The following is a 144,179-nucleotide window of genomic DNA, read 5'->3' on the forward strand; positions in this document are numbered from 1 at the left end:
CAGAGCCTGAGGAGATGCTTGGTGGCAAGAACATTGCCTCTGGGGATAGTGTTCAAATTGTTGTTAACTCAGATAGTTTGCTTTTCAGCATTTCTACCACTTCAAAGATGCCACCAAAAATTCCAACTACTGAGATGGTACAAATGTGTTGAAAACTACTGTCCCTGAGGTTTCTCCATCTTCTCCTGTGCATACTTGGTCCAACCAAATCCCTCTTTCCTACTTCACCAACAGCCTCCTAATGGTTAAAGCGCCCATTAGCTTCTTCTCAGAGATACTCAGAGCCATATGCATTTTCTTTCTCAAAGCCCTGCCTAACACCTCAGAGTTTCCTCAGGGTATTTCTTGCTCTCCTGTCCTTGGCCTGTCACTTTTCTTCTTCCACCAGGCCTTTTCTCCAGCCTCACTTGAGTCTCAGGGCAATCACACTTTGCCCCATGATTTTCATCAGACCTGTGTGCAACTGCCCTCCATGTTTGCCGAGGGCCATTCTAACTTTCAACATGGGACTTCTGTCTGTCTGCTGGACATCAACATGTGTGGGGGACAGTGTGTGAAGTCGCTCAGGGGAAACTGAATCTGTCTCCCTCCTCACAAGACTTTCTACTTCCTTATTTCCATGAACGGCAGCATCTTCAGCCACACAAGTGAAAAAATGGCACTTGTCTCTCTGGTTGGTCCTGTCTCCCCTTTTAAAAATTTAGATTTTTTTTTCTTTTCAGTTATATATGCAAATATTGTTTCATGATGCAAGTCTTTTAGTTCTGGAAATTTTTCTTGAATTTTAGTACTGTCTCCCTTTTTTCCTTCTCTTTCTGGAACTTCCATTATCCTGTTGTTTAAACTTGTGGACTGGTCCTCAAGTTTTGTTATAGTTTCTCTCTCCTGTTTTCCATTTTCTTTGTCATGTTGCTATACTTTCTAGAATTCCTCAAATTAATTTGACTACATTTTTGTTGAGTTTTTTATTTCTGCTATCATATTTTTAAAAAAAAATTTTTTTAAATTTTATTTATTCTGAGAGAGAGAGAGAAAGCACAAATGGGGAGTGGCAGAGAGAGGGAGAGAATCCCAAGCAGGCCCATGTTGTCAGCAGAGCCTGATGCAGGGCTTGAACCCATGAACTGTGATATGACCTGGGCTGAAATCAAGAGTCGGATGCTTAACCAACTGGGCCACTCAGGCACCCCTCATTTCTATCATATTATTCATTTATATGAAAAAAAATTTAAGTGTAATATCCTCTATAACCATTTATCTCTGAGGATATTCATAGATTAACTTCCTAACAGCTTAATCTGTCTAGTTTGTTTTGGCCTCTCTTCCATGTTAGAGACTTTCCCCAAATGCCTGATGATCCTTGGCTGTTCACTCATACTTAAGAGTTGAACATGCCCATCAGAAGGTCTATGCATTTGGGTGAGGTTTGTGACTGGGCTTCAGAGTAGGGTGACTTGGTGAGAAATTTCTTTGGGGAACCTTCCCATATAGCTTTAGGTCTTTTTTCTTGGGTTGGTCAGATTCCTCAGAAAAGTGGTATCTGGTCTTGTGGGGGAGAGGCGGGGGACAACAGAGGTTCTCAACTTTCAGTGTGTCTACTTAATCCCATTTTCAGTGTGATATGCCTATCCTCAGCTGTGCCTGGTGTTCCCTAGTCCAAAGTCCCCGTTTCACTCTCTCTGGGAAATAAGCCTCTTACATACCTGAGAGAGAGCACAATGGTTTAGCTACACGAAATTGGACAGAGGGTCTAGAGGCAATTCTCAAATAGGCTTTCAACCATCCCCTGGCACACAGTGCAATGCTCGATACTCCTGTCTTCAGGGAGATTCACCCGGTAATCAGGATGCTCAACTTTCTCCATTGCAACCAAGAATTTGGTTTTCTAAGGTTTGCTCAGTCAGTCCTTGTGTCTCATTGCCTCTTTACTCTTGTTGTAGTGGGTCTCTGGAGAGAGAGAGCTGGATGCAGGCATTCAGCCAGGACTTGCTGCCTCATTGCCATTTCCACTGCCCTTGACTCCAGTGGGACTCCTGCAGGACTCTTTCTAATCTTGCTGCTTGTCCGCCTAGCTACTATATTGCTATGGAAGTCACCTTTTTTTTTTTTTTTTCAAACACAAAACCAGTCATTTACTCAAAAACCTCAATAGCTCTCCATTGCCTATAAAACAATTAAAACTCCTTAGCATAGCCCCGAAGGTCGTGGATGATCTGACCCCAATATCCCTTTCTAGCATGAGATCGTGGAGAACAGTATGAGGACATTGGAACCAAACTGCCTCAATCCATTCTCTGGGCTCTGCCACTTTACCAGTTGGGTGATCTTGGCCAAGTTACTTATCTCATCAGCAACACAAGGATTATAATAGTACCTGCCCTCCAACATAATGGCGAGTATTATTAGAGCCCTTAAAACAGTGGCTGGCATAGGAAGTGCCATGTGAGTGTTAAAGGAAAGCCTCTGCACACCTGTCTCCTCCAGGAGATTATCAAGTCCTTGGAGAGGGCTCTATCCCATTTAGTCAGCATTTGTGGGACATATAATGGCACAGACATGATGCTATCCACAAACGACTATGTAAAAGGAGCTTGGCAAATGAAGACTGACTAAGGATTAAAATATAATGGCACAAACCCTACAATACAGGAAAGAGCACAGTGAAGAGAATACGAAGCATGTTAAGATCTAATGGTTGAGAACAGTAGGGGAAGGCTTCACAGACCCGACATTTAAGATGGGGCTTGATGAACAATTATGTACGACAAAAGGTTGTGCTGCTAAGACAGTGGGTGGGGGGAGACCCGACAGGTGAGGCTGGAGAAGCAGGTTGGGGCCAATTGCACAAGGCCCTGCATAACCTGTTTGAGTCTGTATTTTGTTTCAACCAGTTTGTCAATTTCACCATCCTAGCATGCTGGGAATGCCAAGACAATTTTGAGGGGTTAAAGGTATTTTGTTACTAATAATAGCTGAAAGGCGCTTCATTGGCAATTATTTAAAAACCAAATTTGAACACATTTCCAAATAATGTTCAAGAGGCCAGCCATAAAAGAACACATACTTAATGATTCCCTTTATAAAAAACAAAACCAGGCAAAATTAGTCTATGTTGTCGCAATTTGGGATGGTTACAAGTGGACAGTGACCAGGAGGGGATCCCAGCAGGACTCCTGGGGTGCCAGTAGTTTCTTGATGTCGTTACTGGTTCCACAGGTATGCTGTTTATGAAAATCTATCAAGCCGTACACTTATATGTGGAACTTGCTATATCTGTTAATATTTCTAGTTAAAAAAATAAATTAGACTCATGATACTTTGTGCTTACTTGGAGACACATTATGTGTTCACTTAAAGAGGTGGAGCTACAGGCTGGGAACTCATCACGCCAAGCATCACTAGTTTGGTCTTCGTTTATGGGCTAACTCAGAAGGGCTCTTGGATACTCTGAATGGCCAAGGATAGCCAACATCAGTCACCTTGACCACTAATAGGACTTCATGAGTGTGTGACAAATTGACTTACACCCAAAGGTCAGAGACTGAAATACCAACACTCAGTATACGTAGAAGATGGCCTCTTCCCTCATTTTAGGTCTAACAAGGGGCAGATGGTTCCATATTAACTTTATAGAGAAACACTGTTAGGTCAAAACCACAACAGTATAAGCATGTCTTTTAAGGCATTCAACATGTATGTACCGTTAGGAGCATAAAGAATCCAGTTTGTTTTCTGCTTTTCTTAAATAAAAGGTTACTTTCACTAAAACAACAAAAATAAAACTATGCACCCAGTTAAAAACAAATAAAAGAGTAAAAAAAGATATACAACGAGAAGCCAAATCTTCTGATTGGTTTCCTGAGGCAATCAGTTAGGACTTTCTTATATAAAGGTTTCGTACACACAAAAGCATATATAAATGTATAGGTGCATTACTCCCGTCCCCTTCTTTTCTTAAACAGATGGGAGCCCTATATATTCACTTGTTTTTTCCTGCAGATACTTCATCTCTGTAAACATGGATATAGCCCATTGTTTCCACAAGTATAAAGTCTTCTATAGAGTATATATGTTATTTAACCAGGTATTTCTGCTTTTTTTACAATGTGCATCGTACATCTTTGAATACACATTCTTTAATATGCTTTTTAAATTATGCAGAAACTGCCCCAATGTATGCCAACTGTTAGCAAACTTGCTGACTTCTGCATTTCTTTTTTTTTTTTTTTTTAATTTATTTATTTTGAGAGAGAAAGAGAGTGTAAGCAGGGGAGAGGCAGAGAGAGAGAATCCAAGCAGGCTCCACATGGACAGCATGGGGCCCGAAGTGGGGCTGAAACCCACGAACCATGAGATCATGACCTGGGGTGAAACCAACTGAGCCACCCAGGCACCCCTTGACCTCTGCACTTCTATTTGGTTAACATTAGCATCTCATTGCTGTCTCAGTTAGCAGTCCTCTTTTTAGTTCCACTGATCTTTCCACTTCCACCTGAATGACTACTAAGCCTGATACAGGGCTCTATCTCATGACTGTGAGATCATGATCTGAGCTGAAATCAAGTTGGATGCTTAGCCGACTGAGGCACCAGGGGCACCTTACAACGATTTTAAATAGAAGTATTATCTAGTGATTGAAAAATGTGTTTTAAAGAATAGACTCCTTTTCACAGAACAGACCATACACCTACATATACAGAGATAGTCACTGAGATTTTAAGTTCTTATGTATCATATTACAACATGTAAATACCTCGGAGGGAAATAACAAATAACACTGGATTAAATAGTGTCATTCCCAAAACTCACATCTAGCCAGAACCTGTGACTGTGACCTTATCTGGAAATAGGGTCTTTGCTGATGTAGTAAGATGAGCCCATACTACACGACAGCAGACCCTAATCCAATGATTGGTGTCCTTGTAAGAGGGAAACTGGATAGACACATACAGGGAAAACCTCATGTGACAACAGAGGAAGAGACTGGAGGGACACAGCTCCAGGCTGAAGAATACCACGGAGTGCCAGCAATCGCCATAAGATAGGAAGGGGCGGGGAAGGTTCTTCCCTAGAGCCTTGAGAGAAAGCATGGCCCTGTTGACTCCTTGATTATGGACTTCTAGTCTCCAGAACTATGAGAGAATAGATTTCTGTTGTTTGGACCACCAAGTTTTGTGGTAATTTGTTACAGCAGCCCTAGCAACCTAACAAAATGACCAACCCAAATTTGAACCCTGTAAATTTCAAGTGATTTATCAGGTGACTTGGCATTTGATGTATATTTGTCAGTCACTAGGTTACTTCGAAAGGACAAAAAGATAGACTTGATTTAGAGAATGCTTGTGAGGGTGTTTTGGTTTTTTGTTTGTTATTTTTTTACTATTATCTCATTAAGGCACAATTTACATTAGGGAAAAACAGCTCCTGGAAATAAAGTGCTACCGTTTTACAAGGCGTTCATACTCTCATTATATATCGCCCCGATACGTTTTAACAACTTTAAAAGTGCTGTGGGATTATACGGGAAAAGATTTTTCTTCTGCAAGCGGTAAACAGCACCTTGTAGTTCCTCAAAGCACTTCAGTGTTTTGGAAGACAGTCCCACTTCAGAGACGTTATTCAGGACTGTATCCCAATCAACGGAGAAGAGAATATTAGACTGTTTGGGAACCAGAGGCCTTGACTGAGGCTGGAGGCTCACTTCTTTTTCTTCCCCACTTGTTCCAACTGTGTCCTGAAATTTCTTCACTGCTTCTTGGTGTAAAGATACTTGTTTAGTGTTTGCTGAACGCTGGTCTGTGCCTTCTACCTCAGAATCATCAGAGCTGTCATAATCTACCAGACTTTGAGAAGCTCGTGGGGGAGATGGGCTATCAGCCAGGAGCGTGGCAGGGGTCTCCTTGGGCATCACAAGCTGGTTGAGAGGTTTGGAAGAGGCATCAGAAACCCAGGAGCCGGAAGCACGGGCATTTCTGTGATTACCAAGAGCAGCCGAAGGTCTCAGTTCTGTTTGGTTGCTGCTCGTGTCTTGGATAAGTGAGGGGCTACAAGCACAGATATTTATGTTGTCTTTAGATTTGGTTACATCAAAATACTTGCAGATCGTGAAAAAGTCAGTCCAGTCTTTTTGTAGTAACTTTAAATATTTAACAAAATATTCAAGGAAACAGGTTTCCGATGAAATCAAAAAGTCAAGAAGAACTGAAGCATCAAATCCTATATTTTTTAGTAAGAATAAGAAGATGCAGTGTGGATTATAGCCATATTCATGTGTGTGATGGTTGCACGTTTCTTTTTCTTGGGTCAAGCTTTCAGCAGCTTTACACTCTCTGAAAATAAAGGCAACAGAGACTTCAGATTAATGACTTTTTACAAAAATAACAGTTTTAACAGATACAATTCACATACCACAAATTCACCTATCGGATTACTTTTTAATCTATGCATTATCTTCAAAGAAAAAAACATCAAAACAATCTCTTCCTCTACAAACTCTATATAATAACCCAAGTCAATAAAATAAGTAAAATTCAGGGACCTTGGCAGTACTAGTTATTGTCTGCCAAAAAAAGTCCTCTGTCTTCCTGTCTTGACATCAGAGTTCCTCACGCCTACAGGTAACTAATTGCATGGAGTAAGGTGGGGGCTGGAGACTGACCTCCTTCCTTTCCTTCCAAGGTCTCCTCAATAAGGATGGGTACGTGACCCAGACCGCCAGTCAGAGTGCCTCATGCTCCTGGCTACAATGACTGCTTCCTTAGATGAATCTGTGACCCAAGCAGGCTAATCAGATCCCCCCGCTGGGACTTTTGCTAGAGCTATTAAAGATTGGAACTGTAAGGCTGGTGTCAGCTGGGCACTGCCGGCAGCCCTGCCTGAGAATGAGTGCAGAGAAGAAGAACGATGATCAATGACGTGACTGTATCCCTGTGTATACGGTGACGTCTGATGCCAACATGACCCCCTGGAATTTCTAATTTTGAGCTAATAAATTCCTTTTTTTTTTTTTTTTTTTTTTTTGCTTAGACCAGTTTGTGTTGGTCCTTTTACAACCAAACAATCTTAACAGATACAACTACATTAGGAAAAATACGTAGGGCATGAGCACATGCCTCTCTGGACATAGTGAAATTAAGAAAGTTAGAAATTTAATTCAGAGGTTTCCTCCTTCCTGAGGAGTAAGAAGTCAGCTTTGAGCACAACTAAGATCTATTTTAATAGGCATGTGTGTTTTCAGATTGAATTTGTGTCTCACCGTTTTGGAGCCTAACTCAAATCACATGCAGGAATTTTGTGTTCTTGATTAGAACCTTTTGAAAATTGGCCCCAAACACTTACAGTCTGAAGGCAGCCACTGCCAGCAGGGCCATAATACAAGTCAGAAACTGGCAGCGTGACACTGTGCCGTTGGTCATTAGTAAGAAATCCCTTTCTCTGAAGCCAAGAAAGAAATGGAAATAAGGCAAATACTTTAGGACTTTAATAAAGCAGAGCAGAAATAGTGTAAAAGGTCATCAGTTATTAACTCCGTAGCCGATTACAGCTATTTGCCACGGGATGATATGACCCCATGTGCAGCTGCTTTACTAAAGCAGAAACAGGATCAGCGGAAACCATGTCATCACTAACAAAACTCCATGACCAATTTCACATATTTGCATCAGGTTGGTATCAGCCTCAGTGCAACTGTATACTAAAATGAAAATTTCGAGCTGCTGCTTTGGTTACTTACACGTTTTACTCACCTTTAAAAAGGTGAAAGTCCTAGAAGCTCATTATGGGAAAGTCTTGGGGGTGAAAAGCATTTTTGAACATCGATTAAATTAAGGTTCGGACAATGGTACTAACGTACTCATGATCGCACAGGTAAAACTGATGAAGCGTAACCAGAACCCGAGTTTTCCAGCCCCCTGGTCTGGTTCTACTGCCTTAGATCTGCCTACCCAGCCAAGTTTTCATAATGAGAACTCAAATGTAATCTCATTTTCATGTAGGGCAGGGTTAAAGAAAGGAATTGGAACTTATAAGGAAACCACAAGATTGTTACGGATTTTTTTTCCCCCCTTAATGATGGAAAGTAAACAGTATGTCCAGCACATTATTAAAAATGTTTTCTGCTTTCCTGGCATGTAGTTACTACCATTACTTTAAAATCTACTGGCCTGATCAACGTTAGGTAGATGCCCAATGATGCTCTGGCAGCTTCCACCATGTCATCGTCTTGTTCTATGAAGACCCTGGAGATCCACTCACATGCGTTGTGTGGCTGAAGGGAGGGCTGAAGGTGAGGCTTTAAGAAGGTCAGTAACTCAGCCATGAAATTCTGTAAACCAACTTCAAAAAATGCAAATTTCAAAGAGCAGGCAACAGCTCAGGAATGCATTTATATCTTGCTATATAGAAAACTATAGCATTTCAAGTATTCCAACATGCATTATCATCATAATGCACACTTTTCAAAAATCCTGTGAGGGATGAGCTCTCTTTTGCAAATTAGGAAACCGAACATCAGAGAAAAAGAAGTGACTCATTCAAGAAGATACAATTAAAATGTACAACCAGATCATCTACTTGCCGCAAGTGCCAAATAATGGATGCTCTCTGAGAAGCAAGAGTTACATGAATTCTTGCTAGAAACATACAAATGAAGGAGTAGCAGACAAAAGAAATCACTTCGCCGGAAGCTGCAGCTGTCTGTTACTAGAAGCAACAATGCAACCAAGAAAAAATCATTTTGCCTTCAAAATAACAGGAAAAATTTTTGTTTAAATATTTAAAGTATTAAAAGAAAGACTACTATCAAGCACAAAAACCAAAAAAGTTTTGGGGAGTTGTAACCGCAATTTAAAACTCTGACTTGTAGAACATACGCCACCTAGTGTTGTAAATTATAACTGCACAGGGTGAGGAGGGTATTTAGGATGTAGTAATTACACCGTAAATGGTATCCATTCAAAGCAACGCAGGGAAGTCACGGCTTACAATTCAAACCTTTCAGTAAAACTATATGTTGCTTGTTTAGAGACATCTACTATTCCTTTTTATCACATGAAATGGAGGACATGTCTTCCCCAACACCTAAATTAAATATTCTACTTTAAACAGAAGTCTTTGGAGTTAAGATCCTGAATATTATATGTAACAATTTCTTTTTATTTTTTTTTAAGTTTATTTATGAGAGAGAGAGAGAGAGAGAGAGAGAGAGACAGCATGAGTGGGGGAGGGGCAGAGAGAGAGACACACAATCCGAAGCAGGCTCCAGGCTCTGAGCTGTCAGCACAGAGCTTGACATGGGGCTCGAACTCACAAACCATGAGATCATGACCTGAGCCGAAGTCAGACGCTTAACCGAGTGAGTCACCCAGGTGCCCCTATATGCAACAATTTCTTAATCAGTGTAACTTCTCACATGTTAGTTTCAATTCATTTCCTAGTTATCCATTATCTACATTAGTAGTTACCCCAATTTTATGAAGCAGAATATGAATGAAATAGTACAAATATCTTAACTGAACAGACTTATATCACCTGCCTTGAGGCGACTCAATAACACCTTTTTAACTTTTGTCATTAATTATACTATATGAATTCAGTTTAGCCCACAAAAAGTTGACTTGTTTCTTCTTTTTTAAAAGCTTATTTAAAAGAGAGAGAGAGGCAGAGAGAGAGAGGAAGAGAGACACAATCCCAAACAGGCTCTGCACTGTCAATGGGGGCTCGAACTCATGAATTGTGAGATCATGACCTGAGTGGAGATTAGATACTTAACTGACTGAGCCACCCAGGTGCCCCAAAGTTGACATGTTTCTTAAGGGAATTCTAATTCTTGTTTTAAAAGAAAACTTAATAAATTATAACTATGATAACATGTAGATTAGTGAAGTTATAGTCCTAAGATTTGATAATTATGAATTATTTTAGATCACTAAACAATTACTCATCACTTTGCACACAAAAGGAATTCAGAGAATTACCTTTCATTTCATTTGCTGAAGCACAGTTTTGAAACTTGATTTCTAAGGATTTAATGATAAGTAGGCTTGCTGCTCTGAGGATTACATGATCTGGACCAGGGACACGCTCATGTGCAGGTTGAACTTCATCTCCACCGAAGAAGGGAGGTTTTCCATGGACAGACAATGTCCTCAATAAGCCCAAATCCACAGCTTGCAAAACAGCATCAGCTAAAGCCAACATGTCTACACCTAAATGCTGATCTGGTGGCATCAGGGCAGGGCCAGATCCCCGACACAGATCTTCACCCACTTTCCAGAGAAGGCACTTTTTGATGAATATGATGAACCTCCTTTTGACAAAAGCCTGAACAGGCCAGGTAATAACACCTAGCACACAAGAGGGTTTCAAAAATAAAATCCTCTGGCAAGTGAAATATAGCTTCAGATGGACTCTGGAAGCTATAAGAAGTTCAAGCAATTCCAGGGAACATATCAAGCTATTTATTATTTTAGAGGTATCTTGGCAGCTTTCAAAATGCTGAGAAAATAAGGAATTGTAAAAAACTTCAAAAGCAGTGTCAAAAAGAGTCAGGAACTGCTTTAAAATTTCTGCAATGATAAAAACAGTAATATTAACAACAAGAAAAACAAAGGCTTCTTAAAACACAATTTACAATTCAATTTTTATAAATACTATCACTTTACACGATGAAAAATGGATTTGGATTATTTCACTCATGTGAACAAGTGAAGATACATAGGATAACGGCTAATAAGAAGAGGAGGATTTTATACACAATGGAATACTACCCAGCCATCAAAAAGAAATCTTGCCATTTGCAATGACGTGGATGGAGCTAGAGTGAATTATGCTAAGCGAAATAAGTCGGTCAGAGAAAGACAAATACACAGGATTGTACTTGTATGTGGAATTTAAGAAGCAGAACAGATGAACACAGGGGAAAAAAGAAAAGAAAAGGCAAACCAAAAAACAGACTCTTAACTACAGAGAACAAACTGAGGGTTACTGGGAGAGAGGTGGCCAGGGGGATGGGCTAAATGGGTACTGGGGATTCAGCTGGGCACTTGCTGGGATGAGCACTGGGTGTTGTATGTAAGTGATGAATCCTGAATTCTACTCCTGAAGCCAATATTACACTATTTCTTAACTAACTAGGATTTAAATAAAAACTTGAAACAAATGAACAAACAAAAGAATAAAAGCTAATAATCATGGTTAATTATCCTTTTTACAAATATCAATAGCATCAGACTATGAAAGGGATATATAATAATAAAGAGGTTTAATTTTTGTCTTATGTTTTATTTTAAAAAGGTATCTTCAGTCAAAAAATTTGGAGGGAGAGTCTTTAGTTTTTCATACATGAGGACAGATCAGATGCTGTAAAATAAATTTTAATCTTCATTATAAACATCACACCCCTTGGGAGCAAAGGAATGGCATTTATGGGGGACCATAATTTGTACCTGTTTTTTGTGAACATGTGTCTTTAAAGATTTCCTTTATTATAAAAGTAAGGGTCCAGAGGCAGTACACTGCTTTCTCATTTTCAGGGTATTCAGAAAGATTTGTCTTGCAAAAAGCAATCCAGGAATTACTTAATGCTATCTACGACAAAAAACAAAAAGTAAAGTTATAACATAAAATTTTCTTTATAATTACAAATTACCTATTATATACAACTTCATATAACATTTCTTATTCCCTTGGGGGAAAAAAAGAAAGCAGAGTATTTGGAAAACAAGGACACAAATATCCTAATATTCTTTAAAAAATTCAATATGCCATAGAAATAAAAGCTCAACAGTGAACATGAAAATATTAGCAGTGATTACTTCTAGGTGGTAGGATAATGTGTGGTTAACGTGTGGTTATTTTGTTCTTTACACTTTCTCCCATTTTCCAGATTTTCTACTACAAATACCACCTTTTTGTATTTAGGAAAAAAATGTTGAGAAAACAACAAGGAATTATAGCTAAAATAAATCAGTAGGTGCTTACATTTATTAACGAATTCTGAGATAAGAGAAAAATCTGATGCTGTTTGTTTGTATTTTTTTTTTTTTTAATATTATGCTGAGGACCATTCTTAGAATTTATTTATGTTAAACCTGTAAAAATGGTCTTGGTCTTCAGCAGGGGTTCCTAAATCTTTCTTTGGAGACAAGGAAGCAGGCCTACCTGCTCCTCTGAGAAGCTGAAGAAAGTTATGGACTGACTTGAAACCCATCCTTGAGGTGAAGAATCGGATTTATAATGGTTTACAACATATTTAAGACTCTAATCTTTGATATAAGTCACTATTATATTACTCCATTCTTACACTTTTGTGGATTTATGTGTTCTTAGGTGAGCAAACATTTTATTGGTACAAACATCTGAAGGGGAAAATCGAGAGCCAAAGAACAATTTTAAAGAAACTATAAAAGAAGTAACATAATTTGATTACTTATCTTACCTCTTCTCTCATTTGGAAATACAGAAGTAGTGCAAGGCACTTGGCAGCCATGTGACATAACAATTTATCCGAGTTTTGGAACATACAGGTCTATGGGAAAACAAATAAGTTTATCCACTATTGCCAAATGTTGTCAAAACTTTTGTCCTAAAAATCTGCATCTAAAGAAAAAAAAATCCACAAAAAACAACTGGCTTACTAAGGTTGAATCGATGTCAGAGGATTTTAAAAGAATTGTAATTATATCTCTGTATTTTTCCTTTGCGTGGAAGTCCGTTTCAACAGACAATATTCTGGTTATCATCACTTTGATTACTGTTAACTGAAGGAGCATGATTTCTCGGGCACTGCATGTCGGAGAGTGTCTCTTCAAACACACAGACACTACGGAAATGGTACCCAACGTGGTGCTGGGTGGCTGGTGCCTGCCTTGGACACCATGGCGGTTCGAGCATTCTGGAGAAGCAGCTGTAGAGCAATCCTGAGCTAAAACTGCTGGGTTGAGATAAAAGATGTATTCCTGGCTCTCATTTTCAAGTGTGGCTCCCAGAAGTACCTTCTTGTAGAATTGTTCTAACACTTCAAAAAAAGCTTTCATTTTGGCTGCCAAAACACATCTCATGAGAAAGCTGACGACTCCAAACTGTAAATATTAATCTTAGAAATGCGATGAATCTCTCAGAGGGTTCTTCGGTGAAACCTAAAATAGGAAAAATAATTTTTAAATTACAAGTGTTATATACATCGTAGTACAAGGGAAAGGCATCTGTTTCCACTTAATCATTAGTCTCTCAAGTTAAAGGTAAGGACGACTGCTTAATTTCTAAAATGGAAAACTGGTAATAAGAACATTATTTTAAGACCATAAAAACGAAATGCATGCTTTCTATAAGATTTAAGGCCATAAAATTATTTTTAATTTTATCGGAGCAGAAACTTCACCTTCCCTCTAACATTTTTCAGTGGGCCACAAGGGCTTCTCAGCCTTGGCACTGACACTCGGGACTGGATAATTTTGTTATGGGGAAGCTGGCCTGTGCCTTGTAGGCGGCATAGCAGCATTCTTGGCCTCTACCCACTAGATGCCTATAGCACCTCCTTTGGGGGCAAACCCACTCAGGCTGAGACCCATGGGGCTCAATTCCAATTCATTAACCTTCATCTCAGGGGCGCCTGGGTGGCTCAGTTGGTTATGTGTCCAACTCTTGATCTTGGCTCACTCAGATCATGATCCCATGTTTCGTGGGATCGGGCCCCATATCAGGCTCTGTGCTGACAGTGTGGAGCCTGCTTGGGATTCTCTCTCTCTCTCTCTCTCTCTCTCTCTCAAAAATAAATAAAGAAAAAAACACTTTACCTTCAATGTACAGATGAAAACCTAGTTAGATAGTTATGTGGTCAAACTATTGTGGTTATGATGATTAATTCCCAACTTCAATTTAGTGATAATATAAAGATCCTTCCTTAGTCACCGCTTTCAACATTTAATAAAAAATTTAAAAATGCCATCCCAAGGAAAAAACAAGATGTTAATAAGCAAAAGTAATCCAAACGGGAGCACACTGTACTTGTAGCTGGATACAACTTTAGACATTCGGGTGTCCCTGACTCTGACACAATGGAGACCAGCAAGAGTGGGAAGAAGGGGTCAGGCATGGCTTATAAAGCAGGGAATATGGACAATCACTGATAGATGAATAGAACAGAAAATATTATGAGTAATAGGAGTATTAATGTAGTTACTAAAGAGCAAGATGATGAGGAAAAATTTAGGATCTTGGCAGAAACTAGAGATTACTGAAAATCCAATGGAATGCTGAGCCTCAGGAAATTATCTGATCCTCTGGGACTCAGTCCTTTCATAGCCTTTGAGCTATTTCACACCTTTGTAAATTGTAGATTACTGATAGCAATGCAAATAATTGTTATCTTACAACATGCAAATATAAGACTACACTGTATGTTAACTAACTTGAGAATAACAGGGAAAAAAAAGAATGTAAAAAAAAAAAAACCCACTAAAACGGGGGGGAAGGGGGAACCCCCAAATCATGTAAATAATTGTCTGGGGAGGGGCAACCTCCCCAATCGGTGGGAAAAGCCAATTATGCTTTCTATTTGTAAATTTATTTCCACATTTCTTACTCCATATAAACTCATGTGGCTCTTTAACTTTTCCTCTTTAGGCCAGTTGTGTCATTTGCCTAGTTCTTTCATTAGTTAACAAGTTAAATACAATTGCAAATAAAGTTCATTGTGTACTGGTGATGATTTTGTTGTCTGACAATCTACCCTTTAATAAACTCCAGGGCCTTGCCTCATCTACTCTGGCCCATTTATAAATGCCCTACCCATCTTTAACCTCAGTCATCCCTGGAGGAAACCTACTAGGAGTCCTGTCACTTACTTTGGGTTGGTCTCACTTCTACAGTATGGCCCACTGATTTGCCCCTGCCTGGTCTTTAAACCTCCCTCACTACAGGTTTCTTTCCCTGGCTTAGCTTCTAGGGCATTTCAACTCCTGATTCCTACCCTCTCCTCCGCCAAGATGAACTGCCTTGTTTTTGCCCTGTAAGTATTAAGAAACCTGTAAATTTTAATGTAAAGTTATGAGTGAAACTTTGGTTAAGTTTCTCTGAATCCTCTTTTCAAACTGTGACATACATCCCACATCATTTGGAAATGTAAGTAATTATCGGTAACTTTGTTCTATCTGACAAAGTTCAGTGTTATCTGTTACCCTGAACACTGTGCTCCCAGAAAGCAAAAATGGTTAATGTTAGAAGAAAGTGCTCACCACATTCCCAGATAGGACTCCCCTCCATGCTTCCTCATTGATTCCCTTGTTTCATAAAAACTCACATTCTCTCCTTCTTCTTTGAGAGGTATTCTATTAATGAACATTCTCCCTTTTGCAATAGCCTGAATAAACTTATCTTCTTAATTGTCTGGTGAGTTCCGTCTGCCACAAATCAGAAACTAGTTGTCATATTCTACTTCAAAGTCCATTTCCATTGTACTTATTTTACTTTATATTTTAGTTATGACAGTAACATTTCTTCCCAATAAAACCAATAACATCTTTTACTTAAGTTGACATAAACTACTGACACTTTTGTATGTCAAATATCCTATGACAATAGACTATTTTAGGTTTTAACTAATAGCACATGTGTGAGTGTATTATAATTTTTAGCCACAAAAGAAATTATTTTTATTTCAATGCTACAACAGTAAAAACGCTTCCAATAATATTTCTATATATCTTATAAGTTCTTGAATTTTTACCATGAATGAGAATAAGACTGCTGCTAATCAACCATTTTTGACCTAGGAAAAGGGCCATTTCAGCACTCAAAACTGAAGTGGATACCAGTAAATGAATAAATAAACAAAAAATGAGCAAGTGAGCATTTCGGGGGGGATATGGGCTATTTTCTGTCATAGTGGGACCCAGGTTCTCTGGTAAGCGTGGTCGCGAGAAATCAGATCTAAAAGTTATAAACTTTCAATTAAGGAGAGACATTTTCAAAATGACTCTTTATAGACAGAGGAAAAAACAAAAGGATCAACGGGGGCCCACACATGCCAGGCAGGTGTAGCAGGGCCAAGGACAGGCTGCCCTGAAAGGTGCCACTTTGGCACATTGATTATTTCAAATAAAAGTTACTTAAGAGATGGCCTGTCAAGAACGCTCAGACCCTCCTCTGCTGTCCCTGCCAAAGCAGGAAATAAATCTCCCATGAGAGGAGTCCTCCCTGTATCAGGAGGTAGAGATACCCTTACCTCTAGAGATAGGGAATTTAGAGCCAAGAAGGCTGTATAACAACCCTTGTGACTTTTTACTAATTTATTCCCCCAGCCCAAATTCTCTTTAGAATTCCTTACTAATAAAAGCTCCCAAAGTTAAGTTTTCTCTGTCCTGTTACTTCCTCACAGATTTATTGTCTCTTTGTCTAAAAACTATAAAAATCGCTTATCTTGGTCATTTCTTTAGGCGTCCCGGTCATTATTGGGCCTCTGTGCACACATCATAAAACTTTTTTTCTGTTAATCCATCTCATGTAAATTTAATTCTTAGTCCTGCTGGAAGGCCTTGAAGCTTGAAGGATGGAGGAAGAATTTTTCCTTCCCTTCACACGCACCAAATGAATGAAGAGGACAGATGCTAGGCTGGTTCTTCTGTGACTAAGCATCAATCTTTCCTCATGACAATGTCTTTTCAAGTACTGATGCTGGCCAAAAAAACCTGCACTGAAACAAACGTCTGTGAGCAGCCTATGGAGAATGATAGCTTTTTTTGTGAAAGGAATTATAGTATTACATGAAAGGACAAATCCTGCAAAAACGAACTAGGGGATTTGACCAACCACACTTTTTCCCCCTGAAGTGTCATTCCAAGGTTGGTACATCTCAAGCTCATTACCAGCCTGGGCTGGAGGAAGGCGTACCCCTCAGACAAGCTTTTGAGCAAGCCATGCTAGATATACATGAGAAATATGTCTAGCTTGAGAAGGAAACAAATATTAGGAAAGGTCTGTTTGGGACAGTAAATGGGTAGTGTCTTTCAAAGAGTTTTTTTCAGAAAAGGCCTCTTGGCAGAGGAGAATGAACTCCACCACCAGACTGCCTAAGTGAATACCTAGTATAAGCATAAAATTTGCCTCCAGTCTCTCTTTTACTGTTGAAGCGCTATAAATGATTTGAATTGTGTATTCTATTCCTAATAAACTGTGTTTGTCTTAATATAAAAAACAATATATTCCCACTCATCTTCACATAAAGTCGATGCTTTGGGAATAATAATTGTTAAAGTTTACTGAGTGCCTACTATGTACCAGACACTGATCTAAGTGAGTGATAGTTTCACAACAGATTTATGAGGTGGATAATTATCATACCCATTTTACAAATAAGTAAATTAAGGCAAGGAGAGATAAAGTTAAAGAGTTAAGTGGCAGAGTCAGGATTTGAACTGACAAAGTCTGATTTGAAAGCCTGGGGTCATCCTCAAATTTTGTCTGATGCTCCAAGCCTCAGGACAATGGATGAACAGAGGAGCTCTAATAAGCTTCCAAAGCGAAAACTTTGTGAGTAAAAATTCACACAGACTAATCTTCAGCACTCTCTAGATTTTCTCCCGTAATACTGTAAAGCAGAATACCTATTCTTAGAATGATTTTCACATGCTGCACAAAATCTAAACTCAAGGTCAATTACCAAACAACTTCCCAACGCAAACCAAGATTACTTTTTTCAAAAGACACTCAGCAACCAAAGGTTAAAACACTAATCAGGACATCCATTTGATTGAATTTTTATATTAAATTACTTTCAGAAGATACATCAAACCCAAGATGAAAAGCCAAAGTATCCACACATCATACATCAACATCAGCCCATCAACAGTTAAAGGCAGTATAAATATGAGTAATTAAGACTTGATTTTACTTCACTTAAAATAGTTTCAACTCTTCACAAAAACTAACTCAAAATGGATCATGGGTTTAAGACTTAAATAAGACTTTAGGAAAAAAGAAAAAAAATAGGAGAAAAATATTTGGGATTCAAGGTTAGGCATAAAGTTCTTAAACTGGGCTCCAAAAGTACAGTCTATAAAAACAGAAATTGATAAACCAGACCTCAACAAAATTAAAAACTTATGCCCTGTGAAAGACCCTATTAAGAGTATGAAAAGACAAGCTATTGACGGAGAGAAAATATTGGCTACTCACATATCCAACATGGCGCTAGTATCTAAAAATCTATAAAGAATTGTCAAAACTCAGTATTTTAAAAGATAATAATAATTAGAAAATGGGCAAGAGACATGAACAAACCTTTCCCTGAAGAGGATATACAGATGGCAAATAAGTGCTTAAAAAGATGTTCAACCACATCAGCCACTGGGGAAATATAAATTAAAATCACATTAAATACCAGTATCATTATAACTGAAATAAAAATTAGTGACACCAAATTCTGGAGAGGACATGGAGAACCAGACCACTCTTATGGTGCTGGTGAGATTATGAAATGGTACAGTCACTCTGGAAAACAGTCTAGTAGAGTCTCTTTAAAAAGCCAACATACTCTTAACCATATGTTCCACCAGTTGTGCTCCTTGGTATTTACTTGAAGGAGCTGAAAACTTATGTCAACACAAACACCTGCACCCAAGTGTCCACAGCAGCTTTGTTCAAAATTTCCAAAACTTGGAAGCAATTAAGATATCCTTCAGTGGGTGAATGAATAAAGAAACTGTGGCACATTCAGACAATCGAATCTTATTCAGTCCTAAAAAGGAAGAGCTATTGAGCCATGAAAAGACACAAAGGAACTTTCAATGCATAGTATTAAGTAAAAAAAAAAATCAATGTGAAAGGCTATATATTGTATGATTCCAACTATAAGACATTCTGGAAAAAGTAAAGCTATGGAGACAGTAAAAAAATCAGTGGTTGCCAGGGGTTGGGGTGGAGGGAAGGGATGAATAGGGGAGCATCCCTATTAGGGCAGTGAAAATACTCTGTATGATCCTATCATGGTAGATACGTATCATTGTATCTTTGCCCAAACACAGAGGATGTACGCTACCAAGAGTGAACCCTAGTGTGAACTATGGACTTGGGAAGTAGGTTCATCAATTGTAACAAATGTACCACTCTGATGGGGGGGGTGTTGATAATGCAGGGAAGGGCTATGCACGTGTGAGGGGCAGGAGGTATGTATACAGGAAATCTCTGTACTTTCTGATCAGTTTTGCTGTGAACCTAAACCTGCTCTAAAATAAAAGATCTTTAAAACAAAATAAGAAACTAAACATGCAACTACTATATGACCTAATAATTACACACCTGGTCATTTATTCCAACAAAATGAAGACTTACATTCACACAAAAACCTGTACATGAAAGTTCACAGCAGGTTCATTTATAATAGCCAAAAACTGGAGATAACCCAGATGTTCTTCAATAGATGAATGGTTGTCCTGTGGTACATCCATACCATACTGGAACGCTACACAACAATAAGGAAAGAACTATTGATAAATATAATAATTTGGATAGCTCTTACGTAATTAAGCCAAGAGAAAAAAGCCAATCTCAGAAGGTTGCATATTGTACGGCTCTACTCTTGAAATGACAAAATTAGAGAGATGGAGAAGAGATTAGTGGTTGCCAGTGGTTAGGGAGGGCCCCTCCCGCTTAGCAGTAGGATTATACAGGCCAACACAAGGGATCCTTATGACCATGGAACTGGTGAGAGCAACACTAACCTGCTGTATGTGATAAAATTGCATAGGACTAAATATACATACAGATAAATGAACAGAGGTAAAACAGGAAATCTGAACAAGATCAGTGATTGTACTAATGTATCTAGCTTCTGATACTGTACGATAGTTGTGAAAGATGCTACCATTGGAAAACTAGGCAAAGGGTACACAGTCTCTCTCTGTATTATTTCTTACACTTGCATGTGAATCTACAATTTCTCAAAATTAACAATTCAATTAAAAATATCATAATTTCAGGGGCACCTAGGTGGCTCAGTCAGTTAAGCATCCAACTCTTGATCTAAGCTCAGGTCTTGATCTCAGGGTCATGAGTTCAAGCCCCATGTTGTGCTCCAAGCTGAGCATGAAGCCTACCTAAAAAAAAAAAAAAAAAGAAGAAGAAGAAGAAGAAGAAGAAGAAGATATAATGATTTCAGCTACAGACATCAGCCTTCTGATCCCAAGCATTAATACGCATAGAATTTCATTAATATCAACTTTATCTAAATGTAAAGATATTAGAACTTTGATTCTGAAAATTCCTAGAGTGAAAACTAAGCAGAATGGCATTTTAAAATGCTAAAAAGTATTTAAAAAAATTTTTTTTGTTTATTATTTGTTATTGGGAGAGATACAGAGTGCAAGCAGGGGAGGGTTAGAGAGAAAGGGAGACACAGAATCTGAAGCAGACCCCAGGTTCTGAAGTGTCAGCATAGAGCCTGATGTGGGGCTCGAACTCAGGAACTGTGAGATCATGACCTGAGCAGAAGTCGGATGCCTAGCTGACTGAGCCACCCAGGCGCCCCTAAAAAGTATTTTCTTAAAAAATATTCCTAAGTAAGGGGCGCCCGGGTGGCTCAGTCAGTCAAGCATCTGACTTCAGCTCAAGTCATGATCTTGCCATTCATGGGATTGAGCCCCATGTTGTTGGGCTATGCTGACAGCTCAGAGCCTGGAGCCTGCTATGGATTCTGTGTCTCCTTCTCTCTCTGCCTGTCCCCTGCTCATGCTCTGTCTCTCTCGCTCTCTCTCTCTCAAAAATAAACATTAAAAAAACTTTTTTAATATTCCTAAGTAAAAAATAGGTAGAAATTTTAAGTGCAGTCTATTCATTAGAAAACATTCTGCCATCACCCAATTTCAAAATTATAAAAAACCAAGCTGCTAGTAATTTAATCCTTTTTTGTATGCAGAAAATAAAAACAACAACAAAAAAGGTGCCACTATCTCTTTAGGATTTTCTTTAGATAACCTATATATTTAAATTCAGAATACAGAAAAATAATTACTTTCATGGTCATTGTTATAATGAAAAAATGCTTTTCTTTATATGAAAAGCTATTATAGTTTGTCAATTGACTGAAAAACTCAAAACTGGGCTTTGGCCAAATGCAACAGCAAGTTCAAATCTGATCATAGCTCCACAGGTCACTGAATCGACATTGCTCCATTAATGAAGATGCTGTGATTCTAAAGGCAGAAGTTGAGACTTCTAAACAAAGGCTATCCTTCCATGATTCTGGTTTCTGTCCCAACTAAGACAGCAATCATTATGTCTAAACAAACAAATGAATGAACAAACAAATAAAATGAGTCTAGTTAGAGTCTACAGAAAGTTCAAGGGTGATGCCAAAGTCAGGGGAGGCTGAGGAGGGTGGCTAAGGCACTGACAAGGCCTGGAAGACAAAAGGAACATAGCTGGTGAACTGTGATTTCAAGAGGACCTCCCTCCCCTATAAAAGATGGACGCAGAAGGGATATCTTCCAACAGCATGTCACGTGCTTTGCCCTCCTAGTTCTACTCTTCATCTTTCTCCATGCCCCAGTATTCTCCAATATTGGAAGTCCTAGGTAGAGCAATCAGGCAAGAAAATTAAATTAAAGTATCAGAATTAGAAAGGAAGAAGTAAAACTATCTCTATTTGCAGATGACATGACTTGACATAAAGGAAATCCTAAAGACTCAACCAAAAAAATGTTGGATCTAATCAAAGAATTCAGTGAAGCTGCAAGATACAAAATTAAATATGAGAATGAGTAGCATTTTGTTACAGTAACAACAAGTTTTCTGAAAAAGAAATAAAGTAATTGATCCCACATGTAATAGCACCAAAAATAAACAAACAAAAACATTTAGGAATGAATGTAACTAAGGAGGTGAAAGATCTCTGAAAACCACAATGCACTGATAAAAGAATTCAGAGACAAAATACATGGAAAGGTATCTCATGTTCACGTATTAGAAGAATTAATATTGTCAAAATGTCAATACTACTAAAAGTCATCTATAGATTCAATGCCACCCCTATTAAGATTCCAATGGTATTTTTTTTTATAGAAGTAGAAAAAACACTCCTAAAATTTACACAGAACCACTAAAGACCCCCAAAAGCCAGAAAAAATCCTAAGAAAGAACAAAGCAAGAGACATTACAGTTCCTGATTTCAAGCTACACCATAAAGCTATAGCCATCAAAACTGGCATGAAAACAATCAGACCAATGAAACAGAATTGAGAGCCCTGAAATAAATCCCCACATATACAGCCAACTAATATCTAACCATGGATTCAAGAATATTCAATGGACAAGACAGTCTTTTCAATAAATAGTGCTGAGATAATTGGATATTCACATGTAAAAGAATCAAATTGGATCCATATCTTACACTCACAAAAATTAACCCAAAATGAATTAAAGACTTAGATATTAGACCTGAAAGCATGAAACTCCTGTAAGAAAACACAGGAATAAAGCTCCTTGACATGGGTGTTGGTAATTTTTTGGATGACTGCTAAAGCACAAGCAACAAAATAAACAAGTGGAACTATGTCCAACTAACAAGCTTCTGCACAGCTGAATAAATCATCAGTAAAGTGAAAAGAAAACCTACAGGATGGAAAAAAATATTTGCAAACCGTACATCTGATGTCCAAAATACATAACGAACTCGTACAACTCAACCAAAAAACCACAAATAATCCAATTTAAAAATGGGCAAAGGAAACAAAATAAAAGCAAAAATGAACTATTGGGACTTCATCAAGATAAAAACCTTCTGCACAGCAAAGGAAACAATCAGCAAAACTAAAAGGCAACCAATAGAATGGGAGAAGACATTTACAAATGACATATCAGATAAAGGGTTAGTATCCAAAATCTACAAAGAACTTCTCAAACCCAAAAAACAAATAATCCAATGAAGAAATGGGCAAAAGACATGAGAATAGACACTTTTCAAGAGAAGACACCCAGATGGTTAACAGACACATGAAAAAATGCTCAACATCACTCATCATCAGGGAAATACAAATAAAAACCACAGTGAGATACCATCTCACACCAGTCAGAATGGCTAAAATTAACAACTCAGGCAACAACAGATGTTGGCAAAGATGTGAAGAAAGAGGAACACTTTTGCGCTGCTGGTGGGAATGCAAACTGGTGTAGCCACTCTGGAAAACAGTATGGAGGTTCCTCAAAAAATTAAAAATAGAACTACCCTACAACCCAGAAATTGCACTACTAGGTATTTATCCAAGAGATATAGGTGTGCTGTTTCAAAGAGACACATGCACCCCAATGTTTATAGCAGCACTATCGACAATAGCCAAAGTATGGAAAGAGTCCAAATGCACACCAACAGATGAATGGATAAAGAAGATATGGTGTATATACACAATGGAGTATTATTTGACAATCAAAAAGAATGAAATCTTGCCATTTGCAGCAATGTGGATGGAACTAGAGGGTATTATGCTAAGCAAAGTTAGTCAGAGAAAGACAAATATCATTATGACTACACTCATATGTGGAATTTAAGATACAAAACAGATGAACATAGGGGAAGGGAAGCAAAAAGAATATAAAAACAGGGAGGGGGACAAAACATAAGAGACTCTTAAATATAGAGAACAGAGGGTTGCTGGAGGGGTTGTGGGTGGGGGGATGGCTAAATGGGCAAGGGGCATTAAGGAGGACACTTGTTGGGATGAGCACTGGATGTTATATGTAGGGGATGAATCACTGGATTCTACTCCTGAAATCATTATTGCACTATATGTTAACTAACTTGGACATAAATTAAAAAATAAAAAATAATAAAAATAAATAACTTAAAAAAATAAAAATGGGCAAAAGAGCTAAATAGACATTTTTCCAAGGAAAATATACAAAAGGCCAACAGGTACGTGAAAAGATGCTCAACCTCACCACTCAGGGAAATGCAAATTAAAACTACTAAAATGAGATATTACTTCACACCTGTTAAGAATTGCCATCATGAAAAAGAGTTAACAAATGCTGGCAAGAGGTGGAGAAAAGGGAATCTTTGTGCACCATTGTAATGTAAATTGTGTAAATGTAAATGTAAATTACATTGAATGTAAATTGGTGCAACCACTCTGGAATCTGGAAAGCAGTATGGAGGATCCTTAAAAAATTAATAACAGAACTACCATATGATGCAAAAATTCCACTTCTGGGAATATATCCAAAAGCATCAAAAAAAAACCAACCTGAAAACACATCTGCACCCTCATGTTCCTAACAACATTATTTAAATAGCTAGGACATGGACGTGACCTAAGTGTCCATTAATGGATGAAAAAGTTGTGTAATATACATACAATGGCAAATTATTCTGCCATAAACAATGAGGAAATCCATTTGCAACAACACGCAAGGACCTTGGAGGCATTATGCTAAGAAAAATACTGTATAATCTCATTTATATGTGGAATCGAAACAAAAAACAACTCCAAACTCATAGAGAAAGAGATAAGACTTGTGGTTACAAAGGCAGACGATGTGGCGGAGGGGAATTCAAGGAAGGTGGCCAAAAGATACAAACTTCCAATTATAAGTTCAATAAATACTAGGGATGTAAGGTACACCATGACGACTATTGCTAACACTGCTGTACGACATACAGGAAAGTTGCTAAGAGAGTAAGTCCTCAGAGTTTTCATCACCAGAAAAACATTTTTTTTCCTTTTTTTCTTTCATTTCTTTTTATTGTATCTATATGAGAAGATGGGTGTTAGCTGCACCTTCTGCGGCAACCGTTTCACAATTTATAAAAATCACACCATCATGCCATATGCCTTAAACAGACACAATCGTGTATGCCAATTATTTCTCAATAAAGTAGAAAAACAGTTGGCATCTTTAAGTGTTCAGTCCTCTATAGCCTCTCTCTTAGAGCAATTTCATGGATTCTCAATGTCTTCAATTATTATCTCTATGCTAACAACTCCAGAATCCAGTTAGGGTCTAACTGTCTTCTGGGTGCTATACCCAAGTATGCCCAGAGAGTTTTGGGCTCCAGACTCAAAACGCTATCAGAGAGTTGCACTTGGAGGTCCCACAGGCACCTTTAGCATAAATTCAGCTCAACTTCTAAGGTCCCTCAAACTTGTTTTCTCTTACATCTCACTTTAGGTGTATCTCCGAGTCAACCAAGCTAGAAACTCAGACATCTTCCTGGAACCCTTCCTCACCCCAATTCTCTCCATTTTCACGGCCACTATTGCAGTACAATACTTCTGCCCCCCACAAACTAACAGATTTTTTGCTACGTGGTTGTTTCTTAGCCCACATCACACCCACTTTCCTCTGAAAAACCCCTCCACCTTCCTTAGGAAAAAGTCCAAACCCCTGGACAGGGCTCAGAGGTCCTTCAAGATCTGCCTCTTGGAATCCCTTCAACTTTCTGCCCCACAAACTAAGCTACAGGATTTCTCTAAGGTCCTCAAAAACCATGCACTTTAAGGGTTCCCAAGCTTTGCCTGGCACCTTCTGACTAAATCACATTCAACTTTCTCCCTCCCACGTTCAACCTTTAATGTGGAAACCTGCAGTCCAGGGGAAGGCTTTCACATATCCAACTCAGGATTAGGGGGCCGTGCCAAGTGCTCCCTCAGCCTATACTACACTATTTATCTCACTGCATGGTCTATAAATATTTTCTAGTTTGGTTTACCCACACTTTGACTATGGGCTTCCCTGGGCAGGACTGAGGTGCTTGCTTACATAAGCCAGTATGTAGCTCATGAGGAAAGCACCAAAACATGTACTCCAGAATGAAGAATAGTGTAGAAGACAACGTGGGGCGGGGGGACGCGTGCAAATTCAAAGTGTTTGCAGCGACCCCCGCCGGCCACACAACATCTTAATTTATCTTATTACTTAAAAGTAATTGGCATATTAAATTACTTCCTTTATATAATCAGACAGACCTTTCTATGTAGACATTGGTGGTAGCCAAATGTTTGGTATATCAAATGGCTCAGTTTAAAATAATGTCAATGCTTGTTTAGATTACTCTAATAGCCTTCCAGATTTGCAGTAACCCCGCTCTCAGCTACAGTCTTTCCCCCTGAGCAGTCAGGGATTTTTTCAAAAAATAAATAAGATATTGTGATTTCCCTACATGGCTTACCATGTCCTGCAAAGATCCGCAGTTTTTCCCACACCCCCAACCTTACTACCAATCATTCTCCCTTTTACTCACTCTGCTCAAGTACGAGGGTCTTCTTTCTTGCGGTTGCTGTTAAACAGCAAAGATTATTCCAGCATCAGAGCCTTTGCACTGTTGATTCCACCTGCCTTCAAAATTATCCCCAACCCATCGCCCCAGATCTTGGCACGGTTGGCCCCTCCTCATTCAGATCTCAGCTCAAATATCACTTCCTCAGAGACGTTTCCTGACTACTTATCTAAGATAGTCATCACATCCTAGTCAAACTCGATCCCACTATTTGCTTCACTTTATATAACCTATCCCTTTGTGATAATTTTGTGTTTATCTGTCTCCTATTTTAAAGCGAAAGCTCCACGAGGACAGGTGATCGCACCTCTCTTGTTCACTGTTGTCTCCCTACCGGCTAGAACCGTGTCTAGCCAGTTATCACTTTCTAAATGAATACACGCACTCAATAAACCCGTCCATCTCGCATTACTTTCCATTCTCCTTTCCCCTCCATTGTCAGAAATCCGTGAGGGTCGCTATCCTCGCAGGAAAGCTCTTGCAGCGTTACCACCGTTCCAAAGAGAGTCCTCTTCTCCTCTCCGGGCGAGGCAAGCCCAGCCTGGTCGGTAAAGGGGCCTCGGGGACCGAAAGACGAGCCACAGACCCGACACCCGCCTCTGAAAAGCGCTGAGGAGGGGCGGCGACTCAGGGTGCCTCTCTCCTCGCTTCCTGCGGACTGCTGCCACCCCAACCTTAGACCCTCTGACCTGCCTTTCAGTCGGCGGCACACATTCCTCCCCCGCCGCCGAGCTCCGCGGCCGCTCCCAGTTACCTGCCAGGGATCTGGCTTGGGAGACTCAGCCTGGCCACCACCATCCTAACCCACAAAAGCGCCCTCCAGGCCACCGTACTTCGCGGAAAGTATAAGCTAGTTTCTCCTTCCGCATGCGCAGATGTCCCGTTCGGCGTACAGTGTCTCTTAGCAACGGCTTCGAGTCCCTCCGCCAGGGGCGGAGCATCGGAAGCCACAGTGGGGAAGCCGAGGGGGAAATGAGTGAAGCCAATCCGAGACGAGTCCCAGCCTCGATCGGCACGCCTCCTCTAACTGTCGCGAATGCGCAGATAGCTTTACGGCAGGCAAGGGGTGGGGGCAGCTGGGGGTAAGGAGGGGAGAAGGAAGCAACCAACCAACCAAGTCGCCCCCACCCCCCACCCCCACCCACCCCGGACCTGGTTTACGGCTCCGGGCTCAGGCTCCAGTGCGGCCGCTGATTGGCTGCTGAAGGCTTGGTCCCATCCCAGTGACCCCAAAGTGCTGGAGGGAGGGGGCGGGGGTGGCCCAGTGCAAAGTGCATCCCGAAAGCCCCCTGCCTGGAGCCCCTGCGGCTGGCACTTCGGACCCTGTATGACCCGGGACCTCGCTGCCCCGAGACCTCTCGTGTGCCCCGGTAGCTGGGAGCCTCCGGCCCGGAGCGCGGCAGCCCCCTGCTCCGAGCCCTCAGACCGGGACTGCCCCCCCCACCCGAGCCGGGACTTCCTCCCTGCACCCCTGCCCCGAGGCTGCCCGGCGGTCAGGACCGTCGCCCCCATTCTGCTCGGCTGTCTGGATGCTCGGCGGGCTGGGGCCGTGAGGCATCAAGAAGGATCAGGAACACCCGTGTCCGGCCCTGCCTGGGATGTTTGTTCAATGGAGAAGTTGGTGAGTGTGGAGAAGGCTGAAAGGAGGAAGAGAAGCAGCAGCTGAGGAGACAGGTAAAGTCAGTTACCTCCCCCGAGGGGAAGGGGACTGGCGGGGAGGAAGAATCACTGCTTCTTCCTGCCTGCCCTTATCACTCTTCCTTTTGCTACCCCTTCTCAGAGCCCCTTCCTCCTCGCCCCTGGGTCACTGCACCACTCACTGGTTTTTGCTTTCCAGGTTTGAGCTGGCTAGAGGAGACGAGAGAGCAGGAAGGGTCAAGCCACCCACCAGAGAAGCAGCAGAGAGCCTCTGACCAGCATCCTGTATAAAGGTAATAAGCCAGATCTCCCCACCCCATTGTTTATTTCTAGCCCCTATCTCATTAAGCATTGCTTTATTTTCAGCGTGGTTACCTGGAAATGCAAGTCTTTCCTGGCACCCAGTTTCCCAGCAAAAACAAAACTCTGCCGGTGCCTGATCCTTAAGATTTTAATTAATAATAACTTCTCTATCCCAGAAACATATTTTCCCTTCTCTGTACATTGTGTTTTCTTTTTTTCTTTTTCTTTTTTGCATTATCTTTCTGTACACTGTACCATTTACCCTGCTCTGAGACTTTGAGACCTTTTTGTAGCCCCCCCCCCCCAAACCTTACTCTCAGAGGAATTCCTCAATTCCTTGTTAATTGCTTGTTAATTCTGAATGACTCTGCTTTTTAATTAAACCACAATTTTCTGTTTTCCCCTTATGTCTGCCTATCACCTTTCCTCTAACTCTGTCAGAAAATCTTTTGAGTTAACTAACGGACAAGGGTTTGGTAGAGGAAGATGCGGTAATGGCTTGAAATTTATGACTTTTGGAAAATAACTTGACTTTTTCTGCTAGTGAAAAGTGAATCTGTGTACCTTAATAGTGTGGATAGTATGAAAGCAATATTTGCTCCTGAAGCACGTACCTGTAACTAACTCTTCTGGCTTTTATGTGTTTCTGTTGACAGATGTGAATGGGTTCTGAAACTGTTGTAAAACGATAAGTAATATTTGTGACACCTTAGATTTTCTAGAAGAACTTACAAAACTTCATACAATATTTTGTTAATCATTTGACACTCAAGAATTTGAAAACAAAGGGATGTTTTGGTGTGTTTAGAATCTAGGGCTTTATTCTTGCACTCTTCATAGATAAGGTTTATTTCAAAATCCTTACAGATAATTTGTTAGATTGAAATTTAAGCATCTAATTCATGTGATCACATTTCTGTCGTCGTATTTTGTTGCTGCTTCTGGAAAATACACCAAAGGTAAGTTTAGGACATTCATGTAATTCCTAAAGAGGGAATATGATCAGGGAAATTATATAAGAGTTAATTCACAAATTAGTCAAGTGAATGACTTCTCTAACATCCAATAACAGGAGTATAAAGTGACTTGTTAATCTCAGAGTTATTTTAATATCTCAGATTGTTTAGGGAATTTCAGGTACAAAGAAGTACTTAAAATAGCAGAAGTTGTTAGGAAATCGTTGATTTACTCTGTTCCACTGGACTTTCTGCCTTTCCCCAAAAGAAATGTATGCCTTTCCTGATTCTTTTAATTGTGAAGACATTGCTAAAGATACTTTTAAGTGCTCTGAGGGTTTGCATATTCTTGAGACCTGGTCCTGGACTCCAAAGGGAGAGTGTATGCTACTGAATGGAATTGAAAATCAGTATCTACCACTGACTGTTCCATGGTGAACATTTAGGGCAGCCTTTATGTGCATATAGGGTCCACTTCACTTCAGTAAAAGCTAGGCAGAAGTCTATAAAAGTTAAAGGCAATTTTCATTATGCAAATATGCAAATCTCCAGAGAGATGCCCAATGATTACTTTAGGAATTTTGTCTTTTAAATGCTAACATATTTGGAATATGTTTTTAAGGTAAAGACAAATGATGTGTTTTCTATTCAGGCCTTCTCACTTACATATTTTTTCTACTTTAGATACGACTCTAGCATGTTTTCATTTGCAAGGGGTGTTACCACCTGAGATGGTAAGGGAGCAGGTCTGTGGCGAGTCAGGCTTGTAAGTTACAGAGAGAACACTGCTTTCTTCTGGTTGCCAGCCAGATCATTCTCATTGCTTAAATAATATTTCATTGGTCCTCTCAGCTTTTAACTGCCTTTCTCTGATTAGGGAATATGTATATAAATCGTTGGCATCTATTCCTAGTATTAGCATGATTGAGAGTGTTTGGTCTAGATTATGCTGAACATTTAAAACGTTTAATATGGGTAAATATTTACCAGCATGGACAGTTAGGTAGTTTATATTTTTCAGATTGGTAGTTAACTTTGTGTTAATTCGATTGCCGTGTATACAGGTTTTTAGAGAAAAAAAAAAATGGAAAGCGCCTGATTTATTTGATAACCAAATATAGATTTATAGTCACATAGGGGGAATAACTGATTTTAACTGAAGATCTACAGTGATGCATTTAGAGTATGCTGTGGCTCTATACTTACATTCTTTATACCTGAAGTAATACCATGCATGATTATTTAATATTCTATATATATCTATTTTCTTCACGTTTAACTTTGGTAACACAGAAGTTCATACTATTCCTAAAAAGCCTAAAGTCAGATAAGGTTTATATATTACCTAATATCTGACTTACAGCCTTTTATTTCATTTTCAGCTGAAGACACTCCCTACGGAGAATGATTGTCTCTTTTTTTGCAAACCTTCTAGGTACTGATGTAAGGCTGCTAAGATGATAAAGCCGGACAGGGGTTAATATGATAATATTGACAAGACCTCCTCATTTACAACATTTGTGATTTAAGCCTTGAGTTGAGTCTGCATAGTGAATTATACAATTTCCTTTCTTGCCTCCTTCACATTCCATGAAAATGGTTGGTTTTTCTGCTGGAACATTTGAGAATTATAGATAAGTTGTGCATGATAACACATCCTTGTGTTACGCAGAGGCCCAGTAATTTGGAGGAAATATGAATACCCTTACTTGTTTTAGAACATAAACACCATGCTAACCATGAGGAGTGATACTAGAAAACACTTCTACTTTATTTTGGGTTCCAGGCTCTTGATCATATCAATAGTGCTGGTCAACATAGACCTCGGCCATGTTGTACACTTTGGGCCTTACAGTGTTTCTGCAGCCGTCTTCCCTCTTAGAACTTGTGACCCAATGGTGTTTTTTTTTTTTTTTTTTTCCTCAGAGCCAATATCCTTGGAGTTGCTGATTTTATTTTCTTACCAGCCTGTATATCTCTGTCTGTTCTACAAAGAAATGCTTATTTCCTTTTTTGAGTAGCAAGCTGTTATCTTGTTTCTAGTGGTGTGAAATCTGAAAGCACAGTTCTAATTTGTATCACCTAATCCAAAAATATGTGGACTTTTAGTGAAAATAATATGCAAAGAGCCATTAGTGACTAATCATTTATGCCAGAGGAAATCGGGGACATGTGGCAAATCTGGTGAAAGTTTTATACAATTTTAGACAGGTCTTAAATATATTTTATATTATAGTTATTTTACTCTTCACTCTGTTCTGTGAATATAAACTTCTTTTAATTATGTGAAGCAAGAAGTTTAGTTTTAACTTAATGAAGTTCCTTTGGCATCTTTATAGAATTTAGTGTTAACATCTTATTTTTTATTTTTTTAAAATGCTTATTTTTGAGAGAGGGAGAGAGACAGCACAAGTGGGAAGGGGCAGAGAGAGAAAGGGGGAGACATATTATCCGAAGCAGGCTCCAGGCTCTGAGCTGTCAGCAGAGAGCCCAATGTGGGGCTTGAACCCACGAACCGTGAGATCATGACCCGGGCTGAGGTCAGATGCCCAACCGACTGAACGAACCACCCAGGTGCCTCAGTGTTAATTTTAATTCCTAAATGTATACTTTCTAGTATGGTCAACAGTGTAAAAGCTCAGAGGCCTGCATTGTTTCCTTTTGACCTGACATAGATTAGAAAAGATGGATTCGTAAAATTTAAACAACACAATTCACCACACTATTCTGCAGTAAAACCTCATATAAAAATGATAGACATTGGGGAAGTGGCTCATTTTGATACATAATTCTGAAGTCTTGTCTGCATGGTTTGTTTTTTGTTTTTTGTTTCTTGTCTTTTCTGACTGAAACCTGGAATGGGATTTCTAAGATTATACCCTCAGAATTTTAGTCATTGTGAGTCATTAATTTAAAAACAGCTTACACTGTACATTTATTTCTTTAGAAAATAGCCTCCTTGGCCATATTCTATTATTTTATAGGTGACTTCTTCATGAACTATCAGATTTTCAAATGTGCACTCCTTGAGAATATAGACTTTTCTCCATTTTCCTGTGTCTGGACTTCTCTGTGATTTTTTTTTTTTTTTTTAGTATTTATTTTTGAGAGAGAGAAAGAACACGTGCAGAGGAACAGGGGAGGGGCAGAGAGAGAGGGAGACAGAGGACCTGAAGTGGGCTATGCAGTGACAGTGGAGAGCCCGATGCGGGGCTTGAACTTATGAACTGTGAGATCATGACCTGAGCCAAAGTCGGACACTTAACCGACTGAGCCACCCAGGCACCCCAACTTCTCTCTGATTTTTTAAATAGCATGTGTAGCACTAGATATTATATTTACTTTTTAAGTTCAATAGTCTTTTTTTTTTAAATGTATTCATATGTGGATAGCTATACTCTATTAAGTGCAAACTCTCCTAAAATAACACCAAGATAAAAATTAATTACTTGTCTGGTGCTTTGGACTATTAGGATGTTTTGGTAATGGTAATTAAGTCATTGCCTTTCATAATTTAAGGGATGCAGCTGACAAAGGACTCTGTGTGCATGGTATGTGTGTCTTGTTTTTTTTCCAGTAAAAACTATTGCATCTAAAGTGCTCTTTTGGTTTAAACCTATAGTTATTGTTTATAGCACTTGGTATTGTCAGAAAAGGGAAACATGATCTTAACATTTTTAGGTGTATCTAATTTATTTTAAGTATGCAGAACTCTCTAGTAAAGTTTTACCAGGGGGTGACACCAGTGGCCAAGGCCTAGCAGTGTGCCAAACACATGTCAGGGGCTCCGTGGACTTTCATCTGTCTGATTGAAGTAGCCCATACGGCATTATTGCAAGTTATTGTGGTTTGTGCATCTTTCTTGTTCAGAGAAATAGTCACTTCATCCTTTAACACAAAGCCTTTTCTTGATATTATTAATAAGTCAGTACCATTTCATATTCCCCTCAACCCCCACTTTGCATGCCCTCCTCCCCACTTACCCCCTCTGCCTCCATGGAAGGGGCGATGGGTAGATAGAAGGCCTAAGAACAAGATTCCTAAAGGCTTGAAACCATGGAGAGCTATCTCCGCTTCTCTTGGGAGGCAGGGGATACCAAGGACACCCTTAGAAGTAAGGCAGCCAGTGCCATTGATTTTTGCAATGTAGATGTAGCTCATGTGGAAAATAATCACCTGTTCCTTTGTGGAAAATGCTGGAGGCTTATCATTGGAGACCTCGGTTTGCATTTTTTAAACAAATTTTTATTTTAGTATAGTTTTAGACTTACAGAAAAATTGCACAGACAGTACAGAATTCCCATGTACTCCACACCCAGTTGCCACCAACAACTTATATTAATAGATGGATTTGTCACAATTAATGAACCAACAATGAGCATTATTATTAATTAAAATCCATATCGTGTTCACACTTCTTTAGCTTTTACCTAATATGCTTTTTCTGTTCCAGGATCTCATCTAGGATACCACATTACATTTAGCCTTCTTGTTTCCGTAAGCTCTTCTTGGCCATGACAATTCCACAGACTTCCTTGTTTTTGATGGCTTTGACATTTTGAGGAGCACTGGTCAGGTATTTTGTAGAATGTCCCTCAGCTGGAATTTGTGTGGTGTTTTTCTCATGATTAGGGGGGTTATGGGCTTTGGAGAGAAAGATCACCACGGTAAATTGCCATTCTCCTCATTCCATGCTTGTCACGTGACTTGGCACTGCTGCCTGTTAACCACGATCACCAGGCTGAGGCAGTGTTTTTCAGGTTTCTTGCCGTAAAGTTGTTCTTTCCCTCCTTTTCCATGCTGTCCTCATGGGAAGGAAATCTCTACATGGCCCACACTAAAGGAGAAGGGAGTTATGCTCTACGTCCCTGAGTAGGGGGGATCCATGCAATTATATGGAATTCTGTACAGGAGATTTGTTTCTGCTCCATCCTTTATTTATTCAATCAGAGCATTATGGGCCTGTTGGTATTTATTCTAGACTTTGGGTTAGAATCCATACCGCTTATATTTATCTTGTTCAAGTTGTTCCAGCTTAGCTACTAAGAGCTCTTGTGGTTGGCCCATGTTCCTGTGACATTCCCCCATCACTGCATTTCTCTTTGAGCACTTCCTTTTTGGCACAGTGAGATGCTCCAGGCTCATATTGTATATTTCCTGCCCCACCCACTCTCAGAATTGGGCATCTCTGTAAGGATAGTTCTGCATTTTTTGCAGCTTGCCTTGTAGGAGTTGTTCTGATCATGTCTAATTCTCTAATTCATTTTTTTAAGAAATGGTAGTCCGTTTTAAGTTAAATATTGTTTCCAAGTGCGTGCTGGCCAAGTCTTTGGCCTTGGAAAAAGGAAAGGGTCAAAGTGGACTATATACTGATGTGGATTGGTTGTAAATTCTGGTGTGCAACCAGCGGCACCTAGGACTGCCACTCTTCCCCATAGTACATCAGGTTGTCAGGTTTTCAGGTAGCCCAGCCTTTCCTGTTTAAGTGATGGAGGGCTTAGCATACCTACCCTACTGGGATGGGGTGGGGTAGTAGTTCTCCCAGTGAGTAATTTCTAGAGTGATTTGAGCATGAAGTGTGGAAGTCACTTAACATGTGCTCTTAACCTTAATGGAGTTCATAGACCTAGGGTTTAATCTATATGAAGAAAGATCCTTTTTTTCTTTCAATTGTAGGGAGGATTTTTCCAGAATTCATATAGGGAAGCTGGCAAGGATGTTGTTAATCTTTTACGCAGTTTGATGTATATATAAAGGAATAACCATTTCAAAATGATTAACATAATGCTTTTTAGGGCATATGAAGAACCAGCATTTAAAGATATACTCTCCTTTTGGTTGTCATAGATTCCATTTTGGCCCTGACCACCTACTATATTGAATGAACACATACTTTCATTTTTGTCCTGTTTAGAAAAGAGCACACGCCTAACAGTGTCAGTTAAAAAGTAATTCAGATGAAGCAAGCCTGAAAATATATTCTGAATAGAGCAAAAATAAGATAAAAGGAACCTGTACTTGCATCTGAATTTCAAATGTGTGATTTTTTTTTTAATTTACTCTTTTTCAAAAAACTGCCCTTTTAAGAAAAAAAAATCCTGAAAATACACCATATCCGTACCAGTTTGGAGATTAATGTAATGTAAGAACTGACCTGAGTTCTTTCTCTGCTCTGGAAGTTTGATAGAAAGCACTAAAATTTAAGCTCATCAAAAGGTAGAGTGTGTAGGCATCTCTGATTTTTTATTATTTTTAGGAATCTTCCCATAATTGGTATTTGTTTTTAGGTTAAGAAAGCTCAATCACGCTGCAATCTGGACACACTCTGAGCCTTCTCCTCACAATGCTGTATGTGCACAATGGTTATTAGGCAATCCACGTATCAGAAGAAGGGACATTCTTCCACAAGGTAAGTGACTGAAGGTTATTGGTCATCTGTGCAGTTCTGGGGAGGAAAATCCATATAGCTTTTGCTTTTCCCTTCAAAGCAGCTAACATATACTAAACACAACACTTGCTAAAAGAAAATCCAGGTTTTTGTTTGTTTATTTTTTATACTGTTTGAATCTTACATAGTAGACCTCATTTAAGAGCCAAGATAATGGTCTCATTTAAAAAAAAAAAAATCTGTTAAAGCTGATTTTGAGTATATAGTAGTAGTTTTCATTAATTTCTTCCAGTGGTATTCAGTGTCTTTGCTTACAACTCTAAAAATACACAGAAACCTATTCCAAAAGGGTTTTTGGTCATTTTTAAGATGAGAGACTTAGTTTTATAGTGTTGATTGAAAAAGTAATTAAGCAAAGGGATAAGGGGGAAAATCATGTTTATTAAGGAGACAAATTGTCAGGAAATTTCTCATTTCCAAATTTTCTCTGAGGAGATAGCTCTTTGTAATAGTAGCCTGATATTTTTAAATTATATTACTTAATAGGAATACGAGTTTGAAATAACCATTTTCACTTTATGAAACAACATAGGACATTTGATTGTATTCTTAAGCTGTGATGATTTGACCTAGGTCAGGCTTAAGTTTACCTTTGCACAATCTATAGCAAGAGGTTTTGCAAGATAAATTATTATTGGTAACAAGATTATCCCAAGATGTCTAACCTACATAGGAGACCAAAATGTCTTTAAAGGACTTTATCACATAATTTTTTATTTTTAGAAATGGAAGCCGCCTAATTAGGAGATGAGTCTAATCTATTCCTTAAAATTAGCCCAGATGGAATGGCTTCTTAGAAGCGTGTTAGTTTAAGCTTCTGTAAGCTTCTGTAAAGCTTAAAAACCCACTGAAAAAGTTTTTGTACACACACATGTAAGGGCCACTTTTCACAATTCACTTTGGACTTTTTCCTCTTTGCATGAAGGAGATCTCATTTTATATTGAGCCTGAGTGCACACCTCTTTTGTGACCTGTTAGAGGGTGCAGAAGTCCAGGACACTACTTTTTCTTTAAAATGATTTTTTTTCATGTGGTGGTGTTTCGATTCTTACAGTTTTTTTTTTTTTTTTTTTATCTCACTTGGATTTTCTACATTTTCTTTTTTTTTTAATTAATTTGTTTTTGAGAGGGGAGGGGGCAGACTGAGGATCCGAAGTGGGCTCTGCGCTGACAGCAGAGAGCCCGAACAGGGGCTCAAACTCATGAACCGTGAGATCATGACCTGAGCCAAAGTCAGATGCTTAACTGACTAACCACCCAGGTGCCCCGATTCTTAGAGTTTTTAGATATTTTGTGTGATCTTGGTACTTTGCCAATTAGAGTAAAACTTTTAGAAAACTGAAATTAGAAAAGTAGAAAAGATAATGTGGCAGAAGAAGGGGGTGGTAAATCATGCATCAAATAACAAAGTGGGGAGGATAGAAAGAAACGAAAAAAGGAAAATGCATACTCTCTCTGCATTTTACTTTACCCCACGCACTTCTTTCCCCCCCAAACCTTTCACCCTTTGGAGCTAAAAATAAAATATTGAAATACTTTAGGGGACTCATCTGAAGTTTTTCATTTTTTTTTTTAAACTGCTTCTCACAGTCTTTAATCTTAATAGGCTATGAATTGACCATTTGATACCCTGCATTCACTCACTGATCTGTGATCGAGTCCTTGAATGGTTTATAACTGCATGCATTAGGGAAATTAACTCTTTTTAAAAATTTTTTTAAAATGTTTGTTTATTTTTGAGAGAGAGAGAGAGAGACAGAGCATGAGTGGAGGAGAAGCAGAGAGAGAGGGAGGTACAGAATCTGAAGCAGGCTCCAGGTTCTGAGCTCAGCACAGAGCCTGACGGGGGGCTCGAACTCAGGGATCATGAGATCATGACCTGAGTGGAGGAAGTCACATGCTTAACTGACTGAGCCCTGTCCACCACCGCCCCCCCCCCCGCCCCCCACAGTGCCCCAGGGAAATCAAACTCTTAAGACGAGCACTCACCTGACTACTCTGTTGTCTCCCATTTTCTGGCTGCCCAGCATCACCTTCCATTATACCTAAAATAATGCTGCTATGTTCATAGGATGTTTGCTTTGAGTTTTCAAAAGACTACAGAAGAAATTTCCTGTAACCGCAACTTAAGGCATTATGCCTGGCTTTTTGTTTGAAATCTTTTATAATCTTTGGGAAGCTACCAAAGTTCCAGTTATAGGAGGTGCATATTAATTAGTTGTAGTAGGATGAACTGTCATGACTAAGATTTACATGATTTAACAATGGAAAATTCTGTGCTATTTAATAGACACTGCGAGGAGCCAAGTATTCTAAACTTCACATATTCTACTTGCCCTTAAAGGCTATTCCCTGTGACCTAATGAATCCTTGGTAAAAAGTGGACTCAGCTAGGATGTTACACCACCATTGTCGAAGGAACCCTGAACTCCAGGAAGAATTGCAGATTCAGGCTGCAGTGGCTGCCGGGGATGTTCACACAGTACGAAAGATGTTAGAACAAGGCTATTCTCCAAATGGCCGGGATGCTAATGGCTGGACCCTTCTTCATTTCTCTGCAGCAAGAGGGAAGGAAAGATGTGTTCGAGTATTTCTAGAACATGGAGGTGAGTTTTCTGGAAGCAAACCTTTTTTGTCAAGGAGAAACTTAAATTATATTTAGTTTAAATATATGTGTACATGTATATAATGTTTAATGCTTCCCTTTGGTTGATACCCACCTTCTTATTCTCTCCTTTGTGAAGATTTGTTGCAGGTGTGCTGCGTTTTGCTTAAAACCAGATTGTTTAAAGCGCAATTTGGTGAATATAATGTGCTTCCCCCGCCTGTAACTGTATTTATACACAGCCAGATTTTCCTGGGTCATTTCAAGTAAAAGCAACCCTCCATGTTGTCCGGCTGCTTCTGTTTCGGAAGCAGAAGTGGTTGTGGTACCCACAATTAGAGAGTTGCACAAGTTTCCCGTTTGATAATTGCTCATGCAAACAGACCTAGCAGGGGTCCCTTTAAGTGTCATGCCCTTAATGAAGTCCTATCTTTTGAAGTTGCCTCTTTAAAAAAAAAACTTTTGGATGGCATCTTTTATTACTGTTTTAGAGCTCCTGCCTTTTCCAGATCTGTACATAGTTTGTAGGTTAGAAGATAGATTATCTGAGGTCTTGTTGTGTATAAATATACACATTTGGGAATGACATGTGACATTTTATGCTTTTGCTTTGAAAATCTGTGCATTCCCATAGTTAACAATTTCCATAATAATAAGAACTAATAATTATCCCAGACTAGTTTACTTTTTTCCCCAGTTGAATTTCTTAATTTTCCAAAGATGGGCTAGATGTGTTCTGTATTCATACCCATGTTATCTTTGTAAAATATGGTGTAAAGCAGCTTATTTGGGACTCAGGTTCCACACATGCCCCTTCCGGGGCCTGCATTGCTCTTTGACAACCATTTGGTTTTGTTTTAAGGTGTGCTATGTGAGATGAGTCAGCCTTGTAAACCCACCTGAAGTACAGAAAACTTGAGAAGTCCCAGGGCTCTCTTGAAGGTCGTGCGAATTACGTGAAACTAGGGACATGGAGGCTGTGAGTGGGAACTAATTGCAGGGCGATGCTAAGCCCGGGACCCTGGGTCTTCACACATCCCAGGGGTTCTGTAACAGCAACTAAATCCCTGAAACGGTGGATCGTTGACGGCCCAGCCATTCGCTGTCCCATGCCTGCTGTGTAGCTGTCCTCCCTCCCTCCTGCCACCCTGGCTCTTCCCTCAGTTCACCTTCCTCTTTAGAAACCTCAGTCCTGATGTTGATGAAGGGGAAATACGGAGAGGAACAGGAGAAAGATCAGGGAAATTGAAAGCCATAGGATCTGAAAAATTCTGGCAGTGCTTACCAAGATCAGAGTTGACATTTTTTTTTAATGTTTATTTATTTTTGAGAGGGAGAGAGACAGAGTGCAAGCGAGCAAGCAGGGAGAGGTAGAGAGAGACACACACACAGAGTCTGAAACAGGCTCCAGGCTCCCAGCTTCGAGCTGTCAGCACAGAGCCTGACACGGGGCTTGAACTCATGAACTGTGGGATCATGACCTGAGCTGAAGTTGGGCGCTCTGTCAGCTGAGCCACCCAGGTGACCCCAAGAGTTGACAACCTAGTCCTGTTACTTTCTGCTTCTGCCAGCCTTGCTTTTAAGCAATTAACTAAAGGGGGAAAAAAAGTCAAAGTAACATTACTGTGTCTCCTTAAATAAAACAGTTTTCAAATGAATCACAAATAAAGCCAAAGACCCCTTTGCCCAACTCCCAATCCTTTCTGCCTGCCCCTCTCAGAAGTAACCATAGGTATGAGTTTGGGATAATTTCCTCATATTGTTACTTATACTTACAGAAAATATGTCATATTGTGTTGTGTGTGGTTTTAGAACATAAAATGATATTGTACTGACCATGGTATCCTGCAGTTGTTTTCTGCTGAACTGTACAACTTAAGATTTTTTCTAAATAAGGGATTGGCAAACTCCTGTAAAAGACCAGATAGGAAATATTTTAGGCTTTGCAGACCCTACTGTCTCTGTCATAAATACTCCACTCTGCCTTTGTAGGTAGCATGAAAGTGGCCATAGACAATTTGAAGCAAATAAGTATGCCTGTGTGCAAATAAAACTTCATGAAGACAAATGGTGGGCCAAAGTTGGCCTGTGGGCCACAGTTTTCTGAACCCTGCGTCCTCACTCACCCTCCCCTCTGTGTAGCCATGGGTGTGTGTGTGTGTGTGTATGTGTGTGTGTGTGTGTGTATATGGGTATTTTTAACAGCTTCTAATTGAGGTAGAATCCACATGCCTTACAATTCACCCATTTAAAGTGTGCATATAGTTCAGTGGCTTCTAGTATATTTGTAGAGTTGGGCATCCATCATCACAAGTAATTTTAGAACATTTTCATTACCCCCGAAAATACTGTTGGGGTACCCCCGAAAATACTGTTGGGCCTGTTCTATAATACACATAGATTTACTGTGTTCTTTTTAGCCGCTAATTATAATATTTATTAGTATGGACACACTGTCTTTTGTCTAAGCCATTCTTTATTTTTTATTATTTGAGCATGGCTAAAATTTTCTCAGTGGATTTTATTTGTTGAGAACATAACATATGTGGTTAAAAACCAAAGGATAGTTATTCTGCACTGTTCAGTGAGGGGAAAACGCCTGCTCTCTAGCACCTGTCCGTGACATCCCTTCCCAGAGGCGGTCACTTTTACTGGTTTCTTTTGTGTCCCGGCAGATATAACCTGTGTGTCTAGGTGCATATAATATTCCATCCTCCTCCTTCTAGCCTGCTCCTTTTCTTGTTAATAGTCTATTCCACATCTTGCTTTTTCCACCTGACAGTTTAGCCCAGCAATAACTCCTTATCGCTACTGACAGTATCTCACATTCTGTCGCACAGATGTAATTTATTTAAACTTATCCCTCATTGTTGGACATTTTGATTTTTCATTTTTCTACTACTAGAAAGAGTATTACAGAGAATGTCCTTGACTGAATTTTTTTTTTTTTAATGTATGTGAGAGTTTATCTCTTGGATAATTCCTAGAAGTGCAATTGCCAAACCAAAAGGATGTTAAAAAAAATTTTTTTAATAGATTTTTTGACAAATTGTTCTACAAATGTTAGGATGGCTCTGTCTTTACTGACCAGTAGGATAGCGCCTGTTCCCCCACCTTTGCCAGGCATCCATCACAAGATGGTTTGCTCTTCCTCTTTGTGATTTGCTTGCCTCTCTCTCTCTCTTTCTCTCTCTCCCTCTCTCCCTCTCTCCCTCTCTCCCTCTCTCTCCCCTTCTCTCTCCTTCCTCCCCCCCAACCCCCCATCCCCCCCCCCCCCCCCCCCCCCCGAAATGACATTTGAGTAACAAAACATTGCAACACTGGGCTGCTTTGCTGGTCCTTTTCTTATTGGCTTGTAGGAATTGTTCGTATATTCTTCTTTGTTAGATATGTGTTGTGCCAATCTTCTCTCCGGTTTTAGCTTTATCTTCTTGATGTCGTGTTTGTTTTTGTTGGGCAGAAGTTTGCATTTTATTGTAGTTGAATTTTTTCATCTGCCTTAGGATGTGTGCTTTTTGTGTCTTGCACACCATGCCAGTGGGTCATTATTTGCCTGTATTTTCTTCTAAAAAGTTTTACGGCACATAGATCCTTAATCTATTCCAGAGTTGATTTTGGTGTCTAGTATGAGATGGTCAGGTACAATTTCATACTTTTTCCCCATAAGGGTAGCCTCAATCATCACTTCTGTCCTCATTGCTATATCTTTCTGGCTCAGATATAAAGTTTTCATATATGCATGGTTCCATTGAGTCTAGTGTCTGTTGGTATAACCCTGAGTTAGTATAATACTGTTATAATTAATATTACTCTGTAATTAAAGTTTTGATTTGCAGGAGGAGGCGGGTATGGCAAATCTCCTTGTTATTCTGTTCTTTAAGGATGCCTTGGCTACTCTTAGCCCTTTATGTTTTCTTATAAAATTTTAAAACAATAGAACTAAATGTTTTGGAGAAGCCTCTCAATTGTTTTTACATAGCACCTTTTACTCACTCCTGTTACCCTAACAGAATTAGGAGGTTTGGGAAGTATTTTTTTCCTAGCACATTATATATCAATTTGGAAACGTTAACAGGAGAAGAACTTTCCTCTTTCCCTGTGCCCTTGGCCACAGGTAATGTTTCTCAGTGCTCTGTGTTTAGTCTAAGCCTGCCTTCTGACCTCTAGACCAGCGTGTTCAGCTGCGTGTTAAGCCTCTGCACGTTCCTGGCTCACACACAGCACAGGCTGCTGCTTGGACATGTTCTTTTATGGCTAATGGCACCACAGCCTGCTAGGCCAGCAGTCTAGAAACCACCCTTGACGCTCTTCTAAATAGTTGCCAGATCTTCTCATTTCTTTTCATTGGAGGCACTGCCCCACATTTGGGTGAGGAATCCTCGTGCCTCACCAGGACTGTGATGATGTTCTCCTTCATCCCTGCTTCCAGTCTTGCCCCCTCCCAGCCAGTCTCCAAACAGAATGATCTGTGATGAAAATTAAAATGGGGCGCCTGGGTGGCTCAGTCATTTGGGCATCCGACTTCAGCTCAGATCATGATCTCACGGCTTGTAAGTTCGAGCCCTGCATCAGGCTCTGTGCTGACAGCTTGGAGCCTGCTTCTGATTCTGTCTCCCTGTCTCTCTGCTGCTCCCCTGTTTGCGCTCTGTCTCTCTCACTCACTCTTTCTCTCTCCCTCCTCTCTCCCTCTCTCTCAAAAATAAATAACATTAAAAAACTTAAAATGAAAATATTTCCTTTTTAAAATCACTGAAAGTTTTCCATCTCTCTTAGGGTAATAGTCAAAATTCTTAATGTGACCTACATGACCCTCATTGTTCTGGCTCCTCTGAGATATCTTTCCAGCTTCATCTTTGAGCCGCAGCCTCTCTGTGTTCATTCACATCCACTGAGCCCAGAGGCCTATGCGCAGGACCTGCTGAGTCCCCCTGCTCACCCTGCTGCTACCACTTTCACCTCATTCATGCCTGCTTCTCTGTCAGCTCTCATGTATCACTTTCTCAAGGAAATCTCTTATCATCCAGACTTGGGCAGATCCTTCTGTTGTACGATATTATTGTCTGTACCTTTTTTTTGTAGCTCCTATCACAAGTGTAATGATTTATTTGTGTACTATTCTGTTTAATGTCTTTATCTCCTGTGGAAGCTTCGGAGGGTAGCACCCATATCTTCTTTGTTCTCAATGAGAGAGAGAGGAAACACATACCAGCTATCTCACAGAATTGCTCCCCAGCCATACAGAGACAAGACTAATCCTTTCTTTAAAAATATTGAATATTGGTTGAAAATAGGCCAGACTTGTGGTGGGATTAGAAAAGTGTTTGAATTTGACCTACCTGCTCTTGTCCTAAAACCATAGTTTCTTTAAGAGCTTGAAAATTTCCAGATTGGCCTCCCACTCCTGTTAATAAGCTTCTCTTGTGATTGGTATTAAGGTGAACTGAAGTCCAGTTCAAATGTGGGTAAGTGAGCAAAATAAGCCACAAAAAACAAAGGTTCATTTCTCTTCCCCTCCTCCTCCTGGCCCCCAGTCCCATGAGGGTGGGGGAAGTTTCATAGAGATAGTTAGATGAGGTGGCCCGTTGGTCCTCCATAAATCACTTATTCATGTATTTATTCTGCAAATATTCGTTGGGTACCTAACATATGCCAGGCTCTGGGCCAGGCACCAAGGTACAGAATGAGTGTTGTGCTAGCTGTCTGGTCCTTCATAGTCAAGTGGCTGGATAGATTTATAGCCAATGCTTATTGAGCACTTAGTAGTAACCTAATGCTTCACAGCAGCTCTGTGAGGGTGAGTAGTAGTTTTTCCATTGAGAAAACTGAGCCACAGAATGGGAAGTAATTTGCCCAAGGCCATTCACCTCATAAATCGTGGAGCTAGGGTTCAAATCCACTGTCTTAGCTATGATTCTGTATGGCCTGCTTATACGGATACAATGCCGTTCCAACAGAGTGAGCTAAGTGCCGGGTATAAAAAGTCCCCACTGTTGCAGTGGTGGATGTGGGGGCCACAGCAAAAGAGGTTTACTAGAGAAAATATGGTTTGACTTGAGATCCTGAAAGGTGGGGCAGGGATGGGGCAGTGGAAGGACAGAGATGTGGGATTTTTGAAACACATAGGACACTGAGTGTGAAGGGTAGAAGAAGAAAGGAACATGTTTGGTTTTAGGAACTGAGAAAAGTTCAGTATGATTAGAGCATATCCAATAATTTATTCTATGGACTGTATTAGCCATTTGACATCTGATAGAGAGGAGTGGCAGAAACGGATGCGTTTTAGCAAATTCACTAGTGATAGTATGTGAACTTAGTGAAAGGGCCTGCAATCTCAGCAAGAGCAGGTGGGTGCCTGCTTCCTGATCAGAACTCTGGTCTCATTTCCCTGCACCCCACTCTAAACACATTTATTGAGCACCTGCTATGTGTCAGGCACTGTTCTGAACATAATGGGAATACAGCAACAAAATAAAGTCCCTGCTGTCATGGCACTTACATTTCGTTTTTTTGTATTTAAGTTTATTTGTTTAGAGAGAGCGAGTGTGTGCAAGTGGGGACGGGGCATAGAGAGAGAACCCAAGGATGCTCTGCACTATATCAGCATGGAGCCTGATGTGGGGCTTGATCTCACGGACGGTGATATGAAGACCTGAGCTGACTCAAGCAGGCTCCGCACTATCAGCGTGGAGCCCAATGAGTGGCCTGAGATCATGACCTGAGCCAAAATCAAGAGTCAGTCGCTTTAACTGAGCCATGGAGGTGCCCCAGCCCTTAAACATTTCTGAGTGAAGGAAATTGACGGTGAAATGTACAATGTCAGGTGGTGATCAGTGCTGTGAAGAAAGGTGAAGCAGAGAAGGGATAAAGAGGTATACAGGATTTTGTTTTAAATTAGGTATTTAGGGAAGGCCTCCAGTGTGCTGTTTGAATTGAGTCCTGGAAGAAATGAAGACCACACCATGAGAATAATATCTGGGAGAAAAACGTTAAAGATAAAGGGAACAATGGGGCACCTGGGTGGCCCCGGTTAAGCGGCCGACTTTGGCTCAGGTCATCATCTTGTGGTTCACGAGTTCAAGCCCTGCATTGGGCTCTGTGCTGACCACTCAGAGCCTGAAGCTGCTTCAGATTCTGTCTCTGCTTGCACACTGTCTTTCCCCTGCTTGCACACTGTCTCTCTCAAATATAAACATTAAAAAAAATTTTTTTTTAAAGAGGCAAAGGGAACAAGCGAGTGCTGCACAAGCTCTGGGAAGGGAACATACTTAGCACTTTGAAGAAAAAGCCAGGAAGACTACAGCAAGAACAGAACGATGGGAGAGAGGCTAAAGAGATGATGAGCTGGCATGTTCCGTAGGTCCTTGAAGGTTCAAAAAGGCTTTGGACTTTGTTCCAACTGAGAATGGAAAACCATCGAAGGCTTCTCAACTGAAGAATGAGAAGACCTTACTGAAGGGCTCACTCTGGCTTAAGGAGATAGATTGTAGAGGAGCAAAAGATAAAGGGGAAGACCTGTCGGGAAGCTTTGGAATAGTTGAGGCAGGAGATGCTAGTGGCTCATCCTAGACAAGAACAGTCCTACATTGAGAAGTGGTCAGATTCTGGAGAGGTTTTGAAAGTGGAGCCAACAGGCTTTGCTGATAGATTAGTTGGCCATGTGGTGGCAGTGAAAAGAAATCAAGATAACTGAGGTCTGGGGCCTGGGGGAGAAAGAGTTGCCATTGAATGAGCAGCTGAAAGTTAACCAAATGCAATTAAGAAAAAGGGGACATAGGGGCGCCTTGGAGGGCTCAGTTGGTTAAACGTCCGACTTCGGCTCAGGTCACGATCTCGTTGTTTGTGAGTTTGAGCCCTGCATTGGACTCTGTGCTGACAGCTTAGCCTGGAGCCTGCTTCCGATGCTGTCTCTCTCTCTCTCTCTCTGCTCCTCCCCCACTCGCGTGCTGTGTCTCTCTCTTAAAAATAAATAAACATTAAAAAAAAATTAAAAAGAAAAGACACAGATGCTTAATACAAACCATTCACCACTGTAATACCAGTTCACCTGCACAGTGAAACCGCCAGTGAATGATCAGCTCTAACCCAAATGCAGAGATAACAGGCTGCCTGGGACCCTACTGGGATGCCAGCGATATGGCCACCAGGGAAGCCTGGTCAGGGAACAGCTGTGTGAAGCCATACTTGTTGGTCCTGTGGGAGGAATCCAGTTTCACTGAGAAAATGAGCAAGTTTGACTTGGTTAGTTGATGCTGTCTCTATTCCAGAAGTGAGGTTCTCTTTCTTATTTAATCCTAGGCTGTCCGTAGCAGGCATGGCTATTTACATTTAAATGAAATTTTAAAAGAAATTAAAATAAATTCTAAATGAAATTTAAAAAATTCAGTTCTTCATTGAGAGTAGCCGTGGTTCAAGTGCTCAATAGCAACATATAACTAGTAGCGACTGTGTTAGGCCTCACAGATATAAAACATTAGCTTGTGCAGGTAAATTACATTTTGCTGCTTTGCAGGCATTCCTTGGAGATGAGCAGGTTGGGTTCCAGACGACGTCAATAAAGTGACTATCACAGTAAAGCAAGTCAATGAATTTTTGTTTTTCCGGTGCACGTAAGGGTTATGTTGATACTATACTGTAGTCTATTAAGTGTGCATTATGTTTAAAAATATTTATACATGCCTTAATTAAAAAATACTTAATTGCTAAATGCTAACCATCATCTGAGCTTTCAACCGGTCCTAATCCTTTTGCTGGTGGAGGGTCTCGCCTCCATGTTGACGGCTGCTGACTGATCAGGGTGGTGGTTGCTGAAGGGTGTGGTGGCTGTGGCAATTTCTTCAAATGACAGTGAAGTTTGCCACATCGATTGCCTCTTCCTTTTGTGAACATTGCTCTGTAGCATGCGATTCTGCTTGATAGCATTTTGCCCACAACTTCTTTCGAAATTGGAGTCATTCCTCAAACTCTGCCACTGCTTTATCAACTAAGTTTATGTACCATTCTAAGTCCTTCGTTATTTCAACAACCTTCATAGCATCTTCACCAGAAGTAGATTCCGTCTCAAGAAACCGCTTTATTTGCTTACCTGTAAGAAGCAATTTCTCACTGTTCAAGTTAGATTGTGAGATGCAGTTCAATTCCATCTTCAGGCTCCACTCCTTTTAAAAAAAATTTTTTTTTTTATATTTATTCATTTTTGAGAGAGAGAGACAGAATGAGCAGGGGAGGGGCAGAGAGAGAGAGAGAGAGAGAGAGAGAGAATCTGAAGCAGGCTCCAGGCCCCGAGCTGTCAGCACAGTGCCCGATGTGGGGCTCAAACTCATAGACCACGAGATTGTGACCTGAGCCAAAGTCGGATGCTCAACCAACTGAGCCATCCAGGTGCCCCTTTCAGGCTCCACTGCTAATCCTAGTTCTCCTGCTGTTTCCACCACAGCTGCAGTCCCTTCTTCCTCTGAGGTCTTGAACCCTGGAAATCATCCATGAGGGTTGGAATCAACTTGTTCCAAACTCTTGTTCATGTTGATATGTTACCTCTTCCTGCAAATCACAAATGTCCTTAACTACAATTAGAGTGGTGAATTGTTTCCAGAAGGTTTTTAATTTTCTTTCCCTGGATCCATCAGAGGAATCACTGTGTATGGCAGCTGTAGCCTTAGAAAATATATTTCTTAAGTAATAAGATTTAAAAGTTGAAATTACTGCTTGAACCATTGGCTGCAGAATGGATGTTGTGTTAGCAGGCATGAAAACAACATTAATTTCATTGTACATCTCCATCAGAGCTCTTGGGTGACCAGGTGCATTGTCAACAAGCAGTCACATTTTGAAAGGAATCTTTTTTTTCTCAGCAGTAAGTCTCAAAGGTAGGCTTAGAATGGTATGTTATCCGTGTTGTAAACAGATGTGCTGTCATCCTGGCTTTGTTTTTCCCTTTATAGAGCATTGGCAGAGTAGATTTAGTTGACTTTTAAGGACCCCAGGATTTTCGAAATGGTAAATGAGCACTGGCTTCAACTCAAAGTCACCAGCCACGTTAGCCCCTGATAAAAGAGTCAGCCTGTCCTTGGAAGCTTCGAAACCAGTCATTGACTTCTCCTCTTTAGCTTCGAAAGTCCCACATGGCATCCATCTTCTTCCGATAGAAAGCTGTTTTGTGTACGTTGAGAATCTATTGTTTAGTGTACTCACCTTCATTAACTATCTCAGCTAGATCTTCTGGAGAACTTGCTGCAGCTTCTACATCAGCACTTGACTTGACGCTCACCTTACACTTTGATGTTATGGAGACGGCTTCTTTCCCTAGACCTCACGAACCAACCTGCTAGCTTCAAATTCTTCCTCTTCAGCTTCCTCCTCTCTCTGAGCCTTCACAGAATTGAAGAGAGTGAGGACCTGGCTCTGGACTAGGCTTTGGCTTAAGGGAGCTTGTGGCTGGTTTGATGTTCTGTCCAGACCACGAAAACTTTCTCTGTATCAGCAATAAGACTGTTTTGCTTTCTGATCATTTGTGTGTTCACTGGAGTAGCACTTCTCATTTCCTTCAAGAACTTTCCTTTTGCATTCACAGCTTGGCTAGCGGGCTCCAGAGGCCTAGCTTTCAGCCCATTTTGGCTTTCGACACGCCTTCCTCACTAAGCTTAAATCATTTCTAGCTTTTGATTTAAAGTGGGAGACACATGGCTCTTCCCTTTCACTTGAATACTTAGAGGCCATTATAGGGTTATAAATTAGCCTAGTTTCAGTATTGTTAGGTCTCTGGGGACAGGGAGGAGAGGGCAAGAGATGTAATGGCTAGTTGCTTTTGCTTATTATTCCCATCTTATGTGGATATAGTTCATGGTGCCCCAAACCATTACAACAGTAACATCAAATATTGGACACATAATATAATATATTAGTAATATAATAACTAATATAATAATTAGTGATAGTATATTACAAATTCTTAATCTTCCTATTCAGATTAGTGTGCTGTTGAAGTTACGCAGAAGAGTCTGTATTATAATAGTGGAAAGTATAAGAAACCCATTATTACTATCATCTTCATTTTCCCACTAGGAATCTCTCTAAAAATTCTAAGATCATGTTGGACATTTTATAAAAATAACATTAAGAGACCCTATCTTAGGTGTGATCATTTATCTTTAGATTGGGTTCATGTAACTAACCTGGAGGGCAGTAGAAGTTGAGTCCGTAAAGCACATCCCCATAGGAGCCTGAGGAAAGAATCTCAGAGTTCTTCTTGAAACAGTAGGTAAAATCCTCATGGTGAAACACATGAAAATAAGCTAGAGAGGTAAGGGATGAATCAAAGAAATCCATAGCAGTGTGGTGAGAAATTATTTTTAGCTTTTCAAAAAGGAAAGATTTTGCAAATTATTATCCCAAATGTGATAAAGAAGAAACATTAATGGTAGGAATTTATGAAAGCACTTCTAGAAAGCAGTTTGAAAGTATGTATTAGATCCTTAGAATTGGAAGATCTTTTTGTCCAGTAAATTTACTTCTAATTAATTTATTCCAATAAATCCATCTTAAATGAAGGAATTTTTTTGTGTCTGAAAATTTCACCCTTCATTTCATATAATTTTTAAAATTCTCATGCCCAAATACAGAGAAATGATTAAATTGGTAGACTATAATCACAAGTATGTGTAATTTTTTAAAAGGTATAGAAGAAAAGCTGCAAGCCTACTGTCAGTGGTGAGGGTAATTATCAGGAAATGCTGGGTTTTTGTGCTGCTGCTTTTCTAAATTTTCAGTTTTTCATTAATGAAAAAATTTGTTTCTGGGAGAAATCCTGTTTGGAGACATTAAACCATCTGACTTTCCAACTTTGTAGTTTTTGGTGAATTCTTAGCAAAGTTTTAGGTATTTGTCTAGATTTTTTTTTCCTCCGTCACTGTTGCCTTTCTATCCTGTGTTAATACAGCACAATGTATAACTGTTTTAGACCTCCACGCAATGCCTATACCTGTGTAACTTAGCTAATTGTATTTGGTGCTTCCCAAACCTTTTTTTAAAGAGTAATCACATGTATAGTGAACTAGGGTATGGTGTTTATCTGTGTATTTTCCTGATTTGAGGATTTTGCTTTTAAATACAAATGAGATGCATATCATAGTACATCTATACAAATCTGGTTATGATTTTGGCCAGGTTAGTATGTATATTCCCATCTTTAGACCAACCACTAAAAAAAAACCCAAAAACAAAGATGTACAGTAGTAAAACCTTGGATTGCGAGTAACTTGTTCTGTGAGTGTTCTGCAAGACGAGCAAACATTTCTAATAAATTTTAACTTGACAAATGAGCAATGTCTTGCAATATGAGTTGTACTTGATGCCAGATATCATGTGATCACAACGGAGCCAGTGGTTCTTCTCTCTCTCTTGCTGTGGGATTGTGGTTGATCGTCAATGCAGTGTTACATTTCTGTGAAATCTTCAAAAGGAGGCAAAATAAGGGTCAATGGATAGGTTCCTTGATAAAGTTGCACAAAAAGAAAATGATTCCCTTGAGTCAGTAGATAGCTGTGATTCGTTAATGCTAGCAAAAGTCGTCCTGTACAATAACCCTCCTCTCTGTTGTCTCCCTCACACCAGCCATGAAGGTTTTCAAAGGTAAGTGCAGGTTAATTTGTTTGTTTTTCTTTATATTTTGTATTTTCTTTATTAGTTTGTATTATATTACAGTATTGTAATCATTTTTATATGAATATTTTTGGGTTGTGGAACGCATCTGAGTTTCCATTATTATGGGGAAATTCGCTTTGATATACAAGTGCTTTGGATTACAAGCATGTTTCTGGAATGAATTATGCTCGCAAACCAAGGTTTTATTATATAGCTAAAAAGTCAATAGAGAAATTAAAATAGAATACTAAAAAATGACCTAATAGTATAAAAAAGGCAGTAAAGGGAAGAAGGGGAACAAGAAAGGAGACAAATGGAAAACAAAATGGCAGATCTAAGCTCATCTAAGTATCAATAATTATATTAAATATTAAATGGACTAAACACTCCCAGTTAGAAGCTAGAAATTGTCAAAAAGGAGTAGACAAGATTCAATGAAGTGCTGCCTATAAGAGATACGCTTTAACTATAGAGATACAGATAGGTTGAAAGTAGAATGGATAAAGATACACCATGCAAATGGTAATTAAGTGAAGGCCAGAGTGGCTATGGCTAACATATAAAATCTATTTTAAGACATAAACTAGTACCACAACTGAAGAAGGAGGAGTAAGGATCATGGGATGTGTACACAGTAAGAGAGCCCAAAATACAGGAGGCAAAAAATTGATAATTAAAGGGAAAAATGGACAGTTATACAATCACAGTTGAAAATTTTAACATCTTGCAGCAATTGATGGAACAACTGGATAAAGAAATCAATAACTAGAGAAAATCTGAAAAACATCAAACACATTGACTTAATTGAGATTTTTGAAAACTGCACCCAGCACCTTCAGAATTTACATTTTTTTTTCCTGTGTACGTGATTTTTTTCATGCGTACATGATAGGATACCAGGATAAAGTCTCAGTAAATTTTATGAAATTGTAAGAATATGTTCTCTGACTACGGTGGAATTTTATTAGAAATCAACAACAATAGGATATCTAGAAGAGCCTCAGATGTTTGGAAATTAAACAGTGTTCTGAACTGAATGCTAATGAAAATACAATATATCAAAATTTGTGGGATGTATTTGGTGCTTAGAGAGAAATTTATAACTTTCACTGCTTATAGTAGAAAAGAATTTTATACCAGTTATCCAAGTTTTTACCGTAAGAAACTGAACTCAGAGTGGCTGCCCCCATCCGCCCTTTCTGTCCCCCAACAATCTCTATGGCACGTTATCATGAGGACTGGCATTCTTCTTGCTACCAGTGGGCAGACCTGCTTTTGGAGCTCAGTAGAAATGCCCTAAGCCTGGAGCATTGTTGAAAATAACAGTGGTCTCAAATTAGGTGGCAAACAATCTAGAAAGGCCAACAACACAGCTGCCTCAGGCTGTGATACTGGTTGGAGCAAGCAACACAGTACCCTCACATTTAATAAGAGACCTGGAGAATGAGACAGCCATTTGAGCTTTATTGAGCTTCTGTATATTCCTGGGAATTTGGAAGGCTACATGCATGCTTAAGAAAGACCACAAAGGACCCCAGTTATCGACTCAACCCTGGCTGAACAGGAGACCAGAAGATGAGAGCTTCACTGAATATTGAATGTGTGCCTCAACCTGTATACATATCACCTTGGCAAAAATTGTGGGAGCCTTGCTCATTAGAGATGTTTAAGTACAACCCCTGACCAGTCATTGGTCAAAGAGAGTTATTTTTGCCAAACATAAGTTATTCTTGGTAGTGGCCCCTAGAAGCCAGAATTTAATAATATTAACAGCTAAGCAGACATGTAAGTGGCTGCATACTGCAGAGGAGACAGATTTTGTATAGTTAGCCTGCCCATTTCAGTAAAACAAACAGCAATGGCATCCCACCTGGATACAATCAAGGGTTGCTACAATATAGTCTAAAATCTTTAGTTTTCAGAAAAATTGTGAGACATGCTTAAGAAACAGGAATGTATAGCTCATACACAGGAAATAAAGCTGGCTAATAGAAAGTGTCTCTGGAGGGGCCCAGATGCTATATACTTAGTTAACAAAATTTCAGAGCAGCTATTATAAATGTGTTCAAAGAACTAAGGACAGATACCACATTCAGAGAATTAAAGGAAAATGTGATGACAGTGACTCATCAAATAGACACTAGCAATGCAGAGATAGAATTTACATACATATGAATATATGTGTGTGTCCCCAAATAGAAATTCTTGAGCTGAAAGTACAATAACTAAAATGAAGAATTCATTAGAGTAATTAACAGCAGATTTGAACTGGCAGAAGAAGGAGTCAGTGACCTTGAAAATTGATTAACAGACATTATTTCAGTTTGGGGAACATATAAAAAAAGAACAACAACAAAAACAGAGCCCCACACACCTGTGGGACATTATCAAGAATACTGACATATGCCTGAGGCATAATGGGAGAGCCAGAAAAGAGAGGAGAGAGAGGAAGAGGCAGAAAAAAATATTTAAATAAATAATAGCCACAGCTTCCCACATTTGATGGAAAATATTAAACTACACATCTGAGGAGTTCAGCAAACTCCGAGTAGGATAAACTCATCTGTACACATACTAGTCAAACTGTGGAAAGCCAGAACCAAAGAGAAAATCTTAAAAGCACCTAGAGAAGTATCTCATTATGTACAAGAATTCCTTGGTAAGATTAACAGCTGATTTCTCATAAGAAACAACAGTGGCCAAAAGGCAGTGGGATGACATATTCTAATTGCTGAAAACAAACTGTCAATCAAGAATTTTATGTCTAACAAAACTGTCCTTTGTTTTTCATACAAAAAAATAAAGATCACTGGTAAAGGTAATCACTCAGGTACATCTAACAAACAGTATATTCATTTCTATTACTGTGCAACAAACTACACAAACATATGGCTTAAAACAGTGCACATTTATTACCCTACAGTTTTAAAGTGTTGGCCAGAATGTTTTCATCTGTAGGCTTGAGTAGAGAAAAATTTGCTTCCAAGCTCATTCAGGTTGTTACCAGGTTAATTTCCTTGGGCTTCTAGGACTGAGCACTTCAGCTGCTTGCTGGCTGTTGGCTGGAGGTTCCAGTGGTTGCTACAGGTTCTTGTCCTGTAGGCTTCCCCACCCGTGCTCCTTACCTCATCAAGTCAGCAAGGAGAGTCGCTATAGCGAGTCTGCCGGCAAGATGGAATGTCATATAACAGAACACGATCACAGTAGTGACAGGCCATCACCTTTGCCACACTCTTGGGTTAGAAGGAAGTCCTGCGTTCTGCTTACAACTGGCCGGGAGAGGATTACAGAAAGGCATGGACATGAAGAGGCAGGGATTATGGGAGGGGCCACCTTAGAATCATTCTGCCATAAACAGTATAAATGTATTTTCCTCCTTTTCATCTCTTAAAGACAACAATATAAAACAAGTATAAAACTGCTGTTAGGCTTATGTAGAGATATAATATATTTGACGATGGTAGCACAAAGGAGAGGGGAGGGGAAAAGAGCTGTATTGGAACAGTTTCTATGTACTGCTGGAATTACACCCAAAGTAATAATAGGAATGAATAATAGAAGAGAAATCAGTGGGATCGAAGATGGGAAAATGATGGGGAAAACTGATGAAGAAAATAAAAGACATATCACCAGTATTATGTATGGACAGATCCTACAGACATTAAAAGGGTAATAAGGAATATAATGGACACCTTTATGCCATTCAGAAGAAATGAACCAGTTCCTTGAAAGACACAAATTGTCAAAACTGACTCAAGGAGAAATAAAACAATTTAATAGCCCTATACTGGAGAAATTTTGTTGATAATTAAAACTTTTCACTAAGGAAACTTCAGGCCCAGCTGCCTTCTCTGTTGAATTATTTCAAATATTAAAAAAAATAAACAATAACAGCACTACCCAAACTCTAAGGGAACACTTCCAAATGTACTGTACAAGGTTTGCAGTGCCCTGATACAAAACCAAATAGACACTGAAAGAATACCAGTATCCTTTGTGACAATAGATTAAAAAAAAAAAAAATCCTGGACAAAATACTAGCAAATCTTATCAGTATACAACAAAAAGAATATTACATCATGGCCAACTACAGTTTACCCCAGGAATGTAAGGTTTAAGATATGAAAAACATGGTAATTTCCACTATCAATAGAACTAAAGTAAATACCAAGTGATCATTTCAATAGATGCGGAAGATGCATGTGACAATATGAAATACCCATTCATCAATAAAGACTCAGCAAACAAGAAGCAGAAGATAACTTCTAAAACCTAAGGAAAGGCACCTAAGAAAAGCTATAATATGCATCACAGTAAATGGTGAATTGCCTATTGCTTTCCGAGATCAGGAATAAGGCAAGAGTAGATGTTTTTACCACTTTTATTCAACTCTTGTTTAAATAAGAGGCCTGTGGATTGGAAAGGAAGAAATGAAGCTTTCTTTGCACAGAATGTAATTGTGTACATAGACTAGCATAACAAATATACAATAATGTGCTTTAACTAAAATTTAGTTAGGTAGACAATACATAGGTCAGTATGTAATGAACCTTATTTCTCTATATCAGCACTTAATACTTGGAAAATGAAATTTTGAAACTGCATTACTATACCAACAAAACTTAAAATATTTAGCAATAAATGTAATGAAAGATGTGCAAGACCTACACACTGAAAAGTACAAAACATTCCTGACGGAAATCAAAGAAGACCTAAATAAATAGATACTTCATGTTCACGTTTGGAAGAATCAGTATTATTTAAAGTATTAGGGGATGGTTTCCATTTTTAGAGGTGATGAAGTTCCAATCAAAATCCCGCAGGTTTGTTTGAAGAAATTGTCGATTCCAAAATTTATTGGCCAAAAAAGTTTTTAAGAAGGTTTGCGGATATCAAAACTTACTGTAAAGCTGCAGTAATCAAGACAAGCCAGTATTGGTGTATGGATACACTTTTAGGTCAATAGAACAGGATAGGGTTTGGAAATAGACCCACACTTGCGTATGGTAAATGGTTTTCAGCAGTGGCACAAGCATAAATCATTGGGAAAAAGATAGTTTTTACAACAGATTGTGCTGGACAACTAGATACCTGTGTGGAAAACAGTGAACCTTGATCTCATCGCACTGTACACAGAAATCAGCTAGCAATAAGTCATTCTTCTAAATATGAGTTGAAAGTTTAACACTTCTAGGGGCGCCTGCGTGGCTCATTCTGACTCTTGATTTCACCTCAGGTCATGATCTCACGGTTCGTGTGAGTTCAAGCCCCACATCAGGCTCTGTGCTAACAGCACCGAGCCTGCTTGGGATTCTGTCTCTCCCTCTCTCTCTGCCCCTCCCCCACTCACACATGCTCTTTTTCTCTCTCTCAAATTTAAAAAACAAGGTATAACACTTCTAGAAGAAAACATAGAAATTCTATGTGATACTCTGTTGGGCAAAGATTTCTTAAATGGGACACACAAAAAGCACAAGCAATAAAAAACAAAAAAAAGTCGACTTCATCAAAATTTAAAACTTCTGCTCTTCAAAAAACAAAACAAAACAATATAGAACAAGAAAAGGCAATCAAGAGACTAGGAGAAAATATTTATAAAACATACCTAACAAAAAGCTTGTATCCAGAATATATACACAATTAAATTATAAACTCAGTTATGAGAAAATATAGCCACTTAGTAAAACAATGTGGCAATTTCTTGGGAAGTTAAACGTGCACTTAATATGTGACCCAGCCAGTTCTTGCCTAGGTATTTACCCAAGTGAAATGAAATCATATGCACTTACAGATTTGGTTGTGAATGTTCACAGCAGCCTTATTCATAGTAGCCTCAAACTGGATATAACACAATTGTCCACCTGCTGGTGAATCATAAATAAATGTGTATCCATATTATGGAATACAGTTCAGCAATACAAAGGCATGAACCTTTGATACACACTGATAACATGGGTGAATTTCAGAAACATCTTGCTGAGTGAAACAAGTCAAACACAAAAGTCTACACACTATGTGATTTCACTTCTATGAAATTCTGGAAGGGCAAAACTTTAGTGGTTGCCTGGGACCCAGAGTCTGGGCAGGGAATTGACTGTAAAGAGACAGGAAGGAACTTCTTGAGATGATGGAAATATTTTGATTGTGGTGGTGGTTACATGGCTGTATACAATTCGTCAAAGTTCATCAACCTCCGTTTAAAATGAGTGGATTTTATTGTACCTCAGTCAAGCTGTTGGAAAAAAAGAAATCCTATTGGTGGGAAGCATTTTTTATACACACTTTAAATTTTTTTCAGTAGATTTAAATGGATTTCTTGAGACTATACTATAACTTGTGTAAAATAAGTTGCACTTGAAAAACATAAAAATAGAAAATAAAGTAAGTTGCACCTTGGAGGGAGGGAGGCTTGCTATAAGCGGACAAAGTAATGAGGTGGGTGGGGCTGCTCTGTTAGTGTTCAGAGAAAGTTTTTTCTCAGAAGGGACATTTGAGCAGATACAGATGAAGTGCATTGAGTTCAAAGAAATGTCTTGACATGTGCCTTGCTCCATCTCTTAATTTCTATCTAGAGTTCTGTGGTTTCTGTTACTATCACAAATGAGATCTTTTTCTTATCTGTTGCACTTGCTAATAATAATTCTTAAATTAATCTTTGTTTGCATCCTCAATGGTCTTCTGTCTCCCATTTGTTAATTCCTTGAGGACAGTAAGTATACAATTTCATGCATTGTTAATTTAAATCTCTGCTGTGCTGTGTTTCCAGCATGTGCTTACTTAATGCATTTTCGTGGTTTTTCTGAGACTAAGCAGATCCTTGTTGTATCTGTTAATCTTTGTTTTTCCTAGCTCAGTATAGCACCAAAATGTAAGTAGCACCTAAAAAAGATGTAGTAAAGTGGAAAACCAAAGATGCTAGTGCCATTTCACGTAACATATTTTCAGTCTTAACTGTCAAATAGAGCAAGTATAAGATGCACACAAGACTGTGTGCTGGCACCTTAAAGACACCCCTGGTGGATGAAAAAAGGTGAGAGAAATGAAAGAAGGTATTCTTAAATCTGACAGGTTAAGAAAGAATGTCGGAAGCAGCTCATTATAGATTAGAAATGGAAGTCTTGGAAAAATTCATTGTTTCATTTGAATTAAAGGTATTCTTTTAGATTTATGCCTGTCTTCACTTGGTCTCTGTATATAAGGGAGGTAGGTTTCAGATGTGAAGGCTTCAGTGTCAGCTGTCTAAATGAAAACATTAGTAGCTGAAGTTCATGCCTGATACCAGCAGATGGCAGCAAAATGCTTTGTTTAAATGTTCTTGCTTTTTTTTTTTTTTTTTTTTTTTTTTTTTTTTTTTTTTTTTTTTTTTTTTTAAGTCACAGAGTAAATAGGTATTGTATCTTTTTCTTTTAGCGAAGGCCAAGGCAGATGGAATACTCTTAGTTTCTTTAAATGGTAATACAACCTTTGGGTACTGTCAGTTTATACTAAGTGGTTTTATAAATTCAACTGATACAGCTTACATAAAAATGTTAACTTTTTTTACAGGTTTTGTTAGCAACTACTTCTTAATTGTCATTTTTATTCTCCATAGTATTATTAATATTTTATATATAGTTTTCTGCCTCACAGATTTTCCTGAGGGACACAGCTGTCCTAATATAGTTTGGAATGAAATAACATTTTAGTAAACAATACTTGAATGTTTAATCATATAACTTGGGAAGCTTTTCATTTGTTTGAAAAACACTCATGAATTTCTCTCTTTCATGAACAAACCAGAAATTAAGGGTGATGTTTATAAGGAGAAAGCATTTTAATCCTAGGTAGTTAGGTCTGAACAATTTATTTTCACGTGAAATTGCTAGCCTCCAGGCAGTGACCTACATAGTAGGAAGGAGCACTTCTACCCACAGCCCCGGAAGGTCAGCGGGAGGAGAGCTATACAGAACTGACCCTTGCTTTCAGGAGAGATTGGGGGCAGGTGACAAGTCAGTGACATAGCAGATAGATTATTGTTGCTTTTCTTTCTCTTTTATTCTTTCCTCTTCTCCCTCCTCCCACCGTCCCCTACCCCCGCCCCCCCCATTTCTCTCTCTCTCTTTCTCTCCAGAAATCAATCCATTTAGGAGAGAGTTTTGGAACTGTTTTAGAAAATAATATTTATACAGTGCTGAGGTTTCTCCGAATTTTTCACCCAATGTGGTGTTTAATTCTTATAAACTCCAAAATTCTTGTAAAACTAAGAATCCAGAATAGTCTTTTATCTTATGAAAACATGATTTATCAAGATCACTTAACATATATCTTACATGCTTTGGAATTTTTACAGACCACAGAAAATATTTTTTTTTCTTTTTTTACCTAATACACCCTAAAACAACGTGGCCTGCCAGACCACAGTACATCCGTAATTTAGAGCAGCAGATGTTGCTACACATGCTTCTCTTTAAGACCAAGAAACACAAGAGAAAATAAAACAAAAAGTTCAAAACAGAAGAGAAACATGAAACAATACAGAGATGAGAGAGTTGAGTAGCCAAAAGCAATTGGTTAAATTAGCCAAGAGAGGGGATGTGGCGATCTGAACTCTCTGTTTTTGCCCATCTATCTTTTAAATACTTTGTAAGTCATTTTCATTCTGTTAACCCAGGTTTGATAACTTTCTGCCAAAATTTATTTTCCATGAAACTATGCTTCAATTGAGGAAAGAAGTACTTGATGTTCATTATAATGTTCAGTCATTTCGCAATTTTTATGGAAATGTCTTAAATGCCCTGTGCCATGGTAGAGTCCATTGTTTTGTCTTCAAGTCTGCTAATGTTTTCGTTTTGGTTTTAACCCTAGCTGATCCTACAGTTAAGGACTTGATCGGAGGCTTCACTGCTCTTCATTACGCAGCTATGCATGGCCGGGCCCGGATCGCACGCCTGATGTTAGAGTCTGAATACAGGAGCGACATTATTAATGCCAAAAGTAATGACGGCTGGACTCCCCTCCATGTGGCTGCTCACTATGGGAGGGACTCTTTTGTCCGACTTCTACTGGAGTTCAAGGCGGAGGTCGACCCGCTCAGTGATAAAGGCACAACACCACTTCAGCTCGCTATCATCCGAGAGAGGTCAAGCTGCGTGAAGATCCTCCTGGACCACAATGCCAACATTGACATCCAGAACGGTTTCCTGCTGCGATACGCTGTGATCAAAAGCAATCACTCTTATTGCCGAATGTTCCTTCAGAGAGGAGCAGACACAAACTTGGGTCGCTTAGAAGATGGACAGACTCCTTTACATTTGTCTGCCCTTAGGGATGATGTGCTTTGTGCACGGATGTTATATAATTATGGAGCGGACACAAACACAAGGAACTATGAAGGACAGACCCCATTGGCTGTTTCAATAAGTATTTCTGGAAGTAGTCGACCATGTTTGGATTTCTTACAAGAAGTCACAAGTATGTAATTTCATTATTACTGTCATTGCATTTAAAATGTTCATCTTCTGAGGGGCTTTAGATGTTTTCACAACTTAAAATGACCAGACACTAATGATTCCTATTAGCCCTGCTTATTAATAAGTTATTATTAATATTCTTCTTCATCTGAAGTAAAAAAAAACTTCTAGATCACAAGGTTTCATACAAATTCAGTTGTGTTACTGAAAGTAACAGGGGTATGTATATAGGTTGAGAGAGGAAATGGAGAAAAGGACAGAGAGAAGAGAAATTTTTAAATTCACTAAGATCTGTGTTAGAACAAAGCAGTTCTTGCTGGTCATTAACATAGTCATTCAGGCTTTCATGGACTTCAGCTTGAGGAATGAGAAGGAGAGTTTGGGATTTTAGGTTCCGTGTCTGTGTAAGTGTCCTAGAAATTGTGCTTTCTTGCTAAGCTGTTGCTCATCGTTTTATTGTTTCTTTGCTGGCTTCCTATGATGTGACCCCACATGAGATGAACAGCAGTGTTCCTGATTTAGGGATACTAATAATGCAGGTTAAGGATGCTAGAAGTTGTTGTAAGAAAAGGTTTTTTTGTCAGTAGGAAACTTGGTGCCACCGTCCCTGGTCCACATGACTTCCACTTTCGACACGGTTTTGTGTGGGCACTTCTTAAAGCCTGGAGGCATGTGCCCTACCTCATGTTGTGGTGCACATGTTTACATCATTTTTCCGGCAGGGGTATTGGTTTGTGCGGACACTGCCTCCTTCGCTTGCTGGATGTCCTGTGTGACTAGTCGAGTGTGTGTCTCAGAGCTCAGCTTCCAAACATGAAGCTAAAGTCTATAAACAAAATATATGATTTTACCAACTGCTGCACTTTTTAGTGAATTCCTCTTTCCTCGCCTGATTTTTACCTTTCAGTCATTAATAAGGAAGAAGTTAGGGTACCAGGTACCGAGGGGTATGGAGTTTACTTGACCTTGTAGATAATCTGCCCCCTTGTTTGGAACTGAACTTGGGAGTAGAAATTTGCAGATTCTTTCAGCAAGTTTTCTAGCAGTCTAGAAATGAAGTATAATTTGAATTTTGTATGTTTGTAAAAAGGAAAAGACATTATCACCACTGGGTGTATACACACTAAAGCATAAAAAGAAATCACACTCAGGATCTAACTTGTGCTGTCCAGTAGGTCTTTCTGCGTGGTCTGAAAATGGTCTGTCTGTGCTGTCCAGTATGGTGGCTGTTGTACACTTGTTACATGGCTAATGCCACTGAGGAACTGAATGTTTTTAATGTTTATTCATTTTTTGAGAGAGAGACAGAGCATGAGTAGGCGTGGGGGCAGGGGGTAGAGAGAGAGGGAGACACGGAATCTGAAACAGGCTCTAGGCTCTGAGCTGTGAGCACAGAGCCCAACGTGGGGCTTGAACCCATGAACTGCAAGATCATGGCCTGAGCCGAAGTTGGACGCTTAACCGACTGAGCCACCCAGGTGCCTCAAGGAACTGAATTCTTAATTTAACTGTATTGACTGTAATTACAAGCGCCTGGTGTTTCCCATGTTCCACAGTACAGGTCTGTGTGCCTTGGGAGAGGTGTTTTGGGCTGATTGGTAGGTAGGTGGTCCCTTGCTGAGAGCTTTCTAGGCACGGGACCTCTGGAGAGATGGGAGATGTTGTGTATGTTGGTTCCTCACCAGTTTACTCTGACTCTTCAGATCCAGGCCACATTTTCTGAAAAGTTTGCTGTGAAATTTCAAGTGCTGATTCTTTTCAGCAAATTTTCTAGCAGTCTCCATGCATAGACTGGGAGAGGTATTAGTGTTATGAGAGAGAAGATTACTCTTGAACTTGAGCTTAGGATTCTGTCATGGTAAATAGCCTGTGAAGTATCTTTTATTCTTTATACATTCTGAATATCTTTGTGTTCTTGCTGTCATTTTTGTCTTAACTTCTCACTAGAGACTCCTGGTTTTATTAGCATGACTGCCTTCGGGAAGGCATATTATATACATAAATGCCTCAGCTCCTTTTGTTAAATACCTCACTCGGCAGTTAACAGCATCAACTAGAGCTAGGCGGCCCAAGCTCAAGCCCTGACTCTGCCACGTGTCAGCTTGGGCAGGTTACCCAACTGCTCTGTGCCCCAGTGTCCTCTTATTAGCATTAGGATAATTATATCTGTTTTACAGGCTTGTCATGTGGATTAAATGAGTTAATATTTATAATGCACTTAAAACAGTGCCTGGCACATTTTAATGGCTATGTGTACTTTTCTAAATAAAATAATTAAACGGGAGTGGATGAACAGCAAAGGCTGGCTTGCTTCCAATAGAGCGAATCCCCTAGATTCTTATTCTCCCCTTGCTTCCTAATTTCAGCTCGGTGGACTCTTCTGTAGTCTGCATATGGAGACCCAAGGAGGGATGGGGGGCGCTGCCCTTTCCCATCAGCCTCAGAGCTGCTGAGTTACAGCACAGAGTGCTTCTGGGGAGCAAGACTGTTGAGTTACAGAGAAAACTCACAGGTACCTTTAAAATTAGGGGCACATGGAAAGAGTTACGGGGTTGCCTCTTCATATTTGAGATCTCCTGCTACATGTAGAGTGGAGCTGTGTACCTGGTAGGCCCTCAGGAAATGTGGGTCAGCTGGTTGACTGGTGGTTGGTAGCCGAGCAAACTTGGTATGCTTTTCAGAAGTGAAAGGCCATCAACCTTTTGAAGGCTACAGTATCGTTGTGTTCAGGTGCCTCAACATAGTCCATTCCTTGTTGACTCTCCAGTGATGTTTCCTGCCAAAACCAAAGTTAACATTTCTGCTTGACCTGTGCATCATTTATTGGATTTTCTTTTCCTAGTGAGTAATTATCTGTTAGAAGAACCAACTGTAACTGATGCTTTTTGGAGCTCTCTACTGAGCTCTCTTGAAAGCCAGAGTGAAGGAAGGTCGGATAGTTCAGGGAGCACTAAGTCAAATCTGCAAGCTCCTTCTGGCCTCCACAACACCATTGAGCACCAGGCACCGAGCTGTTGGCTTCTAATCTGAGACCCCTGAGGTATAAGGATGGCAGAAATGCCACTTGGTGGTCTTTATTCAAGTCTCTTCTGTTCATTGCACCATTGTGACTAGAAGCAGTTTATTTAAGTTAGAAGAGCTCAAGACGGTTATAATCCTATGGAATCTAAAAGCTACTGTGGCTTTTTAGAAAAATTGCCATAAAAACTCTGATACAAACCTCATAGAAACAGAACAGGTCGAGTGGCTTAGGTATAAACTAGTATCTGCTGGTGCCTTGTTGACTGTGGGTAGAGGCAGAAACCATGAAGAACTGCTGGTACTGTTTACCTGCAACCAGACTTCCGGAAACTTCTGTTTCCTAGAATGGCTGGAACTCGACATGGTCTCCTCCAGAAAACCAGTCAAGTGAAGGAGCAGCTTCTTTGTGCCCTGGAACAAGAATGTGGATCACTTTGCAGGAGGAAAGATGTTTCCAGCTTAGAGAAGCCAGTTTCTGTTCTTTTAGTTCTTTTACTTGGAAGAAAAAACGAGAAAGTGAACAACGGAACAATGCAGGTGTGACTGATCACAGGTAGAAATGGTAGTGGAGACAGTTTGCAGCAGACACCCATTTGTTGGTAGGGAGAGGTCCATTTAGGGCTGAGTCCCTGGATGAGGAGTTAAACAGCCCCTTGCACCAAAGCCAAGGCTCGGGTGAGGCAAGTGGGGTGTGGGTGCCTAGGGCACAAAATTTAAGGAAAAACCTCATTCTCAGGATCATGCAAATGAACACAGGTAATTAAAGGAGAATAATTTGCACATAGCGTCAAACACCATTACGGAGCAAAGAGGATCCTGGAAGCTCTGGTCTATGGAAATGGGCTCAAATTCTCCAGCCTGAGGGAAGAGCAGAACATTGTAGGAATGTTTGCCCAATTCAAAAAAGAAAGTAAACATTTATGAATAAAAAAAGGGCAAGCACAAGAAAATGTTAAAACAGGTACAGTATTAAACGTGGATAAAGACTATTTCATCAGTAAAGTTTACCCTGAGGATATGGTTAAATAATAACCAAACTCAGCCTGAGCTATTCGATTGTAATCCAGTGCTCTTTTACCCCTTATCATCTCCCTGTGCCATAATGTAAATTCCCCTCCCTACTCAACATACCTACTGATGAAGGAGTTATTCGGAATGTAAAATCTTTGAAGAGAGAGGAATTCCACAGGAAAGCTGAACCTCAGGCATTGACCAGCAAGAACTTTTAAACTTATGGGGGGACAAAAAGGGATTTTAATTACCTGCATGCCTGGAATTTTGTTCGGAGAGAAGTAGTGAGGAACTTAGTTTCAGGGGAAAGCCTACTTCTTCATGCTCAGGCACAGATCACACATGTGGTCGCCATGGACTTTCTTCAGCCAGCCACCTCTGCAGGAGAAGTCCTCAGGACTGAACAGAACTGGTACCTGCAGCTCCTTGTGCACAAGGGTGTGGAAATTGGAAGAAGGTTTTAGAGAACAGAGTCAAGTCAGAGTAGAGAGGGCAGTAAACAAGATGGCTCCCTGCTGGAGAGCGCCACTTGAACAAGATGACTCCCTGCTGGAGAGCGCCCCCTGAGAGGACGCTGCCTCCATGTCTGATAGGCTGGACTGTTTGAAGAACGGGTGCCGTGTTGTGCTGCCTGCCGAGGAAATCCTTCAATTGTAAGGCTTACCCTTTCTGCACAAGAAGGAAATGTTCCGAAGGCAAAGTGGAATCAAAGACTTGTGCAAGCAGCAAGGTCAAGAGCTATTGGAGAGGTTGCGCTCGTCACCCATTCCTTACTTTGCCAGTGACATCCACGTCTATACTTACTGTGTGGAATCTACCTCTGCAGAGCTGCTATTTCATTAAGGCATTAGAGAGGCAAGATTTTACCACCACCATCAAATATTTTCGTTAGTTTTAAAAGAGCAATCATAGTTAAATTGCCTGTCTGATAATTCCAGCATCTGTGTCATAGCTGAGTCTGCTCTGATGCTTGGCTTTGTCTCTTCCGACTGTTGTTTTTTCTTGCCTTTTAGCCTGTCTTGTAATTTTTTATTGAAGCCAGGCATGATGGATCAGGTAACAGGAACTGAGGTAAATAGGCCTTTAAATGTCAGGTTCTGTGTTAACCTGGTGAGGAGCTGGGCTGTGTGCTGTGTCTGCCAAGGCTGTAGGTGCCGGAGGCTTCAAACTCCTGCGTCCTTGCTTTTGTCTCCCCTCTTGACTTTGGGCTTCTCGGAAGTGTTGGCGTCTCGCGGCTCTTTCACATGCACCTGTAGTCCACTGTCCTCACACTGGACCCCTGTTGCTGTGGAGGCAGGGTGTGGGGAGGCTAGCAGTCCACAGTCTACAGATGAAGATCTCAGTGTATCCAGGGGCCTGTGTCCCTGGGCTGTGGCCTTCATAAGCGTTTCTTAGTTTGCCCCCTCACGCCCCCGCATCTTTCTCCTCCTCAACACTTACAACCCTTGGTGAGACCGAAAGCCTGTTGGGGGCTGAAGTCAGAGAAATGTTCTTTCTCCAGGTGGGATAAGACTCTGGTAATGTCTTTCCTTGTAGAGAACAGGCCTTTGTTATGGAGAAGGTTCTGGGCATAGGTCATATGGTTATTCTTGCCCTCCCTTGCTAGAACCACAAAGGGGTTTTTATCAGCTATTCACTGTGAGAACCTGGTGGGGCTCCTGAGAGTAAAACTGAGAGAACAGGTGGGGGCTCTCCCTGTCAGGCCAGTCCACACACAGCCTCAGGTAATTCATCAAAATTATCATTTAAGTGTTTCTGCCAGTTCAGGGCTCTGACGTCTTCTGCACCAGGCACACCATCTCCACAGTGACTCTCTGGATTTGTTCCTCTCTCCTGATTCTGTGATGGACGTTTGCCCTGGGAGGTCTGTTCACGGGTGGGCTGGTCCAAGGGAAGTCATTGATTTTGAGCTTGTTCAGCTTTTCCTTCTTATGAGGATGGGAGTGATAACTTCCAAGCTCTTGACGTGTTTGGGAGCTGAAACTGGAAGTCTGTTCATTAGTTTTATCATTTTTACTTACAATGTGAAAACTATCCTATCCGTGGTCATTTGGGCTGAGTGGTGATTTGCCCACTGGCATTGAGAGGCACATCTCTCCCATTTACCATTCTGAAGACACAGCTCTGCCTGTGTCAGAGGTGCTATTAAATTAGGTGTATCTAATGGTGGAGAGAGGGGCTAATGGGTTCTTGACCCTGTGTCTGACTTGCCTAAAAACACTTGGGCAAGCCGCTGGGCCTCCCCACTCCCCCTGGTTCTCGGTGCCCCACCTCTGAACCATGGGGGGATGAGACCATAGTCTCTGGGGTCTCTCCCTTCTTAAAATTCTTGCCAGTAACCACTCTTAAAGGGGATGGTTTCCTGCTGCTTGAGATTTTATTTTACAATTTATGTGCAACAGTGGAGACTCCCCGGGGGTCCTCGAGACCGTTTTAGGTGCCCACGCAGGCAAAACAGATTTCCTAGCAATGCTACGTGATTTGCCTCTTTCACTGCACTGACATTTGACTGGGTGTGAATGCAACAGTAGGTGGACCTGCTGGCTCCTCAGGCCATGGCCCCCAAGGGTACCAGCAGTCCTGGTGCTCTTCACCGCCGGGCAATCTCACTAAAGAAGATTCCAGTTCCATTTAGGGATGTCTTTGACGAAGCAGCAAAATTAATCCCATTAAATCTGATCCCTCTGCGTGTGTGCCTTTTAATATTCTGTGGAATGGAGATGGAAAGTATTCTTACTGAGTTGCAGAGTGCTGTGATTGAACTGAGGAAACGCACTCCTTTGAGTTGTTTGAGCTGCACCAGCAGCTTTTGTGTGTGTGGAACACCCATTTTTACCTGGAAGGGCGACTGACAGCCACACTTATAGCCATTTCACCTTGGATATTTGGCAGACATTTCCTTGTCACCCTAAGGGAAACAACTGACAGTATTTATGGCAAGCCATAAAATCTGAGCTTTCAAGTGAAAATTAGAATTTTGAAAAGCTTGTGTTTGCTACTGTGACTTTGGTACGTTCCCAATACGTAAAGACTCTTTTGAGATCATCAGCGATACTAACAAAAGTGATTTTTTGATACCGTATAATGAAATTGGCCAGCATTTGGAAGATCTCATAAAGTAGTGAACTGTTCAAAGGGCAAGATGGACCAATGGATTTTAATGTGAAAGAGTACAAAAGGTTCATTGATTTTGTTTCAGATTTCCTATTGCAACTAACCTTTAAAAAAATAACACTTGTCGAGTTTTGGTGAAGTATCAAAGATGATGATTATCTTAAAAGGCTGTGAAAATATTCCTTCCCTTTCCAGTTATGTGAGGCTGGGTGTTCTTCACTTACTTCAATCAAGACAGCATATCACAATAGAATGCAGGAGCAGATCTCTGAATCCAGCTGTCTTCTATAAAGCCAGACTTTAAGAAATAATTTGCAAAAACATGTAAAACAGTGCCACTCTTCTCGTGAAACCTTTTTTATCTTAGAAAGCCCCTTCTTTTTCCCCACAAAAATTTACTTCAAGTGATGATGAATTTATATTACTGTTATTTTTATTTTATTTATTTTGTTGTATTTTTTTAAGATTTTATTTTTTAAGTAATCTCTACATGCAACGTGGGGCTTGAAGTCAAAACCCTGAGATCCAGAGTCACAAGTTCCACTGACTGAGCCAGCCAGGCGCCCCCCACCCCATATTACTGTTATTTTTAAATGAATCAATGAATACGTTTTAAATTTCTCAATCTTCCTTTCTAAGTGTGGCAAATACTGATAGATGTAACCCACACAACAAAAATTCTTTGAGGTCCTCCAATTTTAAGAGTGCATAAAGGCCATAAAACTTAAAAACTTTGAGACCTAATGATGTATAACCTCTCTATTCAAATTTTTAAGGACACCTTGTTAGCCTAGTGTTTTCAAATTTGGTGAAATCTCTGATATATTTCTCTTTGCAGTTACAGTTTCTCTTTCTCTATGATCACATAAAACAATGCCTGGATAAAATGAAATGCTTTAAATTACGACTTGCCCTATGCCAGCATATTTACAATTTAGGATCTCTGGAGATCAGTGTTTGCTGAAGTGTGTCTGTAAAATTGTGGTTCTATCAGATGCATGAGGGCAAACAGATTCATTATTCAGATTAATTTGGAGGATTAGTAAGTACCCTGGATTCTAGATCCCACTTCTAGAGAGCAGCATATCCAAGGCGCAAGAAGTCCAGTAAATTAACCATTTAATTTTGTTCACTAAACAGCTGAACAAATTACACAGCATCTTTTATTCCTGTGGCAAGCTCTGGTATAGATTTTTTCTTACGGCAAAGAATATGCTATTTGGGTTTGTGTTTACTGTCCTAAGGAGTCCAAGTTGATGCAGCGATCTGGGTTTCCAGTAGATGCTGTTCATAGACCTGAAGCAACCACTCAGTATGCTTCAGTGGTGCGTAAAAGATAGGACTGGGTTGTATTTCAAATTGTATAATTTAAGAAATTAAATGGCTTATATTTCTGAAAAAAAGATTAGGTAGAAGGGAAATGAATTGGGTAAACTGTTTTGGTGGAGACTTAAATCTGTCAAGTACGTAAGCTTGTTATTTTCTAGAACAGCATCACAGGTGTTTAAAAACACTGTTTTAGGGATGCCTGGATGGCTCAGTCAGTTGAGTGTCCGACTTCAGCTCAGGTCATGATTTCATGGTTCGTGGGTTCAAGCTGGGTGTCAGGCTCTGGGCTGACAGCTCGGAGCCAGTTTGGGATTCTGTGTCTCCCTCTTTCTCTGCCCCTCCTCCACTCCCACTCTGTCAATCTCTCTCTCAAAAATAAACAAACATTAAAAAAAAATTTAAGAACACTGTTTTATAAACACTGCAGTAATCTGAAGTGTGTTTTTATTTAAATAGTCAAACACTATGTTTTAGCTGCAAAGTTAAAGTTCCAAAACAGTTTCGAACTTTAAAAAGTAAGAATACAGGTCATGACTTTTTTTTTTTAATTTTAAGAAAATTTTAGGCTGTGGTGTTCTCTGCTAAATCTAATGGAACGACAGACATGTCAGCAGATGATCACATAAAACAACACCTTTATATCAGGTGCCCTTATTCCTGTGTTTCTTTCAAATGCTTCTTTAATCAATTTCTTTGATTTTTTTTTTTTTTTTTTTTTTTGGTAGGATGATATCAAAACAGTGTTACCTAGTATAACTCTTTGGAGAAATCATTTATGTAACACATTTTACCTAAGGTGATTTTTGATTATTGATTTTTTTTCCCAAAGAAGTTGGGAATTTGCCAGACATCGACATTGTAGTCTTGATAGGCTTTTCAGTACCAATTACTAAAATCACTTTTAGAAATAAATAGTACACAGTTCTAAATCAACTTATCCTACATTTTAAGGTTCTTTGATATAGAAAGTATTACCTTATTCTGACTTTTTTTCATGATACTAATTTTGCTTTCTGAATTTTTTAAAAATACTTATTTATTTTGAGAAAGAGATTTTGTGCACATGTGTGCATGAGCCAGGGGAGGGAGAGAGAGAACCCCAAGCGGATCCACACTGTCAGCCCAGAGCCCATTGCAGGCCCAATGCTTGAACTCACAAATTCTAAGGTCATGACCTAAGCCAAAATCAAGAGTCACTTAACCGACTGAACCACCTAGGTGCCCCTATATTGCACTCTGCTTTTTAACGTAGGCTTCTAGAGATTTGTCACTTGTTAGGAAGCAATATTTTGTTTGGTGCAAATGAAGAATATAGGTCAAAGCTCACTTAGCCTGTGGAAAAAAATGTAACCAATGGACAGATGTCATCAAGGCTGATATTGTATATATTTGGATTCTAAGGCTTAAATTATTTTACAATACCATGATTTTTATTTTAAGGCAAGGTAGAAATTGCCATTGTCCTATGAAGTAAGATTTGTTGAACGCATTTCTTTTTTTTTTTTTTAATATTTTTTAATGTTTATTTATTTTGAGAGAGAGAGAGAGAAGGTGCGAGCAGGGGAGGGGCAGAGCGAGAGGGATACACAGAATCAGAAGAAGGCTCTAGGCTCTGAACTGTCAGCACAGAGCCTGACCCAGGGCTCGAACTCATGAACTGTGAGATCATGACCTGAACCAAAGTCGGACGCTTAACCGATTGAGCCACCCAGCTGCCCGTGTTGAACACATTTCATACTGAGTCCCTGTGAAAGGAATTCAGAGAGAAGAGCAAAGGAATAAAACATGTTTATGGTAGGATTTTAAAATGGGAAGCTGAAGTAAAACAGAAGAATTGGGAGACCATTCCAGATGCTGACCTGAGGTGGGGAGGTGCTTGAAGGGACAAGCTGGATTGTATAAAGCAGTCCAGAGGAGGCTCAGTCTTTCCTTGTGTTTCTTTCCACCCTCCCCTCTGAAATGTCCAGCCTCTTCTCCCTTTCTCCCAAAGAAGACTGGGACCTTTGTTGTGCTTTCATTTTCTTTACTTAGCTTATACAAAAATGTTTTGCCTATCCTATCATAAATATGGTAATGGTGATATCAAAAGGAGGTGGTTTAGGACATTTAATTTTCTAAATTATGCTGCTGCCTGGTTTTGTAATTTATCCTAGACCAGACCCTTCAAAAGCTGATTTCCTACTTTAGACCAGCCCAATTATTACTAATGATGGGCTTCTTTACCAAATGGAAAGACTAATAACCCTTTGAACTGTTATGCAATTCCATTGTAGTTTGTTAGTGTGAACACCTTATAGTGTTTCTGCATCTCCCCAAGTGTTTATGATTCCTTAAATTATACTCTTTTGTGAGATTTCCACCCCCTCCCCCAGGTCTCCCCTGTTACAATCCCTTGGACAAGGCAGTTGTTATTTAGTAGGGTAGGAATAATTTTCTGAGACACCTAATAAACACTGTGCACGTGCGTATTGAGGGTTTTTGTTTTTGGTTTCGTTCTCTTTATTCTCTTCCTCTGCCTTCTTCTCCTCTGCCACTGCTGCCTCCTCTCCCCTCACCCCTTTAATCCTTGGGTGGTGCATTTTTGAGTACATAGTAGGTGCTCCGTAAGTACTTTTGAGTGATGTATTGACAACAAAATAAGTACTTCTTTTTCCATCATGACCTTCCATTCCTAAAATGATACTCCTGAAAAGATAGCTCCTTAGTCTTGGAAATAGCAGTAATTACAACAAGGAGTTCTTACCACTCCTTACTATTTAGCCTGCTTTTCATGGCAAGATTAGTTCAGATCTGTATTTGTGTATTTGTGGCACCGTTGTAGAAGGACATCTCTCCTGTCGTCACTGCACAGCTGTTTACACAAAGCTCTTACACCTCTGCTTGACTCGAGTCATGCAGTGATTTCCAGAGTGCCATTTCCGTCATTTTGCCCAGGGTCTTTTCCCCATAATGGATTACCAGTTGCTCCCATGGTGTCAGCTAGGTGTTTCACTATCTTAACACCAGGAAGATGGAGACCTCAGCTTCCAAGAAGAGTCCTCTTCTTTTCTGGGAAGGAGAAGTAGACGTTATCCTTACAAGTATTTACAAATTACCATTTTAATATTTATTTACCGAATACTTAAATAGCTCTTACTGTGCCATAAGCATGTTAGCAAAATTTACTTTTTATGCTGGTAGAAAGCCTGTGATGTAGGTGTTACTATCCTTGGTTCATGGATGAAGAATCTGAAGCAGGCGGCTGAGTAGCTTGCCTAGAACCACACAGATTGAAAGTGGTGGGGCCAGGACTCAGACCTGGGCCATCTTGCTCCAGGGTGGGTGCTTTTAACCACCAAGATAAGCCTCTCCCATTAAAGGCCATTCTGCAGACAGGGATTATACATGGTCAAGAAATTTCTAAAAAATCAGATTGTCCCAAGATAGGCAAAGATTGCCACAGCACAACAAACTGCTTAAGGAGAAGGAAAATCAGTAGCAAATTGAGTAAAACTATCTGATATTTAGACATAGAAAGTACATCTCTCCCTGGGAAAGGCCCATGTGGAGATACCTTCTGAGGATGATAGTATTTCTGTAGCTGCATCCCTTGGATTAAAGTTGCTAGCTTATCTTTGCCTTCTTGCATTTTATAATAGACAATGAGGAGAGCCAGTATTCTGGCTGCGGAATCTTCTTAACCAGGTCATTAGGGCATTTACTACATTCCACGTTACAGCAGGGGACAGTGTTGCCAAACTTTCTGCCACTAATGAAAGATTCTCCTTTCCTCCAGCTTCTAGTAACATTTGAAACATTCTTTTAAGCCCTAACAGCCTCCTCAGAGCCCTTCCCTACCACCTGGTCCCACTGATAGAGCCACATATTTTAGATTTTTTTTTTTTTTAATGGCAACACCCTGCTTCCGGGTCCCAGGATCTCAGTTATCGAATGCTACAAATTTTAGTGCCTTCACACAGTAATGGTGGATTATTTTGCTTCTCTGTTCCATCTGGAGTCACTTGACTGGGTCCTCTCCACTTTCAAAATGGTTCACTCCAATGGCTGGCAGTTTGGTGCTGGCAGTTGGGAGCTCAGCCAGGGCTGTTGGGCAGTGAGTGACCTCAGTTCCTTTTTATAGACTGCTTGGACTTCTTCGTGGCATGGGGGTAGCTGTGTTCGCAGAGTGAATGTCCCAAGGGCCAGGTGAAAGCGTGTCCCCTTCTATGACTTAGCCATAGCAGTCACATAACATCACTTCTGCCATAGTTTCAAGGAAAGGGCACCTTAATGGTGGTAGTTCTCAGTCTGTACAAAAAGAGCATGAGGCATAGGCGAAGGTGTAGTTACTTTTGGAGAGCATGGTCTCCCACAAAACAGGACTATCAGAAGATCCCCATACATAATATTCCTTTGTCTCAATCCCTTCTTTTTTCCTTAGCTAAGCAAATTCCAGTAACATAGTTTTTCTACTTTGTTGGATGATATGTTTTCATTTAAGTGCGCATGTATACTCATACATGTTAACTTTGTCCTCACCTGCTTTTTTTGCCTGAATACATTGAGCTTATTCCTTTTATTAATGTTCCGTTTGAAAAGAACCTGCCATCTATTAGGAAAATCAGATTCTTTGTTTTGAAAAAAAAGAAGGTTCATATCTAACTCCTATTCTGGTTTGCATTTGCAGATCAAATACTGTAAGCATTTATTGAAAAATGACAATGATAATTTATTCCCTTCCTAATGGTAGCCCATGAAGGGTGGTGAAAAATAATTCAAAACAGGTTAGAAAATGATTTGCTGTTGACATGGGTGGGTTTTGCAATAAGTTGGCTGGTTTATCCCTTATGGACAAGCCTGTTAAGTATTTATTCATTCAACTAGTATTTATTGAGTATTGTGTCAGGCACTGGGCTTCCTTGGCAGCCAGAAGTGGTCTTGCCCTCATGGAACATTTGACATAGTGAGGAAAGTGGGCATTAATAGATAGTCACCAAATAAATGTAAAATCATAACCTTATTAAGTGCTGTAGTAGAAGAGAGCTCTAGAGTATCTGATGGGGAACCTGACTTTGTCAATCCTAATGAAGTGCTTTTTTAGCAAAGATTTGGACAATGGAGAAGACAAATCTTGGCGAGAGACACGTGAGTGTGTATGTGTCACAGCCTCACATAGATCCCAGGGCAGATATCCGTAGATACCCATGCACCTGTTTTACAGGCATTTCCAGGAAAGCAGTAGCTTCTGCGATTCTGTCAAGACACCATGTCTTAAGTAACTCTTGGAAAGCACATGTTCATACAGGCTTTACAGAGCAGTTTAAGGAGCCCTTTTCATTTATGGAGAATTACTTAATTTTGAATAATGGCGATTGCTACAAACAAGGACAGTTCAAGTAGGGGGTATGAAGTACTAAGGATAGCAGTGGTTTCCCATGTAGGGCCTGGGGACCCCTGGAGCTCCACAAGATCCCTTTCCCATCTGAGGTCAGAACAGTTTTCAGAATACTGAGACATTACCTGCCTTTTTCATGTTCCTTCTTTCATGAGTGTAGGTGGACTTTTCCAGAGACGAGATGATGTGAATTTAGCACAGCAGATTGAATGTAGAAGCATATATGAGAACTCCACTATCATCTATTAAGCCAGCCTGTTAAGAACTTTGCAAAAATGTGAAAGAATGTCATTCTTCGTATTGTTTTTCTAAACATTGTTATTTTTGTGCCAGTGTTATTTATGGCAACGTGTAATGAGCTTACTTTTATCTTTTTTTAATGAATACGTATTTCTAAAATTTGCTTTACCTCCTAATTATTGATAGATACAACCCACATAGATGGAAGTTCTTTTGGGTCCTTGATAAATTTTTTAAATGCCAAGAGGTTTTGAGACCAATAAGTTGTGAGAACCGCTGAAGTATGGCATTCTACCTGACTTTGAGCATATTACTTAATCTCTCTGAGACGCAAGGAGTCTGTAAAATGGGGATGATGATCAAAGTACTTCCCTCATAAAAGGATGAAACGAGTTAGGGTATGTCAAGAGCTTAGAAGAGTACGTGGCCCGGAGTAAGCGTTTGGCATGTTAGCTTTTGTTATTATTCCCATTTAATATGGAAGCAGAATTTATGTGAATCCAAACACGACTGAGGCACTGCTGCTTCGAATTCTTGCCCGTGTTTGTGGTCATCTAAGTCGTTTTGGTAAAATACAGTGTTCCAAAGCGAAAGAAATTGGATTTTGTAATTTTTCTTTTGAGTGGCAGCAGCGGTTTTCATTGGCACATGGCCAGGGTGTGAGGTTTGAAGACACACAGCTTCAGAATAGTGTGGAGTGCTTTCTCCACCTGCCTCCCTGCCCTCGCAGTCCAGGCCCTCATGCCCACAGCCAAGGTGTGCCGCGTCTGGAATCCTGGCGAGCAGGTGCGCAGATGTTGTTTGAGAAAGCTCCCCGGAGATCGTGCTATGTCTAGGCTCCAGTGTCCTGGATGGTGAGCTGGAAGGAGGGGCCACATTAGACAGCATTTCATTCAGCCCCCTTACTTTTCAGATGGAGGAACTTTCGCCCAGAGGGATGATTTGTTCATACGGACTCACTCAGCATATTAGAGGCATCCCAGGATGAAAACCAGCATTCTGATTTGTAATGGAAAGAATACCAGCCTTAGAATCAAAAGAACTGTTTTTAGTCTCTGCTGAAAAGCCTTTGGTGGTCATCTGACATTGAGCAGTTTACTCCCATCCTTAAGACTTTGAGTCCTTATATTTGTAACATGGAGATGAAAATATCCATCCTCCCAAGGTTGTGAAAAGCATCAAATAAGACCTCCCACAAAGGTACCCAGGATGTGTCCTCTCAGTAAGAGTCTGTCTAATCCTTTGCATGTGAAGTCCACAGAGGGGCGCATCCCTCTGAAATAAACAGTTGTTTTCAGAACTGAAAAGCCTGCCTTAAATACTGTACTTTGTAGCTTTGTAACAGTTTCTTTTTTTCTATCTTTTTAGGACAGCCCAGAAACTTACAGGACCTGTGCCGAATTAAAATTCGACAATGTATAGGCCTTCAAAACCTAAAGCTACTTGACGAACTACCAATTGCCAAGGTCATGAAAGACTACTTAAAACACAAATTTGACGATATCTGATGTACACAGAACTGTGAGCAAGATTAGGAGTTATATTCCAGATACTTAAAAGGCTTTTTGCCTTGCACAAAGTATATCCTATGCAATTTCTGATTTGCTGTGAAGTCAGAAAGCAGGTATACACCTTTAGGTTTTTTGTTTGTTTGTTTGGTTGGTTTTCATGGTAGGGGAGGGATTTTTTTTATATATATATATATAAACACACACACACACACAAACACACACACATCCCCCCACACACACACACACATCCCACATGCTTGAAGGTCTTAATTTGGTTTCTTGGTCCAAGTTTAAGAGGTCCAAGCTTTCTATACAATATTGCATTTACAAAACTTGTTTTTCCAAAATGACACAAGCAGGGCTGAAGTGGAGAATTTACCCTTTCCAAATTTATGGTTTCGTGGGCGCGCACGACGGTATGAACCGGCAGAGCACTTGTTAAGGTTTGGAGGCACAGCTCCACCCGGGGTGGGGGGGTGGGGGGGATCCTGGGTTCTACTGGAAAATGCCCGAAGAAATTTTTAAAGTAATGCTGTCACCTCATTCATTTTTAATGAGTACAAATTGGCGGTTTCAAACTGTTCCTTTCCTAATTAATGTAGCTTTCGGATGACATAAATCCAGTACCTCTGCTTTCCTGTTGGTGTGCTCTTATTTTTTAACTTATTTTTTTAACAACTGTAGTACACTACCCGGAGACATTGGAACTCAACTTCTGTCTCTAGTTGAATCGTGCTTTAAAAAAAAAAAAATTAATGGAAAAAGAAGATAACTTTATAAAGCCAGTGTGTTCTGTTTTTAAAACAGTGCCTCCGTGCAATACTCTTTCTGGTGTATTTTATCCATTATTTCACTTGATGTTTCTCATTCCACAACCGGCTCCAACATGCCCACAAGGACAGGAACCGCTACTTTTAATTTTAATTGCAGAACCATAGTGTGTCAGTTGCAATTTCCATTGTAAGCTTTGTCGTTCACTTTAAGCAGAAAATTTCATATCCTGGTGGTAGAGTCTTCCCTAAAAATAGCCCAAAATATTGTCAAACCATTTGGCTTTAACGGTTCAATAATTCGGGGTGGTTTCATGGTGTTTTCTTTTTTTCTGTTCTTTTTTTTTCCTCTTCCCAGTTTAAAAAACGATTTCTAAAGGGTACAGTTTCGAATGGGTGCGCAGTTGTAAGTCTGGTTAATTCCTGTTATGCTAATTAAACATTTCCTATTCATTTTAAGGTTATGCACAGTGAAACTCTTCTGGACGGTCGTTTTATTTTCTGGGTTGATTGGGCATACGTTTGCAGTGTAAACATGGTTATGATAATGTGTACCAACGGGAAAGGTTCCAGAAGCATTAGGGATCTATGATGATGCCCTTAGAAATGTGTTCTGTGCTTGATTTGTCATCGTATTGGTTTCAGAAGAACCTTTTCAAATATCCCAGTATTGTTCTTAGTGCTTTGGGAAATTTCAAAATATTTACACACTAGTAATAAATTTGTTATCAGAAGTTTACAAGATGAAGGGCTTCTCTCGTCTGAATTTCTAGTTTTAAGTCATTCAGTATAAAACGTTTTCATCTGGAAAGTGCAAGCAGAATTAAGAATCTACTCTGGCTTTACATTTTTTAGAGAGCCAGCAGCGCCATTTTCTCAAGCACAAAGTCTGTTCTCTTGGATGCGGAGTAGCTTTGGTGTTGGAGTATCTGATCTGCTGTAGGCATTGCATAGGTTTATGAAGAACAAGAACGGGCAGCTTTGGAAACAATGATTTGGGGATTGCTGATGGGGTACATGGACTCTTTTGCGGGGAGCCAGTGAGAACGTGGCCAGTTTTATAACCATTCCAAAACTAACTGGAACTTGATGGATAGAAATGGGTCATCTCCATCTTCCAAGAGAGAGAGTCCCTTTTGGAAGTGAACTGTGTTCTCATTCTTTTAACCAGTGCCCAAGTCAGAACTGAGACATACTTGCAGCATCAGGGGCATGGCATGGCCAGAAATGAATTGAGTGTTACTTCCCCCTCAAAGCCCAGGCCTTTAGGGAGGCGAGGAGCTGGGAGGGCGCCTGGGACCCTGCACTCTGAGCAGGAATATTAACATTACCGTCACACAGGGCTTCTTTCCTCAAACGTGTGTATTCATTTATTCAGGTAGATTAAAATGATTTCTTTCCCCAGCCATTTGGAGGTTTCCAAACTAAGTTAGCCACTGAGTTTGAGTCAGGGAATTCCAAGTAAGAAGATCAGATTAAGGTAAATTCTTTGTTCTGTATTGCTGCTGCAACTTCGGAAAAAAATTATGAGAGCTCTTCCTGGAATTGAAATTTCTATTTAACGAAGAAGTGGATAATTCCATTGTTTATTGTTTGAAGTTTGATTTACCTGGAAGCTTAAAGAGAATGTTTTGGTTTTGTTAGTGAAATCCCAATCACATACCCTATTCAACCACAACTAAAACTTCAGTCTCAAAGGTGGTAACCGGTAGAATACAGGGACGATCGTGCAGGTCCGCATTTGAATTTAATTGGCAGGGATGCATTCTGTGGTCACGTCATGAGTAGAGAGAACAAGTATTTTCAGAAGATCAACTGATTGGTTTTTCCTGAATCTTCACCACAGTGTTCCAAACATTATCAAATTTGTCACTGAGCCTTCTATGTTCCTTTTGGAATTTATTGTTTAAACCTATTCTTAAACCTTTATAAAAATATATTTGGCAAGTACACCAAAGAAACCAACTCATAAAAGATTATGATCATTAATGAACTGCCAACCTCATCTTTTGAAAACAGATTTTTTTTGTGTGTAAATATTTGTGTTTATAAATGTACAGCAGAGTTAAGAGTGTTTTTTAGGTTATTTAATTCCCATATTTCTAAACTATTTACTACAGAATAATCCACGCTTGTTAGTTTGGAGGACTTGACTGTTTTGTTTTTTTTAATTCATTATCAGTCATGCTTGGAACAGCATTTCCGCTAGAGAATTCAGTGTTCTGGCAGGAGAAAGAGTCCACATCTGGAGCCTGAGGAGTCTAGAGTGATTTGTCAGACGCACACCCTAAGAGACAAGAATGTATAGTTTCATTACCAGAGTGGACCGTATGCAAACAGATTCTAACTTCCCTGCAGGTTTGCTCAGTAGCCCAGAATGTGATTGGGATGAGGCCCTTTGCCCACAAATTTAGCTTTCATGTAACTCCTAGTGTTATATCATAATGTATTTTGTTCTTCCTTTGTAATGTAAGTTTTGCTTTGGGTCAATTTGAATTAAAAAAAAAAAAAAAACTTAAATCTGGTTTAAAACCCTTTCGGAATTGTGTTTTATTTCTAGTCTACCTTAGCTTTTTCATATTCTAGGCTGTTCGGTGAAAAGAAACGAAGATCTGTCTTTCATTCGTCGGCATTTTAGATCATTGGGAACTGCATGGAGAGCGTGATCCAGAAAACAGCATCAGTTTAGATCAGAGAAGGCAGTTCTTGCCCCCTCCCCCAATCACTTATTTCGCCGTGTTCTGCATGTACCACCACAAAAGAGTGTTGATTGAGCACCAAGCCCTTTTGGGCCCAATTCACCTCTGCCTCATGCCTGCCACACCTTGACTGAGCACAGAGTTTGGACCACATTGTTTCTAAGCACAGAACAGAATGATGAATTGGAGGTAGTTGATTAGTCTGCAGGAGATAGAAGCAAGACAACTCTGATTTCACACTTCCTTTATGTAATATAAACACAGTTTGATTCAGGAGAGTCTTCACACTACTGTGAGTGACGGTGTGCTGAGGAAAAGGGAGGGCAGACAGTTGAGACGGAGCACCCCGATGCAGAAATAACCGATATTTTGCAACTAACTTTGTTGAGGACTTGTCCAGGGTTTGGCACAACCAAAGGCCAAGAATGGGACATTTGAAACCGTTCCTAATGATCAGCAGGGGAGTTCAGATGTGAAAAATAGCTGTGTTGCTTGGAAATCTTGAGGTCATTCCTTTTCCAATATGATGTAAGTAGTGTTTTGTTTTTTCAGCTGACAATTTACAAAAATGGCTTACTAGCTATTGATAAAACAGATTATCTACTTGATAAAAAAAATATTTCCACATCCCATGTAGCAGCGTTTCAGAGAAGAGAGAAAATGGATTTGTATCTGCTGCCTGTATTTATGTAACATAATGTAACTGTGTTCTCTTAACACGTCTTACGTGTTAGAACTTATATGAGCTTAAATACCAATAAAGATTTTAAATATCCACTGCCAGATATTTAGGCCCGAGTTGCTCTAGACTCCTAAGATACAAAGGTAATTGGTCTTTATTCGGTCATTAGTTATTCGGTCATTACCATTGAGATGTCTTAAGTGTTAGATAACTGAGGTGTCAAGTCGGCGTATGGCGCTGCTGGATCTCATGACTTTTCTTTACGCTGCTGGTAAATAGTATTTAAACTTTTGTAAATATATTTCTTTACTAAGGGATCATGATGCCTTTTATAGGTATTTCTTTATCTTCCAGAAGAACTCTGTGATTCCTGAGCGACTTAACATTCTGAATCCCATTTGGAAAGACTGAGGTGATCTGCGGGGAGGTCCTGTAAGAGATGGTCGGTGTGGGAATGAAACCCTGAGCTAGTGCTGCTGCTCCAGCGCTCAGTCTCTTGTCCTGAAGGAGTGTCACACTCAGTATTGAAATGTGGTCTTATGTTTCCTTCATTCGCTGACGCCCAGAGTGCCTTGTGCTGCGTTTTCCATTGCGCATCCACAAACCATGCAATTTATCAATTCTGAAGATCCATTACGGGTAAAGGATCAGATTCCAGGGAATTACTCTCTTCTGTTGCAGATAGGACCTTAAAAAAAATTCATATAATTGTTTGTGGTTACTATAAATACGTTCTGAATCTTGGTTTATTCCGGCATCTTAAAAATCATGCTTAGCACATTTTTTATGTTTCCTTTTAATTAGGAAATTGTTTCACATTAGTTAAGTGTGACTTCTTTTACATTACACTAAGTAGTAATGAAGTGATTCACTTTTCTCTGAAATAGTATTTTATGAATCAGAAAAGAAGTGGCTTAATTTGGACAACAGGACTTAGTTGAAGTTGAGAGACTCGGTCACATGATGAGTAGGCTGTGCCATTGTGACTGACACAGAGGTAATCCAGCTGCAGGGAGTTCCTATTTTATCTGGCAAACGGAGTCCTATTTTTCTTGCTGCTCAGGCTTGAAGCTAATGTTGCTTTTCTTCCTCTGATAGTGTTGGGTCAGGTCACTGCTCAGTTTTCTTTTTCTTTACTGAAAAAAAGAAAAAAAAAAAAAGACCATTTGTAGGGGTAGGACATGGGTTTACAGTACATGACCATTTTGTATTTCTCTAGGGGCTTTCTAGGTTTTCCCTCTCTTAGTTCTGGCCACTTAACCCTTTAGCGAAGTACATACACGTGCACAAGGTATGGCCTTGGCCACACCAGGTTGCTTTTGTGTGCTGGTTGTAGAGTTCCCAGATTGTTCGTTTTTCCTGCCTTACCTGGGTAGAATTCTAGCTTACTACCATTTAGGAAGAATGCCTAGCAAACTAGTCAGGGCTACATCCATCTATCATCTTGGGTAGCGCCACAGAGGAACAGATTGCATTTCTTCTTGGTTTATTACCAGTGCTCTTAAGAAACCATTTGCTGTGAGATCTTTGCACAGTGAGCTCCTGGGGGACAGATCCCTGGTCTTATTTGCCTAAATCTCAAACAGTTCCCTTAAAGCCTCCAAGGAAACCAGGAACAAGTGGATGACAGCATCAGCTTTTCTCAGTTCCAAATCTCAGGTAAGTGGAGTCCTCATTCCTGCCAGTATTGCCTTTTGCTGTTCCTTCCTCCTCCCCTCTGTCCACATCCCTCTGGCCTCCCCTCCACCATCGTCACTGGGCAGCGGACTCACATGATCGACCATGCGTGACACTGTGATGGCAAGCTTCCAAAGAGAGACTGCTGGACTCTGGCTGCAGGGAATTCTGTCCACCAGGAGACTGCATCCTGAGCTGGCACAGCGCATCAAGCTTCTTGAAGGATTCCTGTTCCCGTTGGGGCAGTGGACACTCCATGTATGTCCAATTCAGCATGTCTAGACAGGGATCCCCGACTCACTGTGTATCTCCATGGGCTAGAGCCATGCTTAGAGCTCTCCTCAGTTCTCAGGGCAGCTAGATGGGGACCGAGGCAGAACCCCTGGCCCATCACTACCCTCCATGCTCAGCCTGTAGAGCACAAATCGTATCATTTTCTATGTAGTAGGAAAGCACCAGCATAGGTGGCTCTTTATGTTCTTTAACCTCCTGAGTGCCTCCTTGGCATGGTGCCTCACAAAGTATTACACAATCAATATTTTTCAAATGACTGAATCTCGTCCAAACCCTTCCTTTTACAGGTGGGAAAGCTGGGCAGTTGAGAATGGAAGTGATTTGGTAGCTGTGGCCACGCACGTAGTGACTGGCGGTAGGGCATAGAAGCCAGGCTTCCTCAACCCCTGCGTTCTCCGGCCCTCCCAGGACTAGCTGGCTCTCCTCTCACTGGCACCAGTTGCTTCCCATGAACAGCAATTGACCCATTGTTCACACAGCAATGATGGGATGAGACACACTTTGGCAAGAGTTGGCAGGGCTCGGGATTTTCTATACCTACTTCCTAGATTTAAAGCCCACACATCCATACACTGCCTGTAATTTCCTACAGAATGTTTTCTGAAAATTCCGTTTTAGCCTCTGCCACAACTTTTTGAACTGAAGAGAAACAACTACGATTCTGGAGACGCCCTTAGGAAGTACACTGCCATCCTTGTGAGGGTGGCAACAGAAATTCTCGGCATGCTGTGTTTCTGTTTTGCACTGCATGTTTACAAGATGTCCCATAACTGGATACATGAGCCTGTACTGAGACCCCTGTGGCATTCAAACTCAAGCTTTTTTTTTTTTACCCCTTTCATCTTTCATGCAGGCAACTAAGATTGATAGATGTTCCCATCCTTCCATCACATTTTATGATCTCTTACATTCATGATATACATTCCCATTGGGAGTTAAGGAGACCTGCCAAAGAGTAGAGGGAGGAACTTGGATATTTCATCTTAGCAATAAGGTTGAGTTGAAATAAATATCCTTGTATCAGATAGCAGCTAATTGTTGTGTACACTTTAAAATAGATGCTTCTTTAAAAAGCAAAATAAGAAATAGTTGTTTTTTATCTGGAGGCTTCTGAAGTTTGTATGTAGGGTGCTGATAAGTTTTCTTAGGGATTAAATCGTTACCTTCAGCAATTAAAAAGTAAAACTTGCAGATTTAGAGGTGGGGGGGGGACCAAGTGTCACTACTGACATGGAAGGTGTCATGTTAGTTTAACCCACAACTATATGGCCAAGTAATCTTTAACAAAGCAGAAAAAAAATATCCAATGGGAAAAAAGTCTCTTCAACAAATGGAGTTGGGAAAACTGGACGGCAACATGCAGAAGAATGAAACTGGACCACTTTCTTTGACCATACAGAAAAATAAATCCAAAATCAATGAAAGACCTAAGTGTGAGACAGGAAACCATCAAAATCCAAGAGGAGAACACAGGCAGCAACCTGTTTGACCTAGGCTATAGCAACATCTTACTAGACATGTTGCCAGAGGCAAGGGAAACAAAAGCAAAAATGAACTATTGGGACTTCATCAAGATAAAAAGCTTCTGCACAGCAAAGGAAACAACTAAAAGCCAGCCGATGTAATGGGAAAAGATAATTGCAAATGACATATCTGATAAAGGGTTAGTATCAAAAATTTATAAAGAACTTATCAAACTTAACACCCAAAAAACAAATGACCCAGTTAAGAAATGGGCGGAAGACATGAATAGACATTTTTCCAAAGAAGTCATCCAGATAGCTAACAGGCACATGAAAAGGTGCTAACATCACTCATCATCAGGGAAATACAAATCAAAACCACGGTGAGATACCATGGCACACCTGTCAGAATGGCTAAAACAAGAAACAGGTGTTGGTGAGGATGCGGAGAAAGGAGAGCCCTCTTGGCACTGTTGCAAAGTGGTGCAGCCAGTACTCTGAAAAACAGTACGGAGTTTCCTCAGCAAGTTAAAAATAGAACTTCCCTACAATCCAGCAATTACAATACTAGGTATTTACCCAAAGAATACTAAAAGATTTGAGAGGGTACATGCACTCTGATGTTTATAGCAGTATTCCCAACAATAGGCAGACTATGGAAAGAGCCCAAGTGTCCCTCAACTGATGGATGGATAAAGATAATGTGGGGTGTGTGTGTGTATATATATATATATATTACTCAGCCATCAAAAAGAATGAAATCTTGGGGCATCTGGGTAGCTCAGTCAGTTGAGCATCCAACTTTTCATTTGGGCTCAGGTCATGATCTGGTGGTCATGGGATCAAGCCCCAAGTCAGGCTCTGTGCTGGCAGCCTGGAGCCTGCTTAGGATATTCTCTCTCTCTTTCTCTCTCTCTCTCTCTCTCTCTCTCTCCCCCCACCCTCTCTCTCTCTCTCTCTCTCTCTCTCTCTCTCTCTCCCTCTTCTTCCCCCTATTCTCTCTCACTGTCTCTTTCTCTGTTCCCCCCCCCGACTCTCTCAAAATAAATAAATAGACATTAAAAAAATGAAATTTGCAACAACATGGATGGAGCTAGAGTGTATTAATGCTAAGTGAAATAAGTCAGAGAAAGATACCATATGATTTCACTCATATGTGGAATTTAAGAAACAAAACATGAACGTATGGGAAGGGGGGAAAGAGGGAAACAAACTGTAAGAGACTCTTAATAATAGAGAACAAACAGGGTTAATGGAGGGAAATTGGTGAGGAATGGGCTAGATGGGTGATGAGTATTAAGGGCACTTGTGATGAGCAGTGGGTGTTGTATGGAAGTGATGAATCCCAGAATTCTGAAACCAATATTGCACTGTATGTTAACTAACTAGAACCAAATAATTTTTTTAAAGGAAGGGTGTCCAATTATTTTACCCTAATTCATCAGCCTTTAGAAGTATGATGCTTTATTCCAGAAAGTATCCATGGAACATTTGGAGGTCCCATGGTTAAAATCACAGCACACATGTCAATAAGGTGGTCATTTCACTTCCAACTTCCTGTCAATCCCAATTCAGGGTAGATTTGAAAGTTAACACCACCACCTCCCCACCCCTGGCAGGTGTTTCTAAGGCATGAGTTGTAGGGCCATTAGGGTCTCCACCTGCTGGGGTAATACCAGTAGTGGAGAGATGAAATCCCTCGCCTCACACCTCCTCCTGGGAAGAGCTCGTCCGGGGAGGAATGGGTTCAACACATGGCCACAGTTCCATAACAAAATCCAAGATACACCACCAGGAGCCTAGAATTGAGACAGCCAGAGCTGGTAGCAGTCTCTTCCTTACCTTGGAGCCCCTTAAAGAATAAGGGATGGCCTCACCTGAGTCACAGAAGCTGTGGGCCTGGGATGCAGCAACTTGCTACAGCCTGTTGAGCACACTTGCCTTGACTCCTCATTCCTGTTCAATCTGTCCTCCGGTGTATCTGTCCCATAATACATAAGTGATGAATGTGTTAACACACCCCCACAAAAGCGTGTGTGTGTGTGTGTGTGTGTGTGTGTGTGTGTGTTATTACTAAAATAAAGACTTAGATGAACAGAGATGAGATTTTGATCAAAGAACAGTGTTGGACAGAAAACTGGCTCTCATGGAAGTAGGGCAGGCCTGCGTGCCTCTGCAGAGGTCAACTCTGATTGTGTGTCATGACGTGAGCAGGACATCCATGTTAGGGGCCTGAGTATTTATAGTAACCGGTTAGTCAGGTCTAGAAGGGGATGGGAAACTAAGGCAAGGAGGCAGTGGAGGGGCTGGTGCTCGGGAATGAGTGTTAGCTGGGAGATCTGTGGTGGGGGGAGCAGGGCAGGGGTGTCCCGTCCTATTGGACACCCAGCCCGAACCCAGGACAGTAGTTGGGATTGCCTCTTGGGACGGCTTCTCCAAGGCATTCCTGTTCCAGTGGTGAGAATGCCCTTCCCCTCTGCTTCCTTCCCTTGGGAAGTCATGATTGGAGAGATTGTCCTGCAGTTCCTCTTTCCAAGGGGGAAACCGGTTTGTAGGTTTGTCTCCACCTGCCATGTTGGAAGCCCCTGGAAGGCAGGGATCTCACATTGGGCTTTGTGGCCCAACAAACAGAACAATGCCTGGCTGTAGTCATGGGGCCTCGTAGATGGTGAGGGAGGGAGGGAGGGAGGGAGTGGGTATAACAGCCCCTTGAAAGCTCTCTTATCAGGTAAGAAAATTGGAGGAGAACCAGTGTTCGATTTGCTCACATAGATTCCATTAAGCTACCATTTATTCTTTGTCGATTGTCACCAGCACCCTGTGAGGTAGGTACTTTGATCGTTTTCACAGCTGAAGAGGCTGAATCTGGTTCTTCCCCACTCCAGTTTGCCTGTCAAGCTCTGCCAGGCCCTGGCCCACCCACCTCACCAGGGTGCCTCCTCCCCAGGGATGCTTCCCAAGCCTCCAAACGGGCCTCACTCACCCTTCCCTGGGCTCCTCCAGACATCTGCATTGCCCCTGTTATCACAGATGCCACCCACTGTCTTGTTCATTGTGTGCACTTGTGTTCCGGAGGGTTCTTAATGTAGAACCTATGAAATCTAAGTGTGTGACATATTGTATGGGTACACATGTGAGTTTTCTAGGGAAGAGGGTCTGGGGTACTGTCAAATTGTCAAAGGGCCCTGTCATCCCCTAGTGTCAACAAGTGGCACATTGACCCTGTGGTAGTTGCCGAGTGTGTTTCCCTGCCAGCCCAGAACCAAGGGCAGCTCCTCGACCCACCTCTGGGGCCCTGCCCATGTACTTGGCCTAAGTCCTGAGTACTCCGCGCTGAGCCAGGTGATGATGGCATACACCTCCTCCTGCCTCCTGGGCCCGGAGTTCCCACCTGGCCCTGACTGGGCTGGGGTGTGAGTCGGCTGCCTTGGTCTCCCTTCCTCCCCCATCTTTCTTCTCATCTCCTCACTTAACTATTTCCACATGAGTCCTAAACCTCCATCTTCAGTGAGAAGGTCTTAGGGAGCAGAGAGTTTTGGGGCAAGAAGGGACCTGGGGGACCCCATGCTGTAATTTGGGGAAAGGAGAGGATGCCCTGACTAGAGGAGCCTGGAGAGCTTGCCCGTGGCCTCGCAGCAGATGATGGTGCCAGCCAGATGCTGGGCCCTTCTTGCTGGCTGTCCACTGTGCTTCCCTCCACCCAACATCTGCAGGCTCCCCAGTTACCTCAGAGAAAAGCTCGGAGCTTCGAGGGGAACAACAGCAATGCTGACTCTCCCGGATGATGAGCCATGACATTACTGTCCTGAGAGGCCCTCAGAGGGTTACTGTGGCCAGAACGGGCTCTACTGTGGCCCATGGGTGGGGGTGCTGGCACTTTGGTTCACAGCCTTCAATTGCTTGCCTCATCCTTGAGCTAGGCTGGCTCCCCACGATGTATACCCCCGCATCACATCCTCTCCTGGGCACCTTTGTGAGTTAAGATAAAAGGGCTAGTATATAGGCTCCAGTGTGGAACATCTAAACCCTATATTATATGAGGATCCTGGCAATCCCTTTGAGAATTCTGTAGAAGCACTTACTCACCAAGCCTATAATTAAGTAAGTGGCTAGCTTCATGGAAATGCTTGATGTTTAGGAACTTATTACAGGGTTTCAAAAAACGAAAAGAAAAAAAAAAAAACCTGACCTGAGATTAACTGATACTATTACTTCCTTCCCCATATAATAATTTTTAAAATTAAAAAGTGCTTTAATCACTTTGTTTTATTTATTTATTTTTTTATTTTTTTTTATTTTTGGGACAGAGAGAGACAGAGCATGAACGGGGGAGGGGCAGAGAGAGAGGGAGACACAGAATCGGAAACAGGCTCCAGGCTCTGAGCCATCAGCCCAGAGCCTGACGCGGGGCTCGAACTCACGGACCGCAAGATCGTGACCTGGCTGAAGTCGGACGCTTAACCGACTGCGCCACCCAGGCGCCCCAATCACTTTGTTTTAATGGGTAAAAATAAAATGCCTGCTTAGTAGTTTCTAACTCACCATCTCAATGATATAGAAGTTGAGATACTCCTCCAGTTGAACTGTGCCCCTGGAAAACTGTATGAGAAAGCTCCTTCCTGAGAAGAGTCCCTTGGTCTTCCTAACACAGTGGAACCCCAGTTGAGTTCTGTATGGGGGATCCCTTATGTAACATCCACAGACCTCACCACTGTTGTCTTTACTGAGCATGTTCACAAAGTCCCGGAAAAGTTGAGAAATCCAGTTGAGAACTGCTGGCTCATTCAATCAATACATACATATTTATATATATTTTAGCACCTGTGCTGAGGGGCCAGCATAGTGCCAGCATTCAAGGAGCCAGCTGGTGATGGAGCCCAGGTGACAGATAAGAGATAATGGGGTGGGGATTGTGGGAGAGGAAGAAGCAGGGCTGGTGTGGGGAGGCCAGGCTGTGTGGAAATCAGGTAGGGCTGTGCTTGCCCAAGGACTTCCATGTTTTAAATTCAAACTGTACACCATTCCTGGAGTGTGGAATTATGGTACTCCACTGTATACCTTGAGTGAGAATCAGAATCCCCCAGAGGGCTTTTTAAAATATCACTGAACTCCACTCCCAGAGTTTCTGATGCAGCAAGTCTGGGGCAGGGGGAAGCTCAAGAATCTGCATTTCCAATGAGTGCCCAGGTGATGCTGATGCTGCTGGTCAGCAGACAACACTTAGAACCACCACAGACAGGTATTACCTCAGGCTTTTGCATGACAAAAGGGAGAAAAGATAACAATCCAACAGTTAGTATGAGATGTTATAGAAACCACCTTCCTACTTGTCCATGAGTTGTGAATAAAGTAGATCTAGTGATTCTCAGAAACCACAGGTAAAATGAGTCCCCTTTATGGGCCAGCCTGAATGGTTCTATATGTATTGTGTTAACAAAGAATAAAAATCTCCCCCCTTACAAGCTGACTGTACGTCTGGTCCTTTATGTCTCTAATTATCTTTTGCAACTACTTAATTTAAGTTGGGCACAGACAAAACCAGTACTCTGTAGTTCTGCTATCCTGCTGTTTTTGTTCTTCAGCCTAGTTAAGCAGCCTGTAAATAATATGGCTGCCAAACATTGGTAATGACAGTCGTAGCCTGCTCTGGGGTGGGGGAGACCGTGACTCTAGCTGCTTCAGCCAGCATGTGCTTTGGCTCTACCCACGAGGCGAGCTGCCAATGGTGTGTCCCGAAGATGGAAAGAAGCATCAGCAGGGATGCCCCAAGCCAGGTTGGGCTGGGGGCAGCCTGAGCTCCCCACAGTAGCCTGAGGAAACTATTGTACCCACAAATCCTTTCCTAGCCCCGGGATGCAGCGTGGGCTTCTTGGAGACTAAGTTGGTATTACCCATTTTAAGACATATACACACACACAAAATCATCAGGAAATGAGTATAGCTTTGCACGGGCTGCTGCTACTGCTGGTTCAGGAGCCACTCTGAGAGCCACCAAAATGGACTCATCTCTGTATGGAATCTACCTGCTAAAAACAAAGAATTCATGGTGTTCCCTCCTCCCTACCATGTCGTGTTTTTTTTTTTTAACAGTTTAGTTGAATTTGTAATTGTTATACAAAAAGCTTTACGTATTTAATGTGTACAATCTGATGAGTTTGATTGTTCCCATTGGAAAGTTGGAAAAACAGACAACTTGAAGGAAAGGCAGTGTTCAGAGTTTGTCCTCATGGTGCAAGAAGCTGCTACATGCAACTCGGGACTTGGGAGAAGTAATGAATGTCACTCTCAAGGTTCCAGTCTCAAGGGGCAGGGGGCCTGGGGGGGGGGGGTAGGAGAGCAGGTTGAGACACATGTGGCAAAGACAATAGTGGTGTTCCCAAAGGTTCTGAGGGAACTTCCCAAGGGATGCTTTGCCTACCTCTTGCCCCAAAGCCTGGCCCCAGTGGGTCTTGGGACAGTGGCTGCAGGTGACTTGTCCTGCCCATCAGCCATGTAGCCGCAGCCTGTGTAAATGTGAGATAGAATGGGGGCTGGAAGTCCTTCATCAGGCAGAGGTGCTTAATAAAATATTCAGGGTCTCTGATGCCTTGGAAGGATTTCAGCAGGTCTATTCTCCAAACCCTGTATCTCCTGTTTGCCTAATTAAGTATTTTTCTAAAGGAAAGTGCAGCTGAATCCCTGGCCTCCTGGTCCAGGACAGACAATCCTGTCCTGCTATTATATTGGTTTTACTTGTCTGGTTTTGGTTGGGAGACCAAGTGAATATGACAAAATTTAGATGTGCAAAGTTTAAATTTTTTGTGTTTATTTTTAAGAGAGAGAAAGAGAGCATGAGCAGGGGAAGGCAGAGAGAGAATGGGAGACACAGAATCCGAAGCAAGCTCCAGGCTCTGAGTTGTCAGCATACAACCCAACACGGGGCCTGAAGCCACGAACTACGAGATCATGACCTGAGCCGAAGTCGGACCTCAACTGACTGAGCCACCCAGGAGCCCCTGGATGTGCAAATGTATTTTCACATTGTAAATATTGTGTTATATTTTCCCCCAAAACACAAAGGAAAATTGTCTTCTTGCCAGCTTGATTGTACGTTCTGTGTGGGCTGGCCCTGGTTTTTCCTCAGTTCTTGGATTCCAACACAGAGCTTAACACATAGCAGGCATCCATTCATGTTTTAGCCTATTGAGTTGAGGAAACACTCTTAGCATTCATCAGTTAACACAGTTACTAACGTGGCGTGGTTTCTTTCTTTTACACACTTGTATCCAGGGCCTCCTGAATACAGTGCACTGCAGTCAGCCCTCAGTAACCCAAGAGGAATGGGAACAGGAACCTACCTTCGAATGTTTAGGTCCTTGGAGAGAAGAGATGGTGAATGAAAATTACTAACGTGATGGAAAACAGGAAGGACCCTGAAGAACAAGAGATAAAGGGCTGACACAGAACACCCTGAATTGTAGCTCCCGAGATCCAGCTCCCCATTCTTTCTGATTAGCTTACTAGAGATAGAAAGATCCATAACTTGGGACTCACACGGCGTGGGCTTATCTGGCTTTGCTGGTAACTGGCAGTGTGACTCTGGACAAGTCATTTGCCAAGGATTAGAGGAGATGCGCTAAGGGCTCCCTGACCTGCCATACTGTATGATTCTAAGTTACAGAGAAGACAGGAGGGGAAAGAATGGGCACCTAGAGCAGCAAACCAAGCTGTGAGCCCCAGCCGGGTTGTTTGTTTAATATACTCCCCTCCCCACCCACCCATCCTATTACCGCAGCTTATTAGAGGTGGTTTATGAAAAGACTGGAATCCATGCTCCGGGGTCTGCACTGCTCTGGCGGAGGGTTTAGCACCATAAAACTCACTTTGTAAAAGTGCAGCAGCTGTGATAAATAAGCTTAAGCCTCAGTAATCACTTTTTCACTTTTACCAATTACGCTAGGCTGCTTTGTGACAGAAGTTAATGCCAAGTAAGAATTTTAAAGAAGCCTCATTTTCCTTGTCTAATTAAATTAAGTACTTGAAAGGTGATTCACATGTTGATTTTCCCCCCATTAGTCAACTGAAAATTACAGGGTCTTTTAGGAGTTGAAGCCACGTGATTCGCAGGCTCAGCCTCTAGGGTCAGGGAGCCCTCACCCCTGGAGGCTCTCCTGCCGGCATCCCACCTACCCATGTTTTGTGTGCAGCTGTCCATGGTGGGGCTCTTGGGCTAGCACTGCCCAGGAGAATTTAGGGAGGGCATGCCTGTTTGTTCTCTAATCCTTCCACAAAATTCTGCACAGGATGCCTTTGTTTCCAAGGTTTTGATATTCCCAACATGCAACAGGTCTTTCCAGGGTGAGGAACAAGGACCGCTTCCTCTTCTTTTTTGTTCTAAACCGGCGACAGAATTCACCTGGATTGAGAGATCATTGTGTCAGCATTGCTCAACTTCCTTCAAGGTGAAGATCTGGATTGTTTAAATGCCAGTAGCTCCCGACACCATTTCAACAATGCAGCCAGGATGCTGTACTTTGAAACTTGCAATACTTTTTCTTCCTTATTTTCTGTTTTTACTCATTCTGCCTCTTGTTTCTATGGTAGCACATAGGTGCATCAGAAGCAGTAACATATTCTATGCATGTATTTCCTTGGACACAGAGAGGCCCTGGGGAGCATCAGGGAGCCTGGCTGATTGCATTGAGTGTGAACAAACGTGCTTTGCCCACATGTAAGAAGGATCATCACCTCTAAAGTGACTATGTCTGATGTAGGTGTCATGACTGGGTCAAACTGTTCACCATTGTTCATGGCTCGTTCCAGGTCTTCCCTCTGATACACAGAATCATTGTGTGCATACTTTGAAAAGTCTTTGTTATTTCAAAATGAGTATATACTCTTAAAATGCAAACAATAAACCAATATTAAGTAAAAAATGAAAGCCCTTGTTTTTCCCTCTCAACGTTAATCATGTAGTGTGGATTCTTCCAAGACTTTGTGCATTTAGTTTTACCAAATAATCTCTCTGCAGATTCCTTCTCTCTATTCATGGAAACTCTTTCCTGTTACCATGTATAACTATGCCTAATTCTTGTTAATGGCTAAATAAATTCCACATTCATTTTTTTTCTTCCAACCAATGTATATCAAGCAACTTCCATGTATCAGGTACTTTAGGAGTTGGGGAGATAGCAGAAACTAGTTCTTTTATGTGTCCATTTCTTACTCAATTCTTTCTTTAATCTAAAGTATACACCCTGCTTCCTAACTACTTTCTTATCAAGGGTTTTATTTTCTCAGGTTGAAATTTGCTTGACATATATTTGTTTACTGTCTGTCTACATTAAAGTTTAAACTGAAATTGATGACACTTCCTGTCTTGTTTGCCAATATATCCCAGCGCTAAAACAGTATTTGACATATACCAGTAGTTCAAAACCTACAGATGCTGTGCCTAGCTGGATGGACAGGTGGATGGACAGATGATTCTTATATCTACCATGGATAAAGGGAGGAAGTAGATCTGCTCATTGATGACCTTGACTGGGTTTCCTTAAACTTCCAATTCAATCCTAACTGTTCATTAGATCTTTATGCAAGTGTGTTTTTACCATTCCTTTGTTAAAATGTTGACTACTTCCATACAGATGGACAAATAGTCATTGTCTGAGAACTCCAGTGTCCCCAGCACCCCACTGGTCTAGGCCTCCTCAACTTTGGAAACCTCACCCAGATCTAGCAGTTCCAGGGGCTCTCCAGCATCTGGCTCTTGTGGCAGGACCAGCGTCAGTTCTGATTGGTCATGACATTGGTCCTGCAAGTTGTTCAATGCCTTGAATATCACCCCTGCCTTCATGGACATAACACTGTTCTGGTTCACTTGTTCAAGAGAATCATTCAGCTTTAACCTTTAAAAACACAAATCAGAGAGATAACTTCCCTGCTCAAGACCCACTGATTGCTTCCAACACAACAACTCTGAAGTGTTTATCATGGCTTTCAAACCTTCTCTGACCCATATCACCTCACTGGAGCTGCTCTGACCTCTTGTGTTCTTTGACACATGGAGCACACTCCTGCTCTAGAATCTTCCTTGCACTTACTGTTCCTCTGCCAGGAATATTCCTCCTCCAAGAACACAGAACAGCTTGTTCAGTCATTCCAGCCTTCTCAAAGGACACCTTCTCAGAGAGCCTGTCCCCAGCCCTTTGTATAAAAGGTCAGTCTCCTGTTCTTAAGCCCTTTTATATGTCTTATGTTTTTCTTCATAGCATTTGACCTATGTATATATGCCTACAGCATAGCAGACCCTCAGTAAATATATATTTGCATATATCATATCTGTGCATACTATATACCTAGAATATAGCAGATCCCCAATAAGTTATTTATAAATATATAATACGTAATACTATATATATAGTATATAAAATAAATATATACACACTTATATAGATTTACACATATTTATATATATTTATGTATTTGTATATTTTTAAATATTATTACTTAACAAATATATTTATTAAATATATACACATACATATACCTGGAATATAGGAGACCTTCAGTGTCTGTATGTATATGTATATGTGTGTGTGCATATATATATATATATATATACACACACATACATATATATACACAAATATATATATACATAGATATTTATCTATATACATATATATATTTATCTATGTATATATTTTTCTATGTATATTTATTTATCTATATACACACACTGTATACCTGCAATATAGCAGACAATGAGTAAATATTTGTGGAATGAATAAACAAACGAGTAAATGGAAGCATCACTTAATGAGTATAATTATTTTGCTTCCAGAGGACCAGAGACTCCACCATGAGAGCATTTTCTTAGCATTCACATACACTGGGCAGTGTTTTATTTTACTTGATATTTGAACTGTCATCATCAGTCTGTGCATGATGTGCTCCCATTTCATTTATTCATTTGCTACTATGTTCCAGTCAACAAGCCTCCATACAACACAAAAACTGGAATACTGAACTTTTCACTGGCATCTGCACTCCTCGTCCTCCTGCGAAGTCGCCACCAGCCTGCCCTGGGATTTTATAACGCTCTTATTTCCTTGCTTGGTTGGTGGGACTTTTTTCGCACATACGTTTTCCACTCTGTTTTTCAGAAGACAGAGGAGTGGAATGCATGGCTTCCAGTTACAATGACCTTTTTCCCCCCACTTAAAAATGTTTTATTTCATTTAAAAAATATTTCTCCTTTTATTGATATTTTCTAGTTTTCTCTTTATTTTTATTTTGCTTGTGTTTTTCTTTCCCCAGCCTTTAAATACGTTTTCAAACATAACAAGTTGAGAAATTATACAATGAATACCTCCAAGTAGCTACAACACCTGTGAGGATTTGAACATTATTGCTTTCTCTCTATGTGGATATACATGCATATTTTTTAAAGCCATTTAAGAGTAAGTTGTGGACATCATGACACTTCACGCCTAAGTGCTTCACCCTGCATGCAGGAATAAAGACACTCTTCAATAGAAACATGCTGCCAATATCGGTCCTAAGAAAATGATGGTAATTCCATAATCTAATGTAATATCCAGCCCATATTCAAAATTTCCCCCAATTGCCATAAGAATGTCTGTTATAACTATTTTGGTATTATTTTCAATCCGGATCTAATCTAGGTTTACATTTGGTCTTGATCCAGGGGTCTCTTTGGGTCTAGAACAATACCCCCTACCTTATGATTTATTTATTTTTAATCACATGACATTAAGAATCTAGAAGAGCTGCCTGGAGAATGTCCCATAATCTGGATTTGCGTGACTGTTTATTCCTGGTGCCTCTTAGCTTGTTCATCTATCTTTGGTATTTGCTGTAAACTGAAAGCCAGCCTGGCAGGGAGGTTGGATTCAGGGTAAGCATTCTCCATAAATGTGTTGCATAGACGATGCTGTGTACTAGCATACATTTAAACAGTTTCATCTCTGAAGGCAGTTGAAAGTAGACAGTTCCCAGGACTTGCAGAAAGACTGCTAATCTACTTGAGCATTAAGCACGCAAGAATCATTTCTACCGGAGGAAAGCCTTAACGAGGAAAACATGTGGCTACTTAGCAGAGGCTGGGAAATGCTGGCGTCCCTTCCAGGAACTAGCCAGTATTTGGTGATGCACGGCGGCACTTCTAATCGACTTGCATTTCCTTCCCTGTATGTTTACTTCAGTTGAAGTGAGGTGAGGCCACCGGCCGCCCATGGAGGGTAAGACCTGGTCAGCCCTGTTTGTTTTCATCCGCATGGAGGATTTTGATCTTTATTTCATTACAACATGGTGGTTTTTTCTTTTTTCCTCTCTGTCTCTAATTCCATATTTCATCTTTCAGACCAAGAGCTGAATGACAAAATAGATGGCTCATGTTGGTTGGTCCCACAGAGTTGGAGGTATGGAGACTTTCTTGAAAATTCCCTGCCTCAGGTTTTAAACTCTGTGACTCTGGCTTCTTTGCATTTGTACACACACACGCACACAAACCCACTCAGAAATGTGGGTGGGAAAGTGGAGGATGGAAGACCATTATGTGTCTATGCTCCCACCTGACCATTATGTGTCTATGCTCCCACCTGACCTAAGTGACCATTTCTGGATGCCATTTTTAACTTTTTTCGTGTTTTATTTATTTTTGACAGAAAGAGAGACAGAGTGTGAGCAGGGGAGGGGCAGAGAGAGAGAGGGAGACACAGAATCTGAAGCAGGCTTCAGGCCTGCTGACAGCTCAGAAGCCGTCAGCACAGAGCCTGATGTGGGGCTTGAACTCACGAACCGTGAGATCATGACCTGAGCCAAAGTCGCTTAACCGACTGAGCCACTCAGGAGCCCCTAGATGCCATTTTTACATCATTTCCTTCCTGTAAAATAAGAGGCTTGCATATTAAAGAAAATCATCTTTCCTGACATGGAGAATTATTGGGGTCTAATAAGGAAAAAGCATGAGGACGTGTAGTGTTCCCAGCTCCTTATGAGGATGCAGAACTCCCTGAGTGCAGGATGGAGGCCTGAGTGCTGGCATCTGCTTTGTCCTGAGCTCACAATGTGGCCTTCCTCTTGGACCATCATTTCCTCCCTGGCACTAGATGATTCTGTGGGGCTGCCAACAGCCCGAAGGCTGTGATTATTGAAAACTATTCGCAATGCTAGTGCATGGGTGCATGCATGTGGGTTTCTGTGTACACTTTATTTCATTTAACCCTTCAGAATGACTCTATCAGGTGGGTACTCTATTACCACAGGGTAAAGATGAGGAAACTGAGTCATAGAGGGCCCAAAGTCGCATGGTGGGGTAGTGGTGGAGGTGGGATGGTGGCCCACATCTGTCTTTCTGTCTGAGACACTCTCAGAGTTTCCTCTGTGGGCCAAATGGCGTGGCATTAGGTCTAACTGAGCCCTTGGCCAACATTACTGTGGTGTTTCAAAACTTCACCCAGAGCCCAGGTGATGTTCCTCCAAGGACAAACTACTGTGAGTTTGGTTTTGATGGAAGCCATCTTGGCACATTTTGCTGTGAATCATTTTCTCCACTTCAAACCAGGGCTGAATCTTTGGCAATGTTCACATTGCAGAGCTGTTGGGTCCCTTGTCAGCTTGTCCAGCCAAGGGTGCGCAACAGTCAGACAGCCCAGCTCCACACCTAAACCAAGCAGCACAATCCAACCAAACACCCATGGCCTTCTGGCTTGAGAAACTTCACGGTGCATAAAAGCAGCATTTCAGTTTTCTGGAAATGTCTTCCCCACACCCCCAAAGAAAACAAGCTGTTGGTTTTATAGAACCATCCTAATTGTGTCACTGTGATGGGGCAAATCACAACCAGCCAGTCTGAGACATATTCAAGCACAGACAGGTAGTGACATATGATAAGGAGCCCGTCCAGAGGTCTGAAGGCACCCAGTGACCTGTGTGTGTGCTTCACATAGGGCTGGCCTCCTGTGGGCACTTAGGCGCTGATGTGGAGGACAGGGTTTGAGAGCAGGAATTGGCTCCCCAAGTCGGGAACATCATGTGTGCGTGCTGGCTCACTCCCACAGGGCTTCAAGCCTTCCGCCCGAGAGGAGGTGACCAAGTCTCGGGGTGCCACAGAGATTCTCTAGGCCTTTCCACAGAGTCAACCCAGCTCTGATTCTGTCATGTGTGTTTGGAAAGCAAAGGAAAGCATGGTTGCTCCCCTGTTGGGTAGAGTGAGTCCTGACGAGGCAGGCTTTTGTGGGTGGAACTATACATGGGGTGAAATATTTTCTGAACCCTACATCAAGACTAATTGTCCCTCAGTGGGTTTTTATGCTGTTTGGGAGTCTGGGAAGCAGCCTGAGAAAGAATATTTTCTAGGTGAAATTTGAATTTCTGCAACATTTGACAGCTTTTGAGGACTGAGATTTAAAAACGTTTGGGATTGTGACTTTTCTGGAGAATCCAGGATGTTGGTGACTTTATGAGTTTGCTAGAGCTGCTCTAACAAAGTACCACTATCCAGGTGACATAACAACAGAAGTGTATTGTCTCGCTGTTCTGGAGGCTGGAAGTCTGGGCCCAAAGTGTCAACAGGGTCGCTTCCTTCTGGGGGCCGTGAGCGAGAATCTGTTCCAGGCCTTCCTCCCAGCTTCTGGTGGTTTGCTGGTGATCTTTGGCATTCCATATCTTGTTGAAGAATCACCATCATCTTCATGCCTTCCTCTTCACATGGTGTTCTCCCTTGTGTGGCCAAATTTCCCTATTGTAGAAGGACACCAGTCATATTAGATTAAGGCTTATCCTAATGACCTTTGGTTAAATATGCAAAGACCTTATTTCTTTTTTTTAATTAAATAATTTATTTTTAAGAGAGAGAGAGAGAGAATGAGCAGGGGAGGGGCAGAAGAGAGGGAGACAGGGAATCCAAAGCAGGCTCCGCACTGTCAGCACAGAGCCTGATGTGAAACTCAAACTCAAGAACCATGAGATCATGACTTGAGCCAAAGCCAAGAGTCAGATGCTTAACCGACTGAGCCACCCAGACTCCTCAACCATATTTCTTAATAAGGTCACACTCTGGGGTACTGGGGGTTAGGCCTTTGACCTAGGAATTTGGGCGGGGGGCACAGTTCAGCCGATTGCAGTGACCACGTTGAACCTCATCTGTGTGTGGCCTCCTTGGTCTAGTCAAGCTCCACAATGTCTTTGGACACTGGATTCAGGTGGAAAGGTGAGGTTCATCATTCAAAGTTTGCTCATCAAAGTAGGAGGCTGTGAGAAAGTTGGGACCCAGTGCTAACAGTGGGCCTTACCTGTGGCTTCAGGAGATAAGAAGAAGATGGAAGGGTTAGAACGAGTAAGCCAGTGTACAAGGAGTGTGAACTCTGCTCCCTAGCTACCTAACCCTCTCCTTTTTAACAACATGTCAGGAAGCTTTCCCCATAGGCCTTGGCTGGGCTCTGGCACAAGGCCACATCTACAAATGGAAGGTCTGACTTTTCTATATTGGAAAGGGAGCCCCTGAAGGCTTCCTAAGAGCTGCCAGAACCACAGGGCCACCATCAGCATCCCGGCACTGTGACTGCCCTGCCCCTCTGTCCGTAAGAAGAGGGGACTGGAGAGCAGGAGGGAAAGTCAAGTTTGCATTGGCAGCCTTGTGGGCAGGGACAGACTTTGTGCTCTTCCTCACCCCAGCCAAGTGAGGGAGATGGGTAGTGGGTATTCCTCCTGGAGTCCAGGGTGCCTGAGAAAGGGGACCTGGACCTGTCTGCTCAGCTGACTGCTTGCTGGACCATAAGACCACCAGCCCACAAGGCATGTGATGTGGAGTTCAGGGAGCACCTGATCCAGATGTTGGAAACTGTTCCTGCCTGAGATTTGCATAAGGACTTACAGGGGTGGACACCACCCCTATCCCATTCTGGGTCCTTGCATGGGACAGAACCAGAGCAAGCCAGCAGGTGGTCCTGACATATCCCTGATCATCTCCCCAGTCCCAGCTTCAGAGGCTAGAGAATGTGGACAGATGGAGGGGTGAAGGAAAGACAGCTCCTGGTCTCTCCACCTCCAGAGGAAGAAGCATTGGTTGGGCTGGGCTGAAGACAGCCAGGTAGGAGGCTGGATGTTTCAGCCTGGACCTCACTGCTTTAATATCTGGAAGGCACCAGAAAATGTTGCACTCTGCCAAGGGGCCATTCCCAGCACAGAGTCAGAGGCAGAGATGGAAAGGAAGAAAAGTCTCAGGATCTGACCTCCACTCAGAGACCCCTCTGGAATACAGAAGCACTGTGCGGCAGGGAAGTGAAAGGGGCCCAGAGCAGGCTGCCCCCATGTGTCCCACAATGGCATACTGATTATTTTGAATTGAAACTACTTGGAAAACAGCTGGTATGAGGACCCTCAGACCCTTCTCTATCCCCATGAAAGCAGGAAAGAAATCCCCCTATAAAAATTACCCTTCTTGGGGTACCATGGTGCCTCAGTCAGTTGAACATCTGACTCTTGATTTTGGTTCAGGTCATGATTTCATGGTTTGTGAGTTCAAGTCCTGCATCAGGCTCTGCACTGATATGTTGGAGCCTGCTTGGGATTCTCTCTCTCCCTCTCTCTCTCTCTCTCTGCCCCTTCCTTGCTCGTTTGTGCGCGCTCTCTCTCTCTCTCAAAATAAATAAACTTTAAAAAATAAAAAATAAATAAAAATAATAAAAGTACTCTTCTTGAACTAAGAAGTAAAAATACATCTTTATCACCAGAGATATGACTTCAAAACCAAGAAAGCTGTAGAAACCTTATTCTTTTTCTAATTTACTACCTCAGCCCAAATTCTGCTTAGAATTCCTTACTAATTAAAGCTCTCAAGCATCTTTTTTCTTCATTCTGTCAATTCCTCACAAGCATATTGTCTAAAATGTATAAAAACTGCCTGTACTGGTTATTTCTTTGGGTCTCAATTTTATTATTGTGCCTCTGTGTGCACATAATAAAACTTTGGTTTTTCCTTCTTGTTAATCTGTCTCATGTCAATTTAATTCCTAAACCAGATGGAAGAAACTTGCAGGGAAGAAGAAAGTTTCTTTATCCCCTACACATGCATGTGACTTTCTCCCAGGGGAGGGAGGGGGTTAAGGAAAGCTGATTTGCATCTGGGTTAAAGCCCTGAGGGTGTTGTGCCCCTGGGGAGTCTCTGTGACTCCACAGAATTAGATGCACCTGTGTTCCAGTCCCACCCCACACCTCTTCCATGCTGTGTGGTCTCAGGTAGCCCCCTAGATCCCCAAGACTCAGTTTCCACATCTGGACAGTGGTCACAGGGCTACTGTGAAGATGGCTAAGATGCTGTGTGTCAACAAGAACTGTCAAATGACAGCCAGCAAGCAAAGTAAATTGCAACCAGCCTAATGCCCAACCTTGCTTTGCTGTGGTCATTCCTCACCCTGCAAAAACTGTACCATTAAATGTGGGTGCAAAGGCACTCCCTAAAATATCTGTGACTCCAATTCCTGTAACCATCTAGATATTCCTCATTTTTTTCTTTTTAAGAGGAATTACCCAATCGAGGTTGGAATTTGTTTATTAGTGGTTCTTTGTGTACATCAGCAAAAAGGAGAGACGGTTGGAGACAGCAGCATTTAAAAACAAAAAAGCCCAATTGCTTTTTTTTTTTTTTTTAATAAACCACACAGTTGCTACGGCATGATCTGCTGGGCCCGTGGATTACTAAATATTTTAGAGTCCAAGTCTCTAGATAGTAAACAATTATGAGATGTGCCATCAGTTTAATGACTTTTCAGGGGGAAAACACCATCACCTTCAATGTACACATCCATTGTAAGAGGCATCGTGATTTCAGAAATATTAAAATCTGGGTAAAATGCCAACAGGGAAATATGGTGTGTGAATACTGAGTGTCCCGGGGAGGGCAGGACACCTGCTACCATGTTGGGGGTGGGGAGAGACAGAACAAGGGATGGTTTGGGGGTTCAGGGGTGCTGTTGAGTTGGGGGTTAGAAAGGTAGCTCTGTTTTGGGAGTGTGGGGGGCTTATATACATAAGCTTCCCTTTGTTTCCACACCTAGTTCAGAGAGCCTTTTCCTGGACTTTTAATTTTTGTTATTATTATTTTTTTAATTTCAGTCAGCTCTTGAGGCTTACTTTTATCTGGTTTGGTCTGAACAAAAGTGTTGAGGGAAGGGAATGAAGGGGCCAAGATCGCCTCCCCCAAGTGGTGCTGTATATGGGCCTTCTCTCCCCAACCTCCCCAACCTCCCCAACCCCTACCAGTGCCCCCCTGCTTGGGGCTGCCCATCCCTCAGATGCTTAGGTTGCTTTGAACTGATTATGATTTTCACTTCATGCAATGGACTGAACGTCCATTTCCCATATTCTAATATGTACATTTTTTTCCATATTTTGACATTTCTTTTTTTATGTTTATTTACTTTTGAGAGCGAGAGAGAGACAGAGTGAGCGGGGGAAAGGCAGAGGGAGAGGGAGACACAGAATCCGAAGCAGGCTCCAGGCTCTGACCTGACAGCACAGAGTCCAAGATGGGGCTTGAACCCACAGACCGCGAAATCATGACCTGAGCCAAAGTTGGATGCTTAACCGACTGAGCCACCCAGGCACCTCCACATTTTAACATTTCTGAAATGGGTTGTGGTTTAAAATTGATGCTATCTCAGAGTCCATGACCCCCATAGCTGACCCACCTGGTACTTGCATGCCAAGTCTGTGTCCTGATGTTGCCCCTGAGGTGAAGGTCAAACTCTGTTGGCCTGTGCTCAGCCCCCTGTTGGTGTGACTGTGGCATGGTATTTCCTGGGGGCCCACCACACTTCAGACTCTCTGCCCCCATCCCATGCCAGACATTCTGCGGGCCTCAGCGGAGACCTCCCGTCCAGCCTGAAGCCTGCTCTGATGCCAAGACATGGTAGGGTCTCTTTATTCCCTGCTTACGGGACTCTACCGCCCTCAGACTGTGCACTTCATGATCATGGGCCCCATGTGTCTTGTTCATTCAGCACCTGGTGCTCAACACAAAGTTCTGTAAAAAAACGAAATTCAACCAGATAAATGTGAAGATCTAATTGGCTCTATTAGGGATTCATGAATCCTAGCAAATAGAGAGATGCTCCTAAGAGTGGTGCAAAATGGAAGGCAAGGAATTATTAGCCAAAGAAAAGAAAGGATTCTTCCAGGCCAGATCATCTTCTTTTGGGGAGAAGCGAACACTAAGATTTTATTTTATTTTATTTTTTTATCATGCATTTGACTTCACTAGTGCTGATCAGAAAACTTTAACAGATTGACTGTTAAAAGGTCACATTCCTGGGATCGGTTGAAACTGTAATTAAGTCTCCTTTGCTGTTGTGGAGTCGGAAACAACTTCGTTTGGGGTTTGCTCTTTCTTTTTTAACAGTTTTTAAGAGAATGGATGAATAAGGACCATTGTGTTGCAACACTGGGTGAGTATGTGATGATTAAAACGTTGTGAAGGCAGCTGGCCACGGCACAGTCCATTCCCTGAAAGCCCTCACATACTTCATCCGATTATGGCAGCGCAGAGATGAAAAGACTGTCCAGGAAGTAGGGGTGAGGATGGGGTTATGGGCACCAAAGACTGCACCCACGTTCCTCCTGACGGCCCTGCCTCATATGGCGTGGATGCTCGTGGAATCTTGTCCCAACCACTTTCACAAACCACATGGCATGTCCTCTCTGAATGCCCTGTCTGTATCACTTGCAAAGAAACTTGAAGCATAAGGCCAGACCTTGCACAGAGGGACACTGGAGAGCTGCTGGGGTGTAAATTCCTTCCCACCCTCCGCCCCCAACTGGAGGCATTTTCCACCCAAGTGTTACGTCTGCAGGGTGGATGTGTACCTCCTGGAGCCAGGAGGGGCTAGGGTCCTTGGGGAATCCCCAGCAGTGGGTCTGCTCCCTCAAGTTCAGCCCTTTCTCTTTCACTGCTGTTTGGTAATGAAGCAGTTGGTGTCACTGACTTACCCAGGTACCACTTGAAAATTTTGGCTTTGTCAAAAAACTCTGAAGTCTGACAGTTTTGCACCACTGGCAAATCAAGAGTGCTTTAAACCCAGGGTGCCTGAGTGGCTCAGTCAGTTAAGCGTCTGACTACAGCTCGGGTCAGGACCTCGTGGGTCCGAGAGTTTGAGACCCACATTGGGCTCTGTGCTGACAGCTCAGAGCCTGGAGCCTGCTTCAGATTCTGTCTCCTTCTGTTTCTGCCCCTCCCTCACTCATGCTCTCTCAAAATTGAATAATGTTAAAAGAAAAAAATATCTTTTTGAAAAGAGTGCCTTAAACCCTTGATAGTATTTTATTGTCAGGCAGAGCAGGATATTTTAAGGAAGGGTTGGGTCTATCATTAGAGAAGCAGCTGACATTTCCAGACCAAGTATTGCACTAGCTTCAAACTCCAACTCTTATTTAGAGAATTTTTATTGTGGATTCTGACAGTCTTTTCTAAACGTGTAAGTCATTTGGGGGCCAGCTGGGAGGGGGGGAAGGGTCAGATTCTTGTGGACCCTGCTGTGGTTGACATTTTTCTAATGACCCCCAAACCTAATAAGGGGTCGTGGGGGAGCAGGTCTCCTGGTTCCATCCCTGACTGTTCCATCCACCCCTGTCATAAAGGACTGCAGTTCACATGTTCTCTCCTGTCCCTTTCCTCTGCTTAAAATACCACCTGCCCCTTTTAATTTGGAGGACCTGGATGGGGTGTGGGCCACTTCGAAGGCATTGGGGCCCATAGAAGTTAGCTTCTCCCTTTTGCTTCTAGAAGCTGGTCTCAGGAGGTTCTCAGGCCCCGGCCAGTCTTTTGGGGAAGAGCTGCCTCAGTGAAGCATTAGAGTAAGAATGGAGCTCTTTACATCTCCCTCGCTCGTAGCCCCCCACCTTCCCACCAGGAAGGGAGAGTTGATGGCCATCCTGAGCTTCCCAAGTGCCCCTAAATATAAGGAAACGGTGACTCCAATTGTGAGCAAAACGTGGCCCCCAAACTGAGCTTCCCTTGGCTGACATTCTGAGGCTATCAGTGCTCAGTGGAAGAAAAGAGGTCAACATAATGGTACAGTATTTGACCCCATTTTCAATGAGAGGTCCTGAATCACTCTTCAGCGTCACCAGGAACATCCAGTGGACTTTAGTTCCTTGGCTGTGTCTCACTGACATTGACCCTTCCGGAGGAGCAGGCAGACTTATAGGAAGCAGCGTTCAGGCGGAAGGACTTCCACAAAAGGTCGCAGGCTCCAACAGATGACAGATGACAAGGAGGCATCTCTGTCTGGGCTCTGGTGGACACTCTTCCTGAGTTCAGGGCATGAGGTGTCCTTTCTAGGGCATCCGGGTTGGACTGCCCAGGTGCTCAAAGAGATGTGGCAGGCAAGGCGGGGTGAAAGGGAAGGGTGGAGCCTAGAGGATGGGAGAGCTGGAGACCGTCCAGAAAAAGAGCCAGTGTGTTCCCTCCTTGTCAGACAGCTAGAGGGAAAGTAGCTGTGGGGTCGTCCGAGCCAAGCTGTGGACTGCATCCACATAAACAGAAGACCAGTGCTGATTCTGCACCAGAGATAGGAGGTAGCTGCGGGCCCTGAAGGGGCTGTTTTTTTTTTTTTTTCATTAAGTCTTTTATTTTAATTCCAGTATAGTTAACTTACAGTGTTATATTAGTTTCAGGTGTACAATATAGTGACTCAACACTTCCATACATCACCCAGTGCTCATCACAAGTGCCCTCCTTAATCCCCATCACCTATTTCCTCCAACCCCCTTCCCCCATCTCCTCTCTGGTAACCATTAGTTTGTTCTCTATAGTTGAGAGTCTGTTTCCTGGTTTGTCTTTCTCTCTCTGTTTTTTTTTCTTTGCTCATTTTGTTTCTTAAATTCCAACTATGAAATCATATGGTATTTATCTTTCTCTGACTTAATTCTCTTAGCATAATACTCTTTAGCTCCATCCAAGTCATTGCAAATGGCAAGATTTCATTCTTTCTGATGGCTGAGTAATACATACATATATATATATATATATATATATATATAATATATTATAATATATTATATATTATATATTTCCCACATCTTCTTTACCCGTTCATCAGTCCATGGATACTTGGGCTACTTCCATAATTTGGTTATTGTAAATAAAGCTGCTATACACATAGGGGTGCATGTATCCCTTCAAATTAGTGTTTTTGTATGTTTCGGATAAATGCCCAGTAGTGTTGAGACCCTTACAGAAATGTAAAAGTGAATGGAAATTAAGACAGACACACTAATGCTTCACCAAGTCTTGACTTCAAACTGAACAAATTTCCTCCTCATTCTTGAAGCCTCCCCCACCCCTTCCCTTGCTTTTCTGCACAATCTTCTGTTCCAGGAACGAGGTGTCAATATTGATACTTAGTAATGAGACTCTGATGGCAGCGCTGGCTAGTCATGAGACCACCTCGAAGACATAAGAACACGGCTGGCAGCAAGTAGCAGATTCCTCTTGAAACCGCCCAGATCCTGTATTGTCCTATTAACCCCCCCAGCCTTTTACCCCCGGAGGACTTGCCGTCTTAGAGGCATTAGCCACGACAGCCTCCGATTGCCTGGCAAAGTAATAAATTATCTTCCTTCTTTATCACGAAACTCTGTCTTCCAGCTACATATTTCGGCTTGGGGAGTACAGAGGTTGGTTTTCGACGACAGTGTGAATTGTAACTTGTAACAGTTACGTTTTTAAATTTTTGGGGCAATCTCCCTACCACTTTCCAGAGTGGCTGCACCAGTTTGCATTCCCGCCAATGGTGCAGGGGGCTTCCTTCTTCATGGAGGGGTTGTTCTAAAGGGCTGTCCCGAGGGACAGCTTCCTTCTTGTCATGAGATGGGTGTTGCAAAGGGGCCCCTCAGACTCTTGTCCAGCACCCACAGCCCCTTCCGAGGCTCCTGGCATGGTGTGGGAGTTTGCTGAGCAGTTGTGATGGGCCCGGGATGGCCTTCCTGACAAGACGCGGGGCGCTTGGACAACTGGCCCGGACAGCTCACTTCCCTGGAATGCAGCAAGTCTCGCTGAGCTCACCCCCAAGCAGGAAAGGCGCAGCCAGAAGTGACCTGCCCTGTCTGCCTTGGCCATCTTGGATTCTTAGGGGGGGTTTCCCCTCTTTGTTTCACTAGGCAGTTTGCAGGCATACAGTTAAGATTTCATATCTGGATATCCTCCTTGGGAAAGAGTGGGGTGAATGTGGAAAGGAGTTAACATGTTCTGTGCCCTCACTCTGCTATCAGGAACTTTGAGGAGTTTATCTTCTGAAAGCCTCACACTTTCCTTGTGGGACAGATATCATTATGCCACTTAGCAGGTGGAAGAGATAGAGACAGGCCAGACAACCATGGAGTCAGGGTGCAGATGTGCACTTGGGAAATTGACCCCAAGATAGCCTTGCCTCACCCCTAGTGGCTAGTGAGCCCCAACCTCCTCACAGCACCCAGGGCAATACCTGCTGGACATCCCTCTGGGGAGAGAGGTGCTGGGGATAACCCTGAAGGCACAGTGGAAGTCACCTCACCCAAAGGTGTAGAGGCCCCAAACTGGCTCCACCACCCACCCTCAGGGTGTGGTCTCTGCTGTTGTGGGGAAATTAGCCCCTTGGGAAAGTGGATGGCAGCCCCAGAGGCGAAGGGGAAGTAATACCAGTGGTTGTAACAATGATCCCCCACTTCTCAGTGGTTGAGCATAATAGACCTTCATGTTCTCTCATGCAATGGTCCAAAGCAGACATTCTTGGTCAATGGGTGACTTTCTTCCATATGTTATGTCAGGCTAGAGCCCTTCCATTTTGGATCTCTGCTGTCTGCCAGTCCCTTGGCTTTCTATTTCTCTAGCGGGCAAATGGAGAGCAGAGTATGGGGAGGTCACATCTGCTTAGTGAGGACACCAACCTAAAGGGGCTCTCTGCACATCTACTTACATTCCATTGGCCAGAACTAGTCACATGGCTTCTCCTGGATGCCAGGGAGGTGGGACATGTAGTGCAGGTGGGGCTGGAGCATCCCATACCCGGGTGGGGGAGCACAAAGTTTTGGTGTGCAGGTGGCCATCTCTGCCTCAGTAGGGACAAGGTCCAGACAGAAGTGGGTAATGGTAAGAGAAGGCTGCCTTCTGAGGGCCACTTACTGGAGGAGAAAGAGAAGGGAAATACTCTCAGGATCCCAGTCAAGAAGAGGCGTATCCCTGTGTGGGCCCAGACTCAGTGAGAGCATGGCTCCCTGAGAACTGTGGACTAGCTCTGGCTCCAGCCTTCTGTGCTGGTCCTGGGAGACAGGCTTAGAGCAGGGAACCTTGGTGGGGTATGTTGGTGAGCAAAAGAAATGGTTAGTTGTTAGGAAATGGGAGTTAGAGCAGAGCTAAATGTGGATGCCTTAGCCTGAAAGGTGTCAGAGTCCCTCCAATAGCACCATGCCCTGGAGACAGGTGGGTTCAAGGGTGAGGGAGCCGTGGATCTGGGTGGGAAAGAAGGCAGGCCTGGGGCTCCCACAGAGGGCTCATCTGTAACTCCTCTATTGTTTCCCCTGGCCAGTGGTTTGGAAATGGTCACCCACAAACATGCCAAGGAAAGGGAGGCATACGTAACAGGTGAAGTATGAATTATGGTAATTACTGGGACAATGAAGCTTTGGAAATCTGAATGAGTGCTTTTGATTTTAATCCTTCAATGTGCTTCACAAGTGAGTAAAGCAGATGACTAAAATTTTCTCTTCCAGAGCCTAGAATCAATCGTTCTGCTGTCTGGCTGGCTTCTGAAATATTCAAAAGACATCATTTGAGACCAGTGGTGAGACAAAACCATCTCTAACCCAAGTAGGAAGTGACTGAGGCATGAGTAAGACTTGGTGAGGGCAGAAACAATGGAAGGGAAACTAAGGAAAGAAAAGGAAATTGGTTTAAAGAAAGGAATATTTGCTTAGTGCCATAGATAGCTCTTAATTATTTATCCTTGGGAGAAAATGAAGGTTTAAGTACACAGCATGATAGTCAATAGGAGTAATTGTATCTTTTTTTACCCTTCCATAGACCCCCTCCCCCGAGTCATGGACACTCAGCCAAAAATGATATAATATGTAAAGCCAAAAATTTGAGTGGGAGAGAAACTTAATAATGATAATTAAATGGATAAACATACGTTCTGCCAAAAGTTCAGCAATGTTGTAATCAACTGAGTAAGAGTTTCTCAGAGATATTCAACACGAAGCCTCTCGGTTTGTAGGGAAACACAGTGAGCTTTCAACTGGAGAAAAATGTGAGCCAAAAACAAGAATGTGCTGTTCTGGCTTCATTCAGAAGGTCTCAGGATGGATTGCAAGGGTGATGGTAAAGGGAGAAATGGAAGGAACAAAATGGAAACGTCTGGTGGGCCTCCGGCTTCAACGGGGCCTGTAAAAGAAATCATTACAGGAAGTGGGGGACAGAGAGGCATTAATTACATCACTCGGCCCAGGATTACAAGAGCAGATGAGCAAATTACAGGAAAAGTGGGCTGTGCAGCTTCTTCATGCTGATGCAAGGGAAGAAGGTAGCCTATTACCGGCAAAAACTTCCAGCTCCTCCCCCATGCCAGCCGTGTTGGCAGGAATGATCCGTTCTGCCATCCAGGTTCCCAGGGGTCGGTGTCACAGCAGCAGTGGGGGAGAGGGTGTAGGGGGGAGGTGATCAGGGAAATAGGCAAGAGTCCCTGGATGGGTGAGGAACGAGGACCTTCTGACTGTAAATGTGTCCTGAGAATAAATCAAACAAAACCCCGAGCCAGATGTAAGGGAGAGGCAACCGCCCCATCAGCCTGGGCTGAGGTTCAGTTCTGAACCCCTCTTAGCTGGTGTTGCAGGGCTCCCAGTCGGGGCACTAGCTCAGCCTTGCCGTAGGCCTCAGATGCTGCCGAGTTATGTGTTCCTGCAGAGAAAGAAGCATTGGCCCGGGAATAGCCCCTGCTCTACTCTTTGGTCCAGAAGAGTATAGACCTTCTGGAAGGCCAGAGTACAGGCCTACACTCCCAGCCATACACCAAATGTTGGGATGGAAGCTCAGGATCTATGTCTAAAACCACCAAATCTCCAAATTAAGGCTGACCTCCCTTCACCACCCCCTCACTGCCTCCTTACCCTTCTGACTCTGCCCAGGAAACCATAGGATAAGGGGGTTACACATGGTTTGCTTCCCTGGCTACTGCATGGGAGGGAGCCTGTGGCCAGAGCAGGTTTGGAGCAGCAGGAAAACATGTTCTACATGCCCTGGTGATACTGATGACATAGAACTTGAATGTTTTCTATGATCTGAACATTTGTGACCTCCCCCCAAATTCAGATATTGAAGCCCTGATCCCCCAGTGTGATGGTATTAGGAGGTGGGACTTTGGGAGGTAACTGGATTTAGATGAGGTCCTCTGAGTGAGGTCCTCAAGATGGGATTAGAGTCCCTATTAGAAGAGGAAGAGTCACCAGAGACATGCTCTTTCTCTACTGTGTGATTTCTCTTTCTGTTACAGGAAAATCTTACAAAAATGATCTGAGGAATTCAAAATGTTGATTGTGCTCTAGTTCATTAAGTTTTTTGTCCTCTAGTAAAACCTCTGAGTTGAAGAGGCCAGAAGTATGAAGGCCGGCAGGAGGCATCCAGCTGGCCCTGCCACGTGCCTGCATTGCTGGAGGTGGGTTTGAGAAGGACTCACACTTCTTCACGTTGAAACTGAATCTTCTCCAGCTCCTAGAAAGGGAAGCTGTGTTTGTCCTTGGCCAAAGAAGACTCCTCAGCCTGGCTCTTTTGGACAGCTTCCCCAAGAGTGCGAATGATAGTGGCTTTCCGTTCATAACTTGTGATGGGACCCTACATTGAAAGGGGTGTCTGCAAGCACATGTTGTACAATCATTATCTGTTCCAGCTCTGCTCTGGGTGCTCATTGCACCTTCTCTGTAAGAATAAGAACCCGAGTTGGTGCTTGTCATTTCTCACCTGAGTGTTCTAGCTGAACACCATCCACTGCTGGTGGATTGTGGGCAGTGGAAGTCACTGCATCTTCTTGAGTCTGGCCTTTGGGTCACAAGTGCCATCTGATCCCTCCCCCCCAGCCCAGAGCCCTTATGTAGCTTGCCTTATCCCAAGCCTGGGGGCAGAATCAGTGGACACACAAAGAAAGGACAGTCCTGGGGAGTAAATGATAGATGACAGGTGTCAGGATCCGAGCTTGAACCAGGACTTGAAGCCAGGAACATATAACCTGGTCACATGGAGAACCCCCCCGCCCCCAGGTGGATCTGGGTGATATCCTCCAATCACCTTTATGGATGGTGGGTGAGAAGTCTTCTGTGGGAAGAGCCAACAGTCAAATGAACAACATAATCATTCCAACTACTTACCAATTCTTTGGGTAAAAAAGTCAATCGGGTATTTAACTAAATCAGCATCATAGAAGTAATCTTTATCGGACAATGTTCTGATGGAATAAATATGGAGACAGACACCCAGAGAAGCTGTGTGAGGTGCCCAGAACCTTCTGGCCACTTGGTGGCAGAGCCATGCCTCAGTTCCAGTCCTCCTTCCTTCTTCCTCCACACAGGAAGGTACAGTATGCTCCATCAGTCCATTGACCTAGGTCTGCTTGGGACCACTTCCTTGTTTTCAAATTGCAACAAATGCAGTGCCTCATGCCTGAACTGTTTCTCTGGGGTAGGTGGAGCTGAGCTAGAATACTCTTGATGGGTTTTTGTAGACTTTTGGGATATTGCTAACTTTAAAAATAGGAAATAATAAGAAGGAACTGGAGAAGGATCTCTGATTTACAATATCTCTCTTAGTCATCTCTTAGCAGAAATTCTACCAACTTTCACTTCTTAAGGGTTACTGAGTGAGTCATATTCTCAGCCTTCATCAGCTAGCCCCTGAGTGCTTGCTAAGAGCCAGTGCACATCTTGTGGGGACTTGGGCTTCTGATCAGGCCAGAGAACCTGGGCCCACTTGGTGTCTACCCTTGCACACTTCCCTGAATATCTGTGATGCCCTATGTCATTGGATAAAAGCAGTGAAGCTGTTCTCTGACCCCATATCTGCCATTCCTTGACTAGGAGACAATGACGTTTCTCAGGCCACGAGCAAAGCCAAACTGGAAAAACTCCAAGGTAATTGAGGGTTTTCATAGTGCATAGAGCAAAAAGGAAGTGGCCAAGAGAAGCTGGGGAGGTGGCTTGACTGTGGCATACTGTGTCAGAGAGACAACATCTTGTTCCCATTCTGTGGTGTCCATGACTTGAGTAGGCACTTCTCTCAAAGAGATATATGGGCCCCTGTTTCTCCTCTTAGGCCTCCTCTGGGCTGTGCACATACTTAGGAGAGTGGACTTCTTTAAGCCTGTGTTTCGGCACTATACTCAGCATTAGCATAAAGTCAAAATTCAGGGGGTGCTGCCTTCTAGGGGTCCTTCTTCCTTTGTCATTTCTCAGTGGCTCATGTTCTAAGTCATTTTACATGGCTGATTAAAAATGAGTCTCTGCCTACACAGTCTCTGTCTAGAATGATGGGACCTAGTGCTTTAACTCCACAGTCTTAGGGGTAAATGTTAACTCCACACGTGTTTATTGAATACATATATTGTGTTGAAAAAAAATAAAATTGGTATAGTATTAGTGGAGTTACTACTACTTGCCAGGTGATGCTGGACACTTTACCTTACCGTGTAGCATCTCATCCTCATAAAACCTTTTAACGTAGATGCAGTTATCACCTCTACTTTGGACATGAGGAAACTAGACTTGGCCAGGGGCAGTGATTCTCCCAAGACCATATTAGTAAAGTGGCAGAATGAGACCAAACTCAGGTCTGTGTGACTCCAGAATCCATATCCTTCACATGACTCTGTTAACCTCCCAGTAGTAGATGACAGTTGCTTCAAGGGTTCAGAAGGTGTGATGGCTTCAGGAGGGTATCCAAGCAAATCAGACCTTACAAATAGTGGAACTCAGATAAGCTGAGAGGAAAGGAGGGAAATTCCAGGTGGGATGGAACAGTATGGACAAACACACATAACTGGTTTGATGGATGAAGAGTGAACAAGTTTGGCCAGAATCAAGCAGCATTTCTCAACAGGGGCACTGCTGGCATCAGGTTGGGATGTTTACTGTGTGGGACTGTTGGGAGTCCCATTAAAGGGCAATTTGCATGCATGGACCCTGCCTAATAAATGCCAGTCACCACCCTATCCTTGTAGCAACCAAAATGCTTCCATGCATTTCCAAACACCCTGTAGGGCACCCCTTGTGGAGACCCACTAGAGCCAACAAGTTGGAAATCAGGGTGGGATTTGCGGTCAGACTGAGGAAGTCCTTGAAAACCAAAGGAACGAATTTGGTCTTGATCCCTAAGACAATGGGATATCACTGAAGGTTTATGAGAAAAGAAGAGTATTTGGGGGAAGTAAAGGGAGCTGGAGTAGAGAAGAAGCTGGGGAAGGGGAGATCCCAGACTTAAATGAGAGAAGACTGTCAAGGTAGCTAAGAATAACTGTAAGTCACCCACTGCCTATCGCACTGCGGTCACTCTTGTGTACCTATGAGAGAGGATCCAGCACGACAACCAGAAGAGATGATAACAAGACAGAAGTGTAGGATGCTCCCTTATCCATCCCTGGAGGAATCAGAAAACTCTGGGCTCAGAGCATGTAGAGATCAAAACTACATAATACAGAGATGCACTACCCTGATATTAACACAGGGAAACTAGGAAAAAAAAAAGATGACTGGAAGGCTTGCTAATGATAATTTCTTTTCTGTTTTGGCCTGATTTATTTAAACTATCTCTGAGCCTACATGTCTTTATCCAAGAGGTCATCAAACTTTTTCTTGTAAACTTTATCCCAGAATTAATTTACAAACAAGGGACATGTACCAACCATGGGTACTTGATCCAGAGATCTTAAAGAACTCGTGTCCACACTAATAGGTCCTCAGAAACCTTATCCTTGATCTCCAGGTGGAGATCAGACTCTGTGGGGTAAAGGAGAAAGGACCTCTGAGGTCCATGTGTGAGATTCCTGGGGCCAGATTGAAGATATCTGGGGATGCCTCTCTCCATATGTGTCCTGAATGGAGGCAGCTCCACTAGGAAATGAAGAATGAAGCATAAACTCCTGGTTTATGGGAGCCACCGGGTATCATTCTTTGGCTTGAAGAAGATGCTGCAATTGCTTGCATTCCAGTTATCAGACAGTTTCAAGAGTGATATGTAGTTTTGTTTATAAGGAAAAACACCAAGCCCTGAGAAAATTCCCAGAACAATGATTGTAACTCATGACAAGACAGCATGTGAAATTTTTCTGGCGCCTTGGCCTAGGTTGTTGATGTAGAACCTTGTGGGATTTTCTTTTTCATCCTCTGAGGAAGTTATGCTTTTTTCACCAATGATACTGATTTTTAAAAATGAAATGTCATGGCTCTTTTGGGAGATTTCAAAGGAATCCTAACCTGAGATCAGTGTTCTAAAGAATTTCCTCTGCTCCATTTCAGCTGGGCTGGAAATCATCATTCCCATTAGGAGTGAAGGCTGATTTTGCAGTGCATTATCACACTAAAACTGGATTTTAGCTCAGGGGGTGGAGTGATGTGATCCTGGTTTAATAAAATTAAAAAATTTCCTGAGTCCTTCTAACACCCACAACAATATAACAGCAGAGCAAATTTTGTTATGTGTTTATTGAGGAACACCACCCAGAAACACATTCCAAACTTTCATCAGTTCTGAAAGTGTTTGGCCATTATCTCTACAAATATTGAGTTTGCCTGATTCTTTCTGTGCTTTCTTCTGATTAAATACGTATTTATCTTCTAACTCCATGTTTCATGTCTCTTCACCTTTCTTTCATATTTTCCATTTTTTATGTGTCTCAGTGCTTCATTCTGAATAATTTCTATGAAATTAACTTCCAGTTCCCAAATTCTTTCTTTAGCTTTTTTCTAACCTCTTATTAAAAGATCTGAGTTTAGGGCACCTGGGTGGCTCAATTGGTTAAGTGTCTGACTTGGGCTTAGGTAATGATCTTGTGGTTTGTGGGTTCAAGCACCACATCAGGCTTCGTGCTGTCAGCTCAGAGTTTGGAGCCTGCTTTGGATTCTCCCTCTCTCTCTGCCCCACCCTGCTTGCATTCAGTCTCTCTCTCAAAAAATAAAATATACAAACAAAAATAAAATATCTGAGTTTACAGGAGGATCCTGGGAAGGTGGCAGAGAAGGAAGCACCAAAAATCTGTCTCTCAACCTAAACAACCATTGTACTGGTAATGTTTGATATAGCTATTTGGAGATATGGGGTCTATTGAAGTCTTATAACATCCAGGAAAAGACTTGGATGGTAAAATTGGTTAATTTTGGGCAAGCTCTTAGCACAGTAGCAGCTACCCATCTACCATCCCCAGCCATGTGGCAGGCAGCTGTGCATGTGTTCCTAGAACAGCTTGCACACATCTTACAGGAGCTACAGTGGGCTCCTATCCTCCTGTCCTCCAAATACAAGGACATGCACTCCATATGTGATCACTGATTGCTACTTCTGCTCACAGGTATGTAGTCAAAGAGGCATGCAACCATATACCTCCCTCCATTTTTGGGAACTTCTCTCCATTTGGCTAAAGTGGCATCCAGGGACTTAAAGAGCTACTGTCCTTTGTCACTCTGTTCATTTTTTGCTTTTTCCTCTTTTGGGAGCCAGACGTCAGAGAGTAGGACATTCAAAAACAACTGCATGTATGAGGAAAATTAGAAAATGATCACACATGCCCATGGAGAGGCTCAGAAAAGACCTGAGAAGATCTTAGGTTTATAACTCAATCTGATCCTCCTCAAAGAGACAGCCTATAGCAATAAAATAAAAACAAAAATCAGTAATAAAAAACAGCAAACCCTGTGGAAGGAGGAGAATCTGCTTTCGAAAGTTACCACATTATTAGATTCAAATGTCTAGTGTTCAACAAAAAATTACAAAACATACAAAGAAATAAGAAAGGATGGTCCATTCAAAGAAAAACATAAATCAACAGAATCTGTCCCTGAAAAAGTCTTAATGGCAGACATATTAGACAACGACTTTATTTTTTGAAATACTTTTTCTATATATTTTTAAAAAGATTTTAAGTAATCTCTATACCCTCTATGGGGCTCAAACATACAACCCAAGATCAAGAATTGCATCCTCTGCCAACTGAGACATCCAGGCACCCCTAGACAAAGAGTTTAAAATAAATACATCTTAATGACATTCAGAGAGCTAAAGAAAGATGTGGAGAAAATCAAGAAAATTATGTGTGAACAAAATGGGAATATCAATACAGAGATAGAAATCATCAAGAAATAGAAAACCAAAATAAATAAAAGAAATTCTGGAGCTGAAAGATACAATAACTGAAATGAAGAGTTCACTAGAGATTCACAGGCAAATTTGAGTAGGCGAGAGAAAGAATCTGTAAACTTGATCACAGGACAGTGGAAATTGTGGAATCTGAGGAACTAGAAGAAAAAAAATTGAAGAAAACTGAACAGAGCTTATGGAACCTGTGGAACATCATAAAGTCCACTAATATATGCATTGTAGGAGTCCCAGAAGAAGAAGAGAGAGAATATTTTTTAAAATAATGACTTAAAACTTTCCAAATTTGATAAAAGTCATGGATATAAACATAAAAGAAGCTTAACAAACTCCAAGTAAAATGAACTCAAAGAGAACCACAATGAGACACATTATAATCAAAAATTCAAAAGTTAAAGACAGAGAACCTTAAAAGCAGCAAGAGAGAAATTAATTGTCACATGTGAGGGATCCTCAATAAGACTATCAGCATATTTCTCATCAGAAATTCTGGAGGACAAGCAGTTGCACTACTAGGTATTTATCCAAGGGATACAGATGTGCTGTTTAGAAGGGACATATGCACCCCAATGTTCATAGCAGCAATATCAACAATAGCCAAAGTATGGAAAGAGCCCAAATGTCCATCAACTGATGAATGGATAAAGAAGTTGTGGTATACACACACACACACACACACACACACAATGGAGTATAACTCAACAATCAAAAAGAATGAAATCTTGCCATTTGCAACTACATGGATGGAACTGGAGGGTATTATGCTAAGTGAAATTAGTCAGTCAGAGAAATACAAATATCATATGACTTCACTCATATGAGGACTTTAAGAGACAAAACAGATGAACATAAGGGAAGGGAAACAAAAATAATAAAACAGGTAGGGGATAAAACATAAGAGACTCTTAAATATGGAGAACAAACAGAGGGTTACTGGAGGGGTTGAGGGAGGGGGGATGGGCTAAATGGATAAGGGGCATTAAGGAATCTACTCCTGAAATCATTGTTGCACTATATATTAACTAATTTTTATGTAAATTAAAAAAACATTAAATTAAATAAAGAAATAAAATAAAATAGTTCTTAAGAAAAGAAAAAAGAAAAAGAAATCCTGGAGGACAGAACACAGTGGGCCAATATATTCAAAGTGCTAAAAGAAAAAAAATATGTCAACCAAGAATACTATATCCAGCAAACGTATCCTTTAAGAGTGAGGGAGAAATTAAGACATTCCCAGATAGACAAAAGCCAAAGGAATTGTGCCCCCTAGATCTGTGCTACAAGAAATGCTCAAAGACTTCTTTGCTAGGTGAAATGAAAGGGCACTAGATAGCAACTTGAGCAGAATGGGGAAATAAAAGTCTCAATAAAGGAAAATACACTGGAAATTCTAAAACCAAATATTATTGTAACAATAGCTTGCAACTGCACTTTTTGTTTTCTACATGATTGAAGAGACTATTATGTTTAAAGAAAAAAATTATGTGTGTAAAAAAGGGTGCTATTGTAACTTTTGTTTATGATTTCAAATCTTATCTCCTACATAACTTAAAGACTAATGCATTTGAAATTATTAGTTTATGATTTGGGACACACATGTATAAAGATGTAATTTTGTGACATCAACAACCAAAAGATGTGGGGACAGAGCTGTAAAGAACAGAGATTTCTTTTTTATGTTATTGAAGTTAAGCTGATATAAATTCAAACTGGAGTATTATAACTTTAAATGTTAAATGTAATCTCCATGGTAATCACAAAGAAAATAGCTATAGAATAAACACAAAAGGAAATGAAAAAATAATTTACACATTTCACTACCAAGAAAACCCCCAAACAAACAACAACAACAACAACAACAACAACAACAAAACCTAACTAAACAAAAAGAAGATAGTAATACAGGCAATTAGAGAGAAAAATCTATAAGGCATACAGGAAACAAATAGCACAATGACAGAAGTAAATTCCTCTTTACCTGAAATTACTTTAAATGTAGATGGATTAAACTCTCCAATCAAAAGGCAAAAATTGCAACATGGATAAAAACATATGATCCAACTATATTCTATTTATAAGAGACTCACTTGAGAACCAAATTTACAAGCAGGTTGTAAGTGAAAAGATAGAAAAAGATATTCTCTACAAATAGTAACTAAAAAAGAGCAGGGTGACTACACTAATAGAAAAAATAGAATTTAAGTCAAAAAAGTTTATAAGACACAGAAAGGGACACTATATGTTAGTAAAACTCAATATAGAAATAGATATAACAATTATAAACATTTATGCACCTAATAACAGACCCTCAAAATATGTGAAGCAAAAATGGATAGAATTGAAGGGAGAAATGAACATTTCTACAATAATAGTTGGAGACTTCAATATTGCACTCACAGTAATGGATAGAAAACCTCGGCAGAAGTAAGGAAATAGAGAACTTAACACATTAACCTAACTATATCTGACAGACATATGCAGAACACTCCACCCAATAACAGCAGTGTATACATACATTCTTTTCAAGTGCACAGGGGACATTTTCCAGGATAGACCATATATGTTAGGTCACAAATTAAGTCTCAATAAAATTTTTAAAAAGATGTAATTTTAAATATACAATGTATATCTTCTTTCATCACAATGAGATGAAGCAACTATCTTAAAGACGTTCTTGAAGAATGTGAAATTAACAACAAAAAGCAAACTGAAAAACTCACAAAATTTTGGGAGTTTAATAGCACACTGTTTTTTCAAATGTTTATTTATTTATTTAGAGAGAGCACACATGAGCAGGAGAGAGGCATAGAGAGAGGGAGAGAGAATTCCAGGCAGGCTCCATGCTGTCAGTGCAGAGCCTGACATGGGGCTCAAAGTTATGAACTGGAAGATCATGACCTGATCTGAAATCAAGAGTTGGACACTTAACCCACTGAGCCACCTAGGCGCCCCCAAAATTTAACAGTGCACTGTTAAACAACCAGTGGATTGAAGAAAAAGTCACAAGGAAAATGAAAAAAATACTTAGAGAAAAACAAAAATGAAAATACAACATACCAAAACGGATCAGACAATATAAACATGGCAGGGCAGTGTAAATTTATAGCTATAACACGTTAAAAAACAAGAAAGATCTCAAATCAACAACTTAAGTTTACAATTTAAGGAGCTAGAAAAAGAAGAACAAGCTAAGCATAAAGTTAGAAGAAGGAAGGAAATAATGAAAATTAGAGAAGAGATACTGAAATGGAAAATAGAACAATAGAGAAAAATCAATGAAACCAAAAGTTGGTTATTTTTTTTTTAATGTGTATTATTTTTTGAGAGAGAGAGAGAGATAGTGAAAGCAGGGGAGAAGCAGAGACAGGGAGACACAGAATCCGAAGCAGGCTCCAGGCTCTGAGCTGTCATCACAGAGCCCGATGCAGGGCTCGAACTCATGGACCATGAGATCGAGACCTGAGCCGAAGTCAGATGCTCAACCGACCGAGCCACCCAGGCACCCCCCAAAAGTTGGCTTTTAAAAAGAGATCAACAAAATTGACAAACCTTTAGCTAGATGGACTAATTAAAAAAGTGACTCAAATTACTAAAATCAGAAATGAAAGTGGAGACATTACTACTGTTTCTATAGAAATAAAAATGATTACAGGAAAGTACTATGAATAACTGTATGCCAACAAACTGGATAAACTAAATGTAATGGGCAAATTCCTAGAAATACAAAACAAACCAAGACTAAATCAGGAAGAACTAGAAAATTGGAATAGATCTATAACTAGTCAGGATATTCAATCAATAATAAAAAATCTCCCAACAAAGAAAAGCCATGGACCTGATGACTTCACTGGTGAATTCTACCAAACATTCAAAGAAAAACTAATACCAATCCTTCTCAAACTTTTCCAAAATAATTTAAGGTAAAGGAATACTTCCAAACCGATTCTATGAGGCCAGCATTACTTGATACCATTGCCAGAAAAAGATACTCCAAGAAAACTACAGATGATCATCCCTTTTTAAAAATGATTCAAAAATCCACAACAAAATACTAGTAAACAGAATTTATCCGCATATTACAAGAATTATACACCATGACCAAGTGAAATATATTCCTGGAATTCAAGGACAGTTAGACATACAAAAATTAATGAGTATAATATGTCCCATCAACAGAATGAAGGGGAAAAAACCACATAATTATTTCAATTGTATAAAAAAAGCATTGGATAGAATTCAACATGCTTTCATTATAAAAACACTCAGAAAACTAGGAGTAGAAGGAAACTACTTCCATGTTATAAAAGCTGTATGTGAAAACCCCACAGCAAACATCATACTCAATGGTGAAAGACTGAAAACTTTTGCTCTAAGATCAGGAACAAAGCAAAGGTGCTTGCTGTCACTACTTCAGTTCAATAATACTGGAAGAGTAATTATGCAAGAAAAAAGAAATAAAGGGCATCCAAATTGGAAAAGGAAAAGTAAGATTATTTCTGCTGGTAGGTGATATGATCTTATATATAGAAAAGCCTAAAGATTCCAAACACATACACACAAAAACTGTGAGAAATAATAAATGAATTTAACAAAGTAGCAAGATACAAAATCAATACACAAAAACTTACTTACATTTGCATACATGAATGATGTATAATCTGAGAAGGAAATTATAAAAACAGTTCCATTTACAATGGTATCATAAAGAATAAAATATTCAGGTACTTACCAAGGAGTTGAAAAACTCATACAGTAAAAATTACAAAACACTGCCAAAAGAAATCAAGGATGCATAAATAAATGGAAACACATCATGAATGAGAAGAATTAATATTGTTAAAATGTCAGTACTAAAATCTACAGATTCAATGTTATCCCTATCAAAATCCCAATGATATTTTGCAAAAATAGACACACTTATCTTAAAATTCATGTAGATTCTCAAGGGACCCTGAAAAGCCAAAACAACCTTTGAAAAGAAGAACAAAACCATAGGACTCACACGTTCTAATTTCAAAAATTACTAAACTCTCTAGTAATCAAAACAGTGTGGTATCGACATCAAGCAGACACAGACCAATAGAATAAAATAAAGAGCCCAGAAATAAACCCTTTCACATATTGTCAAATGACTACTGCTAGGATTGCCAAGATTAATTAATGGGAAAATGGCAATCTTTTTAACAAATGATGGTGGGAAAACTACATGTACATGCAAACAAAAACAAAAACACAAAAAAAACCATGAAGCTGGATGCTTAAATAGACATTTCATCAAAGATAGACTAATGTGTATAATATAGTGATCAACACGGGATTCTCATCACAACAAGTCCATTCCTTAATCCCCATCACCTATTTCACCCATGCTTCTACCCTTCTACCCTCTGGTAACCATTAGTTTGTTCTCTATAATTAAGTCTCTTTCTTGGTTTGCCTCTCTCTATTTTTTTTTTCTTTTTGCTCATTTATTTTGTTTCTTAAATTCCACATATGAGTGAAATCATATGGTATTTGTCTGTCTGACTGACTTATTTGGCTGAATATAATACTCTCTAACTCTATCCATGTCATTGCAAATGGCAAGATTTCATTCTTTTTTATGGCAGAGTAATACTCCATTGTGTGTGTGTGTGTGTGTGTGTGTGTGTGTGTGTGTGTGACATCTTCTTTATCCATTCATCACTAAAATTACACTTTATGTTAACTAACTGGAATTTAAATGAAAAATAATAAATTTTAAAAATAGGGGATTGGGATTAAGGAGTGCATTTGTGATGAGCACCAGGGGTTGTATGGAAGTGTTGAATCACTATGTCATACACCTGAAATTAATATTGCACTGTATGTTAACTAATGGGAATTTGATTTTTTAATGTTTATTTATTTTTGAGAAAGAGAGAGAGAAAGCAAGGGAGGGGCAGAGAGAGAGAGAGAGAGAGAGAGAGGGATAGAGGATCTGAAGTGGGCTCTGTGCTGACAGCAGAGAGCCTGATGCAGGGCTCAAACTTATAAACTGTGAGATCATGACCTGAGCCAAAGTCAGATGCCTAACTGACTGAGCCACCCAGGCACCTCTAACTAGTGGGAATTTAAATAAAAACTTTTTAAAAATACACAAATGGCCAAAAGTCACATGAAAAGTACTCAGTATCACCAATCATTAAAGACATGTAAATCAAAAGTAAAATGAGATATCACCTTACATCCATTAGGATGGCTACTATTAAAAGAACAGAAAACAAGTGCTGGTGATGTGAAATTGGAACACTTTGCGCACTGTTAGTAAGACTGTAAAATGGTACAGTTGCTGTGCAAATAGTATAATCGTTCCTCAAAAAATTAAAAATGGAATTAGCATATGATTCAGCAATTAATCTTCTGGGTATATACCTAAAAGAGTTGAAAGCAGGGCCTCAAAGACCGAATTGTACATCCATGTTCATAGCAGCATTACTCACAATAGCTAAAATGTTGAAGCAACCCAAGTGTCTGTAATCAGATGAATAAGCAAAATGTGGTGTATGCATACAGTAAAATATTATCCAGCCTTAGCAAAGAAGGATATTTTGCAATGTGTGACAACATGGATGAATCTTGAGGCTGATATACTTAGTGAAATAAGTCAGTCACAAAAAGACAGATACTGTATGATTCCACTTATATGAGGTACTTCAGTAGTTAAATTGATGGAGACAGAAGGCAGAATGGTGGTTACTGGAGTTGAGGGGGGACAGGAGAATGGGGAATTGTTTAGTAGGTACAGAGGTTCAGTTTTATATGATGGAAAGAGACTTTGCGATTGGTGGTGATGGTTGCACAAGAATGTGAGTCTATTTAATACCACTGAACTGTACACTTAAAAAATGGGTAAGATGGTGAATTTTATGCTATGTGTATATTCCTTTTCTTAAAAAGGAAATAAATGGTGATATACACTAAAACATGGAAGAAACTTAAAAGCATTATGCTAAGTGAAATAAACCATACACAAAATGGAAAATACCATTTGATTTCACCCATACAAGGTACATAGAGTCATCAAATTTAGGCAGACACAAAGCAGAATCCTGGCTGCCAGGAACTGAGGGAGGGGGGGAATGAGGAGACAGTGCTTAAAGAATACAGAATTTTAGTTCAGGAAGATGGAAAAGTTCTGGAGATGGATGGTGGTGATGGCTACACAACAATATGAATGTACTTAATACCCCTGAATTATATACTTCAAATTTGTTAAAATGGTAAATATTATGTCCTGTATATTTTACCACAATAAAAAATGGAAGTAAAAGAACTATGAGTTTTGAATTTTGATTATTCCTTTTAAATTATTCCTAGAAGTTCTATTTGGTTCTATTTCAAGTCTTCTTTATTACTTTTTATAGTTTCCTATTCTCTGCAGATATGTCTAAGCTTTCAATATCTTTAAACATCCCAAGTGTTATTATTTTGTGCTCTGTGTCTTACAATCTAACAGCTGACTCTTTTTGAGGGCTGTTTCTGCTACCCATTGTTTCTATTGGCTCTCCCTCCTGCTGTCTCTTTCCTTATATACTTGGTTATTTTTTATTGTACGTTGCTCATTGTTCTTGAAAAAGTATTTGTGGGATGAAGTCCTTTTCTTCAGGATTTACATTTGTTTCTGCTAGTTGTCTGGGATGACTACCAGCTAATGACCACTTTAAACTAAACTGGCAACTGAGATTACTTCTAGACTACCCTAAAAATGTGAACTTGGGATGCAAATCTCCATAACGCCCTACTTAAGATTTCAAGTTCTGGAGTGGGGTAGTCCCTCTCACACTCTGCTTAGTGACTCAGCAACTCTCATTTAGCTCCCCAATTCATCTTTATTGTGAGAGTATAGCTTTTCAGGTTCTTAGCTTAATGTGGGGAAAGTCTCCTATTATACTGCTCACTTTTGATGTTTGCCCTCTCACCATCTGAACTCAAATCAGAGTTCAAGTTTGGCTCAATCAATAAATGCCCTCAGAGCAAAAGTAACTCCAGTATTGCTCTTACCTCTCTGGAGTTTCCTCTTTCCCTTATATTTTTGTCCTGTTAAGTCTTTACTATTAGGGTTGAAACATGTAAAATTACTACTGGTTGACCTCTTTTGACTGCCGAAAAGCAAATATAATATTTAACCAGGCTTTGGATGCTTAAAAAAATGCTGCTTTTCTATCCAGCATTTTTAATTTTTCTCAGCAGGAGAGTTGGCCCAAATAATCTAGTCTGCCAAATTCCTAGAAACAGAATCTATCTTTCAATTCCTCCTGCTGATTGTTGTGGGAAGACTTCCCTCTCCAAACTCAGCTCCTCCATGTGTAATCTCTGGGAACCTTCTACATATTATCTCCTTCTCTCAGGTGACACATTTTTTTTCTCTTTTTCACCTTACTATTTCTCTTCTGCCTTTTTTTAATGGTTCATGTTTCTTTCTTCACTGGAAAACTTCTCTGGCATGTGGAAATTACTTCTTCCTCAAAATCTATCTTCTATCTGGCTTACAGTAGGGAGTAAAGCAGGAAAGAGAAAGTGAAAAAACTGAAATAAATGAAACACAGGAAACACACTTGAGAAGCAAAGGACTGTTGTGAAAAGCTAATATGAATGTAAGTCCAGAATTATAGCTATGTTGCTGGCTATCAGAGCAGCTGGTCCCATTCAAAGCAGGAAGGTAGAGGGCCACAGAAAAGAGATCTCCAAAAAAGAAACAAAATCAATAGATGATTGGATGTGTTCAAATGTATTGAGAGAATGTATCCAGAGCAATGTTAATGAATAACTAAGCAAGACAAGATAATAAGAACACATGTGCACACACATGCAAAACAAAGAAACAAATAAAAAACAAAAGCCATTAATAACTTCAGGGAAAAGAAAAGTTGTACAGTAAGGAAAGACAGTCCTTGCCATTATGTATGTGGTTGTGCTATAGATAATATATACAATTAGACGTAGATATAGATATTATAAGTAATATTTACTATAGATAATATGACTACATGAATATGAAAAAATGGCTTATTGTGACAAAACTGTATTCAGAGAATGGGGAATACATTTGTGGGTGAGGGGTGGTATAAGACAGTAAATACTTATTTTCCATTATAGGAAGTCAATAGATAGTTTCTAAACCAAAAAATAAGAATAAAGATACAAATACAAGCATGACATTTGGAATTATAAATACTATAAAAATGTCAGAAGCAATAGCTAAAATAAATAAAAGCAGTTGCATCTGAAGATTCAGAATCAAAAGTGAGTGTGGCAAGGAACTGCTATTTTTAATTATAAATCTTCTAGTATATTATTTGATTTTTTAAACTATGTGCTTTTATTACTAAGATAAAGAAAAATTGATTTAAAATATAAACATCAGAAATAAAGGTAAAATTATCTTTATATGCACTTGTAATGGATTGGATATCTTGAAAACCTAAGAAACTAATTAAAAAATTGGTATTGATAAGAATATCTAATAAGCTTGCTGGATACAAAGTAAATCTATAGAAATAAATAGCATTTCTCTGTACTAACAAATTTAGTTAGAAATTAAAATGGAAAGATCCTATTCATGTCAGTGACAATAATTCAACAATATTTACAGTAGTAAGTCTAGCAAAAGGGATATGATACCTATTGAAAAAAATTTTCTAACTTTGTTAAAGGAATTAAAACAACATTGGAGAGACACACCATGTTTTGAGATATAAACACAAAGCTGTACAATAACAAAAACAAAATGCAGTTGTAAATGGAATTTCGGTGGTATATCTTAGAATGGAACAAATATGTTTTACAGGTAATATGACAAAATAAAGTCTGAGAATACCCCAGAATATTTTATTTAAAAAGAAATGGTGTGGGGAGAGTGTTTTGCTTCACCAGATTATTACAATTTACTTCAAAATGCTTTAACAGTTGGCATAGAAATGACATAAATCAGAAACAAATGAAACAAAATAAAATCCAGAAATATTAACATTTTCCTTATTGTCTTTGGCTTGTTTCACTTATTAAAGATATGTATTACTTCATAATTTAAAAAAACCTAATAAAGACAATTTAAAAACAATCTAATGGAATATTTCTATTTATATACACTTTCCATATCTTTTTAGAAAAACAATGGTATTTTTTTCAGATGACTTTTTCTTTTTCTGCATGTGTTTTTCTTCTTTTTAACATTCCAAGGATCATTGTCAAGTATTCAATAACCCAGAAGTATATTGAGGAAAAATGGCTAAGTCCCTCTTCAAGATCCAGGAAAGTTTAATGTGTCTTCTCCATTTATTCTTAAGATTGCTTTGCATGGTTTCAGATCACACATTTTTATGGCCCCGCACTATCATGCAAAATGAAGAATCCTGTAAAAATTTAAGTGTTTGCCTTTTAAAACCTAAAATGGCATAATTCTGGATTTGCTGTTCTTCAAAAAAATTTTAATTTATTTTATTTTAGTGTGTTTGTGCAAGCACGTGAGTTGGGGAGGGGCAGAGAGAGAGGGAGAGATCCCTAAACAGGCTCCATGATGAGCATGGAGTCCAACTCAGGGCTCTATCTCACAAACCTGGGATCATGACCTGGGCCAAAATCAGGAGTGGGATGTTCAACTGAGCCACCCAGGCATCCCTTGCTCTTCAATTTTTTCTGAATTTTTAAAGTTTATTTATTTATTTTGAGAGAGACTGAGACAGCATATGCAAGGGAGGGGCAGAGAGAGGGGGAGAGACAGAACCCCAAGCAGGCTCCACACTGTCAGCACATATCCCAATGCGGGGCTCGAACTCACAAAATCATGAGATCATGGCCTGAGCTGAAACTGAGAGTTGGACGCTTAACCAACTGAGCCACCCAGGTGCCCCTTCAATTTTTTAATTATAATCTTTTAAAAATGTCAAGTCCTTGGGGTGCCTGCGTAGTTCAGTCAGTTGAGCATCCAACTTCGTCTCAGGTCATGATCTCATGCATGGTTCGCAAGTTCAAGCCCCATGATGGGCTCTGTGCTGACAGCTCAGAGCATGGAGCCTGCAGATTCTGTGTCTCTGTCTCTGTCTCTCTGTCTCTCTCAAAAAGTAAACAAACATTAAACATAAAAATAAATAAATAAATAAAAATGTCAAATCCAACAGAACTATGGATTATTAAAAGTTTTTCATTGCAAAGCCTATCTTCCCATTTCACCCCCAATCTCATTTCTCTCGCCAGAGTAATAGATTGGTGAGGATCATTCTAGTTCTTTGTTTTGCAATAGGTATATATATTTTGAACGTAGATAAATGGGTCATAATAAATGTATTGTTTTGAGGCTGTATTGTTTGTATTTAAGAATAGGTCTTTGGCAGCAGCAGTAGTAGCACTGCTAGGAATTTCCCCCAAGGGATCCAGGAGTGCTGATGCATAGGGGCACTTGTACCCCAATGTTTATAGCAGCACTTTCAACAATAGCCAAATTATGGAAAGAGCCTAAATGTCCATCAGCTGACGAATGGATGAAGAAATTGTGGTTTATATACACAATGGAATACTATGTGCCAACGAGAAAGAATGAAATCTGGCCTTTTGTAGCAACATGGATGGAACTGGAGAGTGTTATGCTAAGTGAGATAAGTCATACAGAGAAGGACAGATTCCATATGTTTTCACTCCTATGTGGATCCTGAGAAACTTAACAGAAGACCATGGGGGAGGGGAAGGAAAAAAATGGTTAGAGAGGGAGGGAGCCAAAACATAAGAGACTCCTAAAAACTGAGAACAAACTGAGGGTTTATGAGGGGGGGAGGGAGGGGTAGGGGGTGATGGGTATTGAGGAGGGTACCTGTTGGGATGAACACTGGGTGTTGTATGGAAACAAATTTGACAATAAATTTCATATTTAAATAAATAAATAAACATTAAAAATAAAAAGAAAGAAAAAATAGGTCTTTGGTCTCTTCCTCCTTCTGTACATGTAGAACTGCCTCATTCTAGTAAAGGGCTGCATGCCATTTCATAGTAGAAATACACCATTATTAATTTTTTACAGCGTCAACCCAACAGACATTGAAATTTCCCCAAATTTAGTTATTGCCAGCACTGCTGCAGTAAATGATCCTGAACATGTGGTGTTATGCATGGTGTAAGGATTTGTGTCAGCTATGTTTTTAACTGTGAAATTGTTGAGTCAGAGGGTGACCCATTGATGGACACCACTCAGTGCCCTGTATAAACATGGTCCCTGTTCCATACTTCTATCAATAGTGTGTGATGGGTCCCTTTTTCCCATACTCTAACCCAGATGGAATATTATCAATGTTTTTACATTTTTGACAATCTGATAGATTTTAAAATGTCATCTCGTTGTTTGAATTTGCATTTCCATGCCCAATACTTCATGGTTTACCAGCCATTTATATTTCTTCTGTGAATTCCTTTTATAAATACCATTTGCCCATTTATTCTATTAGGCTATTCTTTTTTCTTTGATCAATTTTTAGAAATTTGTTACAATTTAAAACTTGAATGTCTTTTATACATATTACAAATATTTTCTCTCTAAGTTTACCTCATCATTAAACCTTGCAAATGATGTCATTAATATATAGAAGTTTTAAAAATTATAGGTATTTAAATCTGTCAGTGTTTTTATTATGGCCAGTGGATTTGGTATTCTGCTTATGACATTACATATCAAATATGAAGATATACCCCTATATATTTTTTCTAATACTTTTATAATTTTATTTTTCTGCACTTGATTCTTTAATGCAGCTGGATTTTATTTTTGTATATAGTGATGTTTTAGGAATATAAGTATATTATTTTTTAATAGTAGTACCTTCATTTATTGAACATTCTAGTCTGTCTCTGCTGGTGATGGTCCTCTATTATGTGATAAATTCCGAAATAATCATGAATCTGTTCCAAGACTTGTCCTTTTCCATCCATCTATTTGTCTACTCTGGCTATCAATATCACAATATTTTAATTACTGTAACTTTATAGAATATTTTGATATCTAGCACATCAAGATCTTGTCATTTTTATTTTTCCAACACTTTTGGCTATTCTATATTTTAAACAGAATCCATTTTGTACATTCCATAGAAATCCTTTAGGATTTTTGTTCATATTTTATTCAATTTGTGCATCATTTGGGACAGACTCTACCTCTTTATAAAACTGAACATTTCCAGTGAAGCTCATGGAGTTTTTTAGACTTCTTAAACGTTGTTCAGTAAATTGGTTTCCATTTTTTCATGTAGAATTTATACTCTTTTTCCTATAGTAGATTTAAAATATTTCATTTGGTGTTGTTTTGAATAGCATTTCCCCCCATTACAATTATAAATACTAATTGGGAAGTATATGCCTTTGTGTGTGGCAGTGAGGTGCTGGGGGAATAAAGGAGTGACTAAAAAGTATTTCTTCATTTGCTTTCATGGAAGTACTTATACCCCATCTTCATCATCTTTTATTTATTTATTTTTTTTGTAAACTCTGTGTCATGGATACTACTGATAATTCTTCAAGGTCTTCTATTTAAAATTTTTTTTAATGTTTATTTATTTTTGAATAAAGAGACAGAGAGAGAGAGAGAGACAGAGCATGAGCAGGGGAGGGGGAGAGAGAGAGGGAGACACAGAATCTGAAGTGGGCTGCAGGCTCTGAGCTGTCAGTACAGAGCCAGACACGGGGCTCGAACTCATGAGCCCTGAGATTATGACCTGAGCCAAAGTGGGACACTTAACCAACTGAGCCACCCAGGCACCCCAAGTTCTTCTATTGTTTTATCATCATTTATTAATCCAGTGATTCATAACTGGAGATGGGGTGGATACACCTTCTGAGGAGGCACATCAAATATACTTCAGTATTAGGAAATATTTCACACATACAAAGAATATGTATAATGTCTACATAGGGGATAAAAAATAATACAATGAACCCTCCTCTATCCACCACTCAGCTTAAAAAATTAAATATCACCAAGTCTTCGAATGCCTTTTGAAGGTCTTTCTGATCTCATTCTCTTTCTTCTCTTGAGGAAGTAAGAAATATCTTGAGCTATTTATCACTTTCTTGCTTTTCATCATTACTACACGTATATGCATTGGGGCAGTTTTTAAATTCACACACACAGATATTTTAACACGGTTTTCCTTCCATCTCAAGCCCTCTCAATGAGAATCTTTGCCATAAAGAAACACTGTAACTCTGGGAAAATGTGGAGTACTCCAGAGACTGAGTTTGAAAATCATTAAACCTTTGTCATTAATCCCTTTGAATTTTATCTTGTATTACTGAAGCACTTAGGTTTCTTCTTAACTTTTTTATCCCATTTCATAGGTATGTTTACTTCTCCACTGGTCCCACACTTTCTTAATGATCGTAGCTTTAAGATAGGCTGTTTAAAAAATTGCCATGGAAAATTATCTTTATTAATCTTTTTAAATCTCTTATTAAAACAGGAAATATGTATCAATACAGAAAAGTACCAAAAACATTAGTGAATAATAATCTATTAAATCTTTACAAGGTGAAAATTCCTGTCATCAGATTGAGAAATAGAACATTTCTACCACTCTTAGAAAGTTCCCCATATGTCCCCTCTTGATTACAAACACTGAATAACATGTCCAAATAAAATAGGCTTTGTTTTAATATCTGGAAATGCATTATGCTTTTTTGTTTTAAAATTTTCTTCATTAATATTAGCTTTTCATTCCTCAAGAAGAATTTTATATTAATGCTCTTAGGTCACTCAAAAGGTCATCTTGAGCACAGATTGAAAATACATTACACTTGTAAATTAATTTGGGAAGAAATTTCATCTTTACAATATTCAACCTTTCCAATCAAGAGCTCAGTATCTTTCTACATTTGTTAAAATTTTATTTTATTTTCCTTATTAGAGTTCAAAGCTTTTGTGCTCACTTCAGCAGCACATATACTAGAGTTCATATACTAGCTTTCTCAACAAATCCTGCTTTTTTATGGTAAGTTCATTCTTATGTGTATGTTAATATTTTTTTAGTAACTAAAAGTATTGCTTCTCTGAGAGTCTGTAAAAAAGAATCTTTGTATATTAAAATTAAAATCTGCACAGTGAAGGAAACAATCAACAAAACTCAAAGGCAATCTAAATGGGAGAAGATATTTGCAAATGACATATCCAATAAAGGGTTAGAATCCAAAATATATAAAGAACTTAGACAAATCAACACCCAAAACCAAGTAATCCAATTAAAAAATGGGCAGAAAACATGAATAGACATTTCTCCAAAGACATCTAGATGGCCAACAGCCACATGAAAAGATGCTCAACATCACTCATCATCAGGGGAATGCAAATCAAAACTGCAATGAGATGTCACCTCACACCTAACAGAATGGCTAAAATCAAAAACACACTAATTGCTTCTTTAGTTTTGGTGAGGGTGTGGAGAAAAAGGAACCCTCTTGCACTGTTGGTGGGAATCCAAACTGGTGCAGCCACTGTGGAAAGCAGTATGGAAGTTTCTCAAAAAGTTAAAAACTGAGCTACCTTACACTCCAGTAATCCAGCTATTGGGTATTTACCCCCAAAATACAAAAACACTAATTCAATGGGATATATGCACCCCTATGTTTATAGCAGCATTATTTATAATAGCCAAATTATGGAAGCAACCCAAGTGTCCACTGATAGATGAATGGATGAATGAAGAAGATTAAGGAGATATGATGTGGAATATATATATTCAGCCATAAAAAAGAATGAAATCTTGCCATTTGCAAAGACATGGATGAATCTAGAGAGTATAAATGCTAAGTGAAATAAGTCAGTAAGAGAAAGACAAATACCATATGATTTCACTCATATGTGGAATTTAAGAAACAAACAGAAAACGATAAAGAAAAGAGAGGGAGAGAAAGAAACCAAGAAATAAACTCTTAACTGTACAGAACAAACTAGAAGGGAGTGGGGGTTGGTTTAAATAGGTGATGGGGATTAAGGAGTGCACTTGCTGTGATGAGCATTGGGTGAAGTATGGAAGTGATGAATTGCTATATGATATATCTGAAACTAATATTATACTTATGTTAACTATACTGGAATTTATAATAAAATAAAATTTTGTAAAAGGAATCTTTGTTAGGATGCGTTTGTTTAGGATTTTGGTCTCATACTCACCCTAAATGCTACATGTTTCTTCTTTTTTCTTGCTTTTTTTTTATTAAGGTATAATTGACATATAATATTATATTAGTTTCAAGGGTACAACATGATTCTATATTTGTATAGATTGCAAAATGATCACCACAATGAGTTAACATCCATCAACATATGATTCAATATTTGTATATATTGTGAAATGATCACCACAATAAGTCTAGCTAACATCTATCACTATACATAGGTAATTTTTGACAGTGTGGTAAAGCAGTCTTCCAGAAAGAAAAGCTACTGATTTCTCTGTGATTATTTTTCTTAGCTGGTTAGAAGGTGTCTTTTTGAAAATGTTCAAACAGAACTACCTAGTTTGTGGAATAGATCAAGATCAAATGAGAGTAAGAAAAGGCTCTTTCAAGCTGTAAAATAATATGTGAATATTACTTATTCTTGCTATTGTTTGAATTGGTCTTAAAGTCTTTAGCCAATATTCATCAGAGAAGGCTATGTCATGCTGTAGCAATAAATGAACCCTGTAACAAACAAAAGTTTGTTTCTTGCTCATATAAGGTCCACTGAGAGCTGGTTCTTGCCACCTGGTGACTCAGCAATCCAAACTGTCCATTTGTCTCAGGTCACTGAAGTAGGGGAAGAGAGGGATGGAGAACACACACTGTCTCTTATTTCTTATCCTGGAAGGAAAGCACATCACTTGTGCTCACAATCCATTGGCCAGAGTTAGTCATACCTAATAGCAAGGGAGGCTGGGAAATGTTGGGAAGCTCAAGGATGGTAGGTAGGTGAGTATCAACTGTTCCCATGACACCAGCAAAGTCACAGTAAATAAACTCATGTGTGTGGTCTCGTGCCCTCACTGAGGAGTTTCAGCCACAAAGGACTGGCCTTGCAGCTGCTGACAGTGTGTGGGAAAGTGTGCTGAGCCCAAACAAGCTCTGGGGCCCATGGTCTATTTCCTGGATTTCTCATTCACACCCTTTGTTCTTTCTGACTTTAGCTTCTGTGTGTAAATATGCCTAGGTCACTCAATCCCTTGGCTTAGTCATCATCTCTAATTCCTCATGGGGCAATGGGTGGTTTCTAAGGCAGTGTCTTCAGTGCCTTGGGACCAGGGCAGGTCAGGCTCAGGCAGCCACCTGGAAGTCCCTGTGAGAGCAAAGGATACCAGTTTCAGGGCTTCACTCTTGTGTCTACAAGCAACAGAAACACATTCAAATTCAGACTTTTCTCTCACTTCCCACATCCAATGTCAGGAAGCCCTGTTGGTCCTCATGTGGTATAGATCCAGAACTGCTGCTGATCTGAGCATCAGTACTTCACACCTGAATATGGCAACCGTAATTCACATGGCCCAGCCATTCTCTTCTTTTTCTCCCATCTGGTCTCAAAAAGTGGCCAGGATGAATGTTTTAAAGCCTAAGTCAGCTGGTGACATTCTTCTGTTCATGCCCCCCAGGGGCTGCCCGGGTCCCCCAGCCCCTTACTTCTCTTGCCCCCTTCTCCATAGCTCTGCCCTTTGCTCACGTGGCTCCAGCTCTCTGGTCTCTTTGCTGTTGGTCAAACATCCCAGAAGTGGTCCCATGTGGGGTTTTGCACTTGCTGTGCCTTCTGCCAGAAGCAGCCTTCCCTCAGGTAGTATCACCTTCATCTCCTTAACCCAACAAGGATTCACCTGACCATCCTATTTAATATTACAACTTACTTCCCCACTCTCTAGGCCCCCAATCCCCTCCCTCTATTCTACTCTCAGCCTTCTAGCACCTGTAACTCTACATACTATATAATTGACCTACTTGTTATACTTATTGCTTATTGTCTGTTTCCTCCTTTTAGAATGCACACTCCATGAAAACAGGGTCTTTGTTAATGTTGTTCTCTGATATAGGCCAAGCACATAGAATTATGCCTGGTACCTAGTTGATGCCTGATAAATACCTTTTTTTTTTAATTTTAGAGACACAGCACAAGTGGGAGAGAGGGGGCAGAGGGAGAGAGAGAGTGAGAGAGAGAGGGAGAGAGAGGGAATCTTAAGCAGTCTCCATGTTCATCTTGGAGCCCAATGTCAGGCTCAATCCCATAACCTTCAGGTCAAAAACCATGACCTGAGCTGAAAGCAAGAGTCAGATGCTCAACTGACTGAGCCACCCAGGTGCCCCTGATAAATACTTTTTTGAATAAACGAATGAACAAATACAGCTCAAGTGAAATATTTTCTTAAAATAAGACTACAAAGGGCTCATGGGAATCTAAGAAGGGGTTCCCTCAACTAGTGGAGATCAATTACAGAACTTATCCAGGAGATCAATTACAGACCAGGGTAGCTGCCCTGAGTCTCTGTGTCAGGGCTGGCAGGGTCCGCATCATAGATTCTTGGCTCACTGGCTCCTCTGTGCTCCTTCTACCCTTTCTGCCTGGTCTTTCTGGCCAGTCCCTCTACCTGCAGGTGTCTGGACCTAGGGACTGATGGATGAGGTTGCAGTGACCTTGGGCTGCAGCCATAGAGGTGGGACAACATGTGGCACCCAGAGTGGCCTAGATTCTGAAATAAGGGCTTCTTATGGCATTGGCCTCTTCTATGCCAATTCACAGGCAAAGGCAAGACTCTACCTTAGTAGTCTTTCCCTCAAGTCCTTCCAGAACTTTCCATTTGCTTTAATACCAATAATTACTGTCTTGCTTTGCTCCTGCTTGCTTATCTGTCCCCCCAAACAGTGTAAACCTTGTAGTGTGGAGACGTCTTTTGTCGTCCCTGTATCCACAAGGTTAGCACCGTAACTGCAGGTAGCAGGCACTCAATAAATATTTGCACATCAATGAATGAATGAATGACAGTGTGGGGTGAGACAGAGGTCACAGGTGGGTGCAGGGCCAAATCCAACTGGAGTTGAGTTAAACACAAACAAGGGTGCTAAATTCTAGGCAGGCCCTGGCCCTTGGCTACCTGCATTTCTGCTGGCCAGCATGTCAGAGGCCCAGGGCCATTGCTGTTCCCTATCACTGGGGCCATCCCCATCAGAGAGGCATGCAGTGTGCTAGTAACACCTCCTACCTTTTGTATTCTCAGGAAATGTTGGTGCCTTCATCTCTATGCATTAACACCCACCCTCCTAAAACTTGGCAAGAGACCTAAGGAAACTCAAGACAGGTTTTAAACTCTATCAATTCTGAAGAAGGGAAGGGTTTTTTCCTCTGAGGACTATTTGTGAATAGATGGCTCATGAATGTGTTGGAGAGAGAGGACTCTGCACTTCTGGAAAATCATAAGAAGCATGGATTGCTATAGGTTCGGTAGTATCCACCGATAAGCTATCAGGTTCAGAAGCTGTGTCTGGGGTTTTTACATTCTGCAATTTTCTCCACAGCCCTATGAGCCAGGCTGGGGGTGGGATCTGCCTTCTTCAGATGGAGCTAGGGGCCAGCCTCAGGGGTTCTGAGGGACTTGCCATAGTGGAAGGGGATAGCCACAATAAGGTCTCCACTCCAGCTCTCCTATAATTCCATGTGACGGGGGCTGAGCTGGAGCTGGGGACACATAGCCCTGAATAAGACAAGATCCCCCAGCCTGGAACCCACAGGACCAGTGGTTCTCAAAGAAGGGCCCAAAGACCACCTGCAACAAGACCACCTGGTGTGTTTGTTAAAATGTACATTCTTGGGCCCCCAAATCAGAATCTTGGGCATGGAACCAAGCAAGCCACCTTTTTATGATGTTGCCGTAATTTTGTGCACACTGGAGTTTGGGCACCTTTGGGATGCGTATGGGAGAGAGTGACTAATGGGCAGACAATCACAATGTGGAGTGACAAATGCAACAGTGGAGGTGTGTCCAAACTATTCTGGAAGGAAAGATTGGGTGATCATGGTCAACTCCCATGACATGATATTGGCATTGGGTTTCAGTGTGAATAGGCATGTTGCCAGCTGGAGAACTGGGGAAAGAGGGCTCCCTAGCAATGGAACAGCATGAGGAAGGGCATGGTAGGAACAGCACAGTGTGATCTGGGACTAGGCAGTAGGTCAGTGTGGCTGAGGCAGAGGGAGAGGGACATGGGGAAAGCTGGCAGGGGAAGACGACCAGATAGGCGGAGGCCAGACAGTGTCCATCCAAACAGTGAATGATCAGACACAGGGTACCAGGCTTCCCTGGGGATCTGGAGGCAGACAACAGATGGATAGGATGGAGAGATACCACTGGGGTAGACATGGGCATGAAGACAGCCCTCAAGATGGAGGTAAGACAAGTGCAGGCCTGACTGGAGGTTGTGTGGATGGAGAGGTGAAGAGGGCTTGAGGAAATGGGGAGACAGATGCCAGAAGCCTCTAGCAGACAGGCTGGGAGAGGGGTCAGGGATCCCAGCTGAGGTGACTGGACAATCTGGAACCCTGGCAGGGGACACCCAGAGGTATTTTGAGAAAGAGAGGTCAGTAGAAGATAATTCCACTTTGAAAATGGAAATGCCAGTCTGGAGCATGTTTATCAAGCACCTACTACGTGCCTGGAATGTCACTAATCATCTGTAGGCACTAGTTTAAATCTGAGGAGCCTGGATGTGTGTGGGAGGCAAATGGGGAAGAAATCACAACTGTGACAAGCTAACCTCAAGGGCTGGCCTCAGCAGAAATCTCTGCCACCTTCACTGTAGACAAAATGCCTCTGTGAAGGGCCTACATTGCCTGCCAGCTGCTGGGGATCATGCAGTCTGTGGGGTCTAGACAAGCCGGTGTGGTTGTTGTTGGTGTACTCTTGGGCACTCCTCGGAGTCAGGAGGAGTGAAGACCCCAGACCCTGAACCCTGGACCACATAGCCACGGGAACTGAACCAAGTCACAGAAATAGTTGCTCACTCCCATTTGTCTTGCAAGTTCTGGAAAGGCTCTGGCTCATCTCAGTTCTTAGTAATGGGGCGAAAGGCAAGGCGGGCTGGGTGCCTTTCTCTGCAGCAGATAAGGTGAGCTGTGGGAGCTGCCATGACCTTCCCCTTGGGTGAGTGGCGGTCCAGCTCAACCAGGAGCCCTCTGGCGAGCAGGGTACCTTCAGTGGAGCTGGCTTGTGGAACAATGGACAAGGGGTCTCAGGAGAGCCCTGGAGAGGCCTGTTCTCAACCCCCTCAACAGAGATGTAGTGGGGCTCCCTGTCTGCTCTGGAGATAAGTGAAATTCTCTGGACCAGGCTGAGTCTGAGGGCTTCATCACATGGAAACTTAGCCTGTCCACCTACCACCAAACACAGAGGGACCCCTTCCCAATCCCCGTCAGCCTGTCCAGGACTCATTTTCAGATCCTATGGACAGACTCCTTTATGAGTTGAATTGTGTTCCTCCAAAACGGAAGTTGATGTTCTGACCCCCAGTACCTTAGAATGTGACTTCACTTGGAGATAGGATTGTTGCAGTTGTAAGTGCTTAAGATCATACTGAAGTGGAGTGGGACCTTAATCCTATATGAATGGTATCTTTTTAGAGGGGGAAATTTGGACACACACACACACACACACGGAGTCCTGAAGATGAGGGCAGAGATGGTGGTAATGCTTCTATAAACCAAAGAATGCCTGAGACCACCAGCAGCCAGGATAGACGCTGAGAGCAGATGCTTCCCTCAGAAGGAAGCAGCCTTGCCAGCACCTTGATTTCAGACTTTCAGCCTCCAGAGCCCTGAGACAAGACATTTCTATAGCTCAAGCCCCACCTCCTAAAGTCTGTGGTACTTTGTTACTGCTGCCCTAGGAAACTACTTTTTTAAAAATGTTTATTATTTATTTTTGAGAGACAGAGAAAGAGAGTGCTGGCAGAGGAGGGGCAGACAGAGAGGGGGAGACACAGAAGTGGAAGCAGGCTTCAGGCTCTGAGCTGTCAGCACAGAGCCTGACACAGGGCTCGAACTCATGAGTGGTGAGATCATGACCTGAGCCGAAGTTGGATGTTTAACCAATTGAGCCACGCAGGCGCCCTGGAAACTACTTAATACAGTCTCCATTCTGTGCAACATGAGTGAGTGAAATGTCTAAGAACACGGAACCTTCAGAAAGCAAGAATAGGGATCTTTGTTCCTCTGCTGAGAGGGGTGAGGCTGCTGCCTCACATGGTAGGAAAAGCTGCTGACCTTCATTGAGCTCGTTCTCCGGGCCAGCCCTCACACACAGTTATCCTTCCTTTACCAATGAGGAAACTGAGTCACAAGTCCCAAAGCTAGTGAGAGGTGGAGTCCTGTTTGACTCCAAAACCTTTGTTTTTAACAGTTAGAGAAGCTGCCTCTGAATAAGCAAGGCTCATCAAGCATTGAAGGCAAGAAGTACGAGAAGCCTGGCTAGAGGTTTATCAATTTTGTTTATTTTTTCAAAAAACTGGCTCTTGGTTTCATTGATCTGTTCTACAGTTTTTTTTAAGATTCTATATTGTTTTTTCTGCTCTGCTCTTTATTATTTCTCTTCTTCTGCTGGGTTTGGGGTGTCTTTGTTGTTCTGCTTCTATTTCCTTTAGGTGTGCTGTTAGATTTTGTATTTGGGATTTTTCTTGTTTCTTGAGATAGGCCTGGACTGCAATGTATTTTCCTCTCAGGACTGCCTTTGCTGCATCCCAAAGCTTTTGGATTGTTGTATTTTCATTTTCATTTGTTTCCATATATTTTTAAATTTCTTCTCTAATTGCCTGGTTGACCCACTCATTCTTTAGTAGGGTGTTCTTCAACCTCCATGCTTTTGGAGGCTTTCCAGACTTTTTCCTGTGGTTGATTTCAAGCTTCATAGCATTGTGGTCTGAAAGTATGCATGGTATGATCTCAATTCTTGTATATTTATGAAGGGCTGTTTTGTGACCCAGTATGTGATCTGTCTTGGAGAATGTTCCACGTGCACTTGAGAAGAAAGTATATTCTGTTGCTTTGGGATGTAGAGTTCTAAATATATCTGTCAAGTCCATCTGATCCAATGTATCATTCAGAGCCCTTGTTTCTTTATTGATCCTGTGTCTAGATGATCTATCCATTGTTGTAAGTGGAGTATTAAAGTCCCCTGCAATTACCACATTCTTATCAATAAGGTTGCTTATGTTTGTGATTGTTTTATATATTTGGGGGCTCCTGTATTCGGCGCATAGACATTATGTTAACTCTTCCTGATGGATAGACCCTGTAATTATTATATAATGCCCTTCTTCATCTCTTATTACAGCCTTCAATTTAAAGTCTAGTTTGTCTGATATAAGTATGGCTACTCCAGCTTTCTTTTGACTTCCAGTAGCGTGATAGACAGTTCTCCATCCCCTCACTCTCAATCTGAAGATGTTGTCAGGTCTAAAATGAGTCTCTTGTAGACAGCAAATAGATGGATCTTGTTTTTTTATCCATTCTGATACCCTATGTCTTTTGGTTGGAGCATTTAGTCCATTTACATTCAGTGTTATTATAGAAAGATATGGGTTTAGAGTCATTGTGATGTCTGTAGGTTTCATGCTTGTAGTGATGTCTCTGGTACTTTGTCTCACAGGATCCCTCTCAGGATCGCTTGTAAGGCTGGTTTAGTGGTGATGAATTCCTTCAGTTTTTGTTTGTTTGGGAAGACCTTTATCTCTCCTTCTATTCTAAATGAGAGACTTGGATAGAGGATTCTCGGCTGCATATTTTTTCTGTTCATCACATTGAAGATTTCCTGCCATTCCTTTCTGGCCTGCCAAGTTTCAGTAGATAGATCCATCACTATTCTTTTCAGCCTCCCTTTATATGTTAGAGCATGTTTATCCCTAGCTGCTTTCAGAATTTTCTCTTTATCCTTGTATTTTGCCAGTTTCACTATGATATATCATGCAGAAGATCGATTCAAGTTACGTCTGAAAGGAGTTCTCTGTGCCTCTTGGATTTCAATGCCTTTTTCCTTCCCCAGATCAGGGAAGTTCTCAGCTATGATTTCTTCAAGTATACCTTCAGTACTTTTCCCTCTCTCTTCCTCCTCTGGAATCCCAATTATGCATATATTATTGTGTTTGATTGTGTCACTTAGTTCTCTAATTCTCCCCTCATACTCCTGGATTTTTTTTATCTCTCTTCTTCTCAGTTTTCTCTTTTTCCATAATTTTATCTTCTAATTCACCTATTCTTTCCTCTGCCTCTTCAATCCGAGCTATGGTCACCTCCGTTTTATTTTGCAGCTCATTTATAGCATTTTTGAATTCCTCATGACTATTTCTTAGTCCCTTGATCTCTGTAGTAATAGATTCTCTGCTGTCCTCTATACTTTTTTCAAGCCCAGAGATTAATTTTATGACTACTATTTTAAATTCATTTTCTGTTACATTGCTTAAATCGTTTTTGACCAGTTCATTAGCTGTCGCTACTTTGTGGAGTTTCTTTTGAGGAGAATTCTTCCGTTTCGTCATTTTGGATAGTCCCTGGAGTGGCGCGGAACTGCAGGGCTCTTCCCCTGTGCTGTCTGGAGTAACTTGCGTTGGTGGGTGGGGCTGCAGTCAGACCTGATGTCTACCCCCAGCCCACCACTGGGGCCACAGTCAGACTGGTGTGTACCTTATCTTCCCCTCTGCCAGGGGCAGGGCTCACTGTGGAGTGGTGTGGCCCCTGTCTGGGCTACTTGCACACTGCCAAACTTGTGGTAATCTGGGATCTGGTGTATTAGTCTAGGTGGATCCGCAAGGTGCACAGGGGCGGGAAGGGCAGACTCAGCTCACTTTGCATTCGGTGGTCCGCTTTGGGAGGGGCCCTGCAGCACCAGGAGGGAGGCAGACCCGTTGGAGGGATGGATCCACAGAAGCACAGCATTGGGTGTTTGCCTGGTGCAAGCAAGTTCCCTGAATGGAACCGGTTCCCTTTGGGATTTTGGCTGGGGGATGGGCAAGGGAGATGGCACTGGCGAGCGCCTTTGTTCCCCGCCAAGCTGAGTTCTGTCTTCCAGGGCTCAACAACTCTCCCTCCCGTTGTCCTCTAGCCTTCCCGCCCTCGGAGCAGAGCTGTTGACTTATAACATTCCAGATGTTAAGTCCCGCTGGCTATCAGAACACACTCCGTGCGGCCCCTCCATTTTTGCAAGCCAGACTCAGGGGCTCCGCCTTGCCGGGGGAGCTGCCCCTCTACCACCCCGGCTTCCTCCCGCCAGTCCGTGTAGCGTGCACCACCTCTCCGCCCTTCCTATCCTCTTCCGTGGGCCTCTCGTCTACGCTTGGCTCTGGAGAATCTGTTCTGCTAGTCTTCTGGCAGTTTTCTGGGTTATTTAGGCAGATGTGGGTGGAATCTAAGTGGTCAGTAGGATGCGGTGAGCCCAGTGTCCACCTATGCCACTATCTTCCTCTGTCAAGAAGTCAAGAAGTATGGGCTGAACCCACCTGTGTGCCAGACTCTCGCCAGGCGCTGGGGACACAGTGAAAACAAGAAGCACGTGTTCCCGGTCATCTCACAGTTTCCATTCTGGTGGCAGAAACAGAGTCTAAATATAGTTTCACATTAATTATAATTGTAGCAAGTTTATGAAGAAGTACTGATGTCTTAAGAAGGTGTATATGGAAAGCTCAGAGGAAGGGGTCTGTCATGAGGTGATATTTGAACTGAACTCCAAAGGACTTACAGAGTTAGATGGAACAATGTGGGTAAGTGATGCAAGAAGGGTGAGGGTGGGAAGAGCGACCCACAAAAGCTGGCGAGCCTAACCTGTGGGAAGCCAAAGATGCAGCTGGAAACACAATGATGAGGTGGAGGGTCTATACTAGGGATGTTTGCTTTATCTCAAGAGTAATGGAGGAAATTTATCAGAGGGTTTATACTCATCACGACTGGTTTATATTTAGAAAGACCTTTCTGCTTGTGCAGAGCATGGGTAGAAGTATGGATAGGTAAGAGGAGGCCTGTTTGGAGGCTCTGGCTCTAGTAAGAATCCGAGCATGAGAGGGTGGAGTCCAGGTTGGGTGGCAGCATTGGGGACCAAGAGAAAAGGGGGTAACTAAAAAAGATGGTTAGTGTCACTAATCACCAGAAAGATGCAAAGCCAAAACACCATGAGATAGCGCCTCACACCTGTCAGGATGACTATTATCAAGGAAAGAAAGAAAGAAAGAAAGAAAGAAAGAAAGAAAGAAAGAAAGAAAAGGAGGAAGGAGGAAGGGAGGAGGGAGGGAGGAAGAAAGAGAAGGAGGGAGGAATGAAGGAAGAAGGAAAGAAAGAGAAAACAAGTAATGGCCAGGATGTGAAGAAATTGGAAATATTGTGCACTGTTGGTGGGAATGCAAAATGATGCAGCTACTGTAGAAAACAGTATGGCAACTTCCTGCAAAGCTAAAAATAGAAACACCATATGATCTAACAATCCCACTTCTGGTTTTATACCCAAAAGGACTAATATCAGGATCTTGAAGAGATAGTAGAAACCTGGAGTTTATTACAACATTATTCACAGTACTGGAAACAAACTCAATGTCCATCAGTAGATGAATGGATAAAGAAGTTATGGTTTATGCATACAATGGAATATTATTCAGCCTTAAAAAAGAAGGAAATCCTGCAATATGTGACAACATGGATGAACCTTGAGGACATTATGCAAAGTAACATAAGCCAGTCACAGAAGGGCAAATACTGTATGAATCCACTCAGACAAGGTCATTGAAATTGTGAGACTCATAGAAGCAGAGAGTAAAAGGGTGGTTGCCAGAGGCTGGAGGGAGGGGGAAATGGAGAATTGGGAATCAAAGGGCATAAAGTCTTAATTATGCAAGATAAAGAAGTTCTGGAGGTCTTCTGTACAACACTGTGACTGTAGTTAACAATACCGCAGTGTGCACTTGAAAAATTGTTAAGGGGGTAAATCTCATGTGAAATATTATCACAGTATAATTTTTTTTAAATGTTAACGATTTTAAAAAGAGACATATTTACGGGGGCTAACTGTTGGCAAAGCTGGGGAGGTGAGGGAGTGGGTGGATGGCCGTGAATGGTGGTGCCATCTAGGACTGTGGGAAAATACTTGAGCCTGCAGATCAAAAGTTTATATTTTGGCTCTCCAGAATTTGAGGCCCCAGTGAGATATCAGAGTGTATTTGTCAAGTGGGCAGTTGGTGGAATCAGACCGGGATCTTGGAGAAGAGGACTGAGGGAGGCAGACCATGAGGGAATTATCAGAGGATGCAGTGGGGCCAAAGCCACGGGAGGAGCTGCAAAGAGAACTCACTGAGGAAGAGCCCAGGGCAGGAGAGGAGAACCAGGCCAAACCTGAAAGGGGATGAGTGGCAGAACTGACTGGAAGGGTGAAGGCATAGGACAGAGTGGCCAGTGGGAAGAGAAACAGGTGGGGTTGTGGGTGAGAGGCTTAGGGAAAGACAGAGGGGCAGCTGTGTAGACTTCTGCCCAGAAGTTGAGTCCATTGAAAACTGCAACACACCAGGGCGAGTTTAGTGAATTGGGTCATTGGCAAATGAGTAGGAGTTCTGTAGGTGGGGGTGCTGAGGCTGATTCCAGGGTGCGGTGGTCTGAGGAGCAAGAGAGGGGAGAGGGAAGTACATTCAGAGTGTGGGCAAATAGCACAAGGCACTATTTGGTCTGCTTCAACTTTTCCTGCCTAGATCAGTAAGCACTGGACAGTTTTCCACAAACACTGGGGACCACCATTTCTCGGGCACTGTGTTGGTTGAGGGGATCCCCAATACTCCCTACACATAGGGAGATCCTAGAACAGTGGGTAAATCAGAAATTAAGATAATTATAATATTAGAAAGTGAGTAAGGTAGGAGTATGTGGGGGGTGGTGATTATGTTGACCTTGGAGGTTGTCAAGGAGAGAAAGGACCTTTGTGCAGAGTAAACAGCAGGAAGGTATTTGTGAGGAGAGGAAGCCAGAGCCAAAACAGGTGTCTTGGTCTTGTTTCTTCCACCCTGAGAAACTTCAGCAAGTTCTGCCATCTTCCAGTAATTTGCCAAAATGACCAACACAAAAGGAAAGTGGAGAGGCACTTGCTATATGTTCTGTAGGCCTTTTAGAAAACATGGAGTTGTTCCTTTGGCCACATACATGCAAATCTCTAAGAAAGGTGATATTGGAGACATCAAGGGAATGGGCACTGTTCAAAAACGAAATACCCCACAAATGTTACCATGAGAGGACTGGCACAGTCTGCAATGTCACCCAGCATGCTGTTGGCATCATTGTAAACAAACAAGTTACAGGC

General features: G+C 41.0%; 2 protein-coding genes and 1 pseudogene across 19 annotated transcripts; 2 read left to right on the forward strand and 1 right to left on the reverse strand.

The window, feature by feature from the left end:
* Positions 1-4,342: 4,342 nt before the first annotated feature.
* LINS1 (lines homolog 1) lies at positions 4,343-27,133 on the reverse strand. Of its 16 annotated transcripts, XM_042941168.1 has the most exons (11): positions 27,018-27,133; positions 26,228-26,263; positions 19,327-19,456; positions 15,234-16,690; positions 12,636-13,136; positions 12,437-12,526; positions 11,445-11,586; positions 9,975-10,565; positions 8,163-8,334; positions 7,339-7,434; positions 4,343-6,329 (listed from the first exon to the last, which is right to left on the reverse strand). In XM_042941168.1, the coding sequence occupies exons 5-11, from the start codon at positions 13,056-13,058 to the stop codon at positions 5,447-5,449; spliced, it is 2,397 nt and encodes a 798-aa protein (XP_042797102.1). In that variant the 5' UTR covers positions 13,059-13,136; positions 15,234-16,690; positions 19,327-19,456; positions 26,228-26,263; positions 27,018-27,133; the 3' UTR covers positions 4,343-5,446. The 16 variants fall into 16 exon arrangements, with proteins under 16 accessions (XP_042797102.1, XP_042797105.1, XP_042797101.1 ...); XM_042941171.1 differs by lacking the exon at positions 19,327-19,456 and having other exon boundaries at positions 15,234-15,398; XM_042941167.1 differs by lacking the exon at positions 19,327-19,456 and having other exon boundaries at positions 15,234-16,685.
* Positions 27,134-27,557: 424 nt separating this feature from the next.
* ASB7 (ankyrin repeat and SOCS box containing 7) lies at positions 27,558-77,412 on the forward strand. 3 transcript variants are annotated; one of them, XM_042941179.1, is made up of 6 exons: positions 27,558-27,937; positions 28,101-28,194; positions 35,448-35,569; positions 37,953-38,214; positions 59,694-60,299; positions 75,756-77,412. In XM_042941179.1, the coding sequence occupies exons 4-6, from the start codon at positions 38,004-38,006 to the stop codon at positions 75,893-75,895; spliced, it is 957 nt and encodes a 318-aa protein (XP_042797113.1). In that variant the 5' UTR covers positions 27,558-27,937; positions 28,101-28,194; positions 35,448-35,569; positions 37,953-38,003; the 3' UTR covers positions 75,896-77,412. The 3 variants fall into 3 exon arrangements, with proteins under 3 accessions (XP_042797113.1, XP_042797114.1, XP_042797115.1); XM_042941180.1 differs by lacking the exon at positions 75,756-77,412 and adding an exon at positions 75,301-75,730; XM_042941181.1 differs by lacking the exon at positions 75,756-77,412 and adding an exon at positions 62,665-67,820.
* A 66,517-nt stretch (positions 77,413-143,929) lies between these two features.
* Positions 143,930-144,179, forward strand: part of LOC122221135 — a 487-nt pseudogene continuing 237 nt past the window's right edge.

The sequence above is a fragment of the Panthera leo genome, chromosome B3, assembly GCF_018350215.1.
Source record: "Panthera leo isolate Ple1 chromosome B3, P.leo_Ple1_pat1.1, whole genome shotgun sequence".
Classification (NCBI taxonomy): domain Eukaryota; kingdom Metazoa; phylum Chordata; class Mammalia; order Carnivora; family Felidae; genus Panthera; species Panthera leo.

Coding starts and splice junctions, on each gene's coding strand:
- LINS1 (XM_042941176.1), bottom strand. CDS start 13,058: ATGAGATGTGTTTTGGCAGCCAAAATGAAAGCTTTTTTTGAAGTGTTA. Junction 10,566..11,444: donor CACATGTTCACAAAAAACAG/GTACAAATTATG, acceptor TTATCATTGCAG/AAATTTTAAAGCAGTTCCTG. Junction 6,330..7,338: donor GCAGTGGCTGCCTTCAGACT/GTAAGTGTTTGG, acceptor CTTTATTTTCAG/AGAGTGTAAAGCTGCTGAAA.
- ASB7 (XM_042941179.1), top strand. CDS start 38,004: ATGTTACACCACCATTGTCGAAGGAACCCTGAACTCCAGGAAGAATTG. Junction 38,215..59,693: donor AGTATTTCTAGAACATGGAG/GTGAGTTTTCTG, acceptor TTTTAACCCTAG/CTGATCCTACAGTTAAGGAC. Junction 60,300..75,755: donor TTTCTTACAAGAAGTCACAA/GTATGTAATTTC, acceptor CTATCTTTTTAG/GACAGCCCAGAAACTTACAG.